At 38.3% G+C, this 110,620-nt stretch overlaps 1 protein-coding gene across 2 annotated transcripts; it reads left to right on the plus strand.

The window, feature by feature from the left end:
* Positions 1 to 31,554: 31,554 nt before the first annotated feature.
* Positions 31,555 to 80,507, plus strand: LOC149787428 (uncharacterized). Of its 2 annotated transcripts, none has more exons than XM_089978040.1 (3): positions 31,555 to 31,989; positions 32,655 to 32,698; positions 35,958 to 36,348. In XM_089978040.1, exons 1-3 carry the CDS (start codon positions 31,783 to 31,785, stop codon positions 36,121 to 36,123), a joined length of 417 nt encoding a protein of 138 aa, XP_089834166.1. In that variant the 5' UTR covers positions 31,555 to 31,782; the 3' UTR covers positions 36,124 to 36,348. The 2 variants fall into 2 exon arrangements, with proteins under 2 accessions (XP_089834166.1, XP_089834165.1); XM_089978039.1 differs by lacking the exons at positions 32,655 to 32,698; positions 35,958 to 36,348 and adding exons at positions 74,855 to 75,071; positions 79,238 to 80,507 and having other exon boundaries at positions 31,575 to 31,989.
* Positions 80,508 to 110,620: the final 30,113 nt, after the last annotated feature.

Consider the following 110,620-nt stretch of genomic DNA (forward strand, 5'->3'; position numbering starts at 1 on the left):
GGATTGTAACTATGGAGAAAAGAATACATTAATTATATAAGGTAAGTGTCTTTGAGTTTTGATTTTAAAATAAGAAGCTACACTCACGCACTCATACACAGACATGTACTATAAGGGTAAAATGTTTTTTTTTTTTTGTTGTTGATTTTTGAGTTATTGGCAAATTGAAAGGCTATCTCTTTTCGAGAGATGTGGGTGGCCCTGAAAAGGGCCTTTTTATTTTGGTGTAGGGGGTGAGTTTAAGCAATCAACTTTAACTGCCTTAAGCCTTTGCCACGGCCGAGGCCTACTTCTGATGATTGGGTTGAAATCACTAAGGGTGGTACGATAGGCTTAGTCACAGGGTTGGCATGTTTAGCTCGGGAAGGTCGTATTCTCTTCGGTCGTGATAAAGAAGTCTGATACATTTGTTTCAGACTTCTTAACTCCGCTAAAATGTCCAACAGTACCGTAGCCGTTTGATTTTCACCCTCTTGTTTCTTTGCTGTTACTTCTTCTTGTTGTTGTTTTATTCTTACCTCTTCTTGTTGCTGTTGCTGTTGCTGTAGGAGAAAAGCTTGTTCCGCTTCCTTTTGTCGTTGCATAAATTTCTCCAGTTCTTCTTTCTGTCTCTGTCTAAAATTCTCCACTTGCGGTAATGAAGAATGAGACGAAGGTTCCGGAACAAATTCTTGCGAGGTAAGAAAATCCACAAAATCCCAATTCAACTCTTCTGAAAGTAAGTCCGGGTTCCCTTGGGTGGTCTCCACTGCTGGTGCACCCCAATGGATCGTTTTCTGAGTTTCCGTCATGTTGAATCACTGTCGCATAGATTGACAGCACACAGGCGCTAGCGAATCTATATAGACCACATGACGTCACAGACTGCTCTCTTCGGATTGGATGCGGACTGACTGAATTTTGTAACGCGTGTTCGGATTGGTGAATGGACTCAATCCGTTTCAATCCTCCTCTACCTATAAATAAGCGCAGTTCACTGCATTGATTCACCTGTTCTCGTCGCCTCACGATGTGGACCACAGTTGAATCATCCACCCTTGTGTCTTCCATGATGTTTAGGACGGACATGCTCATGTATGTCCGGTCCAAGTGGACTGTTGTTGATAGGACAGATACTAGTCTATGGATGAGAAGAGTTTACACAGAAAGACAAGGATGCCTCAAGAGGGTACTTGTGTATGGACCTGCAGTTAGAAGGAGTTTAAGAAGAAGAAGAAGATGTGATAGATGCCGTCTATGTTAATATTAATATTAACATAAACCCAAAGGCCCTTTTCAGGGCCACCCACATTTCTCGAAAAGAGATAGCCTTTCGATTGCCTACCCCTTTATAAAAAAATTTAAAAAAAAAAAAAAATCCCATGTTCAATTCCCCTTGTCCCTAAAGTAGTTTTTTTTTTCTAACATGTTCAATTCCCCTTTGTCCCTAGACAAACCCAAACTCTATTCCCATGTTCAATTCCCCTTGTCCCTAGACAGACCCAGACTCTATTCCCCATGTTCAATTGCCTTTGTCCCTAGAATCGATATTTTTTTTTTCCATTGTTCGAATGCCTTTGACGCTAATCTCAATATTTCCTTTTTATTCCTTTCTCCAATGTTAAATTCCATTGACGCTAATCTTACCCAGGGTGTTTTGCCCATGTTAAATTTCCATTGACGCTAATCTCGCCCAGGGTGGTTAATGTTAAATTTCCATTGACGCTAATCTCGCCCAGGGGGTGTTTGTAATGCTAATTCCCATTGACGCTAATCTCACCCCTTTCACTACTGACGGAATTATGTACCATACATTTTTAGGAAAGTGAATAAATTAAGGGCCATACGTTTTCAAGTAAGGTAATTAAGGGCCATTGATTTTTCAAGAAAAGGAAATCATCCGACTTTCCTAAATGGCGGGAGTATACAACCTGATTTAAAAACTGGTTCTGTTTCAGAAGCTTTTCTTATGAGCTATTTTTATGAAACAAAGACAAAGTGGTCCATTTTGTTCAAACATCGTTCGGGGAAAAAAAAGTTTATTTACAACTTCCATTGCCTTTTAATTTTTTTATTTCCTAGTGACGACTGAAACATTAATGTTACTAGAGTGCTGAACAAAGAGACTTCTCTTTTGTTCACTTTCTTTCCACAAGTGGCTCCAATAAAATATTACTGACATCTTCTGCTGTCTTTGACCTTTAAGTGAATTAAATCAATAGCTGCTTCAAGTGAAGCTATTGAAATACCTTCGACGGATTTCAGTAGTTTTTCAAGTGAAGCTATTGAAATACCTTCGACGGATTTCAGTAGTTTTACCATGCGACTAATAATAGCCTTTTTTATATAAAAGGAGTTTCATGACAAATATACGAACATCATTGATATCATATATACTAAATATTTACGCGTACGTAAAATATTTATATTGACATTAGTCAGGTTTTCTTATATGAACTTGTAGCCAAATTAGTTATTATTTTTATATTTTTAATTAATACGAAGGCTTCTAGTTTGATTGGCATAAAAAATTATCACAGAACATGAACATAAAGTTACTTACTTTCATTTATTGACTTAAATAACCAGTTGTATTGCTTATTTTTATAAATTTGTCTTGAATGTTGCATGTGCTTGATGTCAAATGAGGTTTATGTCTTAAGTCCCCACCTCATTCGAGATATTGTTATTTAGCTCCGGGAAGGACAACAAAGACCAATCTGGCAATCTCAAGCTACAAGTGAAAATATTATAAATACCAATAATTACCTTAACATATGTTCAACGTATATAAGGTTTTGTTCTACTAAACATCTTAGATCTGATCCGATAACCCAAATAAGATATTTCAAATCTTTCGTTTTACAACCTTTTCAGTCCATTTCATAAATTGGCAAAGTATATCAGACTTGAGAAACTGTCTATTAAAATTGTTATCGACACCTCACCTCACTGTTCGCGTGGTTTTGAGTCTCAGGTATGTGCTTTTCAGCTGCTTCTAGTGGATCGGTGGCACTTATCGGGGCTTTCCAGGGTTCTTCCTACACTAGTTATACTGGCCGCCATGTATTTCCTAGCGTGTACTGAAAAAATACGCTAAGCGCACAACAGCATCAACTAGACCTTCAGTACAATTTGTAACTTTATCACCGTGAAATGGGTATTGCATACATACGTCTTGATGAGTTATTCGGCTGCTATGTGAAAATTTAACGAAGTATTTTAAGTATTATTTGTTTTTGTTCTTATGTCTGACTTTTTCTTGTTGTTGTAGCATTTGTTTTATTTACTTTTTGGGGATGGTGTTTGTGTTATTTTGTTGGTTTTCACGGCACATGTAACACTTTATTAAAGATACCATGCACAGGAAATGGGAACAAAGTGTCTTTCTGAATTAAACAGCTTGGTTACCCAACCCGGGCTGACCTGGGCAGATATTATCACGACCCTGGATTATGTGTCCGACGCTCTACCAGCTGGGAAGTATATATATATATATATATATATATATATATATATATATATATATATATATATATATATATATATATGCACTTTGATTGGTGGTGGCCTATTTTCTAGGAATAAAGGTGAATTATGTGATCAAGCCTGCAATTCACATGTTATTTTTATTTTTGCATGTGTGTTATTTTATGTGTGTATTGACGAGTACATAAGGCCTGTAACAGAACTGCATGGGTCTCAAGAAATGTCACGTGTGGGTCATATTTTGGCTGGAATGGGGGCATATTTTCATAGAAAAAAAATTGTAGCATATCAGTAGACTGACGTTTCCTTCCCTTGTTCATCATTTCACGATACGCTGCAATAATGTTACAAATACTTGACGTTAAATTATATAAACAAATTAACCAGAGTTTTATATAAACCTCAATTATGGCATTAGTAATAATACTGGTAAATGTTGAAATTGCGATTTTTTAAAGTTATTTTAGTCCATCTTTCCATCTATCAGAGGGTATTAAAACGTGGACTGACATGGTCTCCCAGGTTTTTTTATTCTTCTAAATTTACATTGATTAATGTAATTATGCGTAAAATTTCACCTTTCGACCATCAATTTTACCATCTAGTGCCCAACCACACATTTAGTGCAGTGTTTAGAACTGTCTTTTGGATTGACGTAGGTTACTTAGTAACTGATAAAACACTAAATGGAGTAGCGTAAATAATAGTCTTTTATCTCTTAATTGTTACTAAATATATATGCGGATAGGAAAAAGGTCAGTTTCACTCCAAGTTCAACAGCTAACTGGTTCAAATAAAGAGATAAAGGCAAAACATGACAGTAAAAGTAAACCTTTCCCTTTTATGATGAGGAAATGGTTATTTGCAGTTATTGTTTCTTTTAATGTAACTAGTTCCTGTGCTATAAGTAACCATGTCAAAGTTACTATAGTAGTTGTGTACATGTTAATTAAATCTTGTTCACGTGATTTAAATCTCAAGTTAATGTCCGATTGACTGGCAAACACATAGTTTCCACATGGATCCTATAATTTTGTATATTTATATAATAACAATAAACCGTCTCGTGTCTCCTTCTCCGTTGTATAATACTACAATGGTTAGAACAACGTCATTTCACAAGACAGTGCATCGTGTGGATTAGTTAAATATGCAATTAACATATATATACAGGCCGCTTCATGTACATCAACACCTTGAACTAAAAGGCTCGTCTTCTTTGACTTTAAATAATTTCACAACTTTATAAATGAATCAAGCCTCTCGGTGCCGAATGTTACTTATGTATGTATATTTAGTTTGCATTGTTTGTTCGGAATTTTTATCTTTTTAAAACTTGTTTCATTACAAACTATTGTAATGTGACATTGTATACTGGACTTAACTTTGTCCAAATTCAAGTTTGCTTTCTACCTGACCTGAATTATTGATTTATTTTATTCTGTAAACAGCTAACACATAGCTGAAAGTTTCTCTATGTGTATGGGTTTGATATTATTATCATTATTAATAGAAGTAAACATGTTTATTTGGTTCTGGGTCTAAATTATTGGGATTCCCCACGACGAACCTGACATAATCCAGGTTGTATATAATACTTTTAGTAACATACTTTCTGATTATAACTAATATTTTATTTTGTAAACATTAAAAAGTTTATATAAGGTTATTTTCCATTAGGTAATATTTTATACTTTTTTAGAAAATGCTAATTATGACCTGAAGACAAGTAGAGGACTATATAATCTTGTCACTGGAAAAATTATTCTGTTCATTCGTGCTTTAAGATCTAGAAGAATCAATTTTGTATTACTGTTGTGTCCAGAAGTTTATTTGGGCTGGAGTATATTTCTTCATATTATATAATTGGGTGATTATTTTCTCTGAAAATAAAGAGTGCTCAATTAAACATAATATTCTTGGATAGAGACATTCACAGGGATTTATAGTGAATTCAAACCTGGAATTATGTTACTGTGTTTCAACAAATGACTGTTGATACAACAACACGATACAGGCCGCTTCATGTACATCAACACCTTCATCGTAAGACATAATTTGGATTTCCACCAAAGTTTATTCAGAACGTTTATTATTAGACCTTGTGTCTGTAATTCTATGATTATTCTGGGATTTACATCGCAATACCGTGAGTTCATATTTTTATTATTTTTATTTTATATTCATGAGAAATAAATTATTTGTTGAATTTTACAAAGCTCGTTGCTTTTCACTCTTTTCTGCTGCTTATTTTAAAAGCATAGACTCGTAATACTATTAAATTAAAATGCCAACACCTGATGTGATCTTGTACAGGTACATTTATAGAATGCTAAAGGATTTTCTACCTTCTAAGCGCATCAGTCTGACCATTGATCTATTGTCACTTCTACATCAATCTGACCATTGATCTATTGTCACTTCTACATCAATCTGGCTATTGATCTATTGTCACTTCTACATTAATCTGACCATTGATCTATTGTCACTTCTACATCAATCTGACCATTGATCTATTGTCACTTCTACATCAATCTGACCATTGATCTATTGTCACTTCTACATTAATCTGACCATTGATCTATTGTCACTTCTACATTAATCTGACCATTGATCTATTGTCACTTCTACATCAATCTGACCATTGATCTATTGTCACTTCTACATTAATCTGACCATTGATCTATTGTCACTTCTACATTAATCTGACCATTGATCTATTGTCACTTCTACATCAATCTGACCACTGATCTATGGTCACTTCTACATCAATCTGACCATTGATCTATTGTCACTTCTATATCAACCTGACCATTGATCTATTGTCACTTCTACATCAACCTTCATCTGCTCAAGTGCACACTACAAAAAGAATGAAAGACCACTTCGCTAGACGTAATTTCAGAAAGCAATAATGTAATATTAGTAACTGTATACGTATTACTTAAATGAGACTGTGCATGTATTACTGAGTAGTTCCCAACTCGAGTGTCTTGGACGATCATAGCAGAATCAAGTGACGACTCGAGTGAATGTATGGCAACTATGTCATGCTCATCTTCGTCTCCTGGGGAAGGTGATCCCTTGGAACACCATCAATGTAATCAAGCTAATAACTCCTGATCGTATGAGGTTAGGTCTTAAGTCAGGACGGACGAGATCATAAACAAGACGATGGCCTACAACACCACTTAATGCATTAACGTGTTCAAGATCGCTAAGTTCTACATTGGTGTTGTTATTGTCATTATTATTATTATTATTATTATTATTATTATTATTTCCAACGTTATTCAACTTCATAATGAAAAAGGAAGAGAACTATATTTGATGAAAATTCCTGGATTCCATCAGAGAAGAGTTTAGATTGGTGTATCAGTAACCATTGGTATTGCAATTTAACCACTTAGTCTCGAATTGTAAGAGGATTAAAAATAAATGCTATATTTACTTCGCCAATTAACCCTAACCCATAACCGTAACCCTAACCTTTATCTTAACCCTAACCCTAACCCTAACTCTAGCCCTAACCCAGAAAAAAATGATCAAAAAATTAAAAACAAGTGAAGGAGAAACAGAAGATAAAAAAAAATTTTAGACCACATAAAAAACTTTTACACCGACCTATATAAATCTCAAAAAATAAACAACAACACAATAGATAAAAACACTAAAGAAATAAATTTCCCCAAAATAAATGAAACTGAAAGAGAAATATGCGAAAAAGAAATTACGGAGAAAGAAATAGAAGAAGCTATTAAAATCTAGGTAAGGATAAATCACCTGGCCTGGATGAAGTAACAGCTGAATTCTACCAAAAATTCTCAAAGAAATAACTCCCCTTTTAAAAACACTTTATAACAACTGCTTCAATGAAAAACAAATGACAAATAGTATGAAAATAGGACTAATAACATTATTATATAAAAACATAGGAGATCTAACGGATCTAAAAAATCGGAGACCCATCTCCTTATTAAATTTAGACTACAAAATTTTAAGCACTGTACTAGCAAATAGACTAAAATTAACCCTAGAAAATATAGTAAATAAAAATCAAACTTGTGGAGAGAAAGGAAGAAACATCCAAAATAACATACTATCAATAAAAACCATTATAAAATACATGGAAACAAATGATATAAATGGCGCCTTAATCCAGTTTAACCAGGAAAAGGCTTTTGATAGAGCTGAACTTAATTTCATTTTAAATATTGTTAACAAATTTGGGTTTGGCCCAGTATTTTCTAAATGGACAGAAATATTATATAAGGACATCAAATCAAAAAGTACAAGTGAACGGAGCCAAAACCGACCAATTTACAATTGAAAGATCGGTGCGGCAAGGCTGTCCGATCTCAATGCTACTGTATGTATTAAGCATAGAAACACTAAACCTAGCTATCCAACATGACATTAAAATAACAGGAATAAAAATCCCCAACATCAGAACCGAGTGCAAAACATTTCAACACGCCGATGACTGCTGTAATTTCATCACCACGCTGCAGTCCTATCAACACCTAATTAATCAATAGAAAGCCTTTGGCACTGCATCAGGCTCCAAAATTAACCAAGACAAAACAGAAATACTCTTAATCGGAAAATGGGCAGCAAACAATCCAGGTCTACCACCAAAAAAAATTGAAAAACCATGTAAAAGTAGTAGGTGTTTACTTAGGTTTAAACTTCAAACAAATAGAGAAAAAATTATTAAAACGTATACAAATCTGGAATGACAGATATTTAAAACTAATGAAAAAAGCACAGATTGCGAAAACCTATCTATTCAATTTAATATGGCATGAATTTAATACTATAGATTTTGAATTATACTACATTTAAAAAAATTGAGTCCTTAATACTAAAAAGCTTCATGTGGAACCAAAGTATAAGCAAAGTTTCAAATTTCACCTTACAAAAAGAAAAAGAACAGGGAGGTTTGGAATCTCCCTAAATTATTAAGTAAACAGAGAACCAACCATATAGAGAGAATAAACAGTCTAACGACCCAACCAGAATAATATTGGCAAGGCCTATACATTTACCTGTTTGGTTTCTTAATTCCACACAGAAAGGATATTTACAATAACAACAAATAAATCAAAATAATCAAACCACCAGCAACTGTTTAGAGAATAACTGAAACACTTAAAACATACAGAAACAACAATGAACTATGGAACCACACCAATAAAACAAAAATATATGAAATAATTCGAGATTTGAGACTGCCAAAAAACAAAGTTGAAATAAACATCCACTTCTGAACTGGGATCAAATTTGGAGCAAATGGTCAAAAATCAAGGATTTAAATAAAAAATCAATTCTTTACACCTACGCGTGGTGGACAGGAGAAAAAGCCTTTGAGAAAAAATAATAAGGAAAATACCTAAATGTCCTTTATGTAAAACAAATGCATGATAATAAAAAACACATAATCCTTTCCTGTGAAAAATTAGAAACAAAAAGAAGAGAACCAATGAAATCTCCAAAAAGATAGGACTCTTTAAAGAAGAAAACTTACTATATACAGATATGATTGTAGAAAAAATTCTTTATAATAAAAATTATAAACTTTATTTTAGATGCATTTGATCTAAGGAGACAAAATATATGGATAAATGATAACTAAAAAACCCGTTTGGAATAGCCATCTATAAGATGAAGAAAAAAAGAAGAAAAATTCTTTTTTTTATCTATACTGCCTTCCTGCTCTGCTCCTAACCGTCTCCTTGTATCTTAAACAACATCTGGAATGAAAATTAACACCTCTACGAACTCACTCACACAAACCCATGGTGACAGCCATCAACAAATAAACCCATGGCTGTCAACCTGGCTATCTATCTTTAACCTACTCTAAAACAGCACAGAGTTATCCTCCAAACTATGCAGGACGACACTTTTAGAACTATACCCTGGAACGCCAAAACTGTGCCACGAACCGCCTCCCGATCCATAAGCCTGTTCTTCCTCTACCACGACCGGACATCAAACATCACGCGTGCAGTGCACGCCCCCATAGCCAAATACACGAGTGCCGTTGGGTCCAATCCCACTCGTCTCAATCAGCAAAGCAATGCAACCTTAGCAATGAGTCCTTGCTGGGTCCAATTCCACTCACCTCGGCCATACATCCAGATCGATAGGAACTAAATAGTACCTCGATCTGACGGCCTAATTAATACGTGTTCCATGAACACATAAAAGCCTGGGAGATGTGGCTCTCCTTCCTTCCCCCAGGAGTAATTAAATAGCACGCTGTGCGTGCATTAAACAGTGATACATGCTCCACTGGAGCGAAAATCACTTTAATCCAACTAAGTAAGTAAGTATAAGATTAGGTAGCTAAACAGCTCCAAACAAACATGTTTTCAATCACGTCCGCGTGATTGAAGATCTGAATCCCTTTTGTGAATAGCATCTTACATGTTAGCTAAAAAGCAACAATCTAAGACAAACATCTTGGAAGAACTATAAAACTAGCTAACCTGAAGGGAACCAAGAGAAATGTCTTATATTTATAACAAAATATACACTTTGACTGCCTTCTCGCAAAAAAGTAACACGGTTATGAACTAATACAGATTTGGAAAAATAACAAAAATACAGGAAGAACTGGGTTTTATGCCTTTTAGGCACTCAAAAGAGGAAACCCCAGATACACCCACCCACCCCCCGTATCAAATATAACAAATAATATGACAAAACACTACAATACAAAAACACATTCTAATCAGATGTATAAGCACCAAGGTACTGTACAACAAAAAACTAACAAGCAATTAAGGTAATATATATTTCTTAGACAATCTGGAACTCATTCTCAGTTTGGCACAATATCACATACAAAAAGTATTCACGGTATCCCCAGACCGTCCATCGAACTGTATGTTTATATTATATATATATATATATATATATATATATATATATATATATATATATATATATATATATGTTATTTATATTATTTGGTACACATAATCCCAAGCCTAGCAACTAAACTATGTCCAAAATTAAGCAATTGCATTATTCTCGTGATCCTGTTACAACACAACTAATAGTCTAATCTAAAACAATCTTGCGCCAAACTAACACACGTTTTCAGTCACGCCCGCGTGATGGAACATTTCAATCCTTTCCAGAAATGAAGCGTCAAGATGCTTCAAAATGAAAATCTAAATACAAAAGGGGATGTTTTCCATCACGTCCTCGTATTGAGACTTTCAATCCCTTTTTGTAAATGAGGTGCCAAGGTACCTACTCATATAACCAACACATGAAACAAATAAAACAAATACTAAATACACAAGCAAATGCAAATATAAAATAAATACTCATCCCTAATGGAAAATCCAGATTAGACCAAACAACAAGTGCTATGGCACAAAATATACCAAACCTTTTGATACACACAATAAACAAATAAATTATGCTAAGGCATAAAATAGACACAAGCAACACCCACTCAAAAACAGAAAAACAATGCAGTATAGACACTTTATTATTTTATCATTTGGATCTAAAGGCATAGCCTATTTTTCAAAAATGTTAAGCCTTAAATAAGGAACAAAAACTGAGATGAATTTGATCTAGATAATGCCGTCCATACACAAATATGGGGACAACTTACAACATCAACACCACGAACAACACGCACTGGACTTTACGGCAGAGTCACTAATATAGCAAACAAATAAGCAAAATAAGGGGAAGAAAACTACCTCAAAGTTTATATAATTTTAGAGGGAGCTAGTACTCTCCTAAGTTCTTGGGATAAAATAGAAATTAGGCCCAATGCCAGCCTAGGCAAAGGGAAGATAGTACATTCTCTCCAAACCTCAAAAGGATATCAAACCAATAACATTTGACGAACAAAACGAAGAGTAACCCTGCTAAATTATTTACACTATTTTATTAATTTTATAAGACAAACGTTTATAACACATTGGTGGGTGGTGGTGGACAGGGAAACCCACAGCATACAACACTGTTTGGAAAAAACCAGGGTGCCACTTCTATGTCCTAATCAACCATATATGTTGGGACGGGACTAAGAGGTGTTAACACCTTTACGGGAGCAAATCTCCAGCTGTAGAGGTAATGAAATTTAAGTATTCTTTATTACTATTCGTTTTTTATGACAGAATTGTTTCACACTTTATATGTTTTAGAATTTATTCTAAATTCTACAGAGATTCAATAACTAAGTTATACAACGCCGTATTAGAAATACTATAGTCTCGTTCGAGTTAGCTATTTGTTGTAACTGAACAGACAAATTGAATTTAATTATACGCTGCATGCATTGAACGATTAATGTCATGGGTAACGAACTCATGTGCGCGCATGCGCAACATAAATCGGTGCAGAAGTACATAACCGTGTCCTATGTACTATACGGTTTAGTTGTTATAATTTTGGCTGCCTTATACATGGTTTGATGTGGGGTCACAGAACTCTGTGTGGTTTCGTGTGACGTATCCGCTGTGTCTGGTGACGTTGGTTCGTAAGGGTGTACTGGTTTTCTCGATGCGAGGGACCAGGGCTTCGCGACCACCGGGTCTGTGTTAAATGTGAGGGCTCTCGAGGGATCCTTTAACAGACTGAGAAGGGCGGACCGTGCGTGGGCGCTTCTCTGGCCATTGACTAGAGCGAGTGGAACGGGAGTTGCATCTTGGACGTCAAATGGGCGCCACGATAGTTATATATATTATGTGTTCCACGTTGGTTTTTTTTTTTCTCACTATTTCTATCTGAGCAAATTTACATGCATTTCAATATCGTTATATGAACGATGCACTCAAAATTTACATTCTTTTCTAAATCGTTATTGGAACGATACATTCAAGACTTTCTTTATATTGAGGTGTAGATCAGATCCTTTTATTTTGTTGATCGGTGATAGGACTTAATTCACGTTTGTCTGAAATTCCATTTGTTAAATTCATGTTTTGAGTTTATTTCGTTGAGCTACTTGTTGTTGATAGTTCCATGTTAGGAACCTTATAAATTTCCATATCTTTTTGTTTATAATGGTATCAGATTTTGTTAATATTTAATTTGCGTTCATAAATAAATATCTTATTAACGCAGTTGCTTTGAGTGTCTTCCTTAATCCAGTCCCAATCCGGCTTCATCTTGTGACAATAACTTGTTGGTGATATTGCCAAGCCTATCCCTACTAAAATAGCAAGGGAACAGAAGCTTTTCACAGGCTTTTATTATCAGGTACTTTGCCCTATGTGTGATATATATATATATATATATATATATATATATATATATATATATATATATATATATATATATATATATATATATATATATATGGAATAGTTACCCAGTAGAATTACCATTTCCAGTGGCTGACATACACTGCGTAATCAGGATTACTACTGCTCGGAAGGTTCGAAAGTGCGATATAATTTTACAACTCGTGTAACAATGTGAAATTCCTTAGAAATATTGTTAAATTCAACACACTGGACCAAATATTCAATGACAACGGCGATAACATTTTCTCACCAAGAGGAGCGACCAATTTCTAGTTTGTCCTTGCATTCTATCCCTGCAAATTCTTTGACGATTATAATTTACAAAGTGTGCGGTCATTCGTACATTTACGTTGGGTAAATGTACACACGGCCGAAATTTCGCACATGTTGTAAATTCAAGCGAATCAAACAGTCTTGTCATTCGTTGCCGATCCTATTAAGAAGAAAGGCGAACATCAACTATCCAACATTGCCAAGTGAGGAATAGAGGAAATGGTGTGTTACACCAGCCAAAGTCATCTCCGCAGCCATGTGGTTTGTAAGAGAACTAATGGAGAAAAAAGTGGCAAAGAATAAGGCAATCTGGTAATTGGAGATAATAAAGGGAGAACGTTAGTTTTCCTGCCCCTCCGCTACAATGCCTTCGAGATGGCTAAGGGTAAAATATGCAAATATTGCAATTGTAATCAGTTCTTGGAATATAATTGTATTTAAGCAACCATGGAGGAGTAGAGAAAAGGACAGGGAGAACGATTCTTCCAGCACTTCTATGCCAACTGCAGGAAGATTTCGGGAACAGTCCAGAAGATTGGGTCATCCAGATTGGATCCCAGATGAGGAGAAGTCCAAAGAATCTACTTTATGCTGGTAGTCTCCACCAAGAAGAAAATTGGTAAGAAATGGGAGCAGATATGTGCGGCCTGAAGTGCTAAACCAGAGTGGTGTAATCATTTTTTAAAGGAGTAACAGAAAACAAACGGCCCTTTTCATGGCCACCAAAGTCTTTAGAAAAGAGATCTTATTTGGCACAATGTTTTGCGTCTAAAATATGTTTAGTGAATGTCTTTATTATTGACAGCTGAAATTCTCTTTAACCCATTCTCTTGAGATAGTATGTATTTGCTTGAAAGGATACAGTAGTGTTATCTTCAAGTAAGTCCTTACCCATCATTGTGTGTGATTGTATATGATTGAATGTAATGGTATAGTAGTCTGTCTATAAACACTTCCTTACCCTCCCTTGTTCGCAAAGGTACCTGTATGTATGTAATGGTATAGTATTGTGTCCATAAACGCTTTCTTACCCTTGTATTTGACCCCATAAACACGTTTGATTATGTCAACTCTTTTGACCCCATGAACACATTGGACCCTATGATACCATTATCATTTTAAACCTATTGCGCTATATAATTATATTTACCCTCCCCAGTATAAACACAATGCAAGATACATACATACATACATATATATATATATATATATATATATATATATATATATATATATATATATATATATATATATATATATATATATATCTGTGTGTGTGTGTGTGTGTATGTGTTAAGTGTTTAATCTTTGCCCATGATTGTAGATTTTAGAGGTCATTTGTAAGCTACATATTTACTTACTTATGTTTGTCCATTTCCCGAGAAAATGGCCCACATCGTGGTCGTGTTATTATGTCTTAGATATTTATATAAAGGTTGTGATCAACAAAATTATTAATTCCTATCTGAACATCAGTCTTTGTGGCACACATTTTAGTTGTGTTCGGTTCTAATTTGATAGGAATTATTTGTTCAAATAATTTATTGGAATTACAAAGTACTCATTAACTTTAAGAACGAAAACATTATTTTGGTATTATTGAGGACTCATTCATTCAAAGATATTCTTTATTATATCATTGTGATGTATAAAGACTATTGGTATATACGCACATCCAAGACTATCGGCACAACAGGATATTCAAGATTGCAATTCATTCGGAACACTTTATACTTTTAAACCTGTGATAGAAGTTTTAGGATTATTTCGGATTTAATTCACAATCTATAAGCTCATTTTTTAAGTTAGAGAATTAACTTTTTTCTTGAATTTTGCTAAACTTGTTGGTTTTGCTTTTTCTGTTACTTAGTTTAACACCATAGAATCTTAACAGTCCTCTATAAATATGATATTACCTCCCATAAACTATAGTAGTGAATGGGGATACCGTAGGGACTAGGGGACTTACCATTAAAAACACGGGTTTTGTACCGTAGGGACTATAGGAAAAAATCCGTTGTACTATAGGGACAACATAATGTTATTTTCCCATAGTCCCTAGAGTACAAATAACTTTACAAAAAATCATAGGTATTATAGGGATAAGGAAATTGAACATGGGGAAAATAACATTAGTTTCCCATTGTGGCTCTACAGTCCCAAGGGAATGGAACATGGATGGGTTTGTATAGGGACAATGGGAATTTAACATAGGAATACAGGACCGGTACTTGGGGGACAATGGGACTGTAACATGGTGGGTTTGTCTAGGGACAATGGGACTTTAACATGGGTGGGACTATAGAGGGACAAAAGGTATTAGGACTGTCTAGGAACAATGGTAAAAAATCACGCTAGAAACAAAACAAACTCTTACTTTACTATTCACAAGCCCCTAACCAGGGTGTATTGCTATTGTTAAATTTCCCCTTGTCGCCAGGGACTGTATAGCGACAATGGGAATTTAACACGGGAATTTGAACAGGGATGGGTCTGTATAGCGACAAGGGAAAATGAACATGGGAATATATCTTGGGTTTGTATAGCGTCAAGGGAAAATGAACATGGAAGATGGAGATAACACAGACAAGAGACAAACACTGAGTTGACAAGCCAAATCTAACCCCAACCTCTACTATAAACACAGAAGGGAAAGTTAAATAACCGCACACTCTACTATCCACACAAAATTACGTGAGGGCATACAAAACCCAATCATATACTATCCACACAAACGTACGTGAGTGCATACAAAACCCAATCATATACTATCCACACACAGGGAGAGACCAAAACATAACCAAAATCTACCATCCACACAGAAGGGAAGGTTAAATAACCACACACTCTACTATCCAAACAAACGCACGTGAGGGCATACAAAACCCAATCATATACTATCCAAACAAACGTACGTGAAGGCATACAAAACCCAATCATATACTATCCACACAAGCTAAGCAGCCAAATCAAACCCCAATATACTATCCACACGCTGACAAGCTAAAAACATAACCACAATCCATGGGCAGGGTTATACAGTGCAATGTCGCTCGCGTCATTCTTTAACATTGTTACAATATTTTTCCGAACGTGTGTTTTGGTTTTAGATTTCAGAGTTAACCATAGGCAGGGTTATACAGTGCAATGTCACTCGCGTCATTCTTGAAAAAGCTTTGTGTTTGTTTCATTTCTTGAAAAAACGGTAGATCTAAGGTTAGAATTTTTCCGTGACACATTGCAGTGCCAAAATAAAGAGAAAGCTACGATACCTGAATTGTACAAACTCGTCCACTCCATATTTTATTTCATCCAGCGATTTACTGATTTACAATTTGTAAGGATGTAAGTGTTTCAAATAACAAAAAAATTACATGACAAACGGAACATTTCACAGAAATAGGGTGACTACTGATCACAATTTTGGAGAGGTATCTTCACACGGGAACAGATACCCTTAAGATTTCAATCAACACTACTATGACGGAGAGAGAGAGAGAGAGAGAGAGAGAGAGAGAGAGAGTTATTCCTACTGTAGAACATATCAAGACACTTACGTTTGTTTTTACAGTCTATTTTCCTGAAGAAAGATTCAAAGAAACATTCATTCCACTCAGATAATCACAACCATAGAAAAATTTCACCATTATTAAATATCACCAGAGTGAAGTGCAGATTTAGGCAACTAAAATTCCCTCCTTTTTTTGATAACGTGGATGTAAAGTTCTCACCGAATAGTTCATCCAAAATATGCTGTGATGTATTTGACTATAAAACTGATACAATTTCTGTGGGATCGCCCAGGGTACGATTGTTCTTGCGTTAGTTTTACTTTTTTTAATTATTTTATTAATCGACTAGCAGTGAGACACGACTTATCTCGGCACTGTGTGAAGAGATACTGAAGTCAATTCGTAGTGAACGCGGTCAGAAAATAAGTCTAGCCAATGAAATCGTTTATGATGAGCGATGCATTGTTTTGTTCGAAGTTAGTGAGGCAAAATAATGCCTACGCTCTTGCATTGTTACCATTGCAGTGCAGACAGACTGAATACGAACTTGAATCGCTCTGTTGTGTATTTTACCATTTCTTCTAACCGTATCAACTACTGAAAGGTCACAGTACTGGTTCACGTTCTGAAATTGTCAATTTCTTTTTTACCTCACTTAAACATTTTGACATACACACTCACATAGGTAGAGTCAGAAGTGTTACAGTACTGAGTGGCATGGTTTTTTTTTTTTTGTTTGTTTGTTGTTTTTTTTAAATTGTGACTCTGGGGTTTTTATGAAGTAAATAAACTAAAGTATAGTGAACCTCAAGGATGGTGACCCAAGCTGTCTGTCTATTGATGCGTGTATTTACTTCAGAAGAAATAGGACCTCTAAAACACAAAGATATACGGCAAGCATGATTAGAATGAACACATCGGCAGCTAACTGTAGGAACAAAGGGGGTGTTTTCCTTCACGTCCATGTAACTTAGAGTTTCAATCCTCTTTCAAGACAGACTTGTATCCTTTTGTAGGGCTTGAAATAAAAAACTGAACAAACGTAAGCACCTTGTTCTAGATATTTCCTTTTGCAGCAACAGATCGAGTCGGAACGCTAAGTTACTGACATGGCAGGGATAGAGAGAAGTCAAAGAGCATGAATCATGATGCCCATAGCAAAACAAACGACAAAGCATTTTTTTTCAAAACACAACATTTTTATTCAAATCACTTAACACTAACAATTCACAATTTTTTTTTCAACAATAATCATTCAATTCAATAACAAACATTTTTTCACACTCTTTTTAACACAAGGTAGAGAACATGGTGAATGAAATTGAGATTTCCACTGTTGCAAGTCATTGAGTCATGGATGGACGCTACGTTTCCTAGCTGAAGACAAACAAATAAGCATACTAGTCACAAAATCAACCATTTACTTTCTCATCGTTTCTAGAAAAATCACAATAAAAATAAGTCACTAAATGTTCTTTTGCTGATAATAAGTGATCAATCTCGATCTCGACTTTCTCTTTGAATTTGTCAAAGAGGGTTTTGATGTAACTGATTTCTTGAGTCGTTAATGGTGGACAGAAATGTTCACGCAAGTCTTTATACCACCAACGTAACACGTCTTTTTTAAACAGACTCCAAGCTTCGTCCAGATATTCGTTGAATTTTTTTTCTTGACTGATGTTTTGACATCCATAGTAATCATGCTTCATCCATATTGTAATTGTGTCTGCCAGGTATGTAACACAGTAGGAGACCAATTGCTGTTCTTGTTCTGGACATCTCGACTTGATCACGATGTCCTTTTCGTCTTTGTCTTGGGATTCTCCTTCCACGTTCTCCTCACATTACATCTTCAAAGATTCTCCACTAGGTAAAGAGGGAGAATAGTCTTCCATGCTTCTAATAGTCTAGAATGACTTCTCTGAAACTGTTGATTTCTAGGGTATTTTCAAATTCGGCATACAGGATGACGTTCACTGTGTGATCTGGAGGTGGATTTGCAAACTGAAGTTCCACACGAATCTGGCCGGATTTTATAGGGTGGAAATGTCCCTCGTCGCTGCCTTGGTCTGGAGTGAAATCAAAAGCCCACAAAGCATAGCATCCTGCATAATCCGTAATACCGTGACTGGTGTTGGTTCCTAACTGACCGGTGGCTTCGTACAGGGACAAGTACGATCTCAAATAATTCTTGTCACCAAACTTAGGTTCGAAGGGTCTGGTAAACAAGGTCTTGCAATCGCCACTCACTTCGATTTTGGCTACGTTGTAATGTTGAAACTGGAAAGGATTTTCGTTGTGAAGTCCATTGAAGGCTGAATTCTTGACCATACCAACGATCAAACGTTTGGGTAATTGTCCTTGGAAGAGAAGATCTTCGATCATGGATCGCTGTCCAGCAGGAATAGTGAACGTTTTCACTTGAACTCTTCGTATCGGATACTTGGCGGTGGTTCTGCTCAAAGTGTGACTGATGTCGTTTCCCACTTTAGGTAATACTTCCACACGACGCACGTAGAGCCTGGCTTCTTGGAGGATAGTTTTGTATTCGTTGGCATGGGCCATCAAATGGAAAGCGGCACTGCTACGATTCAATCTCAGGCGGACATCCACTCCGTTTAGCAAATACTTTTCTTGTAACCACATGTCCAAATGCAAACGATCCATCAGTTCTAAACTTCGCCCTTGCAGAATTTTCTTACGACGGTCATTAAACCCCACATTGTGAGGATCGTCATCTGCTGTCAGGACTGTGTCGTTAAACGTGTTCTCACCCGCTGTGTCAGGTTTCCATACCACGCAAGCATCCAGATGAGTATTCTTGACTTCTTTTCCGTACGTCAAGAGATTTTCCAGGTAGCCTCGATAAGGGTAAGTATCCATGCTGCTGCTGACCAGTTTGTTATTCAAGTACAAGTCCACTTCGCTGAACAAGGAATGCATGAAATTGTTGACAGGAGCTACTCTAGCATCGGCTCCTGGATTGGTGTTGTCCGTTTTGATCACTTTGACTTTCAAGTACAGGTAACTGCTATTCAGATCGATGTAATCTTCGGGTTGACCTTTGATATCAAACTCGATGGCAGCTGATTCCGTCAAAGAGGAAACGGGATGAAATTCGACCCACTGGGATTCTTGCATCGTCATCATGGTGGGGGGCATGGCAAAGATATCTAGTTCCGACTTAGAACAGGCACAAGACTCTCAGTGCATCATTTTTCTGTGTCTCAATAATTTTTAGCAATCAAAAACGTCTAAGTCTCGAACGGTTCTTCTTTTCTTTGTCTTTCTAGCTTTAGAAGTGTGAAGACTGGTGAAGGGGTGTTTTCTTCGTCGCCTTTTTCGGCCGTGTCCTTGCTGTGGAGTCAGGGAAGCGGGAATGCCTGAATGAGTAGCGTTCAGGGCATTTATAGGTGTTTCTCGTCGACCTAAAATGTCTTTGCCCTTTTGCAGCAAGACACTTTTGCCTGCCCTCAAGAAGGCTTCTTTAGGGTTTTGTTTGTCGATGATGACATTTTGGAGAAATTCTTTGCCTTGCGTCAGCGCCGCATCTTTCAAGGCGTGCAATCCTCGTGTCACCATCGGTTTCAATACGGGAGCCACCGAACGAAAGGCCGATTTTAACATATCTCCTAAACCGTGTCCTCGCTGTCGAGCAACCCCTCGGTACACTGGATACATGACTTACGAGTCGTGAGAGAACCGTTTTCGAAAATGAAGTTTCACCGTGACTTTTCCTTTGGTGAATGGAATATTTTGTCCCAGATCTCCTTTTACAGCAATGTTGACAGTGTCCAAATACGACGTACTGACGGGAAAATAATGAGGATGTACAAATTCGCGGTGAACGTGATAACTGTTTCCACCTTCCTCGTCAGCGATCGTGGCAGAATCCACTTTGAAAGGAATGACATGCAGTAACGGTGCGGAGGTGTGTCCCACCACATTGTACTCCACCACATCGGAGTACACAAAGATCAAATTCAGTCCTTGGTTCATTTCTACACGTTGTAACTCGGGCAAGTAAAACGTTCCTTTGAGCACTTCTCCGTTCATGTCTTCCAATTTATAGACGGCAGGATGACGGCCATGCACTCGTCCAGTGACACGAAACAATTCGGTGGTCCAGTTAGGTAAGTAACCTTTGTCGAAAGTGCGTTTGGTTTTGCCAATGCGCACCCAATCTCCTACGGTCAACACTTCACCTTTCTTGGGGACAGCCACCGTCGGGGACCTACCAAACAGGCGATCAGAAACCAGCACTTCGTTGTCGGGAGTCACCTCTTGCGGGGCACGTCCAATGCTTCGATGGTAAGATAGGTTGTACGCTTGTACCAAGTGCGGTAAGATATCGATGTACTTCAGAGTGTGGTGATGCGTAAAATATTTCCACATGCGTTCTTTCAAAGTGCGTTGAAAACGTTCCACGATGCTGGCTTTGGTTTCGGGATTCTCGGTGGTGAAAAATTGAATGTCACGTTTCTTTAATTCTTTTTGGAAAGCTTGGTTCAGAAATTCGGTGCCTTTGTCCGTTTACCATCCAAGAGGGTGACGACCACTTTGTTTCAACACCTGATGCAGGGCTCGCACTAACTCGTGGCTCGATTTGGAAGTCAAGGGCACTACGCAGGCGAATTTGGAAAAGACGTCGATGACACAAAACAAATATTTGTAGCCGCGATTGTAGCTGGCCAAATGAGAGACATCGGCTAATCGGCTTGCCATTGATGATCGATGCCTTCCATTAGGGTGCGACTTCTGGCAAACTTGCGTCGAATGGGTTTGTGTAAAGTGTAGGTAGCTTGTTCTTGTAACCATCGTTGCACTTGAGGTAAACGGAGAATTTTCAGTCGAGTTTTGGCAGCACGATACAATTTCTGAACTCCTCCGTAACCTGCAGGATGGGATAGATCGTAGTAAATGCTGGCTAACACCTTCTCCATTTTTTTGTGTGTGTTAATAAGTCACCCACTCTTCGGTGATGCTACTGTGAGCGGGCCGAAAGGGTGGTTTGGAAACGGATTTACGTGTCCGATGGGCTACGGGAGTAGAAGTCGAAGGTAGTGGTGGAGGTGGTAATGGAATGGCTTTGGCCTTCTTTTCTTGTTTCACTTCTGGTTTCTGGTTTCCCTTCTTTCTTTTTCACTTCTGTCGAAGGAGGAGTGGACATCACCTTTTTAACCCAGGCTTTCATTTCTTCTCGTTGGGGTGTGGAGGATGGGGTCAACAAGGACGCTGCAATCTTACCAGAAATGGGAGCTGCTGACGGTGTTTGAAAGACTTCACGTATCTCTTCTTCCTCAGGCTTTCTTGAGGTAGCGTCTCTCACGATCCCTCTTGATGGTGGTGGTATTGGTGGTGGTAGTGGCGTGGGGGATGGACTTTTCATCAAGGTCTTAAAATCTTTCAGAGTGGGTAGAGATGTTTCGTCTAAAGCTTTTTGGTGAAAGAGTTGCAGTCGTTGCAAGAGTTGACAGTACTTTTGCGATTTTTCTGTTTCGGACAAATCGTGGCGATCCATCAATGACTACAATTCGTGTTGTAACTGGGACATCTCGCTCAAATGGGGATTGGGAGGCAAATGCGGGGTTCGTTGTTCTTGCCAACGATGGTATTCCATCCATCGTTTGTAAGGCACTAAAGCTAGTTTTCGTCCTTCCATTCGATGTCAAGGGTCAGGTCTGAGATCTTGGGACTTCAGAGGTCCTTTTCATCTTGCTCCCACCATTCCTCCCAACATGGTTCCCAAGATTCCTTTCAGCAATGGGCCTAACAAGAGGGGTAAAATTTCTCCACGTTGCACCAAGATCTTCTTTTGTCCAATTGGAATTTTCTTTTGAACCATTTGGCGAAGAACGTGACGATGTTTGCCTAAGCATTGTTTTCGGTGTTTGGACAAAGGGATCGTGCCTTTCAAGACGTTCAAACAACATTTGCACACGGTATCGATGACCTCTTTGGAGGCTGACTGAATGAGTTTTTTTCGTAGGCGTGGAGAAGCTTTGGACAGCACAGACCACATGTCCCCATGTTTGACTAAACGAGGAGGTAGTCCTTTCCTTTTCTTTCCTTGGGGTTTAGAGGAGGGATGTTTTCTGGGGGTGACATCTTTGGTTCTTCAGGAGCACAAAAACACTAATACCCAGGCTTTGTCTCAGGTCATTTTTATACTGGAACGCGTCGCCACTGATTGTCTTTACTTCTTATCAATTTGAGGACAGGCATCACACGTCGTGGAGGGGTTCGCAACTGACTAAATCGAGTCAGTTCTGGCTTGGACAAATCCAGTAAACTCTGTAACATGCCCGATCTCTCTTGGACTTTGATTTTGGGAGCAGGTACTTTGTGAGCAGCGGCCACTGGCACTAAGGAAGAGGAGGAGGTTGTCACCCCTGGAGGAGAAGTTCTTGGTGACACGGGCTTCCGTGGTGTCATCAACGGAGAAGTGGATGAACCTGAGGTTACCGGAGACGCGGTCACCGTCCTTGCAGGTCGTGGTTTGCGAACGTATGGTTTCGTCCTAGCTGAAGTGCCTCTCTTGCGTGTTTTCTATGGGCTTTTCTTTTTCTGGGGTGGTGACCTGGTCTTGACACCGTTGCTCTTTTTCTTGGGGCTTTTAGTTTGGGGAGAACTTTGGGAGCATTAGGATCCCATCTTAAGAGGGAGCGAATGATGACCCCTCCTAGAGTACCGCTCCCTCCAGGTTTCAAAATGATTTGGTTTTTGGTTGGAGTGTCGATGCGGGGATCGGTCAGTTGGGTCAAAGCGACTTTGTTTCTATCAAAAAAGCGTTTGGCTTGATGAGGAATCTGAATGATGACTTGCAGACATTGACGTGCTGTCACCGTAAACCATCGTAAGACTTCTTTGAGACTAGATTCTAAGACACGATCACGTATTTGTGGATTTTTTTCGCGACTGATGCCATACAAGGCACATTTCAATTTGACGGGAAGATGAGACTGAAGGGACGTCATGTTGACGCTGTGTTAGACTGACAAAAAGTGTCTGAGGTTTTCATAGATTTTTTCTTTGAGTGAAGTTAAGTCGAGGACGGGGACGTGTAGAGAACATGCCCTCCGTCTTGACACCAGTGGTGAAACAAGTGGGTACGAAATCGCAAATCATCGGGGTAGTGGGTTTCAAATCGATGAGTAAATAGGCATCTGGAGTTTGAGTGGCATCGTCGTACGCCTGTGTGAGCCAAGGCGTTCCTAACTGTTTGGATAAGACTTGCACTTGCGAGTTATCTCAAGGGCTTTTAAACAAGACCACGTAATGAGCATTGAGACTGATGTTACGATGGTCTTTACCTTGTTGAAACAAATTTTGAGTGATGTAAACGACACTGGCATTACGGTGATGCCCTTTGCGCGTGAACCACAGTTTAATTTCTTCTTCGTCTTCTCCTAACATGTCGTCGAAAATGACCAAATGGGTTTGACGATGGTCAGACACGATTCCGTCGTCTTCTTTAGGAATGCCTTCCACAAACACGATGGAATCACCTTGACTTTCTCGCAAGAGACTGTACGCCGATTGCCACTCTTTGTAACACCACACGATGCGTTGAGGTGGACGATCAATCAAATGATGTTTATGTTCGATCAAACGTTTGACGAATTCGGTTTTGCCTGAACCGCTAGGTCCAGCAATGAGCATGTTAAAGGGATGGCGAAGATACAAAGCCTCCCAACTGGCACGATCTAAGTGTTCGTCGATGACTTTGAAAGTGGAGGAAGAGGAAGCAGAGACAGCAGAGGTAGCCATAGTGTCGGGAATGTCACTTGTGACACGAAAACAGACAAGACAAGAGTTTATATACTTTTTCAGGACACATTTATTGAGGTTTCAAAAATAAATATGAAAGACTAATATGCATCAAAGTCAAATAGTTATGTACAACGATAAAAGGCACATGAAAACGATCAACGTGAAATAGAAACAAGTCTCTGTAAAACATGTGTTTGGTCACTAAGATGTCTTAGGGACAGAGTGTAATGTTCTGACAGTCTTTGCATGAGGTATTGTCACACAAGTGTCCTCCCGAAAGGGTCTTTTGGGAATGTCCACGACAGTCCTGCCCTGAAGGGAATGGTTGTCCTCGGTGACGGGTTCTTCTGACACTTGACCATTTACTATTGGCCTTGCAAATGATTCCTTTTGATATACTGTCCGATATCGATGTGACCGTACGGCAAAGTAAAGTGGTTGGGAAGACGCACTCGCTTCTGGTGCACTATTTGATAGACTTTTTCCAAGGGTCGACTGAGGATGTGGTGAGTGAGTAAACGTACAATCTTGTTCGGTTGGTGGGTGGTCACTTTAAAGTTTTCATCCTCTCCAGACTGCAAGGCTTCTTTCAATAAGCCAAAGTTCACCACTCGACTGGTACGATAATTTAGAGTCAATCCTTTCACTTTACACTTCGTGTACACTTCTCCTTGTTTGTCACGGTATTCGTAGCCGTAATTTTTAGGACCTCCACTCGCGAAACTTAGAATCTTGTCATCATGATGTTCGTCTGTCCAGGCTCCTAATCCGTCTCCTGCGATGTTAGGGTGTTGCTGACCCGGGCGATGGATGTAGATGCAACTGTCCGTGTCAAAGTACAGGACGCGATCCCCTAACAGTTCTAAAGCTTCGTACAATTTTAAGCGAGCATGGGCTGTCACGTAAGCCGCAATGATGACATTTCCAAATAGATCGTCTTGTACAAAGTTCAGATCTTCTTCGTAATTGACTAAGATCAAATCCTTACGAACGATGTCCACGTCTTTGATGAATTTCGTTTTGTCGTGAATCATCTGGAAGTAGCGGGAAGGTTCGGTCAAATATTCCCTCTTGGGTAAACACGGTCGTTGTGCCATTTTGCCCCACAAGCAATTTAACATCACTTTGGCAAACGATCGCCTGCCTTCGTTATTCTCGATGTGGTCTAAAGGGATGCCTTCTTGTTCCCAGTATTTCTCTTTGAATTTTATTTGGTCTTTGGGAGTGTGACACCAGGAAGGATAGCCGCTGGCTTCTGGCTTCAGTTTTAAAAAGGCATCCACGTAGTCTGCGAAAATATCTTTCTGAGTGGGGTCACCCTTGTGGTATTGTTGTGTCTTGGGAAAGTGGCAAATTTCGTACACTTCTAACAATTGATATCCCATGTCCAAAGCTTTGAACAATTCTACGCTGACCCAGCTTCCCGTCAAGGCTCGTTCTTCCTGGGTGTGATGACAAGGCTGGTCTTGGTTGCACGTTTCGGCACATGTACGACACAAGGGAAACATCAGTTTGTCTTGGCAATGGTGAGGTAAGACGGGATGGTACAAGTCCGTGGGAGGCAAAACTTTGCACTTGATCAAGCCTTCGTACTGTCGAATGTTGGCCAGGTCGATGTGTTCCGTCAACAATTGTGGGTGCCCTGCAGGAAAGTGAAAATATTTGCACACGTAGGGATACAGCGCACACACGTCCAAGTATTTGATTTATTCTCCTTTCTCTTCGTCGACTTGGTACAGCAAACAGGTGGCATTGGTCCTTCCTCCGTACAAACTATCCCTCGGGTTCAGGGGGTCCATCAGCTTGTAACTTTCCACGACACGTTTAAACTCGGGATCGGTTTTCAAACGGCGATCGTATTCGTGTTCCCACATTTCCACCACTTGGTATCCTTGCTGTTCTAACTTCAAACGTCGCTGACAAGTGTCCTGGTACAAGTGTTCCATGGTTCGTTATAAAAACTGATTTTTAGTGCTACGATCAGGGTAACAGACGGGACATCCGTGAAATAAGCAACCGTTAAACTCGTACACGATCTTGGGGTTTTCTAAGTCCCAGCCATCCACGGAACAATTTCCGATGGTCTTTTCGCCTCCTCTGTTGCGGGCATATTGAATCCATTTGTCTTCTTTATCGCACAAGTAATGCAACCACCATAGGGCTTTGACCGAGTATTGACATAGTTGGTCGTTTGAGGACTGATGACAGCCACGGTGTTTTCAGGCATGAATCGTTGCCGGTATACTAAGGAACACGCTTTGGCAATAGTGCAAGCTTCTTTCAAAGGATCGACCCCTACGTGTTCCATGAACAGTTCTCGAAATTTTCCACAGCAACGCCGTAAAATGTCCACGTCGGAACGACAATAATTTAGCATTTCTTCCTGAAAGTCGAAAGGGTCGGAGGCGTGAGCCTGGTACCAAGAGAAGAAAGCTTCTCGTTGTTCGGTACGCATGTTGTCGGGGTCGTAATAGTGAGCCTCAGGCAAATGGGGTAGAACGGTATCTTGATTGGCTTCGGTATTGAAAAAGTGTGGAAAGTACCCTTTAGCCATTTCTGTCATTCCAAACGTTTTAGGCATTCGACTCAAAGGCATGGCCAAATAGCTCATCGAATCTTTAAACTGTACTTGTCCCACTTGCATGAAAATGATTTTGGCTCCGTTCAAAGTCACTTTAGGACGTTCGGTGCCTTGTTCTGTATAGTATCTGAGAAGAAACTGTCCATCGTATCCGGAGAAATTGTGAGCCATCGCTGTGACCTGACGATGACAATTACCATAACTTTCGATGTCCTCTTGGCTCCACGTTTCGTCGATGGGGTCTAAGACCCATTGGGCAAAATCGTATAGTGTCTTGGGTCCTCGAAAGATTTTTTCTCGCTCTCCAGGAATCTTAGTGCAGTGAGGGCAATGACTCACGATAGGTTCTTGAATGCACTTTTCGCACGCTCGATGAGCCACGGAGAAATTAGGAATGTGAGTGCCTGTCTCTTGCATGCATTCGAAATCAAAAAAGATGAAATTGCCTTTGTTCCTGTCATCTTCCTCTTGTTGCGGTTGGTATTTTTGCATCTAGCATTGATGTTCCAAGCCCACGATGTGATGACAAATGTGACATTTTTTCTTTCCTGAACATACGTGTGTCTTGGTACTATTGGTACGTATGCCTTATCCACACGTAGTGCACAATCTCAGGAGTTGACAAGCGCATTTCTTCTGCGGACCTTGTGTCTTCAAATGTTGTTGGTAACAGGCAGGACTGACAAACGTGCGCAGACAAGCTGAACAATGCACTCGTTCTTGTCCTTCGTCCAGACAGGGTTGAGAGGCTAAACATCCTGAGCATTTCGATCCACAATGCTTGTGTTACTCTCGATTGTTATAGTCATAGTCACATTTTTCACAATGATAACCGTATCCTAGGAATGCAGTGATGGTGGTAATGGTATCGAAATGTTCTTCGTGATGATAAAGGTGAATGTATTTTCCATCTTTAAAATGTTGGCCTCGAAACAACTGAGGACCACGCATTTCTTGAGGGTGCACTTTCAAGGTGTAGCGTGGAGCTAGGACATCTTGCAATTTTTGCATTTCAGGAATGCCACAGGGTGTGTCTTTGGACAGGCCGGCTTGTTGTACCAGGAGTTCTGCTTCGTTTCGTTGTTTGGCTCGGTTCGATTTTCGAATATTCTCCCAGGCTCTTTTCCATTCTGCGTGTCGTTCCTGTCGGCATACGCTCGTCCCACCACGATAGCCCTGGCTAAACACATCTGGTCTTGAGGGTTGTGAATTTGGACGAGGCTACGCTTAATACTACGAAGGCCGTTCAGCATAAAGACCTTTTTGCGACCAGTCCCTTGAGGAGGGTAGGTGTGGGTCATTTTCACTGTGGCTTTTCCATCGGTGATGTCAAACTGGTCGTTGGATTGTTGCACCTGTTGTATCTTGTCCATGACTTTAGAAGGGGTTAGTTCTGCTGGTCTGATAAACTCGATCCAAACAGGGAATTTCAAGCCGTCGTGATATATGGATGGTCCCAAGCGATCGTCTTCTTTGGGTTGACATTGTCGCTTGAGTGTGGTGAGCAAAGAATCCCACACCTCGGTGATGAACCCTTCTGCTTTCTCCAAGGGTACGTCGGACTTGAAATCTTTAAACTTCACCGTGTATTTGTAAGACGTGGTTTTAAATTTTCTAGAGGGTCGCTTTTCCGTCACTCGAATGTGATAGTACTTTTCAGGGTTGACTGGTGAACTTGGGTTAGGTGCAGACTCACTGGGGTTGGATTCTGGTTCACTCATATCATCTTCAAAATCACTGGCATGAATTTGTGCCAAGACTTCAGCGATGGTACGAGGCGATGGATCACGTTTCTGCCTCTTGCTTTCTTCTTCTTCTTTCTTCTCGAAATGATTCAATCGTTTTGTCTTGATAGCAAAACGTTAAATGACTAAAGTTTAAACACCATCGGCTACTTTATATCCATGGCAGACCAAGCGCCTGTATAAAGGGTGTGTGTCTTACCTTCCACTATTCATTTCACTCTCACTGGATCAGAATATACCTGGCATAAAACGTAAGTGTCTCTTGGTTGTAGAATAAGAACATAGGGGCTAACTAAAACTCTAGAAAAGAAACAGTATTCCATTTACCAATGTGTGAAAGTGGAGATAACTTTTTTGCTAGAAGATTTAAGGCTTTCTGTTGTTGTAACAGTATTTATGCTGTATAGTCTGTTGCTGCAAAAGGAAATATCTAGAGCAAAGTGCTTACGTTTATTCAGTTTTTTATTTCAAGAAGGATACAAGTTTGTCTTGAAAGAGGATTGAAACTCTAAGTTACACGGACGTGAAGGAAAACACCCCCTTTGTTCCTACAGTTAGCTGCCGATGTGTTCATTCTAATCATGCTTGCCGTATATCTTTGTGTTTTAGAGGTCCTATTTCTTCTGAAGTAAATACTCGCATCAACAGACAGCTTGGGTCACCATCCTTGAGGTTCACTATACTTTAGTTTATTTACTTCATAAAAACCCCAGAGTCACAATTTAAAAAAAAAACAAAAAAAAAAAAACATGCCACTCAGTACTGTAACACTTCTGACTCTACCTATGTGAGTGTGTATGTCAAAATGTTTAAGTGAGGTAAAAAAGAAATTGACAATTTCAGAACGTGAACCAGTACTGTGACCTTTCAGTAGTTGATACGGTTAGAAGAAATGGTAAAATACACAACAGAGCGATTCAAGTTCATATTCAGTCTGTCTGCACTGCAATGGTAACAATGCAAGAGCGTAGGCATTATTTTGCCTCACTAACTTCGAACAAAACAATGCATCGCTCATCATAAACGATTTCATTGGCTAGACTTATTTTCTGACCGCGTTCACTACGAATTGACTTCAGTATCTCTTCACACAGTGCCGAGATAAGTCGTGTCTCACTGCTAGTCGATTAATAAAATAATTAAAAAAAGTAAAACTAACGCAAGAACAATCGTACCCTGGGCGATCCCACAGAAATTGTATCAGTTTTATAGTCAAATACACCACAGCATATTTTGGATGAACTATTCGGTGAGAACTTTACATCCACGTTATCAAAAAAAGGAGGGAATTTTAGTTGCCTAAATCTGCACTTCACTCTGGTGATATTTAATAATGGTGAAATTTTTCTATGGTTGTGATTATCTGAGTGGAATGAATGTTTCTTTGAATCTTTCTTCAGGAAAATAGACTGTAAAAACAAACGTAAGTGTCTTGATATGTTCTACAGTAGGAATAACTCTCTCTCTCTCTCTCTCTCTCTCTCTCCGTCATAGTAGTGTTGATTGAAATCTTAAGGGTATCTGTTCCCGTGTGAAGATACCTCTCCAAAATTGTGATCAGTAGTCACCCTATTTCTGTGAAATGTTCCGTTTTTCATGTAATTTTTTTGTTATTTGAAACACTTACATCCTTACAAATTGTAAATCAGTAAATCGCTGGATGAAATAAAATATGGAGTGGACGAGTTTGTACAATTCAGGTATCGTAGCTTTCTCTTTATTTTGGCACTGCAATGTGTCACGGAAAAATTCTAACCTTAGATCTACCGTTTTTTCAAGAAATGAAACAAACACAAAGCTTTTTCAAGAATGACGCGAGTGACATTGCACTGTATAACCCTGCCTATGGTTAACTCTGAAATCTAAAACCAAAACACACGTTCGGAAAAATATTGTAACAATGTTAAAGAATGACGCGAGCGACATTGCACTGTATAACCCTGCCCATGGATTGTGGTTATGTTTTTAGCTTGTCAGCGTGTGGATAGTATATTGGGGTTTGATTTGGCTGCTTAGCTTGTGTGGATAGTATATGATTGGGTTTTGTATGCCTTCACGTACGTTTGTTTGGATAGTATATGATTGGGTTTTGTATGCCCTCACGTGCGTTTGTTTGGATAGTAGAGTGTGTGGTTATTTAACTTTCCCTTCTGTGTTTATAGTAGAGGTTGGGGTTAGATTTGGCTTGTCAACTCAGTGTTTGTCTCTTGTCTGTGTTATCTCCATCTCCCATGTTCATTTTCCCTTGACGCTATACAAACCCAAGACATATTCCCATGTTCATTTTCCCTTGTCGCTATACAGACCCATCCCTGTTCAAATTCCCATGTTAAATTCCCATCGTCGCTATACAGTCCTGGCGACAAGGGGAAATTTAACAATAGCAATACACCCTGGTTAGGGGCTTGTGAATAGTAAAGTAAGAGTTTGTTTTGTTTCTAGCGTGATTTTTACCATTGTCCCTAGACAGTCCTAATACCTTTTGTCCCTCTATAGTCCCACCCATGTTAAAGTCCCATTGTCCCTAGACAAACCCACCATGTTACAGTCCCATAGTCCCCCAAGTACCGGTCCTGTATTCCTATGTTACATTTCCATTGTCCCTATACAAACCCATCCATGTTCCATTCTTTTGGGACTGTAGAGCCACAATGGGAAACTAATGTTATTTTCCCCCCATGTTCAATTTCCTTGTCCCTATAATACCTATGATTTTTTGTAAAGTTATTTGTACTCTAGGGACTATGGGAAAATAACATTATGTTGTCCCTATAGTACAACGGATTTTTTCCTATAGTCCCTACGGTACAAAACCCATGTTTTTAATGGTAAGTCCCCTAGTCCCTACGGTATCCTCATTCACTACTAACTATACTTAACTTCTCGCGTGTTTTGAATGCATTCCGCGTATTGTGATTATGTTTGAAGCGTAACGGTTATCCCAGGTCAAGGAGCTTGGGGAAACTACCTTAGATTATATCTAAAGAAGCTATTCATTTCCTTGCATTCATAAGTCAACAAGCATTATTATGTAACTTGCTGAAACTGGATCACGAATCACATGTAGAGAAAGGCTGCAATCGTGTATACTTACGAACTTGCCTTCATTTCTGTCAAACACATTAAGACGGTCTGCACTCGAAAGAATGGCGGCGGAAGACGAGTGCCCAGTACGGAACCACATGGATGATGAAAACATCCAATGGCTCCATGGAAAACCGGACTATTCCAAGGTTGACTTGAAATATCTCGAAGAGAAAACTAAAAGTCATAAGGCTGGATCCCTGGAAAAACTGGTGGAAAATCTGGTGAAAACTTGGGAAATGGAAAGTTCGCATAAAGTGCGAGAAGAGGTAATGATTTTTTGTTGATTATCTTTAATACTACTACAGCAGTTACTACTACCACCACCACCATCACTACTACAGCAGTTACTACTACCACCACCACCATCACTACTACAGCAGTTACTACTACCACCACCACCACTACTACAGCAGTTACTACTACAACCACCACCATCACTACTACAACCACAACCACAACTGCTACTGTAGTTGCTGTTATTCCGATGGAACGTTATTTAATCAACGCAATCATCATCAGTATTATTTATATTAACATCATCATCAAAATCATCTGTAGTGGTAGCACACCAGGCCACAAGGCGTCTTGCGTTCGTCAACAATTGTTGTTTGAAGTTTTTTCAGAAACCGATATACAAAATTGTACAACATTTAGAATAAAGAGCTTTCACATTTTTGCAAAAGATACTGATCAGCCATCAAATATGACTGCTTTTATTAAATTTATTTAAAACTCACTTTACGACCTCTTCTCAAAATCTGTTGACAATTATCTGCTCCTATTTAACAGATGGCATTCCACCAGGATGACATTTCTAACTTGTAAAAATTATGCCGATCCGACATCAAAATATGACCAATGTTGCTAAAATAATTTTTTTTTTTTTAAAAAAAAAACTTTGAATGATGACTTCTCATAAATTTTTCTGCAGAATTCGACCAAGTTGGACAGAAGACATTATGGTATGGAGGACTTGTAAGTTTACACACATGATGCTGTTCCGGTATCAAATATGGTGACCGTTACTAACAAAAGAAACCTTTAAACTACTTCTCCAAAACTAATGAACAAAATGTTATCATATTTGACAGAGAGCTTCATGATATGAAGACCTGTTAAAGTTATACGAAAGATCTACCATCATACACGACCGCTTTTTAAAAAAAAACACAGAAAAACCTTGAATCGATTTTTATCCGAAACTTTGTATTTAATTTGACGTTGCTTGATAGGAAACATACTGCACTTGCAAGTTTGTTTATTAAGGCAACCTTTCGTTATGACCTTTGGGGTTATGTAGAGTTATACCCCTTGAGGAAAATTATTTAACATTAAACCAGAATTGTAGGATACAGGATTAATAATTTTTCAACTCAAGTTTTATAAATTAGCGAAAACAATGCAACCTCGGGGATTAAACTGGACAATCTGTAATTTAAACTGAGTGTTTTTACTTTGGTAATGGTGTATAACAATTCATCCATTAGAATGAATTTACCGTGCCACTGATACCGAAGTATGTTGAGTCGGCTGTGCCTATGAAATTTACAAAGACCCCTGGAGTTTGCAGTTTAACATTATCAGTCTATCAAATTTACAAAGACCACTGGAGTTTGCAGTTTAACATTACCAGTCTTCTTTTCCATCTCTTGCAAACGATTTGTAGAACTAAAGAACTGCACATTTCCCTGTACTAAACCAGAAAGGATTTTCCTCAGTCCTCAAGGAATAAATTGAATTTCGGTATCTAAATTAGGCATATTAACATATATACTTAAATAGCTCTCCAAAGCCACCAAATATGAATGTTAAGAATCACGTTACATTAAAGACGGACGCACGAAATCACGTTCCTATTCAAGCACGAGCGGGAAATATCACATAGTTCCTGCCGTTTCTTCACAGCACTGGGAGAGACACTTATCTTTTGCAGAATGTTTCACTCACATAACTATGGTAAATAATTAGGAATAAACCCTGAAAGATGTATTGTAAAAATATCATTATAGCCCGAAAGTTATAAGCCCTCTGTGACATACCTAATTATCCATAGAACGACATATCGAAAAGAATTATAACTTTTATATTGTTTTAGATGTATGTTACCTTACTTGACCATCTCAATATAATCGTTCCAGGTGAGTGGTCATGATTAGGACGTATGTAATTTAAAACTGTCGTTCCTTTCATGTTATGTTATGTATCGATATATAGGACAGTTTATCTCGAAAATAAAGCTAATTACAGTCAACTGATCGTCGTTTGTTTACAACGGTATTTGTTTACTATTACTTTTGCTTCTATATTTATTTTTATTTTTAATATTCCTTTTATCTATGTATGTATTCCTTTGTTATAGCGCCACTTTGTTAATAGGAGTATGATACACATTTTCGACATGTCAATTAGTCTTACTGAGCATGTCCGTTCTAACAAACTAAAGCTAATGGAAGATACCAACTGCGGTCTGGAATGAGTAGTTATGTAATGTTACATAATGTGAAACAGCATGTGAGAATGTTAACTGAAATATATTTTGGCCAATTTGAGAGTTTTCTTTCTTTGATTTTTCATGCATTAGAAAATATTTATGTAAACGAAAGCAGGCAAGGCTCAGAGACGATTTCGGAAAGATCTATTTCTGTTTCTACTATAAAAGGTTAATACTCTTCTTCAGAGACCACATGCAACTCTCATTTCTTTATTTCCTCAACACGTCAAATCATAATCGTTCCCAAATGAAAAACTTTAGATTAATGCGCCCAATTTGAGCTTGTTGATATTGCGTGTCGTACGTTCAAATTCATCCAGACGGTTCAGTTATGACTTAAAATTGTACCGTGTCAATGAGTCAGTTAGTGTAGCTTGTAACTTGATCCGCCTTCTTTCAATCTCTTGCACATGAAGCACAGAGTTGAAGAAATGCAATTATTTAATCTGGTTGAGAAGGCTTTGCAACTTCATAAGAGGGTGAATTGAAATTAAGTATCTTGCGCTTATTTCCATCGAAACTCAATCAGTTCCCATAGCTACCAGTTTATGAAGATTGGATTAGTCACGTTGTGTCAAAAACGGACGCATGCACGCACTCATTCAAGGGCGTGCAGAGTTCCTACCATTTCTTTCAAACACGCAAAAGGCAAAATATTTAACAATTTATCAAACATACTTCACTAGGCGAACCGTTGTAAATAATTTAAAAGTAACCCCTGAATAATGTCTTGGACAACAGGTATATTTAGCTTGTATAAATAATGTCTTGTACAACAAATACATTTAGGATGTATAAATAATGTCTTGTACAACAGGTACATTTAGGATGTATAAATAATGTCTTGTACAACAGGTACATTTAGGATGTATAAATAATGTCTTGTACAACAGGTACATTTAGGATGTATAAATAATGTCTTGTACAAAAAGTACATTTAGGATGTATAAATAATGTCTTGTACAACAGGTACATTTTAGGATGTATAAATATTGTCTTGTACAACAGGTACATTTAGGATGTATAAATATTGTCTTGTACAACATGTACATTTAGGATGAATAAATAATGTCTTGTACAACAGGTACATTTAGGATGTATAAATAATGTCTTGTACAAAAAGTACATTTAGGATGTATAAATAATGTCTTGTACAACAGGTACATTTTAGGATGTATAAATATTGTCTTGTACAACAGGTACATTTAGGATGTATAAATATTGTCTTGTACAACATGTACATTTAGGATGAATAAATAATGTCTTGTAGAGCAGGTACATTTAGGAAATATAAATAATGATGCAAAGTTTGGAATGTCTTAAGCAAACTCGAATTCTGCAACGTCATCTATGTTTGTTTACTTGATGAGCTAAATATAAAGCTGTAGTACTTCCATTGTGCTTTAATAAAATATATTCCCAACATAATATGTGAAGCATGTAAAACATTTTGGTTCAGACCGGTGTGAATATCACATTGTTCAATTGGCGTTTTAAGTCATTAACATAATTATTTGACACAGTGAGCCACTTATTGCGTCCAAGCATTAAAGCCAACACTTTTCAGTCACGTACATCTGTGCAGTGGGGTGTAAGGTAGATCATCGCATCAGAGTTAACAAAACATAACCGTCTGTTCAGAGATTTGGTACTAGAATGTGTCATTCAAAAGTTTTCTTCAGAGAAGACGATGGATTACTCATTTCCAGAGACAAAAGTCAAGTTGTTTGTTATATCTGTCAGGAGAAAGGACATTGGACTCCAGAATGCCCACATCTTCAAAGCAAAAGAAAAACAGGAGATAAGAGAGACAGAGGTTGAGATACCTGTTATCATTGTCAGAAGAAAGGTCATTGGTCTTAAGAGTGTCCAAAGAAAAAAGAGAACCAACCAAATAAGCAAGAGGTAGAAGAGACGAGGTCTTCCGAAAATCAAGAAAAACCGATCTACGTGCAGAAAGGCAAGAAATTTTGACCACGATAAAAGAATGAAGACTAGGAACAACCTGTGCCAGTAAATAAACTGAAATGGGAAAAGAAGGAGTAAAACAAGAAGAAAATGGACTTTTGGTGATGTGTTGTGAAATTTCATTATGATTTTCAAAAAGATAAAATATGCAAGAAAGAAAATATAAGTGATTCTTCGTCTTGATTTTTATAATAAGGTCCTACACGCACGCACTCACACCCGTGCATCATTCAAACATCATGGGGAAAATGGTTTTAAGTTTTTATTGATTTGACAATCGTTGAGTAGTCTCTTTTCTAGAGAGGTGGGTGGCCCTGAAAAGGACCGTTGGGTGTTTGTTTGAACCGGACGAGATGAGCCTTAACTACCTTTTTCCCTTGCCACGGCCAAATCCATCTTCTTACCTGCTACTGTGGATGATTTGGTAGTGATCGCTACTGATGGCCTCTCAGGGGTAGACAGCGGACAGGTAGTGATGACTTGGTTAGAATTTATAGCCCGGGAAGGCTTTTATTCATTAGGTCGAGTTAAATAAGCCTGATACATTTGTTTGATACATTAACTCCGACAAAATGTGTACTAGCACTGTTGCAGTGTGATATTCACCGTCCTTGATTTCTCCTTCGCGCTTTCTCTTCTCTTCTTCCTCTCTTCTTCATTTTGCAGTTAAATGATAAAGGCTTGTCCTGTTTCTTTCTGCTGTTGTAAAATATTTCTCTGATTCTTCTTTCAGTCTATGTCTAAAATCCTCTACCCGAGGTAAGGAAGCAGAAGGCGGTGAAAGTGGTACAAATTGTTGCTAAGACGAAAGAAAATAGTCTAAATCCAAATTAAAAATCATTCTCTTCTGGAAGTATAACCGTGGTTGTTTTAGTATCTGCCAAGCCATCACTCCTCGCATCCTCCTCCACAGGTGTGCCCCAATACATCGTCTTCTTAGTTTTCGCCATGATCAAAGTATGCAGGGTGCAGGAGTAAGGACACTGTTCCAAAATGATGGTGGTTTTTGTTGTTTTATCATGTCCTTCATAGTTTTGCATTAGTTGATTTTTTTAGTATAATAAATAGTCATTTGGAGTTATGGCGTTTGAAATAATCTATCATTATTTTACTTCTTGATCGGTGACCGCTCCAGTGGCCTAGTGGTTAGAGCGTCCGCCTCGGATGCGGGAGGTCATGGGTTCGATCCCCGGCCGAGTCATACCAAAGACATAAAAATGGTACTAACAGCTGCCTCGCTTGGCGCTCAGCATTAAGAAGTTAGTGTTATGACTGGACGGCCTGGTGTCAGGATAATGTGACTGGGTGGGACATCATGCAACATGTCTGTGGCATGATGCCCCAGTGCTAGACATCACTATAAACTGACACACTGCAGACATCGCAGCGATATGACTGAAATAATTGTTAAAGCTACGTGAAAAAATCCAAATCACACACACACACACACACACTTCTTGAGCGCAGGCACAGATCATGCCAATACTACTTTCCATCATAAAAATTTAAATGTGCTCCAGAAACTCTTTACGCCCTCTCCTTACAATCATAATATCACGCATTCTCCTGGAAATAGCATTGTCTTATTTCGGATGAAAAATGACGCTTTCCTCAAGTCTGAAGAATTTCTCAGCTTGTGTCTCACCAGAAAAAGGAATTTCACTTGTAATCAGGATCTAAAGCACACGCCTTTACCAGTCACTGACTTCTCACCTATGTCCGCGTGGGTTTGGGTCTCGTGCTCCGCCAATATGGGTATGCGAGAAAGTTTGTCAGTGGCTTCCCTTGGGTCGATGGTTCTTACCGCTGTTTTCCCGGGTTCTTCCTCCACAAGTTATAACAGCTGCCATGTAAATCCTATCTTGCAACAGCAAATTTCTGCAGCGCAAGTTACCTTGATGAACATTTTAATCAAGTATTTTGAGCGTATAGCAATTTGTATATGCAAAGTCAGGGTTATTCCAGGTACGGCACTTTTAGCGGCAATATCGCTAAATTTCCACCAATCATCCAACTCAGTTTTTCCTTCAATTTCACCATGATCACTACACTCAGACGCTTGGAATAGTATGTTAAACTGAATTACTGGATTTTCAAAGATAAATCATTAAACAAATTCACTGCAGTTAAATATCAAATATTGTATCACTACTGGCATGGGTCTCGATAACATGTTACCGGTATACAACCCAGATATTTACACTGTTGTATATTATTAAGTAGTCTTGGGGTATATACGTGTGCCTTGCAAACGGGAGAATCCAGTTTAAAACCCACGCTTACATTTGTTCATATTCAATTTTTGATCTTTATATGCTGTTTTATTTTGAATTACGAAAGAAAATAATGTTACTTGTGATATTTTATGTGCGAATATATATAAAACAGCAAAACAAATTGTAAATTGCTAACAAAGCGTTGGATAACGCCAGAATTTCGCTACTTCAGTCTGTTCACATATTGCTAGCCAAGAAGTTTCAGCTTAAGGATAAGTCAGATGAGGGTGGCAACATCCTTTTGGTCAAAAACCCACACATGCAGACCCTTGGTGGGATTCCCACGATGGTAATTTCACTTTCGACCGAAATAACTTTCATCTTGTTCGACTTGTCCCATAAAACACCAGTGAAGGCAGATTTGTATACTAGTACTCCACCATGACTTTATGGATGCATGAACCCTTGGTTACATCGGTTTTTTTATAGTATATACCAGCACGGACAAAACATTCGATGAGGCTTTCACGATCTAAATAATACTTGGTGAATTCCATTATATCCTACCACGGAAAATGACCCTTAAAAAAAATGGAGTACTTGTTAGTTGAATATTCAGGATTCCGATTTACGCTGCAACGCACCGTTTCCTGCCATCCCCTCTTACAACTTACCCAAATATTCGGCACACCAACATCATCACATTTTGAACAACTGAAAATCATGGCCTTTAGCCCATTGTCGAGCAACTATTCCACGACGACTTCATCCTTCTCTAAAAAGAGCTGATAAAAACTCCAAGGATTTTGAATAACCTCAGTTATAATGCTCGTCAAATCTTCTTGAATGCGTGCTTGAAAGCCTCTCTCTCTCTCTCTCTCTCTCTCTCCAGTACGTCTTTCTCTTCTGTCTTTCAGTTAAGGAATGGTCATTGAAAGTATGGGCATGCGTGCAACACGTCTTCCAGGCGATGTACATGCATATCAGTGTTTCATTTATGACAATATTCTAGTTCAAGTTTTTCTTATAACTCATGTATTAAAAAATAAAATTGTTGATAACCTTCAACGCAAGAAAATATGGATCTCAAATCTCCCTGTATAATGTCCACGAGGAAACCCTTTTGCGACAAAACTTCCAATTTGGGCCAACATTAAACTTCTTAATGCCAAATAAAAACTGTTTTTTGAATGGACTCCAAAGTTCGTCTATACAGAAAGAACGTTCTATATAAGTAATCACTAAATTTCTCCCGGGAGATATTTAGTGACTACTTATCTAGTCGCTACATTTATCCCGCCTAGTTCAATATACCTAATACTTTCTTCCAAAGTTTCATATTTAAAACCTTAGCCCTCAAAACACTAAGCCCCAATTTTTGATGGATTGTCCCCCAAAAATAACCTTTTCCCGGGATAAACTTCCCTTTGAGAGGACAAAAAAATTCGTCTATACAAACAGAACGTTCGATAATAGATAATCGCTGATTTTTTCCCAAAAGAAATTTAACGATTACCTATATAATACCTTCTATCGTCATGCATGAACTTTTCGTCAACCAAACTAAGAATTGTTTCCCAGGTAAAGGGTTTCTTTGGAGACAATCCATAAATAATGGGGCTTGGTATTTTGGGGGAAGGTTTTAACAATTTTGGACTTTTTACTTAAGTAAAATCTAAATATCAGTAGGCGGGGGAAATATTGCGACTATATTGGTAATGCTAAATATCCCCCGGGGGAATAATTTCTATAATAATAATAATCATAACAATAATAATAATAATAGTGTACTATAAATCATTTGATTTTTAAGCAACAATTAAGATAATTAGTATAGTAAAAACAATTCATTTTTTTTTAAAATTTATGTGTCTTAAAGTCTCACTATCCTGACCAAGTACTTGTATCGTCCAGTGGAAAATTTATACGCATAAACTGTACCAATTGTATGTTGAACTAATCGGACAGAGTTCACTCCAAGAATGCTTCAAGACTTAGTACATTCACTAAACAAATATACAAATCAATATTTGTTGGAAATAGTAAGTCCGTGAGACTCGAATAAACGTCTTATGCAAACTGGCCACAACGAAGTCCTCCCAATAACGTCTTGAATATCAGTTCATAAAAGATATACTTCCTTATTTCTTTCAGCCATTGCCTTCTTTGCAAATGCTTATAAACTATTATCACCTTTTTCGAAAGGGAGAAAGCTGTGCAGCAACGTGCATTTTGCTATGCACGAAGAAAGGAACTATTTGTGTAACACTAAAGGGCATATATTTTCAGTTTGATAGATAGATAGATGTGTGTGTGTGTGTGTGTGTGTGATTTAATGTAAAAAATATTTCCTTTCTCATCCACTAGGCTTCATCCGCTTGTAATTACAAAAATGAACGGTAGCTTTATTAACTTGACACTATAAATGTTTAATATCACATGCTCAGTATGTACGTACTTTAATGTAAAATAACGATATTTACACATATAGTAATAAAAACTAACCTACTTATGAATTTATGAGGCGTATAAGCTTCATATTTGCCTTAGGCTTTATGAAATAGAAATACGTTTATATTTGGACGAATACACATCGACGGCATTATTAATCATGTAATTTATTCCGTAAACAACTACTGTGTTCTATTGAATGCATGACATGGAAATACCATCTTGGACGTAATAAAGTTTATTAACATCCCGGAATAATGACCTTTATTCCGTATAAGAAGAGCTGTTTTGATCAATTGCAATAATTTCCATTAATAAAATCTACTGATTTTGCAGAAATGTGCTTACTTTAATGATGTTTATTCCGTTTATATCAAGTTTTTCCTATTAGTAGGAATAATTTAGAAATCTATTTTAATTCTTATAATACTCGTGTTTATTATAAAAAGTATTTTGATTCATTGCAATGATTTCCACTCCTATATTACAGTGAAACAAAAAAAAAATTATTGTGGGTAACGGGCTAATAATCTAGAGGTTATTATGTTTACTAAAAACTACTTTTATTCGTTGCATACATTTGGAGGTATGTTTAGTTTATTGCATTAGACATGTGATTCCCTGCAATCATTTCCAAGCCGTCCAGACCAAATATAATCTCGTTTTTTGAAGGAAATATCGCCAGCCATCACACCAGCTCTCACCTTAATCTTGCATGTATGGTCAAGGTAAAGTTCCTGAAGACCGAAAGGTGAGCTTTCATCACTCTACGATTCAAGAAGGAAGACAAGAATAATGCCGTCAACTATAGACCCTTGTCATTGGCGTCAATTTACTTAGATAATATGGAACATGTTATCCACATCTACCTAATGAAGCATCTGGAACAAATCAACATACTTTGTGACCAACAACATGGCTTCATTAAGAACATATCCTGTGAGACCTAGTTAATTACTAATGTTCATGATCTTGCAGCCGGATTGAACAATCAACAACAGATAGCTGACATCTTGCTGGATTTCAGCAAAGCGTTCCAAAAAGGCGCCGCATGCTTGGATACAGAGCTTCTTAGCAGATAGAAACCAACATATCGTGTTTGACGGGTCTGTATCATCACACACACACACACACACACACACACCAGTTCCACAGAGAACAGTGCTAGGGCAATTGCTATTCCTTATATATATATATATATATATATATATATATATATATATATATATATATATATATATACGACCTAACCTCAAGTGTTTAATCTACAGTTGGACACTTCGCCTATGACTGTATACTGAATATAGTTTTTCATACCCAGCAAGATACATTGTCACTACAGGAAGAACTCGACAACTTCCAGGGGTGTGAGAGAAAATGGGAAATGAATTTCAACCCAAGTGCGAACACATACGCATAAATAACAAGCGTAAGGTCATTAATACCTCCCATTCTATCCACGCGAAAATCTTGAACGAGATCAAGAAAGCCAAGTACACTGTTGTCACCTTGTACAGCAAACTATCTTGGAACTCTTTCATAGACTCGGTTACCATAAAAGCCAATCAGACGACATCATTTCTACAAAGAAACCTATCATCTTGCCTAAAACACATTAGGGCTTGGTGCTAAAAGACGCTCGTACGCCTACGGCTCGAATACGCCTCCACAGTTTGAGACCCACACTCCAAGTTCAATGCAGCCAAACTAGAAAGAGTCCAGAAGCGTGCAGCAAGGTTTTGTCACGGCGACTACCGACGAACCAGTATTCTCACAACCATGCTGAAGGACCTATAGTGGAAAGACTTACGAACCAGTCGTCAACAAAGCAAGTTTGCCATGATGTACCGGTTCATCAACCAGCTGGTTGAAATACCGACAACTGGGTGCCTGATCCCAACAGGTGTATCAACCAAAGGCCAGCCCAACAGATACAGGGTGCCATACTGTTCTGTCAACGCATATAGGAGTGCCTTCTTCACCACAGGTATCCGTCTTTGGAACTGTTTGCCAGCAACAGCCATTACAGCGTCATCAATTGAAACCTTTAAGGCCCACATCGGAGCTGGCGGCCCCGTGTCTTAGCATGGACATCATATGTTCTTTTAACGTGTTTTTAACTTGGACAAGGAGCTCTCCTTTACACTTATACGTAGTTCACCACAGTGCGAATATGCCTACACATGGGCCTAACCTTAACTGGAAGGTGAATATGAATACTTTTTAAAACAAATCTTTATCTCCAGTACAGCTTTCAGAGTATCATGTATTTCAAGCATTTATGTGATCGAGATAAAGACTGGATTAAAATGTCCCTGTGGGGGAAATTTAGCGATCTAGCTCTTGAGGCAACTTTCTAAATTTGTTATTAGTTCTCCTGCTTCTATAAGCAAGCACTTTCACTTAACTTTTTCAAGCTGGATCACGGACTGTGAAAGATCACAGTCTAATATAATTAAGAACTTGCCTTCATTTTTATCACACATATCAAGGCGGGTTACACGCGTGATAGATGTAGGCGGAAGATCCGTGCCCAGTGCGAGCTCATGGATGATAAAAATACCCAATGACTCCACGGGAAAGCGGATTCTTCCAAGGTTAACTAAAAAAGAAAATTAAAGCTGGATCCTGTAAAAACTGGTGGAAAATCTGGTAAAACTTGGGAAATGGAGAGTTCTCGTGCGTGAAGAGGTAACGGTTTGTTTTCAAGTGTGTGATTCTCTTAACCACCACAGTAATAACTACTACTACTATAACACTACTACTACTACTACTACTGCCAAACTACTATAACACCACCACTACTACTACTATGACTAATACTACAAACCCTACTATTGGTGTTGCCTATATTCCGATTGAACCTTTTATCATTAAATTAATTATTATCATCATTATTATTTTTATTATTGTTATTATCATTATTATCGTTGCTGATTACAGAATTTATAAATTTTGAACAAAGCAAGTTAAACGAAGTAGCAAAATACTACACCCTAAGGAGATTTATTGTTGCTGTGGGGTTTTTAACGCCATTTTCCAGCACACGATGCTCTGCATGGCGGGCAGTTTAACTGGTGGATGTAGTGCCCTGTAAAAACCGACCAACGAGAAGCTACTGGCATACTTTCTCTCGTACCCACATTGACCATTAGGGATTCAACTGAACATTCTGTAACTGAAACTTAGTAACAAATATAAACTGTCAATACAGGAAGTAGCAATCTAAATAGATGAAATAAATAATGCTTTTAAACAAAATGTCACACTGAGTCTATATTGCTCAAGTTAGAAGTCTTGATGATGGCGGCCCGAACTCTCCAATAGGAGGGAAGGGTGACATTGTTTGAGTAACCAAAAATGGACAATCCAAAATGTGGCAATACTTTTACATTACATCAGATGCAAAAGAAATGGATCGAACCAACAAAGTATATCATTAAATTTAAATCATATAGAAACCACAATCAGAATTAGTTTTTCAAGAGGAAAGTCTTCTTGTGGTGCAAAACACAATGGATGCATTAACCTAATGGGTGAGGGGAGCAATGAACAGCACATTTTTATAAATATTTAATTTAACTGTTTGTCTGTTAGTCTTAAAAAATTTCTTATTCCACTATATGATATTCTAATGTAACATTGTTTGCGGGACTTGACCTTGTCGAAAATTGAGTTCAGTTCTGTCTGACCTGATTGACTTCTTTTTTATTTTTTTTATTTTATTTATGCAAACAACTAATAATAGCTTCATTATTCTCTATGGGTATGAGCTCGTTGACCAAATTATTATTCAAGTAAACAAGAAGGTGTAAACATGTTGATCAGGGTCAGGGTTTTGGAGATGCCCGACTGAATTTAATGGGTTATTATGTTTTAAATAAACAAGGCTCATTGGATCATTCAAGAAGGTTATTTTCCATTAGGTAATGGTTGCTTTTTTTTGGAAATGCTAATTGGTGACCTGAGGTCGAACAGAGAACTACATTATCTTGTGACTGTCAAGATTTTACCGATTATGCTTTAACATATAGCGCTATAAGTTGTGTTATGTTGTGACTAGTTTGGGCTGAATTTTATTTTCTTCAAATTATTGAATTCGAGTGATTATTTTCTCTAGAAATACAGAAGTCCTCTGATAAAATTCTCAGATAAAGACATTCATTGCAATTTGTACTTAATTCAAACCTGGAATAATATTTATGTGATTCAACAAGAGACTATTGACACATCAGTACTTCGTAGGCTATAACAGACACGTTATCGCCTTCAATTTTAAATCTCTTCGGGGTTAAACTGTATTTTAATCAGCACTTTTTATTACTAGGACTTGTGTCTTGAATTCTTTGATTATTTTTAGAAATTATTCGCAAAACCGTAAGTTCTTTTTTCTCATTTTTCACTTTGTTTTCTTTGGAAATTTAATTATTTGTTAAATTTTACAACGCTTGTTGTCTTCACTTTTTTCTGTTACTTATTTTAAGGTCATAGACACGTAACAAATTATCAGAGCCTTCATAATTTTGATAAAAGGGATCTCTAAAGTCCCGCTGCGAGGTTACTACACACACACACACACACACACACACACACTTAATAATAATAATAATAATAATAATAATATTATTATTATTATTAATATAACAACGACAACAACGTAAAATAAACTAAATAAACCCACCTAACTGGCATTACTAAAATGCCTGAAATATTTGTTACTTTTATGTTTTCATATATATGCAGTTATTTATGGAAATTCATATATGAAATGTTATTAATCAAATTTATTTTAAATTCATATTAAATAACAACCTAATATGCGTTTCCTTGTAAAGCACATCCAAATTTAATTAGCGTCATTAATCCAGATATCATGATGCTCTGATTTTCTTGACGCGGAATTTTACATTTTGTAACCATAAAAGAAAGAATTTTTAAAAGCAAAAGCAATCGAATATCATATTTTCTACATCCCAGGAACAAGACTGTGTTGTTGTTTGTTTTGTTTTTTTGTTGGTTTTTTTTTTTTTCGTTCATAGGTAACAGCATTAGACATCACGGTCACTGGAATGCTTCCTGGTTATCCAGTATTTTGACACCTGCTCTACATAGACTAAAAAGCGGGATCCAATAATGGCTTGTCTTGCCTGATATTTGCTAATCGTAGTCGATTAAAATTTACAGAAAGTTATATCAGACAAATGTATATTATTCAAGTAAATATATCGAAGAGGGCATATTTAACTGCCCACAAATATCATGATGTTGATTAATGCTGATACGATCTTTTGTCAAACGAATCAAATTAGGTCACGCAACCAAGGTTTCTTGCAGTAAATAGTGGGGGAAAATGGGATTTTTCTTATTAAAAAAAACCCAACTTATTCCGACAAATAAATGCAGTATCTTCAAGCTTGAAAATGAAAATACATATTTTTTAGACCTAAGATACAAATTAAGTGGTCAAAGCTTCTATTCCACTCCAAATGTTTACTCAACTTGTTTTAACACGCTTGAATATGCCAATAAGCTAGGTGAACGATATCAAGCCCACTTGGGCCTTTGTGGTGCTTTTCCCGATGTATCAGACATTATCATCAGCATCATCTACCTTCAATAATGTATGCATCCTCCTACTATATTTGTCTTGCTGTTCTCCTCCTTGATCCTCCTCCTCATCATTATCCTCATCCTCATCATCACCACCACCACCACCACCACAATCACCACCATCATCACCACCACCACCACCACCATCATCATCATCACCAACACCACTATCACCATCACCATCTAGACCGCTCCGGTGGCCAAAGTGGTTAGAGCGTCCGCCTCAGATGCGGGAGGCCGGGAACCCTGGTCTTTTCACACTTAAAGGAGACTAGAAATCAAAATTTTCCTTTTACGTATGTAATTCTCTACAGATTTTAATTCGACTGCAATGTTTATAAATTAAATATCGTAAGCGGGTAGTGATTATATTGCGTGGAAGATACCACGATTCCGTAAATTGCCGAGTTTTTCCGAGTTTTGATGAGACGACAGATCACGTGGTACCGTGACGCTGTACCAGCCAGTCCTCGAATACAAACATAAACATTGGCGAGCGAGGCAGACAGGAGACCAGATTTGGGTTGCACATTCAAAAGTTGAATCTGCAGTCTCATATAAAAGTTTATGTACTGTACTGGTAAGTGCTAAAATAAATTTGTTAGGCACATGCCCCGGGCTGGTGACTTAAATAAACTAAAGTCCTGAATGAAATTCCACAAGCCCGAACAGTTCATACCTGTCAAGTCTCAAGCCGGGAGAAAAACCTCCCGATTTTGGGGGTATTTCCTCATCTACCTCCCGATTTCGTAACATCTCTCAATTTTGCGCAGCGAAGTCCCGATTATTACATTATGTCTGTCAATTTTCATTTGTCAGAAGAAAAAAAACCAACACCAAACCATTTTTAAATATAACGTATGCAATCCACAGTCTAAACTGCCACACTGCAGACATCGTAGCGATATGACTGAAAAATTGTTAAAGCTACGTTAAAAATTCAAATCACACGCACACACGTCTAAACCGGCACTGGACGAAATAATTAATATCATACAACAGTTTTTTCTTCTTTTTTTCTTCTTCAGTAAATAGAGCGTGAAAATTAAACATTATTCAAGTAAATTTCAGATTTTTTTTAAACAACTACAACAGTACTGTAGTATTAAAAAAATTAAAAGAATAAAATTGTCACCAATTAGCTTAAATGAATGATCACGTTGAAATTTTCTCTGCAAACAAAATCGCATCTCCATTTCCGCCAAAGAAACTCGGCCAGTTAACACCTGACATTCCTCTACCGTATATAAAAAGTTTAATTATCATGATTAAATTACAAGGAATAAAACAAAATATACCATGCAGTATATGTGGCCCTAAAGAACTAATTCTGAATAAATATTTTATTCAGCAAACAGTGTTACATGCATTAAGGCTTAAACCTAAGGAAATAAGGTGGGGCATAAAACGTGAGAAAAACAGTTGCCACAAGTACGGTAACTTGTGACTGCAGATTTGAACTGTTAAAATGAAGTCCATGGCATCGTAAGTAACAAGAAAATAGGCATCGTTTATTTGGTAATCAATTGCTAGTGCTTACGCATACACACACTGTCGAACATGGTTTCTTTGAAGTATGTCCGAAGGGCAGTCCTTTTCACAAGATCAATGCAAGGATACGGATTATGTTCATTAGTCACACCTACTTTATCGTTTGCGTACTTAAATCAAAACTTTAGCTATTTTGCAATTTAGCCAGAACTGACCAGAATATGCAAAAGGGGCTTGTCATGGGGGGAATAATAAGGCGTATCACAGGGAGAAAAGACACGTCAAATGGGAGGTCGCACATTGGGGCAAGGGGGGTGGTCAATAGTCCTCCCCCGTTCTATTGTCAGAAGTTAATGTGAAACTTTGACCTCTTTTTTTTTAATCGCTGCTTTTTAAACTGCCCAAGGAATAGTTTTATATCAGTTCCAATTATTACAGATTACCGTTTATGCATGCTACATGTATACAATGCGTTTTTTATTAAATTTTTAATTTTTATAAGATTACTGAAAATTGTGTTTTCTCGAAACACGACAGGTTTAGAATCTTATTTTTAGCAAAGCTTCCAATTGATTAAAATCAAATCTAAATTTCACCTAGGACAGTGGTGATTTGATTTAGATTGTGCCGTGTTAAGGCATGTATGTCAACATCTTGGAAATACATTTACTCATTTCACCAGCGCAAAGTTTCCTCAGGCAAACAATTTTTGTTTCGACAAGCCTGACGGGCACCTCACTTTGAATACATGATGGGCCGGAACTAAAACCAGAAGGGGCCCAGGGTGTCGGGCTATCAGATTTGTTTTTAGCACCGCTGTTTTTAGATAAAAGATATGTGGATTGATTGTTGCATTTTGTGGTCACTTACTCGTCCTTCTGCCTATTTTCGTAACTCACATATTTAACACTTTTCCCAGGATTTAAAATGTCCAAAGGTATGTCTGGAACAGCGCCAACTGTTAGTCTAGGCCTAGCATTTGCGTATCTTTGAGCTGCTATTTTTTCATAATCCCTCTCGTAACATTCCTTTGAGAAATGTAACGAGCACATAGTGCTGTATGGTGTTGCTTTGAAATCGACTCGTTTGTAATAATGTACCCATTCTTTCATTATGCCTTTATCTTTCGGAAAATAATTTTTTTTTTGTATGTCAACAGGCTTTTCTTAATGTTCTATTACACCCGTAAGCAACGCAAAACGGTATTGTCTTTTACTCTGGCAACTCCCACTTGGGCTGCTGGAGTCGCTACTATGACGTCACATCCCGAAAGTAACCGAATAGGCGCGGAAATTTTGCATACGAGGTCACGGAAATTCAGCTCCTAGAAGATTAGCCAATATTTAAATATTGGCATTACGGTCACAGATGATACTTCAGAATAAGGTTTTCTGCTATAGTACTTTTATTATTATTCTATATTTCCATTGGTTTCTGGTCTCCTTTAAGACTTATAAAACAAATGGTACATGCAGATGCCTCGCATGGAGCTAAGCATTAAAGGAGACCAGAAACCAATGGAAATATAGAATAATAATAAAAGTACTATAGAAGAAAACCTTATTCTGAAGTATCATCTGCGACTGTAATGCCAATATTTAAATATTGGCCTATCTTCTAGGAGCTGAATTTCCGTGACCTCGTATGCAAAATTTCCGCGCCTATTCGGTTACTTTCGGGATGTGACGTCATAGTAGCGACTCCAGCAACCCAAGTGGGAGTTGCCAGAGTAAAAGACAATACCGTTTTGCGTTGCTTACGGATGTAATAGAACATTAAGAAAAGCCTGTGAACATATTTTTTTTTTCTTTTCCGAAAGATAAAGGCATCATGAAAGAATGGGTACATTATTACAAACGAGTCGATTTCAAAGCAACACCATACAGTACTATGTGCACGTTACATTTCTCAAAGGAATGTTACGAGAGGGATCATGAAAAAATAGCAGCTCAAAGATACGCAAATGCTAGGCCTAGACTAAAAGTTGGCGCTGTTCCAGACATACCTTTGAACATTTTAAATCCTGGGAAAAGCGTTAAACGTGTGAGTTACGAAAATGGGCAGAAGGACGAGTAAGTGACCACAAAATGCAACAATCAATCCACATATCTTTTATCTGAAACAGCAGTGCTAAAAACAAATCTGATAGCCCGACACCCTGGGCCCCTTCTGGTTTTAGTTCCGGCCCATCCTGTATTCAAAGTGAGGTGCCCGTCAGGCTTGTCGAAACAAAAAGTGTTTGCCTGAGGAAACTTTGATCGCGCTGGTGAAATGAGTAAATGTATTTTCAAGATGTTGACATACATGCCTTAACACGGCACAATCTAAATCAAATCACCACTGTCGTAGGTGAAATTTAGATTTGATTTTAATCAAATCGAAGCTTTGCTAAAAATAAGATTCTAAACCTGTCGTGTTTCAAGAAAACACAATTTTCAGTAATCTTATAAAAATTAAATTTTAAAAAAAATGCATTGTATACATGTAGCAGCAGGGGGGGCGAATCCTACAAGCTACTTTTCCGAGACACCCCTTCCACTGAAACTTTTCCCGATAGAAGCGTTATTTCCATGAAATAACACTTTTATTCAGAAAACGAGACAAAAAAAATGTCCTTGAAAATGCTTTGTATTTCCGCTGATATAACGCGAGTTACTTCAATAAATCCGACTCGTATCCGACATAATTTCCACGGTGAGGTATCATCGAAAAATCAGGTGTAGTTTGCGCCCCCCCTGCTGCTCTACGAAGACGAAGATTTCCAAGGAAACATTTTTATGTTAACCATACAGTGTATCAAGTCCGATACGGTATCTTGTTCTGGGATCGTGTAAATTTATTGTCACAAATCCATGCGGGGTTCTTTGAGCGCGACTAAAGAAATTCTTAAACTTATTAATATCCATATCGCCGCTACACCAGGTTTGATGAATATTTCTCAGCGTGTGAACATCAACTCCATTAAACACCGCAAGAAGATTACAGTTATCCCTGATTACTTTTGGTATTTGTGTATAACGTTGAGTAACATAAATCACATCAGTGTTTTTATGACGACCCCGGGAAAATATTCTTGCAGGATTTTTTTGCTTGTCCAGCATCACATCATCATACACTACTAGGTTATTTATTTCCCCGTCGAGGTCTTCCACGGACGGAGCTTCTTCAATATCAGTTATAAATTCAACAACATCCTCGCCGTCTTCACTCAGCGCTTTTGCACTCTCATTAAAATCTTTTATAACATCATAACAACGTTGATCATCCACAGACGGAGCTATCAAGTATAGTTTGTCCCATTTCATCCACTTCATTATCAAGTTCAGCAACAGCTGTGTTTTACCTGAACCGGATGGCCCAATTATAATCGCGCGGATAGAGTTTGGTAGCACTGAATTATGCTTAACTGGCTCCTTTCTTCGCGTCGCAGAAAAATCTGTAATTTCCATTTGTATATAAAGAATAATAATTATGGATCTATATTGTGTGAAGTGTAAGGCACGAACCCCTACAAACGACATAACAACCATTACAACAAAAAATAACAGACAAGCACTTTCTGGTAAGTGTGCGCAATGTGGCACAAAAAAATTTAGATTTCAAAAAAAAAGCCTGACAAAGTCAGCGGAGGTGACATCGCAGCAACCCTCGGACGACTTCCAGGTACCCCTTGGGCTAAATATCCCGGAGAAAAGCATCTCCCAGGATACAATTACTGCGGTCCAGGGACACGACTAGATATCAGACTTGATGAACAATCTAAACCAAAACCGGGAGAGTATCCGATAAACGCTATCGACGCAGCGTGTCACATACATGATGTTGCTTATCGAAGTAAAGATCTACAAGACAGGCATATCGCGGATGTGAAATTAATTCATGCACTAAGCGCCATAAAAAATAAATCATTTAAGGAGTCACTCGCTAATTGGTTAGTAAGATCAGCGATGAAATCTAAATTAGCATTAGGCGCTGGATAATTAATAACAATGGAAGCATTTCCAATGCAAGCGATTTATTATTCCCCAATCGGATACTGGAGAGGTAACTCAGCAATTAATAAACTCGCCAACGCGGCATCAGTAACACGCGAGGTTGCCAAAAATTGGCTATCAAAACAAGCAATATGGCAAATCTACTTACCACCACCTCGACAAATCAATTTTGCACATTTTGATGTTAGTACCCCCAATGAAGTTCATCAGGCTGACATACTATTCCTGCCTCATGATACTGTCCGTAGAAAAACATACAAATACGCGCTAACAGTAGTTGATGTTGCTAGTAGATACAAAGAAGCAGAACCGTTAGCGACTAAAACAGCCTCTGAAGTTGCTTCTGCGTTCAAACGAATTTATCAGCGAGGACCTCTAAGCTGGCCCCGATTATTACAAGTTGATCCTGGTAAAGAATTTCAGGGAGCGGTATCATCACTGACAAAGCAGCATAACGTTATCATACGACGAGGACACACTGAAATTCATCGGGATCAGGCAATTGTTGAGCGATTTAATAGAACACTCGCTGAGAGATTATTCGGATACCAGTACGCGAGGGAATTCATTTACGATACGAGATCTCGTGAATGGGTTGCAAGACTGCCAAACGTGATAGCTGCGCTGAATAATGAAATTACCAGAACAACAAACATGAGACCTGTAAATGCAATCACAAAAAAATATATACCCGGCGTCGAACGCGGACATGTTTCAACGCAGCCACGGACGCTAGCGTTCCCACTGCTGGGTAATGTCACCGTTAGGTATTTATACGAACCAGGCGAACTAGAAGGAGGAAAAAAAAGAGCAACCGATCCCACATGGAGTGTTACTACACATAAGATATCCAGCATAACCAGATCAACTGGGAGAAACGCAATCTACAGATTAGATTCGACTGCTCCTCAGCGTGGATTTACACGCGAGCAACTTCAGGTGATTCCCACGGATACACAATTACCGCCTCGATCACTTAAATAACTGCAGCAGCACCTCTGCGTCGATTACACTCAAGACAGGTCAGCATTACATTTTCACGCGTATGACCGCGATTACTATCTATTCTATCTACGGTAAATTGCCTTGGATTATTTTTCGAATACTGCCACAGCAATAAACAATTACAACTCGCGCAGTGATTATTCTGCTGTTGTTGTAATTGTATAATAAATGCTTCGTCGAGATCAAACTCGTTACCATTTTTTTTGTCGCTCTGTTTGTAACCGGCTAATTTCTTTCTTATTGTATCATCAGCGATTGATCTGTTGATGCTGTCGTTGACAACATCATCTAATACAATTCTTTGTAACTGAGCTATCCTTCTTACTCTTGACACGGCTAAATAAACTAAATTTGACCACTCGATGCGATCATCAACAATCCAAACTGTTGTATCTGAAATAGTTAGTCCCTGCGAACTGTGGATGGTCATAGCGTATCCTAGCGTCCACGGGGATTTGCTCATTTTCAGTGCCTGTTCAACAGCATCAACATCAACTGTGACAATATCATTTAATACTAAATTCTGTTTCTCCACCCCCGACGCAGTCCCGCGCCCTGGAATATCAACATCAATATTCTGCAATCGCGTATCAGCTGGTCTATAACACAACGGCACGCCCAACATGGGAAATTTCTTCTGATGTAACTGAAATAACCGCTGCTGAAGTGTGTCCCTGACTATCTTTCTACTTGCCACAATTAAATCACTTGGTTTCCACGTTTCCCAAAAGTCGCTCAGCGAAGTCTCTGGAATTATTTCACGCATTATCTCACACTGGACTTTATTGGTTTGTAGCCTGATCAACGCCTTAAACTCTTTCAGCGTTTCATCGAGTGCTCTAACATCGTTAGTTATTTCCTCATAATAATCTACAAAAGTTTTCAGCCACGTGTGTGGAGATTCACCTGTAAATGGCGGTGGTTGACCATGATCGCCGCACATCACCACTGCGGTATTTTTCTTTAGCAACCAATCCAGAAACTGTTTTAATATATCTAACGGCACAGTGTCTATCTCATCCCAGATTATTTTCTCGGGAATATATTTCGTTCCCATTCGTTCAGGTGTCCACGTGCCGCCGCTGTATTTGAAAAAACTGTGATACGTGCACGCGTTAACATCCCGTTGTCTCATCTCCCTGGCAAGTCTGTGTGTGGGAGTCAGCACGACCAAGTCAGAACCGCGAAATAATTCAATCGCTCGAGTTGTTTTACCAGAACCACCGGGACCGTTCAGATAAACTGTTTTGTGTCTTGTAACAGGATCGTGCACCGGCGGCAACAACGACGTCGAAGACATTTCTGCGCTGCGATACTCATCCACGATTTCAACGTCAGCTGATTCACAATATCCGTGTAACATTTCATTCTTTATTCTCCACGAGCCCCACGATGGATCATCCGATATAACATTATTCAACACCGCTAAGTGTTTTTTATTAATATAAAATGAATCCGTTGCAACTCTTACTGCGTCAACGGGGAATCTATTAATCATCGACAACAAATTTATGGATACATAAGCTAGCATCGAAGATCTCAAATGTGTGTACTGAGATGATTCTCCGTCGATATAACTAAAAACAGTCCCTAGTTTTTCTCCGTTTGACAGAAACACATCTTCGCGTTTACAGAACATGTTGTTCGTGGCTGCATCAGCGACAACAAGATCCAATTCAGTCTTGTCCATGATTAATCGACTGTGATGTTGTTTATGATCATACGCTCCACCTTGAGTGAATTTTCCTATTATTTTTCGTCCTAGATCTTTTGCTGTGCTTGCATCATTTTTGATAATATCGTCGATAGAAGCTTCTGGATATTCTCGTGACCAATCTTCGATGACTTCTTGTGACGTAACCGGAGTTGGCAACCAAACTTCGGTTTGACGACAATAACATATAATCGCTTCGCTGACCGTCAGCGACAACAGTATTCGACTGTCAAGCATGTATCGCAATAACACTATCGGTGCCCATCGCTGTTCAACGAAATGTCTGCCAAACCAAACATAACACACAGGATGTAAATCCTTAGCGAATTTAAACGACGACACACAAGCAAATCCGGTCAAGTCGAAATCAGGCAATGGTCCGTTTACAGCAACTCTTGTCATCGAGTTTGTAACGTGGCCAAACCGTTTAAAATATTCGCTGCATTCTCCACGCCCAAGGAAACTTCCTGGATAACACGCCGTCATGTCCACGGATATCATATCGCGGTAATCATACCGAGTATTCCACAAACCGCCGTGTCCGTATTCAACACAGCTCTGTTGGATATCCGCAAGAAAACTTTTCGGAGTTGGTCTCCATGAATTTCGTTCCCGGGCTACATGCGCGGCAACACCCGGGACAGTAAAACAGTGTCGCAGTAACGTATCAGTGTCCGTCGCATGATATTTTTCTGCGAGTTTTTTCATTTCGTGCTGTAACGCCGCCGTTCTGTATATTTCCCCGTCGGGTCTCACAAACTGATTATATTCTCCATCTTCGCTCGAGAATAACCACACCGACACTGGATCGGTTTTACTTATCCGATGAATACAATCAAACATATTTCCCGAGTAATACTTCACAACACGGTCTCGCGGAAATATTCTAACCTGGTCAGTCCAAGCGTGACTGTTATGATCGATAATATTTATTGAAGCTCCATTGCGATTATATTTACACTCATACAATACCGTACCGGTTAACGATGAAACCGTTATAGGAAATCTCAGCGAGCGTTCCAACGCGGCAACATCATTTATTGACGCTCCTGTATCCGCTACTCGTTTAGCCCATTCTGTTATTTTATTTTTTCTGATCTCGGTTAGACCATTTCCACGTGGTGCATTTTTAAAATGTTCCATTACTCGCTCAGCAACACAATTCATCCTTGACTCTGTCAACGGCGACACCCTCATCGGGGCGAGTTTATCGACACTTGGTTTCTTTATCGGATAAATTCCATAAACGACCGCGGTCACAGGATACGCTCTGGCATAATACGGTTTATCAATCCCAACAAGTACTCCCGGGTTTGAGTCTTTGCTCAACAAAATGGTTTTTCCGCGCGGATCAAGAACAGGGTCTAGTTTGTCTCTGATAATCCACTTTCGGGTTCCCTCGTCGTCGACTCCAACAATAAATTTTATCTGCACGAAATATCTTCTCGTGTCGAGATACTCAATTATATTACGCGCGATTGTATCGTTGATGGTACCATCAATGATGAAACTCAAGGAGTTTTCACGGGAAACTCTTCGATGAGCGATGCTAGCATCGTCGGGGATAATTTTATACGAAGACCACGTGTGTGCGGCACCATCACGACGAAACTCTTCTTTGGCATCCTTGATAACACCAATTACCGTTGCCAACTCTCTTCGTCGACGATCAGTGGTTAACCGGTCAAGATCGAATCGACCGCCTGCGGGTTTTATTCTGGATAGTCTTTCAAAACTCATTATTATAATTAAGACAAGTATTTAAATAGACAAATATATTATATATAATGAACGGAAACTCAAAGAGTTTCTCATGCAAGTGGATCAAACTAAATTCATCAGCGCCGTGTAACAGACGTTGCAGAGGCGAATACTGTGGACAACATGCTCAACAGGTCCGCGGTGGGAGTCTAGGACCGATACCGTGTATCAGATGCGGCATTGGAGTACGAGGAAAAACGCAATTATGTTCAGCGTGTGGTGGAAAACGCTATCGAGAACTAAAACGGTATTATGATAAAAAAAATCCAGCCTCGAACACTCTCTCGGAGCGTGATTACATAAATAAGTTTTCAGGCAAATTATGAATTAGACAAATGATTTTCTTATAGTATAATGAATCAAGAATTCGTCCCCGAACAAGAATTTGTTCCACATCCAACTATTCCAAATTATGAGGCAAACCGAGATGGCATAGTACGACACTGCACGCGAAGACGACCAGTTGGTGGAGTTGATAATGCTGGTTATTTAAGATTTACTGTTGGGAAAGGGAGGTATTTATGTCATCGTTTCGTCTATGAATGTTTCTTTGGAGTGATCCCTAAGGGTTTTGTCATTGATCACATTAACGGTAACATACCTGATAACTCTATAAACAATCTTCGCGTGGTCACTCAGAGCAAGAACTGCCTACTGGGTAACACAGGGCGTTGTAAAACAGTTGCAAGAAGAGCTATTAAATCTATAAACGCAATTACAGGTGAAGAAATTGTATTCCAGTCAATAAACGCCGCCGGTAGGTATTTCGGTATTTGTCCACCTTCTGTACAGCATGTCGCAACCGGGATCCACAAAACAGCATTTTCAAAGAAGCTCAAACAGAAGATTTCATTCTGTTATATAACTCTTATCGCTGACACAAACGACGATAACTCCTCCGAGAGTGTGTAACGCTTTGCAGAGTTGTCGTTGGGTCAGAGGATTTGCTCCCCCTAAGAAAGCCACCTTGATAAAATATTTTATCGAGTTCATAACATGTAATCATTTATTTACCGTAGAATATATATTTTTTTACAAACAATATCCTCGTTTTACTGAATATATCCGACTGTTTTGCTCTTCTGTGCTTGTTATATGACCGCGCTTAAGAAAACATACAATTAAAATATTTTAAACAAGTCCCGCCCACTGCTAGAGCGAATTTCCAACTCGCAAGTAACAGTTGGGTTATATACGAAATCGCTCCCTAAGACCTTTGGGTCGATCGAAAGTCAGCAGCGCAAGCAAAACCATAAATTAAATCCGCCAATGGCGGGTGTCTTTTGTGCACCATCCAATGGCCGATTCAATGGATGGTTTTGCTCTGCTGCTGACCGTAGAAAATGACCCACCTGTGTATGTTTGTGTCGTCATAGGATAAGGTCTTAGGATAAGATTACATGTTCATTGTGCCTTTGCCTGCTATGACACTCGAATCAGAGGTTAAAGGTTGTTCTGTGTTGTATCGTCCCTCCCGAGCTTCTAGACCGTTATTTGACGATCTAGAAGTTCCTCATGGGGTGAGTGACCCCCAAAAATAAACAGATAGATGGATGCATAAAGCTCTACGTCACCTGGGTGCCCACCAATAGAAACATTCAGAAAGAGTGTTGGCCAAAAATAAACGGTAACATGAGGTGCCTAAGGGAAAAATCACAACACGAAGGTCTAATATAAGACCAAGAAAAAAAAATCCTAACAAAGGACTCATGAAAGAACCGTAGGCCGGTGAAGAGTACCCAGTAAGTGATAACCGCTCATCATCTATCTGTTTATTTTTGTTTTTGGTGATGCTAGCATCGCTCATGCAAAGCATTTTTCATGCATTTAAAAATATGAAAATATATAATAATATGAATCACGAAAACATAAATACCATACTTGTTGAAATTAAAGAATTACAACAGCGAGGTTTTAATATTTTACTAGACACTGAAACAATTATGTCAGATTTTGAATCCTTGAATGAGCTATCACAATCGGGGAAGAACAATCTCCCCGCCCGTTATAGGTTCATTAAGGGTTTGCAAGATCGCATTTACAGATCACTTGCCGGGATAACTGAAAATCAGGTATCTGAATTTATTCCACTGTGCCGTGCAGTTGAGAAGATTCGTCTTGGATTGTCACAAGAGTATGAGACTCGAAAATTAATTAGCACCAGGGTGAGACGGTTAAAAGGTTATATAAAGAATCTAGACACGGAAATGCCTTGCATTTCTGACGAAAATACTAGTGTTTCTGACTACGAGGCCGACAAGGAAGTATAAACCGCATAGCATGTGACTCACAGCACAAAGTGAAAGTAGAACCTGAGAAACGCTAGCGCCCCGCTTGGAGTGTAAAGCACATTTCCACGGTAAAAAAAAAGTGTATTATTTTTTTTGCCCTTGGAAACTCAAGCATTTCTCTGGAAGTCCAAAGGACTTCTCAAGGGCGTTTTCAGATTTTGGAAATGTTTTACATGAGAAGTCCTTAGACTTCCAGGATTTGCTTAATCGTTTCAACATCAATACAACAATGAGAATAGTTCATAATCTGTTCTCGTTGACACCAAGCTGTGATCATATGATTTTGCTGTAACTGCGTCAATTGTGACGACGTCAACAAGAAGTCTTCGTTGCCATACACGTCAACGATTATTTTAACGGGGAAATACTGTTCCGAGAAACTCTTTGAGTTTCCAGAAACGCTAGCGTTTCCAAATGCGGTTTTTATTGCTTCGTGAAGAATTTGCTTATCATGAATATGAACTCGTGCGTGAATGTATTCACACATTATATACAACCGTTTTTTTTAAATGCGCGAAACTCTTTGAGTTCGAGTGATGCAGAGCATTTCCAAAATGTGCTTTGCGCGAGCGATGCTAGCATCGCCAATTTCAGGATTTCACCAGTAAGTTCACCGAGATTGTCTCGCCACGCAGGTCCAACAAATTTCCCCGTTGGTCGGTGAGTTTGAAATTTATCGTTGACAACCACGGATTATTACACCGTAGATAGACCACATTGATTGGTTCTTGCACAATCAGAAAACCAGGGGGGTCTTTTGGTGTGAACGTATACAGGATAAACCCCTGTTGGGCCGTAGTGTCAGCGCTAGCGCTGCCAGCGCTGTAGCTACCGTCGATGACGTCACATACAAGATTGACCGCGATAACATCTGTGATATTTACGATCCCGACGGAGATGTGTCTGCCATCGGCGGATGTACTGTTGTCGTGCTTGAGAATAACAGGTTCTGGTCTTGTTCGCGTGTACGCGGCAAGAATATCTTCGAAAGATTTATCGATGAGATCTTGGACTGATTTTCTCAGCGCGGGCGCGTTATATCCGGGGAGTTTAAACTCTGGAATATCACTATCGGAAATATTATACAATTTTGTAAATTTTTTTCTTTCTTCCGTGTTAGGATCAAGAAGAAGATTTTGAATTACTATTTGATGTATTTTTTCCATCGCGGCTGCGAGTTTATTTAGTTTTTCTAACGTCGTGATAATTTTATTACGAGTCGCGATTTTATCACTGGAAGAAATATACTCTTGAAAATACCACCGCAATAGTCTTAGCTGTTCTTGATGATATTGTTTGATCGGAACAAATAACTCATGTTCTATCCCGCGTATGTCCATATTATGGGAACCAGGGTACTCGGTTCGGAGAAATCCTACCCACAAATTGTCTTTGGAGATATTCGAGAAATAAATATCATCATATAGTGGTGGAGTTTGAGGTCTACCCTCCCTGTCGGTCCGCGGTCTCGCGAAAAGGTCGTGTACTTCTTCCTTCGTAGTCTCGAAATCCGATTTTTTAGGTTCTGGTGGACCCGGTTCGACCTCGGGTCGTTTTTGTGGCCATCCTAATACTGTTCGAATTGAGCTGTTGTAAATATCAACAGCGTATCCCGGTGTTGAGATTTCAATGACCGCAGACAGCGTTGGTTCGTGCGCGGTCACAGATATTTTGGCTTCCTTGCCGGTGATTCGTTTTATTTGGCGTTGTATCTCATTGTTGATTTCTTCGATCTGATAACTCCCAGTGGGTAGCGTAATTGTATCCCATTCAAGTTCACGTTGTTGTGGGTCCGCGCTGGGTTTCCCGAACACGAATGAATTATTCGGCTGCTGACCGCCAAATGATTCCGACCTGATATTGGGCCAGCTGTGATACACACTGAGCTTTGCTAACGCGATTTCGTTCACCCGAATTGGAGTTCGAAAATTAATACCGAATTCTGGTGTCGTCGAGGACACTGAGATCATTGTGGTCCTTACCGGTGTTGTGTTTGTGACTATTTGCTGAAGCAGTTCTTGTGGCGTTGCCGTTGACATTATTTATTTGTTTAGTTTTCAAATAGTCATTGTACGCATCTGACATTAGTTTGAATTCAGAATCTGATATCGACGCGGCGTCGCTACTTTGCACGTCTAACGATGATGATATCAGTGATGATAATTTCTGATATGCGGTCGTGGCTGTATTTAATTTTGTCGTGTAATCGTGTAATTTTGTGTTAGCACACGAGGATATTTTTTTTGCTATGATGCCGAAAACTCCTGCCGCGGTTGTGGTCGTACAAACAGAGATCGTGGCGGCGACTACTGCTGTTACCGGAGTGACCGCTGATAGTATTACTCCCGCGGATGCAACAACGGCGGATACTGAATAAACCATAACGTCTAACACTGTTATGCGTCTGCGGTATTTTTTTACTTTTTGGGACGTCGCGTCGATGACAGTTTTTAACTCAGATTGCCACTCACGGACTTGATTATATCGATATTGTTGAGCATCTGGCGTCGTTGACATTATTTAAAATTACTGGTAATTTTCAATTACGTAACCAATTGAGGCGTTGCAGCGACGAATTCCAAACACCACCAGTAAGATGTTGATGTTAATTCCTTGTCGTCGGCTACAAGCATAAATGTTTCCTCGGTTCCGCTGTTTAGTATTATAGTTACAACCCCCGAATACCTATCGGTGGAATGTCTCCAAGGATATGTTGTGAAGATTTCAAATTTAGCGGCTGAAAACACAGACAACCTGTAAACACCGGTGGCTGTTGCTGTATATTTGATAGTGTTATTTTGTTGTGACCATGTTGCGAATCCCGATGATACCGTGAATACGATGTTGGTGATATGCCCGGGAGTAACTCCAGTGGGAACTTTAATCAAACTGGTTTTGTTAACGATCTCAGGAATTCCCGCTACGATATTCTGCTGTGTTTGTTTGATCGTGTTAATGTTATTTTCTATTATCTGAACTTGATCTGAAAAACTTTTTTCCGTTCTGACTACACCTAACCGGGTATTAATTTTGTTGATATCGTTGGTGTTATTAGTAAGATTTGGTATGATTTCAGAAAGTTTCGTGTCGACGACTGGAGGAGTCCCAAAGAACTTATCCACGACCTCATCAGTTTTTACGAAGTTTCTTTGGAGTCTTTTAAACCCGTTCACGTGAACATCATACTCTGACCGCAGCGTATTTAGTTTACCGTTGACGATGTCCACGTATTGTTTGTTTGACGCATCCTGGTCGGATTCGGGATTCGCTAACGCGGTTATTTTGTTGCCGCTCATGCTGAGTTCGCCTGTCATTGTGTCACCGGTTTTTTTCACACAATTTTTAATTTCATCGTTGATGTCTTTGATGATTTTGTTCGATATACTTGAATCCCTGATGCTACCACGGTCAGTAAAAACGGGAAAATTACCAGGGACAGCTGTACGAACATTACGGATTAAATCATTCCACTTGATGTTGCTAGTTTTTAGTTTTCCTTGCTTGTCCTGAAAAACAGCAACTTCATCTGGGTCAACTCCGGCTAGATTCAAAAGATTATCGACTTCATCTCGGGTCGCATATTTTGAGAGATCAACATCTGTGCTTGGTTTACCTCTTCGTGTGAAAGGTCTTCCGTAAATATCCACCATTATTCTTATTGCTGTTTTTCAAATGCGAGCATGAAAATGCTAAGCATTTCTCGATGCGGTATATTCATACATTACCTTATGAGGAGGAGTTGCTGGATTTCTTGAGATTGCATCAAGAACATTTAAAACCTCGTTCCCACAAATGGGCGGATCAATTAATGTTTGTGTTGGTAGCGTCGACTGCCACACTGGAACATTAAAAAATCTGCTGTTGAGAGTGCGAGGCACTCCGCGGACATACTTGAGAAACTCAACTGGCGGTGCTAAACCGTACGAATCAAAATAGATAATTCCACGTGGATCGATCGCGTAAGCAACCCAGTGAGTTCCCGGACCGTCTTTGTTGTCGAGATTGATAATGCCAGTTTCTGGATTATTTGGTCGTTGCGGTAATTGATCTCGCATGAATACACCTCTGAAATGTTTTATACGCAATTTTTTAACAGCATCTAATAAATCAAAATTGCTCATTGGAGACTGACGAAGCGTTTTTAAACCCGTTTTGGGTACCATGATGCCGGAGTTCCTGGTAGTCTTAGCCCTGATCCGCGAGCGGATCTCCCCTTTTTTTTCTTATACCCGTGTCCGGTTGCTTTCTTTAGTGCCATTCCAGCTGCGGTTCCAACTGCACCAAGTGCTGCGGCTTTTGCTACGGCTGGTGCTGCCGCGGCAATCAACGCCGGTATTGCTGCGAGAAGAGGAAATATTCCACCGGTTTTAGTCATGTCCTTGATAGCTGCAGCAGAGAAATCAAGTCGGACACCGGTTTTTGCTGTTAGTGCCTTATTAAAATGTTTAATCTGAGTATTAGTCAACGACAATTTGTTTGGACCACCAACAAGTTGATCTCGTTTTAGTGTTATTGATGTCCCGCACGTGCTTGCGTTTTTCGATTGCAATTTCTTCGTTTGACCGGAAGTCAAGGTGACATTAACATGACTGTATGACATTATATTTCAGAAACTAATCTAATTGTTACATATTTTCTACTGGAGCGTCAATAACTCTCATTCGTCCGCCAACACCTTCAAGCAGCATGGCTTTATCGGAGAGTATGACAGCGACAGCTCTAAAACCACCAGCGGGAACACCTACACGAGCTCGGAAATGTAGGTCGACAACAGATTGTTTAACCAGATCAAGATGTTCCAGCGAAAAGTAATAAATCGGATATAAACTCATAAAGTCTCGCTGTGATATTTGCAGGCCAGTGTCTACATTAAGGTCGCGCCCCATAAATGACATCAGACGATGATACGCGCGTGCGACACGATGATGTTCGAAATCTATTAATATATCCTCAGATGGCTCCTGATGCCCATTTATTCTCAACGAAACTTCAGAAACTCCAAGTGTATCAAATACCATTGGAGTTCTTTCCTGATTATCTATTCTAGCACGGTATTGAAATGCAATGAAAATATGTCGTGGTGCTGATACTCCTTGTTGCGATGATATATGCCATGTAAACAACCCGCCGTGATCACCCTGAATAACGTCCGTGGTTGTTGTTTTCCAGGATAGCAGTGATTTACCGCCCGTGTTCATAAAAGACAACAGTCGTTCTTCTTCGGTGATTGACGGAGACAACACTGGCATCCACAACCACAGTTTAGTTAGTATTATTTGACCAGCGGCAACAGCAGCATCTCGCCAGATAGCGTCATTATCATCAGGTTTTCGCACAAGTACAACTGTGTGTTTGGCACCGAATATGACCTTGTGGACATCTCTGCAAAATCCAAAGATATGAGACAATGGAATCACACCTGAGAACTCTTCATCTCCACTTAACATCGATCTACGTGTTGCAAAACCCAAATTAAAATTTTCGTTCATCGATGCAACTTCGGTACCACCAGCATTCATTGTTACATTCCTGTTCTCGGGGCTGTCGGTTATATCCTTTGCAAACATCATTGATGGTCCGGCTGATCTGGTGTAATCATCCGAGTATCTCGCCAACCCGAGAATTGTTGTGGCAACGTCGACGTTATCATGAATTGTTTCAATTTCTTTTCCATCTATCATATAAATAGCGGATTTAAATAACGCCATGATCCCGTTGTTAACAAATCCAACTCGGTCGCCGATTCCGTAGTTAGTGTTATCATTCTTTAAAAGCCTACCTTCAACTTCGATGAAGGCCTCAGCGGGCAAGAAGTATCTACTTGTATCCTGGACCTGTAGTTCAATTCTTCCGCGTTGGTTAGGATCACGTGCTTCATAAGAATAATATTGAAAATCACGTACAGAATCATCTTTAAGTACTGGTTTGGACATATCAAACGCGTCATTGGATTTTCGTGCAAACATTATTATTATTTGTGATGGTCTAATTAAAATGTTATCGTCACCGGAAACCACTACCAGCTATCAAATTAGCAGTTACACTATCTTGCAACGCTTTGGAGGTAATTCCTGCTGTTGCGATCTCAGCTAATTTCTGATTTACGGCCTTATTTACTACGCTACTAACATTTGCCGGCATAGCTTCAGTGGATGGTAGTTTTACTGGCACCAACCTCTCGACTGGGTTTTTTTTCGTATCAGCTGTGCTAGTCGATCCTTGATTGATTGAAATGCTTTCCCGGCAAGACTACCAACAGTGCCAATGGCTTTATCCTTGACAACATCAGCGGCTTTCATCGCGAATTGTTTTGCTAACGGTCCAGCTTTCGGAGCGATTCTTGTGACTAAATCCCTAACAACATCACCGACTCCATCTCCGTAAACAACCTCGTATACTGGTAATCGTGAGTTTACTACTCTGACACTTCTTGGTCTGCGAAAAGAATCGTGTAGTATCATTTTATTTAATTATTGTTTCTCTAACTAAATTTACTAGTCGCTGTGGTAACCATCCGTGAGTTCATCAATGAGCCCCCGGTAGATGCCGATATCCATGATGCCACGCTGAAATAGTCTCTGACAGATATCTGCGGCTTCATTTATAATTTCCGGAGAGTTGTTTCCGGCACGTCTTCCTCCGATGAGAACTTCTAGTCTGGACACATCGTTGACGACGCTATCAGGGCAGGGAATAAAACCGGATCCTAAACCGCTCCCGGATTTCTCTCCAGGGTCACTAAAAAATTCCTCTTCGGTATCCCCCTCCGAGGATGGCTGTGGTTGTTGTTGTTGTGGTTGTTGTTGTGGTTGTTGTTGTTGGCGTTGGCGTTGTTTATTTACTATCTCTTTCACTTCCGCATTAAATTTTATGTATCCGGGATCGGTTACATCAACGGGTAAATCCTGCATGCCAAAATATACCGCCTTTGCCCATTTCCAGAAGGTATTAATTTTTTCTTCATGTTTTTTTAGTAAAAAATCTTCTCTGTTATTAAAATTTTTTATAGTAAAAATGGGAAGATTCCCTCTTATTTTTTTAAAACCGGCTTTCGTAAACCACCCCCGAGGTGTTTCTTTCTCGGTCTGCTGCAACGGAGGAGGAAGCCGATATAATTCTTCTGTTTCTGTTGGCGTTGCGACGACTTCCAGTTCTTGTTCTGTTGGCGTTGCGACGACTTTCGGTTTAGCTGTTTTCCGAGTTGGTTTTTTATGTCGCTTTGTCTGTCGCATTTGGACATCAAATCGATCTGATCCTGACATATACTCTCGATAAAATACATCACTGGTATCTAACCGTTCGATACCCTGTTTTATTTTATAAATTCCATCGAGAAATTGTTGCTTAGATATCTTTTGATTAGGATCTTTTATAAATTTTTCTCGAGAGTGATATGCCCTAGCAGCGTCAGCACCAAAAGCAATTATTTCATCTCTATTTCTGACTGGACGATTTTTAATTTCATCCACAAACCCTTCAGTGAAATCCGTTTTATAATTAAATCCTTTGATCGGTTTCGGTTGAGCCTTCCTAAGTTCTTCTATCGCTTGAAGAAGACTTTGTTGCGGTTTATCAGGATCAGGTTTTCCTATGATAGCAGTTTTTATTGTTTCAGTAGCTTTGGTCACGGGTTTAAATAATTCCTCCGCGGATTCTGCAAAGCCTTCCCGTGCTTGCTGTCTTAGTTGTAATTTTTGTCTGACACTATCACGGACAGGAAGAAATTTCTGAATTGCTTCGAGACGTTCTCGAGCTAATCTAGTCGTATGTGCTTCTCCAATATTTGCCATTATTTATTTGTCAATGATTTAATTCCGCTAACATAAAAATGTTTCCTTGGAAATCTTCGTCTTCGTAGAGCAGCAGGGGGGGCGCAAACTACACCTGATTTTTCGATGATACCTCACCGTGGAAATTATGTCGGATACGAGTCGGATTTATTGAAGTAACTCGCGTTATATCAGCGGAAATACAAAGCATTTTCAAGGACATTTTTTTTTGTCTCGTTTTCTGAATAAAAGTGTTATTTCATGGAAATAACGCTTCTATCGGGAAAAGTTTCAGTGGAAGGGGTGTCTCGGAAAAGTAGCTTGTAGGATTCGCCCCCCCTGCTGCTCATGTAGTATGCATAAACGGTAATCTGTATTAATTGGAACTGATATAAAACTATTCCTTGGGCAGTTTAAAAAGGAGCGATTAAAAAAAAAGGTCAAAGTTTCACATTAACTGTCTGACAATAGAACGGGGGAGGGACTATTGACCCCCCCCCCCTTGCCCCAATGTGCGACCGCCCATTTGACGTGCCTTTTCTCGCTGTGATACGCCTTATTATTCCCCCATGACAAGCCCCTTTTTGCATACTCTGGTCAGTTCTGGCTAAATTGCAAAATAGCTAAAGTTTTGATTTAAGTACGCAAACAATAAAGCCTGTGTGACTAATGAACAGTATCCTTTTCCTTACATTGATCTTGTGAAAAGGACTGCCCTTCGGACATACTTCCAAGAAACCATGTTCGACAGTGTGTGTATGTATAAGCACCAGCAACTGATTACCAAATAAACGATGCCTATTTTGTTGTTACTTACGATGCCATGGACTTCATTTTAACAGTTCAAATCTGCAGTCACAAGTTACCGTACATCTGGCAACTATTTTTCTCAAGTTTTATGCCCCACCTTATTTTCTTAGGTTTAAGTCTTAATGCATGTAACACTGTTTGCTGATTAAAATATTTATTCAGAATTAGTTCTTTAGGGCCACATATACTGCATGGTATATTTTGTTTTATTCCTTGTAATTTAATCATGGTAATTAAACTTTTCATATACGGTAGAGGAATGTCAGGTGTTAACTGGCCGAGTTTCTTTGGCGGAAATGGAGATGCGATTTTGTTTGCAGAGAAAATTTCAACGTGATCATTCATTTAAGCTAATTGGTGACAATTTTATTCTTTTAATTATTTTCTTTTACTATAGTACTGTTGTAGTTGTTTAAAAAATCTGAAATTTACTTGAATAATGTTTAATCTTCACGTTCTATTTACTGAAGAAGAAAAAAAAAAGAAAAAAACTGTTGTATGATATTAATTATTTCGTCCAGTGCCGGGTTTAGACGTGTGTGCGTGTGATTTGAATTTTTAACGTAGCTTTAACAATTTTTCAGTCATATCGCTACGATGTCTGCAGTGTGGCAGTTTAGACTGTGGATGCATACCTTATATTTAAAAATGGTTTGGGGTTGGGTTTTTTCTTCTGACAAATGAAAATTGACAGACATAATGTAATAATCGGGACTTCGCTGCGCAAAATTGAGAGATATTACGAGATCGGGATGTAGATGAGGAAATACCCCCAAAATCGGGAGGTTTTTCTCCCGGCTTGAGAGTTGACAGGTATGAACTGTCCGGGCTTGTGGAATTTCATTCAGGACTTTAGTTTATTTAAGTCACCAGCCCGGGGCCTGTGCCTAACAAATTTCTTTTAGTACTTATCAGTACAGTACATAAACTATTATATCAGACTGCAGATTCAACTTTTGAATGTGCAACCCACATGTGGTCTCCTGTCTGCCTCGTTCGCCAATGTTTATGTTTGTATTCGAGGACTCGCTAGTATAGCGTCACGGTACCACGTGATCTGTCGTCTCATTAAAACTCGGAAAAACTCGGCAATTTACGGAATCGTGGTATCTTCCACGCAATATAATCACTACCCGCTTACGATATCTCATTTATAAACATTGCAGTCGAATTAAAATCTGTAGAGAATTACATACGTAAAAGGAAAATTTTGATTTCTAGTCTCCTTTAAGAGATTAATTTTAGAATTGGTGTCAGCCTGGTGTAACGATAATGTGACTGTAGCATGATGCCCGGGTGCTAGACATAACTATAAACTGCCACATCGTCGCAATATGACTTAAATTATTAAAGCAATGTTAAAAATCCAAATACACAGACATTATTATTATTATTATTATTATTATTATTTAGTTAGAAACTTAAAAGAAGAAATCAGATGGAGTTCACTGGCATACCGTGTATTCGCCATATATTAACCTCTTTATGACAAATAAATTACAAAATTAAATTAAAATTGTTTCTTTGTAATAATTTCCAAAGACCAATATCTACTCGGCATCATAGCCTTGTTCGTGAATTATGCTTTGTAAGTAATGTCGATTACGAGTACTCTGCACCATAGCGTCCTCCGTGAAATATGCTTTATAAGTAATGTAGATTACGTATATCACTCATCTCCTCCCTTTACCTATTTGTCAATAAGGATAATTACAAGAAAACACTTAATTATCTTACCAGTAATTAGAAATGCGATTAGAACAAAGAGTTTCTAATAAAAATTTCCCCGACTTTAACTGACTAGCATTTACATCACACAAGCAACTTCTAAAAAAGCAATGCCTCTTTTTATAGTAAAAGTCATTTATGACACGAATGAGCTGTGTACCGACTATTTCAGTCATATATGACACGAATGAGCTGTGTACAGACTATTTCAGTCATATAGGACACGAATGAGCTGTTTACAGACTATTTCAGTCATATAGGACACGAATGAGCTGTGTACAGACTATTTCAGTCATATATGACACGAATGAGCTGTGTACAGACTATTTCAGTCATATAGGACACGAATGAGCTGTGTACCGACTATTATAGGACACGAATGAGCTGTGTACCGACTATTATAGGACACGAATGAGCTGTGTACCGACTATTTCAGTCATATAGGACACGAATGAGCTGTGTACCGACTATTTCAGTCATATAGGACACGAATGAGCTGTGTACAGACTATTTCAGTCATATAGGACACGAATGAGCTGTGTACAGACTATTTCAGTCATATAGGACACGAATGAGCTGTGTACCGACTTTTTCAGTAACGGGGTCACATACGGCAAACTCGGTGCAGTACGTAGATATTTTTGGACGAGTTCAACCTAATGGTGCGATTCGCTAGAAAACCGGACTGAATCGCGCACTGTGGTGTTACAACGAAAGCTACGCACGTTAAAATTTCTTTTACTTCCCTTTATTGTAACGATTTGGCACATTTATCCGGCCCTATTTTAAATGTCCATAGAGATCAATACTTTTTGTATGGAAGTTTCATAATGATAGTTTAAGTGCAGAGTATTCAATAATCAACATGGAGTCTACTTCTTTAAACTATATTAGTAATACATTTTAGAACAACAATAAATATTTAAGACAAGTTAATGCGCATCCATAACCACATTGACATACAAAAAGACAGTCGCTTTCAGTCGTCGCACCGAAACTAATAAGCACTTTGGTCTTCCAGACTCTAGAGAAATACTATTAATGAAGAGATCTGGAGTAAAGTTCGATTAAGAAGTAGTCTAGAAAACTGTTGGAAAGTAAAACTATCCACATCCCTCTCTCATTTCGTTCAAAACACTTTGATTCGTTATCATCCTCAGAATGAATATTTCATATTAATGCACGCCATTTGTGCGTATATTTTGTTTTGATGTATCAAACCCATACAATCAGTCTAATTATTATGGTGATTTTATCCAGCTAATGAGTTCAAATTAAGTTTGCCGTGTGGAGTTTGCAGTGTAACCTTACCAGTCCTCTAATCCATCTTTTGTAAGCGTCTTGTAGAACAACTGAAGAACTGCACTTTTCCCAACATTTATCTAGATGGTCGTTTGTGTAGTCGATTTGAAGTTCAGTACTGAAACAGAGGACATTTGTATCAGCACTTAAATAAGTTCCCAAATTTACTAGTGTGGGAGGATACAGGCACATGTTATATTACAAACCAACGCATGCACGTGGGCACTTCCCCTCACCCCCATCAAGGACGAGCAGGCAGCATCACATAGTTCCTGCCATTTCTTGAACAAGCACTTGAGCAGAAATGGAAATCGTTTACAGAAGACTTTACAAATAGAACTATAGCAAAGAATTTGGAAATGATGTCTTGTACATGTGTCATTTTAGGCGTAAAATTTAAAAGCTCTGTGTGACATATCCAAGTAATGATGCGTGGACCGACGTGTCGAAAACAACAACAACACATACTATATTGTTATTCAGTTATATTTAATTACTTGACTGGAGGTGGGTGGTCATCAATACGACATATATAAGTCAAAAATAATATTACTTACATATTATGTAATGTATCAATATATATGATAGTTCCTCACAAAATTCAAGCTAGTAAAATTTTACAGATGGTCAATTCTGAATCATACTTGCGTAATCTCTTATACATACCGAGTAATTGCCTGATCTTCCTTGTTTTTCTGCAATGACATCTTACACCAACGATTACATTCGATCTTTCAGACATTACTTAAGTATCTTGCGTACATACAAAGGTCAACCAGTTCCCATGACTACTTGCGTACATACAAAGGTCAACCAGTTCCTATGACTACTTGCGTACATACAAAGGTCAACCAGTTCCTATGACTATTCGATGTGGCTTGGATTGTAGTCACGTTATACTGAACATGGAAGCACATACGCACTTATAAAGGACGGGTGAGATGGGTCATATAGTTCCTGCCAATTCGTTATAAGACGCAAAAATTCTTCAATAACCGTACCGTTGTAATTAATTTACAAAAGAATCACAGAATCATGTCTTATACAGAAGGTATACGTGACATGTATAAATAAACATGCAAGATTTGACATGCCTGAAATAAACTGAGAATCCATTTCTGTTCAATTACCTGATGCTTTCAATCTTAACCTGCTTAATTTGTGGTTTAAAGAAGAAATCTTCTTTGCATGTTATGCAATGCATGAATATTTGGAAAGGAAGAAGAAATATTATTTGCAGACTACGTGATGCATGAATATTTATGAAGTTTTTTAAATAGAAATTCAAACTTGTTACAATTAACTGATATTTTCTTCTCAAACGGTCAACTTTCATAAATGCCAAGTGATTATCTTGTCATTTTCATCTTTAATTCGTTTTTTATTTGTGTATATGCGTTTGTTTTCAGCATTTCAGGTTTGCCACTAGGTTTATAATTCCTATTGTATCATGGCGTCTCATTGATGTACACGGATCCCATCGTCCCTCGCTATTCTTCACATGCTCACCACTTTCGATTCCCCATGGCCCTCAGATCAAATGTTTCTCGTTACTTAATCTAGTTTTACGATGCATATTTTGATACACATCCACGTGATCATATTATAATGTAGCGCTCGTCGGGTCACCGATTCCCTTCTAATTATTCATTTTAATAACTATGAAAAATTGTATTTGTCAGTCTATCCATTGTAGGTACTCAGATGTTTAGAGTCAGGAACCAATTGAGATCATTGCTTTTTTGTCCAAATTTGAGTAAATGATGTATACTGCTTTGTGAAAACTATCGAAAAAGTATTTTCAACTTGACGAAAATTATCCGTTCTTGGAATTCTTTTCCTTTGAGACATGCTATGTAGTTTTAATTTACTTAAATAATTTAGGTAGGTGAAAAACAAAATATATTTGACTTTTGTCATGAAAGTTTGCAAAATGTTCAGTTTCTTAAGCTTCTGCAAGTGAAATAGTTGAATACTACTATCGTCCATTTATCTGTGATTGTGTTCGGTCATGATGATGTAATTAAAATAGCCTTAAATGCGCATGCCCCTACAAGATTACCATCTACTGCATAAATGAACACAATCATAAAATACAAATTATACATTTGACATACTGTTATCACACGGATATGTAGAAACTCCTCCACTTGCCATCCCCTGGGTGTGCCATATTTTCTTCTTCTTTTCTAAGCTTCTGCATTGAACAATGCGTTCTGGATCCTTTTACCGTAAAGTAGAGACAGTGTCAAATTATTTTGCATGCTGCCATCAATTGATTTTTTTGTTTGATTGTTTGAATGCCCTTTATATTTTCTTCTTTCACGTACATTAGAGATTGTATCTCGTTCCTTGCACGTTAACTGTTTCAAGCAGTTTGCATTTTTTAATCTCGGCTCTAACATCGAGCCCGCATTGTCAACACGACAACGTTTTTGCATCCATTCCTGTCTGCACAGTATGGATCTCACATCAGACACCCACACGGTCTCTTTTCCCACACAGATCTGGTTGCAACCAAGCGCGCTTGTTTTTGTTACGAAATACCATATCTTAAGATAAAAATCAGTTAACAAAGTAGTATGTTCGCTTATTCATATTTCTTGAATAGGAAAACACCCCTGTCATAATTACACCCATCAGGTTTTAAAAAAATAAACTTATCTTTATTTTGCGATCTGAATATTTGAGATGGTTTGGGTCTGAGAGAAAACAGCTAGGCTTAATTTAAGATGATTTGGGTCCGAGGGTACCCAGATAGGCTTACATGTGATGCGCATCTCATGAAAGATTGCTGGTTCTACATGGCTAAATTTCTAACTTCATACGTCAGAGGAAAGTTACTTTTAAACAGTAACTTGTCGGTAACAATTTCGAAATTGCATAATTACACTTTCAGAAAATACCAATGCCAAAGCTCTGAAAAATCATTTTTCTATTTCAAGGGTTAACAAAGTTAATCTGTTATGTAATCTCGCGTACTTTCCCATGCACACAGAAGTTGACATTTTCATCAGCTGTCTTGTTGAGACAGTACATTGCTTTTTAACAGTGATCACAATTAAAATGTCAATCCAAATAGACGAAGGAAAGGTAAATATATATTATCTGTCGCGACATTGTGAGAATAGAAGCAAACTACTTTACCCTACACTTTCTTTACTTTTTGGCAGTACTTAAAATCTCCAGAACTTAACCTTCGTGTTCTTCAATAGCTCATACCATGCAGCTATTTTTTTTAAAGTAACAAATGGGATGAATGCAAGGTGTTACCGTATCTTTCTTGAGAACTTGTTTATAATGGCAGACAATAAATTTCAAGAAACCCATACACTGATGTTTTCTTGTAAATTACAAAGATAAAACTATCGGAAGGATTCGAATGTGTGGGAGTGTGGGTGGGTGTGGGTGGGTGGGTGTGATTTGGATTTCTAACATAGCTTTAACAATTTTTCAGTCATATCGCTACGATGTCTGCAGTTTATAGTGATGTCTAGCACTGGGGCATCATGTGGCCGACATGTAGCACTATGTCCCACCCAGTCACATTATCCTGACAACAGGCGACCATTCCTTACACTAACATCTTAATGCTGAGTGCCTAGCGGGGCAGCTGTTAGTACCATTTTTCTAAGTGTTTGTTATGACTCGGCCGGAGTTCGAACCCACGACCTCCCGCATCCGATGCAGACGTTCTAACCACTAGGCCACTGGAGCTGTCAAACGTTTTTGTAGCACATATTTTATGTTGTTGATTACTTGGGCAACAAATGTTCAAACAGTGCATCATTGTTTTCGATGCTGCTGCTGCAACTACCTGTACAAGTACCACTATTACTGTCTCCTCCACTACTATTTTAGCAACAACAACAACTACTACTACTACTACCACTTTGCTGTTGCTGCAGATACCTGTACGATTACCACTATTACAGTCTCCTCCACTACTATTTTAGCAACAACAACAACTACTACTACTACTACCACTTTGCTGTTGCTGCAACTACCTGTACAAGTACCACTATTACTGTCTCCTCCACTATTATTTTAGCAACAACAACAACAACTACTACTACTACTACTACCACTTTGCTGTTGCTGCATCTACCTGTACGATTACCACTATTACTGTCTCCTCCACTATTATTTCAGCAACAACAACTACTACTACCAGTGTTGCTGCAGCAACAGCTCTTGCTACTACTACTACTACTACTACTACGAGGATATCAGCAGCAGCGTTCTTTTTTGTCTTCCTCTTATTATTATTATTGTTGTCGTTGTTGTCATTATTATTATTATTATTATTATTGTTGTTGTTATTATTATTATTATTGTCATCATTATTATCATTATTATTATTATTATCATTATTATTATTATTATTATTGTTGTTGTTATTATTATTATTATTGTCATCATTATTATCATTATTATTATTATCATTATTATTATTATTATTATTATTATTATTATCATTATTATTATTATTATTATTATTGTTATTATTATTATTATTATTATTATAGGACTGGAAGAGCGTTGAGAATGAAGTATTTACTATTTCTACAAATGGCGGATGCCCGATGAACCTTAAGGACAATATTACCTTGGGGAACTACAACATCTTGTTAGCCGATTGTCCATTGTACAACGCAAAAGACGAATCCAACGAATCGTCACACAAACTGTTTAGATCAACTTTTCTGGATGGTTTTGCATGGGAACTTTTGGAACTCTTTTCAGGTGACTATGTTCATGTTTATAGGACTATTTTCATGTCTTCATTTGTAGGACCCTTTACAATTCTGCGTTTCCATGTGTATAGGACCATTTTCAGATATACATTTATATGAACCTTTTCAGTTCTACATTTCCATATTTATATGAATCGTTATAGACCTTGTGATAATATTCTAGTCTTCATTGGTGTACAACGAGCCTGCATCAGATCACTTCTGCGCCATATGCCATTTCAACTTATCAGTTCCTAACCCTCCATCTTTGTTTGCTACTAAGAAAAACCTCCGTATGATAAATAGAACTCATCTACTGCATGACATCCAAGCAAACCTTACACTTTCGTTTCCTCCTACAGCTGTACAACTTGACCAGTGCTTGAGCTTATTAATTGACAAACACGCCCCACAGCCAAGTTCAAAGTATGAAATCAAAAGTGTTCTCGTGGTACAGTAGTGTTAGTAACTGTAATGTTTTGGTTCTGTAATGAGAGAGGAAAAGACCTGTTTCTACAAACACATGTTTGTTCCATAGTATAACTGACACCTACATCTAGCACCCTATCTGTCAGCCTTATCTCAGATCTCTAGCACCCTATCTGTCAGCCTTATCTCAGATCTCTAGCACCCTATCTGTTAGCCTTATCTCAGATCTCTAGCACCCTACCTGTTAGCCTTATCTCAGATCTCTAGCACCCTATCTGTCAGCCGTATCTCAGATCTCTAGCACCCTATCTGTCAGCCTCATCTCGGATCTCAAGCACCCTATCTGTCAGCCTTATCTCAGATCTTATCTCGGATCTCTAGCACCCTATCTGTCAGCCTTACATCGGACCTCTAGCACCCTATCTGTCAGCCTTATCTCGGATCTCTAACACCCTATCTGTCAGCCTTATCTCAGATCTCTAGCACCCTATCTGTCAGCATTATCTCGGATCTCTAGCACCCTATCTGTCAGCCTTATCTCGGATCTCTAGCACCCTATATGTCAGCCTTATCTCGGATCTCTAGCACCCTATCTGTCAGCTTTATCTCGGATCTCTAGCACCCTATCTGTCAGCCTTATTTCAGATCTTATCTCGGATCTCTAGCACCCTATCTGTCAGCCTTATCTCGGATCTCTAGCACCCTATCTGTCAGCTTTATCTCAGATCTCTAGCACCCTATCTCTAAGATGCTGATTCAGCAGTGGGAAAGTCTATATTACCGTATAGCACTGCTTCTAAAACACTACATCCCTCCTTTATTCAGTTTTAAAATTTGTTTTAAATCGAGAATAAATTTAGTGTTTCGAAACTAGTCATGATGATAATAATACATACATGTTATCAACACTTCTCTTTCATCCTGGAAATTCCCATCATCATCTTTTTTAAAAACTGCCGTTGTAAAGCCTCTACATTTGACCCTAACGATTTAATGAACTGTCGCTGTTTTTCTAACTTCTCATTCATTTAAAAAAATCATTGATAACGTTATTCTATCCCAACTAGTATCTCATCTGAATTCAGATAGTCGTTCTATTATCTACAGTCTGCATGTCGCCCTCGCCATAATTCTAAAACTGCCCATGTGAGAGTAGTTAATGACCTCTCTGCTCTGCATAGTGAAAGTATTACATCCCTCACACCCCTAGAATTATCTGCGGCATTTGACACAGTAAACCATGATATATTACTTCACTGTCTTCAGCATTTATTTAGTATTCACGAAACAGCCTGACTATGGTTCAAGTCGAAATTGATCTGTTTTGGTGTTCCACAAAACTCAGCTTTCGGCCCCGTTCTACACTCATTCACTCACAAGTGTCATAGATCGACATCCGGTGTCTCGCCAATTGTACGCTGATAACTCTCAAATGTACAAATCAAGCTGACCAACTGACCTTGAAGTTGAAAATCCAAGGTGCAGAGAGGTGCACTTCCGTTGTGAAGTCTTGGATGACTTGTAACAAGCTGCTGGCGAATGATGACAATACTGAACCACCCTGATCACCATGCTGAGTGGACTATTGAAATTTACTTCTATCTGGTTCGTCTCAGTATCCACTACACAAACTTCACAAGGTTCAAAGCACGGATGCTGTGCTACATTTCGTTGACTGACACCACAGGTTCTCGACCCGAGCTTGATGTTGAGAATAAAACACAATAATCTGAGGGAAAAAAAAATCATACAGAGTGACAAAACTACCTTAGATTACCCCCATGGCCCGTTCTAACATAGGACCCTTTCTATTATACTGTAAGAGACAAGGTACGTAACTTCAAATACTTGGTTCTACCCATGACCCTCGATCTCCTTCTGCTATTTCCGTCTTTACAGGCACACGACCAAACTCTGTGGTTTGTTTTACTCCTGAGATATTTTTCTATTCATCAGCCATAATTGACTTTTCTGCGTTGTACCAACTGAAGTTACGAACTCCGAAACGTGCGAATTTCGCGAATTTTGACTTTTCAGGACAGGTGCAAGCGCATGTGACAACCGGTGGAAAGCGCTACATGTACCATGTTTGCGACTCTACGATACACCCCTTCTTTAATTACATAACAGTGGTAGATGCAAAAGTAAGGTTTTACTTACCATTAACTCGATTCAGCTTTAGATATCCAGTTCCATGGAAGAATTAGACATTGTTTTTTTCACTGCACACATCGTAAACAAGCGACTATCATTTTCAAAAAATGACCACTATGCGGCACACATGTCAATGGCGAAATATGATTGGCTCAAAAGGTTATACTTAAATGACACCCATGCATCAGAGAACCGTTTTACAATGTCGACTATTTGCACCCAGGCAAAAATAGGTAATAACATGATCGCATCATGTTAGAAATCATTTGAATGTGTTAAATTTATGAGAGTATACTTTAAAATATAACCTTTTTGTACCAGGGCCCAGCTACGTGGAACGAACTGAACGTATATCTTAGACACAAGGCCACTGTTGTTTCATTCAAGGGTGTTCTTAAAACTCACCTGTTTGGACTATAAGACTTAAAGGCTTAATAATGTTTACCTTCTTGATTATCATCAGCATATTTTTATTTTGTAATTTCATGGTGTGTCTTTTTGCAATCTTGACTTTGTATGTTTTTCGGTGTTATCTAAAATATTTTAAAGCACTTAGAACTTCTAAATTCTAGGCGCTGTAAAAAGTCCACATTATTACTATTATTTATTATTATTGTCATTATTATTATTATTATTATTATTATTATTATTATTATTATTAAATGACCCCTTTCACAAAACGGTACTTAGTAAGAGTTTTCCACAGTTTCATGTCGGCAATTTGTCAGTTCAGGAAGATTCTTGGCGATATTTCCCGTGTTGTAAAATTGCTTCTATATGCGATAATTTTAAGCCGCTTTTTGAAAAATTATATCTTCTTCAACAGGATTCCTGACAAAGGGAGAAAAAAATCCTTTTTTAATGGGTCAATGATTTCCCTTAACTTTGCCTAACGAGTATAGGCTTGCAGGCACTGTCATACCTCCTTCGCCTCTTTCAACTAAAATGTCATAGACTAAATTGAAAGAGAGAGAGACAGAAACAAAGATAAAGAAAGAGATCATGATTATCCCTCTCCCCGAAAAAGTCTTAAGATTTGTTGGGATGTTTTTTCTTCTGTGAATATATATATATATATATATATATATATATATATATATATATATATATATATATATATATTAAAAAATTGTCGGTACGTTTGATATGATATTTAAGGATAATGAAGCTGTAGCCTTTTATAAAATTTCCGATCAAAAGTTATTCTGGAAAGGGCAACATTCGTCCACCATGAATTTCAAAACGTCGGTCTGTTAAGTAGCTCATCTAAATCGGTGACTTCCCTTTAAAAACGTGCATGTGTAATTTATACAGAGTAAACGAGATCACACAGACATATTGCAGAAGTAAACTGGCCGCTGTAGTGAAAATATCTTCGCAAGAAGTACTGAAGACATTTCATAGTGACAAACATTTATGGATTTGTCAAAACTCATTAGTACTCAATTAAATTCGATTCCAGACAAATTTATCGCACATACAGAAAGAGAGTCAAATTAAATTAATGCACCATTATTATATTATATTATATTATATTATATTATATTATATTATATTATATTATATTATATTATATTATATTATATTATATAGGACCACCAGTAGTGAGTTTTTCTTGGCGACACTGGGGAACCTGGACCGGTGATCATAAAGGTGTCAAGGCAACAGGAGAGGTAATCAACATGTACGGAAGTTGTGTTGTTCGTGTGAACGAAAATCTCAAGATACAGTCCATCGAAGTCTACTATGACCCCAATCCTATGATGGCCAAGTTAACAAATTTTAAACTGTTTGAATAATGTTTAAAAACCGCTCATATGTGTTTTTCACATGTATTTGCTCCGCCAGCAATATCAGCGTATACCTGATCAGGGGGATGGTTTAGGGATATAATATAATATAATATAATATAATATAATATAATATAATATAATATAATTAGTGAAGTAGTTTGCAGTAGTTTGTACATGTTCATTGCATGTGGCATGCATTATAGATAGTTCATATACTATTGTAGAAACAATAAGAATAACTTGGGTAGAAATATGCACGACCTTGTGAGTGAAGTATATCCATCCGACAAAACGAGTTCATTTTTTCCCATACAAATGCAGTAACCTTTTTATTATATGCTCATTTTCTTATTCTGCCTAAGGCTTAATTATGTAAACAAAAACACACTACGCGAAACAAAGTAACTGAATGTATGCCGTATTCCAAACTAAATACACAAGCACAGATTCGTCATTACACAACAACATTATTAACGCGCACATAACTCCGCCCAGATAAATTTGAACTTAGTCGCACGCTAGACATAACGTTCCAAAGAAAATGGCGCTTTGGTCTACTTAAAATTAAAATTTGGAGTCATATTGTGAATGACTGCGCATTGCAACAACTTTTCCATTTCATCTGGAATGAATAGATTTTGGTATTTTTGTCGTTTCTACGAAATTTCATGATTATGGACTGGTTTTATCTGTGCCAATTCTACATGAAGTACATCGAATTTCAGCGGCGACGGAACAGTGTGTTGACATCTGCACGTGTGTTTCTGTTGTCATTGAATGTTTGAAATCATAAAGTGGGGAAAATATCAAGTCTTTCAATTGCAATTATCAAAAAGGTGCTATGGAATATAATACTTATTTCATTTTGAGTGCAGTAAGAAGGATGTAATTGCACTTGGAATATAGTCGAAATAACAGTACAATTTCGAAATGTATAATCAAGCTTGAGAACTCATGACATGGCTCATGTAATTCGGATTTGCAGACACATTGCAGACACATCATTGTGAAACGACTGTTTCATCTTTAAAAACTTGTATTCAGAAAATAAATATAAAGTATACCCTTTTTATACTTTTCAAATATTCTTTGATTGAAATGCATAGTTTACAATTTGGCGTTCATCTGCTACATAGTCGCTCAAAATGGCCGATTACGGTGATTTTGCAATTTTCTGCGGAGTTTTTTGAACAATTAGATGACAAGGAGTTAAAAGAAATAATAGCAGCGATTAAAGCAGATGAAGATGGATTTGACGATAATGAGATGGATGTTACAAACGCTGAAAATGAAACAGAACAACAAATTGATTAATTCCCTCACACAGCACCCTATGATCTCATTCACCCCAGCCATACACAACAATAACAACAATAGCTTGGGAACTGGGTCAGTAAATTTTGAGGCCGCGTAGGGATATAAACCAAGATTCGAGAAATTATCTGAGGAGGACTTAAAAGCTATTGAAATAAATCAATACTCAGAGGCTACTAAACGAAATACAAAATGGGGGACTGGCGTCTTCAATGGTATTTTTTAATTATTATTTTAAATGTGTTTGCTTATTTTTTTTAAAAAAAACAAACGTTTGTGGGTGTTGGTGGTACATGTATGGTGAATATTAGCACCTATACAAAAATAAAAACAAACATTTATGAGACTATTATTCAAAGACTGAATAAAGTTTTGAAATGGTAAAACTACAATCTCCACCAATGTGAATTAACACCATTGAAAAAGGTGTATAATAATCCATAAAGGTAATTGTTCTGCTAACTTAGATTATGTTGGATGTGTAGTCATTAATTCCTTCCAACACTCCAGAACTCAACTATGCAACCAAACAAAACATATGTCCGAATTTGCCAGCAACTCTGCATTTAACAACTGCACATTTAATTTCACATTAGATAACTGAAGAGGTCTTGTTAAGTATTAACGCTGATGAAAAAGATAGAAAATGTTATTAATGTATAGGACATACTAAAAATTTTTCAAAAATGAGCAGCAGAGGGGACGAACAGACCGACTTTAGAAGCGTCCAAATACCGAAATAAACCCTCCTAAAAAAAAGATCAAAATGACGTAAAATCAAAGATCTAACCACGTGGAGACTTCTCTCCAGGAGTGAGTTCCTCAAAGAGTCTCTCCAAGAGTCCCTCTTGGGGGTTAGTTCACGCTATTTTTCTACTAGAAATCATCGGGTGTGTGAATACATTACAAAATACTAAACAACTTGAGGTCGCGCCCCCTCTGCTGCTATAATTAAATCATTATGTTATGTCATAATATGGTTCATCAAGAATCGTACACAGCGAGAGTCAACAGAGAACGATTAGAAGCAATCAAAAAAATTCTTCCTGTTAGAGATTCATTTAGAAAAAACCTACAAGCGAGACAGCATGCACAAATTTAATTTGAAGAAGGTGCAGAACAGTTATTTAAACCCGTCACCTGCTGAGAAAGTTGTAACCGCTACTGAAGGTCTTCTTCCATCAGTTAAACAAACTGAAAAAATAGCAGCGAAAACCAAGAAAACAAAAAAGATTTTACGAGACCTTCCAACTGACATAGCTGCAGCTCAACCTCCACCCGTCGGTGAAGAAATACTTGAAGGTATTGGCAAAATTAGTACTGAAATAGGTGATATGAAAGATCGTGTACCAGAAACAGAAACGGAGCAAGCAAGGGCTAGGGTTGACATAAACGATAAATTTACCGACAAAAGTATTAATGCCATAAAGGAAATTAAAAACATAAATGAATTAGCTGATTTTGCCGCGAGAAGTTATGATCAACGAGATAGAGTTTTAAAATCGAGTATGTCGAAGATGTTATAAGTCGTGATAATTGGTACAAATGGATTTATCGTATACACCATGAAGTTAATCAAGTTAGAAACAGTGATACTAGATATATTGCATTTATTGACACAATAGATAAATATTTTGCACAAATACAACAACTACAAGTGCAATTTTCTTTACTACAGCAACAGAAAAAACAAACTACTCGACCACAATCTCCAGAAAAAGAATTTCATGATGCACCTGGTGCTACTTGGTAGTGGCTTGGGAATTAGTCTTGTTTGTTCCAACAGTATCCTCGATGACGTACAAAGGTTAGAAGTTCTCATAGGAGGAAAACGTGCCGGAAATAACTCACCAGAAATAATTAATGAAGCAGCTGATATTTGTCGACGATTATTTCAAGGTGGTATCATAGATATCGGCGTTTACCGAGAACTTATCGATGAACTCATTGATGATTAGTGGTGACGATGATTAGATAAATGGCAAGTAAAATAAGATGATCGTACATAATAATCATTATGGACCTATACCGGTCAGAGCAATAAACTCACGATTACCAACCTACACAGCGATTTACGGAGATGGACTTGGTAATGTAGTTCAGGGATTATTTACAAGGTTAACTCCAAAAGTAGGGCCTGTTGCAAAACAATTATCGATGAAGGCTATTGATGTCGTTCGTGAAAAAACTCCTGGTGCAATTGTCAATGTTGCCGGTAAGGCGTTCTCGGCAATCAAAGAAAGAATATCACGATTAATGCGACGAAAATCACAACCACCAGTAAAACTACCAAGTACAGAAATTATGCCCGCAGATGTCAGTAAAATAATAAATCAAGCTGCAAATCAAAAACTGGCGGCGTTAGCAGATCAAATACTTGGTGAATCAGTGAATAATATTTCAAGTTTAATATCAGGAAACGGAGTTTCCAAACGCGGTAATCCATGTTTTAGACGAAAATAATTATAATAAAATGTTCAAGCGCATGTCTGACACAGCATTTGATATAGAAGCACCAGTCCTTAAAGATGAGTCTGTGCGTGATTATCAGTTTTATTCTTATGAAGCACGATTACCGGATCAACGTGGAAGAATTGAACTACAAGTCCATGATACAAGCAGATTTTTCCTACCCGCTAAAGCTTTTATTAAGGTAGAAGGTGAAATTATAAAAAACCGACAATGCTGTATACGCAGATAAGGTGCAAGTTGGTTTTGTTAATAATGGTATCATGGCATTGTTTAGTAGTGCCACTTATATGATCGATGGAAAAAATATCGAAACAATTCAGAAAGATGTCGATGTTGCTACAACAATAATAGGACTAGCAAGATATTCTGATGATTATACAAGATCAGTAGGTCCCACAATGATGTTTGCGAAAGACAATTCTGATCACCCCAACGGCAATCAGTATATTAGAAGACGACCAAAAAAACATACTGCCACCGCCGACGACGCAGATACGGAGCCGGTAATTATCAGTGCTAATGAAAATTTCAACTTAGGATTTACAACACGCCGATCAATGTTGGCAGGGGATCGCAGAAATTTCTCATGCGCTATTCCACTATCACATATCTTCGTATTCTGTAGGAATGTTAGAAAAGTTATCTTTGGAGCCAGACACACGGTTGAACTTGTGAGAAAGGTTACCGACGACAAAGCTTTCTGGAGACCTCTTGGTGACTCTGGTAAAGTAAAATTACCAAAACTATCGTTGTGGATGCCGGTGATGACTCCAACGATCGCAGAAGAACAAAAATTGCTTTCTTTCATGGACACAGGTGGTAAGTCCATGTTGTCATAGTTGACAACAACCACGGACAATCTTCAATCCGATATTAACGGTAACTTTACATTTCACATAGAATCACATCAAATGTTTCTGTGCCGCGACATATATTTGTTGCGCTTCAGCTTACTAATCGATTAAACTCACAAGTTCATTCTCATATGATATTTGATAAATTGGGTGTTACCGAGGTTTCTTTACGGATAAACGGACAAGAACCAACTGAAAATATACTACTTAATTATACTCATAATCGTATAGCACGTGTGTACCATCGTTTAATGACGTATATGGGACGTGATCAAAATGTAGATACTGGTTTACAGATCTCACAGTATGATTTTAAAACTCTGTATCCGATCTACTATTTTTCGCTGGAGCATCTTGATTTATCCAAACAATCTGTTGTTGATATACAGTTTAAAGCCATGACGAATACAGGTGGTGGTGTTGATTATAGAGCAATTGCGGTCATATTCAGCGATAAAGCGATGTTACTTGAAGGTGGAAGTGGTCGAATGAGAGTCGTTGATGCACCAGTAGAAAATCTTTAATCGTCTTATTTAAAAACACAAGTATTATCATAAAAATGTCATACGGACACGTCAACATCACTCTAACCCCGGGCAAAGTGACAAAATTACAGTCAAAACTTGTAGGTAAATGCGGAACAAAAATAACGTTAAAGCAAGATCAGATTTCCAGTGGTGGTCCAAATAAACTATCGTTAACAAAAAATCAGATTAAACACTTCAATAAAGCACTGAAATCAAAAACTGGAGTTCAACTTCATCTTTCTCCGAGTGCCATTAAAGATATTATTTAAACAGGTGGTATATTTCCACTTCTCGCGCCTATACCAGCGTTGATAGCTGCTGCCGCTCCAGCCGTAGCAAAAACAGTCGCGTTAGGTGCTGTTGGAACAGCTGCTTGAATGGCATTAAAGAAAGCAACAGGAAAAGGATTAAAAAAAGAGGGACCGGATTAAGATTGCCGGGATCTCATCGAGGAAGAGGTCTGAGGCTTCCAGGGACCTATCTACGTTGAACTCTCAATGGGGTTTTACACCGATGTCAAATTTTGTTTTACTTAATGCTGCTAAACAGTTAAAAATAAAAGCCTTTAGAGGTGTTTTCATGCGAGATCAATTACCACAACGACCAAACAATATTGAAACGGGTATTATTAATCTCGATTCGAATTCAGGAACCGGTACTCATTGGGTATTATACGCAATTGATCCACGTGGAATCGTTTATTTCGATTCGTACGGGTTAGCTCCACCGCGTGAGTTTATCAAGTATGTCACACCGTTGGGTACAAAAGTTTGGTATTCAACGCTACCAACACAAACAATGACAGATCCGCCAATATGCGGCCATGAAGTAATTAATGTGCTTAACGCTTTATCATGGTCTTCCGCGGCACCTCATAAAGTCGTGCATGATTATACAAGTAACCGCTTCGTTAAACGCAAAGCGTTTTAAACAGATTTTAGATCCTATAATGGTTGATATTTACGGAAGATCTTCTTCTACTAGCGTTAAGGAAAAATCAGACAATATTGATCTGTCGAAGTACGCGACTAAAGATGAATTCGCTGATATTATGAATCTTGCTGAAGTTGACCAAGATGAAGTTGTTGTTTTTCAGGATAAATACGGTGTTTTAAAAACGAGTAACATCAAATGGAATGATAGAGTTCGACGAGTACTCGGTGCGGTCACGGATAACATCCATGTGTTTACTGACGGTGGTAGAATCAGGGATTCAAATATGTCGTTTGCAACTATCAGAGATGAAATTACAAGAAGCGTTGCTAATCGCTTGAGAAACACTGGCGACACAATGACGGGAATAAGATAGTAGTGCTCAGAGATCAAACATCCGACGAAGATGCTGCGACAAAAAAATACGTTGACGTGAACTACAACACCGTAGATGGTAAACTATCCACGTCGCGGGCCGAGTATGACGTTCACGTAAGAGCGTTTACAAATCTGCGTAGAAATTTTAGAAAACTTAATGAAATCGCAGATGAATTCTTTGCTACTCCGTTCACCGTTGACGCAAAACTCTCTGATATAAAAAAATATTAGACGCGATTAAAAAACACAAGAAGACATCGTAAGTGTGATTCATGAGATCGTTAATAACATTAGTTTGATTAAAATTCCACCTGGAGTAACTCCCGGGCATATTACCAACATTGTATACACATTATCATCTGGATTCGCAACATGGTCAAATCAAAATAATGCTATCAAATATACCGCAACAGTCACTGGTGTGTACAGGCTGTCTGTGTTCAGTGCTGCAAAATTTTAGATTTTCACAACGTATCCATGGCGTCATTCAACTGATAAGTTTTCTGGAGTTCCGTCTATCATATTAAATAGCGGAACCGAAGAAACATTTATTCTGGAAGCAGCTGATAAGAAATTAACCGTAACATCTTACTGGTGGTGTCTAGAATTTGTAGCTGAAACACCTCAATTGGTCACTGTATAAAATATAATGAGTACCCCAATCGATGATGCATCGCAACATTACAGGTACAATCAAGCACGTGAATGGCAAACAAAATTAAAAGATACCGTCGAACAATACATGGTAAAAATAAAGAAATATCGCAGACGATTAGTTATCGTTGACGTAATCGTTTATTCAGCATCCGCTGTTGTTGCGTCCACCAGCGTACTATTATCAGCAATGACAATGATTGCACCAGTAGCCGTGACAATCTGTATTTCAGTCACAACAACGATTGCTGATGTTTTCAATATTATTGCAAAAAAAATACGTACTTGCACGAATGAAAAATTATCCGATTACATGATAAAATTATATTTAGCGACAACAGCATACTCAAAGTTATCTTCGTTGTTATCAGCAAGTCTCAGTGATGGAATCATCTCTGATTTTGAGTTTTCAGAGATGATTAAAATATATCACAATGACACTGGTGTTAAATATACGAGTATAATCAATAATGACAACGTCAGTAGAGCTACTCCAACAGATCGTGACAAACACAACTCCACCGAAAACCACGATGATCTCAGTAAACTCGACTAATCCTGAATTTAACATCAATTTTCCAACTGCGATTCCAGTAAAAGAAATCGCACTGGCACAACTACGAGTATACTATATTTGGCCAATATCAGATCGAAATCATTTGGTGGATTACCAGCAAATAATTCGCTTGTATTCGCTAATAAGGACAAACCGGATGGAGCCCCTGACTGGGTTGTTGTTGGAATACCAACTGGCAGTTATGAGATTGAACAAATCAATGACGAATTTGCGCGTAGAATAAAATCAATAACAGGAAAAGAATCAAAAATATCAATTAACGTTCATGAACCAACATTATCATCTACAGTTGAGATGCACTCACAAGATTACGCCGTTGATATTTATCAATCGTCAATTAGATCTGTTTCAGGTTGGCCTGAAATCCCGCCAGAGTATCATGGACCACCAGAACCAAAATTAATTGAATTTCTCACGGACGAAACAAAGTTTATAACAACTCCAAAATACCGAAATTTGTATCCATGGACTGGTAATGAAACTCGTATTATTCATGATGGAAAATTATATCCTATGGTACCGTTTACTACCATTAATTATGATCGAAAAACTTCAACTAGTATTGTTTATGAAAGAGATTTCAGAGAAATAGCTAAAAATATTAAAACTGAAAACACAACTACATTAACGACATTAGCACGTTTATTTAAAAAGTATATCCTGGAGTATCCCAATATCGATCTAAAACATCAGATCATTGCAACGATAGAAAATTTAAATCAAATTTTATTAAACCTTAAATACGCTAATCAGACTATTGTTGAGGTAATAAATGCTAATACTTATATAGATACAGGAGAAACAAAGTATCAAACAAACATGTATTGATCATTATAAAATCACTGAAGCAAATTTAATAAATTTTATGCTACCAGGATTTGAATTTGGCGAACTATTATCAATACTCAATGTTCATTTCAACGAAAACTTTCCTAAAATTGTTGAGGCATGGAGAAAAATAGCTCCACCTCCTATTATTCTAAGACATAATAACGATCCATGCGGAGGCGGACGCCACGTCTCCCCGGGAATCGTCAATATAACATCAACAATCGCGGTTAATCTCGTTTGTGATGTGATTGATGGCAGCTATCAAATAGATCTTGGAAAATCAAATCAGGCTCAACAAGGATACATTTTATACACGTTCACTCCGCAAGTAGCTCCTGGCGATTTGATCGTCCAAGAACCAATCAATGTTGTTTATCTACGGTGTCACAATAATGTATTAACACGAATAAATTTCAAACTCACTGACCACCTCGGACATTTAATTGACCTGTGTGGGGAAGAACTACTTGTAAATCTGTATGTGAAATCATAGGATTTCTGTCTTAAGATTCCAAACTTTGTTAGGTCGTAAGATTTTTTCAGAAATATTTTATTATTATTCTGAAATATTTTTTTTTTATGAAGTCGATCAGATTTTTGTAATTTTGATGGGTAGTTTGGTACTCAAAATCGTGTAAACTGATCAGTTCTTTAATTTCGATGGGTAGTTTGGTACTCAAAATCGTGTAAACTGATCAGTTTGTTAATTTCGATGCGTAGTTTGGTACTCAAAATCGTGTAAATCGATCAATTTTGTAAAAACTACCACAAAAAATATTTCAGAACAATAAAAAACGTATTTCAGAATATTACACGTGCTCGGTCATAGTCGTTTCACCAGTAACGAGGTTACTTTGGATCGTTTCACGATCTAACATAATTTTTCTGAATTGTCTTATACGAGTATTAATCGTTTTCTTTGCCTCGTATTCACGGGAGAATTCTGATCTAATTTTGTCTACCGCGGCAGAGAGAGGAACGAATTCCTTCATATGATCATCTTTTACTGCAGCTAGTGACTGAAACATCGCCGTCTGAATTCGTTTTATGAACTTGTACTCAGATGGAAGTGTATAACCGCCATCATTTTTACGTTCTTCTAAAATTTCTAAATCAGAAATAATTTTTTCAGGATTCAGTTCATCAGATATATTAATTCCGTTTTTTTTTCTAGTTTTTTAATAGCAGAAATAATATCATTGATATTTTCATGGTTCATTATACAGTGTATATATATATATATATATATATATATATATATATATATATATATATATATATATATTAAATTTTTAACAATCTGAAGTTTTCGATATATGATTTTTTCATTCGCAAAAAAAAAATAACCCTCATATCTTCAAGTCTGCCACTGCAATCTAGCAAGTTTAGAGGGTATATAATCCCCATATGAACTTCTAGTCTGCCACCGCTCTCTAGCAAGTTCAGAGGCTACACAACACAACATATAATCCCCATATGAACTTCTAGTCTGCCACCGCATTCTACCAAGTTCAGAGGATACATATAAGGACAGTACAACCTCATAACTCCTAGTCTGCCACCGCAGACTAGCAAGTTTAGAGGCACGGCACAACATATAAGCCCCATAACTCCTAGTCTGCCACTGCAGACTAGCAAGTTTAGAAGCAAAACACAACACAACATATAACCCCCATAACTCCTAGTCTGCCACCGCACACTAGTAAGTTTAGAGGCAAAACACAACATATAAGGCCAGTATATATAGTGAACCCAGGAAAACCCATAAATATATATATAGTAATGGGGAGTTTTCTGGGGTTTTCCACATCAATCAAACGCTTCAGATTGATGTATCTCTGCAACGAATCTAAAAATAGTTTCACTATATCGTATTGTATTTTACACTGTAACCGCAGTTATTTTTTTTCTGTTTGTAAATTCGAAACCACAAATATCTTTCTACGATTAATTACGACGTAGATAGTTAATTAATTACGACGTAGATAGTTAATTAATTAATGACGACTGAAAGAATCACGATCTATGGAGAAAAACTTTGCTGCAGAATTATCTTCCCTTTTCAGGTCGAAAAATAAATAGTACGCGAGTAGGAATTTCTGACCAAAAAATAAAAAATTAAATAAATAGTTAATAAATATAATGGAGGTAACTACTTGTTAAAGATATCTTAGCTTGACAGTTTATCTCTAACAATAATATTGGAAAACAATTTTTTGCTTATATTTTTTAGAGCAAGCGGATTTGGTTATATTTTCCGCGACAGAATATATTGAAAACCTTTTAATATCAAAATATTTGCCAGCTCCATACATTGATTGAAATATTATTTCTTCGCCAGTCTCTAAATTTATAGATACAACTGCTTTAGCGTTCTTATCAATACAGCCAGTATTACCAGATTTACAATTCTGACTTTGCGTGGATAAAGAATTATTTTGAGGGTCTGCGTCAATATGATCGATCACAAGACCATCTTTGAACACCCCAAAGAAACACTCGTATGTGAATCGATGACAGAGATAATTTTTCTTCCCAACATTAAAGATTAGATATCCATGATTATTAACAACACCTACTGGTCTTTTCAACCGACAGTGCCTAATTACACCATCACGATTTGCTTCGTATTTCGTTATTATAGGATGCTTTACAAATTCTTGGTTTGTATGGTTAGCAATATTTTGCTCCATATATATAATATTATTTGTTTAAATCATAATTTGCCTGAAAACTTATTTAGATAATCCTCTACACACTTTATAGCTCTGTAAGGGACAGGGTCATTATTTTTTTGTCATAATATCTCTTGAGTTCCCTGTATTTTTTACCACCACCTTGTGCACACAACTGTGTTTTACCTCTAACTCCGACACCGCATCGCAGACACGGTATTGGTCCTAAACTCCCATTACCAACGCACTGCAAATGATGCCCGCAAAATTCTTTTATACAAGATTTGTTACAAGGAGTCAATGAGCCTATCATCAACTATTTACATCTTTCTCTTGCTTGAGACATTGTATATGTAATATTTTAATTTAAATGTTTGTCTTAAATATAATATGAACGAATTCGAGAGATTATCCAAGATAAAGCCTTCTAAAGATAAATTTAATCTCGACAGAATATCTCCGACCTGCCGATGCGCCATCTGGTTGATCAGAAAAATTAAAGTTTAATCAATAGTATTCACGACGCCAAGAAAGAATTTCACACAGATGGTGCATCTCATGTCTGGTCAACGTTCAAGATTATACGCATTGACAGAATCAAGGACGGCGTCATCGACGCTACGATGAATGGTAAACGAGCGGCAACTATCATTAACTACCTTGGCAATCGAAAATATCTTTTCAGAGTAAAATTAGTTGAACTTGCAGAAACAGATAATTGGATTATCCGTAACAAATATGATCCTGTCCATCATAATGAAAAAGCTGTCATACTAAGTAAAGATCCCAAACCAGGAATGTTGACTGGTATTGACAAACCGTATTATGAGCGAGCGTATCCTGTAACAGCAGTTATTTATGGAATCTATCCGATAAATGAAAAACCCAGCGTTGATAATCTGAAGCCGATGAAATTTTCAAAAATAAATTGTGTAGCCGAACGAGTAACGGAGCATTTTACCGTTTCGGCTAGTGGAAACGGTCTAACGGATAAAAGGTGTAAAATAATAAACAAGTGGGGAGAAATAGTTAAAGACACCGGGGCGTCTATCAAAGATGTCGCTGAGTTAGGAAAAAACTAATATTCCCAATAATTATAAAAACGATAACAGGAGAATTGTATGAATCAAAATATAAATCAAAGGGAGCTTCGATCGAAATTATTGATCACAATGGACATGCGTGGACTAGCGCAGTAACAGTGTTTCCACGAAATCGAACTGTTAAATTTTATGATGATAATATATTTGATTTTATTAACAAAATAAGTAAAAATGATCCTGTATCCGTGTGGCTGTTTCAAAGTTCTGAAAACTATGATGAATTGATTAGATCAGATGGAAGTATTTGTACCGAAGAAAAAAGTAAATCTGATCAATTTGTAAGACCGAATGGCGTTATTTATCGTACGGATTGTCTTCATACAAAAATGAAAAATATTGCAATTAAATATACCAACACTGACGATGTCAATATTGAAAAATTACTCAGTAATTGTTTTACTGTTCCATCAGTTGCGGCTCATTTTGTTAGAGAGAAAAACTCGTGGAAACCAACTCGGTTTGATTTTCTTGATGATATAATATCGAGTTGTGTCGAATACGGACACGGTGGATTGTGAATAGTAAATACGATCATAATGATGTTATTTCGGTTGATATGGTCGCGTGTTATCCCGGAAGTTTTATTGGACTGGGAGAGTGTTCTGTATACTTCAAGAGATTCGGTCATCCGACACACGAAATGACTAGAGTATCGATAAATGGACCATTACCGGATTTTGACTTGACTGGATTCGCTTGTATCGAGTCATTCGAGTTTGCTAAAGGACTTCATCCAATTTGTTATGTTTGGTTTGGAAAACATTTTTCAGAAAAAATGTGGGTACCAATAGTACTGTTACGGTATATGCTCGATTGTAAAATGATAATAAAAAATATTCAGGATTGCTAGAACAACTACATATCGATACTTGTCCATCGTGGGGATAGTGGAGAATAAAAAAGAAAGTATACTCGATTATTCGATTAAAGATATTTATTGTAAAAATAATCAGATATCAAAATTATCATCTGCACCAGCGGTGTACGATCCAATAACCAGAAATAAAACGGTTTATCTAAACGGACCGGGAGGTTCTGGTAAGACGACTCGAGCAATCGAATTATTTCAGAATTCAGATATGATTGTTTTAACACCTACACATAGACTCGCGCGAGAGATGAAACAACGAGGAGTGCAATCATGTACTATCACAGCTTTTTTAGGTACAAAGCTGACGCATGGACTCCTGATCGAATGGGAGAAAAATACATTCCGAGGAGTATAGTTTGGGATGAAATATGTACGGTACCGTTAGAAATATTAAAAACATTTCTTGATTGGCTGTTGTTGAAAAATACTGCTGTGATAATGTGCGGCGATCACGGTCAACCACCACCTTTTATTGGACCATCTCCACATGATTGGTTGAGAAATTTTGTGGATTATTACTTGGAGATAACTGATGATTATAGAGCACTTGATGCAGAATTAAGAGAGTTAAAAAAAATTAATCAGACTACAGCCGAATAAAATTCAGTGTGAAGTAATGCGCAAAATAATTTCGGAAACCTCTATGAACGACCTTCTGCAAACGTGGAGACCAAATGATTTGATTGTTGCAAGTAGAAAGATAGTTCGTGATATACTTCAACAGCGGTTCTTTCAGTTACATAAAGAAAAGTTTTCAGATCTACATGTACCATAGTGTTATCGACCAGCAGACACGCGACGGCAGAATATTGATGTTGATATACCAGGACCCTTGACAGAGTCGAGGAAACAGAATCTCGTATTAAATGATGTTGTCGCAGTTGATGTCAGTGTTGCTGAGGATGCGCTACATGCTGATAAATCTCCGTGGACGCTAGGATACGCGATGCCAATTCACTCATCTCAAGGGTTAACTATTTCTGATACGCGTGTTTGGATCGTGGATGATCGTATCGAATGGTCAAATTTAATTTATCTCGCAGTGTCCAGAGTCAGAAGAATATCTCAGCTGCGGAGAATTGTCATAGACGTTACAGAAACCACTGGCGGTGTCCTCGATGACAATTACATAATAAGAAAAATATTGGTTGGTTATAAACAAAGTGACAAAAAAAATAAACGCGATTTTAACCTTGATGTTGAATTTATCAACACGCTGAAACAACAGCACAATAATCACTGCGCGATTTGTAATTGCTTAATGTTGTGGCAGTACTCGAGTAATAATCGAAGGCAATTCACCGTAGATAGAAAAGCTAACCGTCTTGGTCATACACGCGAAAACACGATGTTAACCTGTCTTGAGTGTAATAGATTTCGAGGTGCTAGCGCCTTTGGTGCTAGTTAAGTGATCGCGGTGGTAATTGAGTGTCTTAGGGAATTACTTGTAATTGTTCACGTGTAAATCCACGCTGAGGAGCAGTTGAATCCAGTCTGTAGATTGAGGGTCTACCAGTAGATCTTACTACGCTAGATATCTTGTGCGTCGTAATACTCCAAATAGGATCAGTTGCTCTTTATTTACCACCTTCAAGTTCCCCGGGTTCATATAAATATCTTACAGTCACAGATATCATGTCTGGTTCCAGGGCCACAGTAATTATATCATGGGAGATGTTGCGTAACTTTTATCACGCAGTGATAAAGTGAGCCAGAATCCCGATTTGTGTCTACTACTTGCATTACATCAAAATGAACCATGTCGAAAGATATCAAAGAATTAGTATTATAATCGTGCAAAGAAAAAATAATTAATATACTCTGCATTTATGTAGCTTTAATAGATGTTGACAGTTGAATATTCCATGTAAGTTCGACTCGAAGATGGCGACATACCGTTTTAGTTAATGCAACCTAAGTCTGTATGTATCTAATAAAGGGGCGAGTGTGATGCTGTTATTATATTTTATGGCATTCTCAGTCGTTGTTGCAAGAAATAGAGAAACTAATGTAAAGCACAATAAAGTGCGGACATTTTAATGTAAATGCTAAAGGGGTAGAGGATTAATATATGATTAAAATGATCATGGTTGGGTATTTATCGATGTGTAAATTTTACCTAATCACTCACAAAGTAAATAAAGTCCGAAGGACTTTATGTTAACTTTGTGAGTGATTAGGCAAAATTTGCACATCGAAAAATACCCAACCATGTTAATTTAATCCTTATAATTCCAATTTCGTCCTTTCTTTCGTCAAATCCACTTATTCCATCAACAATGCATTCCAATTTAAGTAGCGCGTACTTTTCTTTCATTCGCCGCTTTACATCGCCGCATAATACATAACCTGTAAAGAATCACACGAACATATTGACTACTGTCACAGTTACGTTTATTCAGAAACTTCATACTTTACATATTAGGCAATGGCTGTCGGTGGTTCTTGCTCACTTCGACATAGATACCGGCTCGCTTTTTACGTGATAAAAGAGTGCGCACCCCACCCCCATTTTTTAAATCTATTACTGGGGTTTCTGGTTCACTTTTTCCTTATGACGTGCGATAATGTCCATGTGCGAGTGTGTGAGTACCATAGGTGGACTATTTAAGAAGCATAGTCCTTTTTGTGGATGAGCATGGTGAAGAGATTATGTCGTTGTGATAGGAAAGTTCTCATGGAGTAGTAAGGTAGATGCCCCTATCATGACTGTCTGTATTGATAGATGGTGGCAATGCGACCGATGACGTGTCTTTTTTTACTCCTTTGGCTTTTTTTCTTGATGGTATCATCACTGGGCGTGAGAAAGTACAATTTGGATCTTAAGTCATATGAATTCTGTGATGGGTATCCCACAAGTTTCATCTTTGAACTTTCCAAGTTTCTTTTTATTAACTTTGCAGCGAAATTTGCTAGTTTCAGGATAATCGTTAAGATCAAAGAGGTCTCGATGTTGATACAGTTCAACATAGACGTCGTCGGTTTGAATTTCATAGTTGAGTGAATCGGTATCGGTCATGAGTATTGTTGCGTTATCTCAGTATTTGATTTTGATGAAGTATTAATGAAACTCAAGCATGAGCATTTTGGAGAGGTTGAGAACGGCTGCACCGACGTAGATGGTTTTATCTAGCATCAGATGTGTTTTTCTGGATTCGATCGCGATGAGTTCTTCGTCAAAGATTTTAATGCAAACTAAGGCATCGTTGGCTACGAGCTTATCTTCTCTTCGCTGGTTATTGACAATTTCGATTTTCTTTCTGCGTCTAGTGTTTTCCATGGTTTTTCCGAAGACGCCGTCGTTCATGAGTTTGAAGAATTTTTACCGAAGTCTGTAGTGGCTCTAGCTCGTTGTTGGGTGTTGAAGTCGACGTAGGATGTCATCCATGGTGATTATTTAAATTTGAGAGCTCGATGAACATTGTCAAGAACATACCCATGTTAGAGAGCTTGTTCGAGCAGTCGATGATATATCTTGTAAGGTGTTTGGTGGTTGCGATTCGGTACTAGTTTTTTGTATTGGCATCTCCTAGTCCGAGTTGTTTTTGTTGCTGGAGTTGTTGTGGAGAAAACATCGAGGATGTGATGAAGAGTGGTTCAGCGCAGAAGGGATAATCGTTGTGAGCGTTATGGAGATTAAAGGGATACAGGAGATCGACTTCGACGAAATAGTCATGATCGTCGACGTATCCCGCTTGTAATTCCTCGACGAACTGTTCCCCGGTGATCCAGTGAAAATCTCCCACAGAAAACGGTTGTGACATCGCCCACGATAGAGATTATTAGGATCGAGGTAGAGGATGTACGTTGATGGTTTGGTGGGATTGTAGTGTTTCATGTACTTGTTGGCAACAGGGTGTTTTTGGATGATGGCTGTGATTCCACCACGAATCATGTGTTTGGTGAACATGAACAGGTCTGGATCAGTAAAGAGCGCAAGCTGGACTTGACTCATTATGAAGAGAGCATCCCAGGAGAGACCAGGCAAGGAGAAACACCAGAGTGGATCAAGCTGGTACTGATCTAGAAACATGCATCTGAAATTTTCGGAGACATCCAAGAGTAGAATTATGTCCGTTTTTACGTGATAATTAACGAGAATTTGGTAGCCAAGATCGTGTCATGTCTTGTTAGCGTACTGGTACTCCTCCTTGGTGATGTGCGAGAGATGTAAGTAAGAATAGAAGGCGTCAAGAGATGTCAGCGAGGTTTCATCGAATATGGACCACGCATCGATGTATTTGTAGGGATAAACTCCTTTTCGTGGAGAAGAGTTGCATGAGCTCCATATTCTTTTTCTAGGTGTGTGAACTTAGGACAGGTTCAAGCGAGTTCTCTCAGCGACGAATACATTAACTGGAATGAAACGATGAATAGAAAAGGGCCAATCGAAAACGACATATATTTTTTCGAAATTGTTAGCGATGCATTTGATAGGAAAGGAACACACCTCAGCGAGAAGTGTCTTAAAGCGCGGATGACCTAGTCCTGCGATGATGAAATGTCTATCCCATCCTCGCAGATTATAAGCAATGACTGGAATGAAGTCTGGATCTTTCAAGCGTAAGCTGAAATCAGCATGAGCAGCTCCTTAATAGTGACCGGTGACATGACAATGATCTGAGTTTTTTATCATGGGGTTCAAGGTAATCTTCACAGATATGACATTATGTCGACGATGTGTGCTGTCTCACGTGAGTGGAGTGATAGGAGTGATAGGAATTTGATTTTTTCAGAGATTGCTGATGCGTTTCTATTCAGCGTTGAGCGTCTCAAAGAACCAGACGACGCAATCCTCACCTCGTTACCGTTGATACGACAAAGACAAACGCTCATCGACAGAGCAGGTTTCAAAGCCGATAGCGAAAACGACATGCTAGTGTTTTAGAGTAAAAGAATGGATCAGATCAAGAGAGGGTCCTTGTACTTTTTCAGGGATCGCTTCCGAATCAAAGACGATGTGAAAAGTGTGCGCGTATTTTTTTGTAGTGGTTTTCGAACTTTAGTGTTCCCTTGCGTGACATCTGAGAGGTTTGTAGTTGTTGACAGTATCGCAACGAGATGTGATCGTACAGTCGTTGTGACTGAGGAAAGCATCACAATCAGACATAGCCGTGATTCTTATGCTGTGTGTACTGAGATTGACATAAGCGGCCAAAGTCTTTGTTGTACACGAAATGGTGATGGTTGTACACTAAATTGATACTGCGTTGTGAGGCTATTTTGGAGATCGTCAGCGGATAGACCACAAAGTGCTTATCACCCACTTTCTTTTCATCGAGTCAAAACACGCTGATGGAGAGTCCATCGTTGAGCGCTTCCAGTTTAGGGACGTCTTTGACTGCTGCTGAAGAGATGATTCCAGTGGTGTTGAGTGTATAAACACGTGGTTTGTACTTGGAGATGCGATCGGCATTGTCCTGTACGGAATCAAGTGCGGAAAGGATAGCTCATACGAGACAATAGTCATCGCTGTTTCTTACATTAATGCATGCTTTGTTGTCCACGATGGATTTGGGAAGAGGTAGTTAATTACGTCCGGGCAACGATGTGAATTCGGAAGTTTAAAACGAAACATGATTGACTCTGGCGAGTACCCATGCCAATCCTTACTTTTGATAATCTTCCATGCGTTTCTGGAAATATGACCAGGCAATGTCGACAATGTGACTGAAATCGTCACTGAGATATATGATCAGTGTTTTGGCTCTGATCCACACGTCAATGCTTTTTTGTTCCAGAACAAGATGAACGTTGAGAGCTACTCCAAGTTCTGCCTCTATGATAGGTTGTAGAATGCGCTGCATGAGTTCTTTTTCGACTTCTTGCTCAAAGTCATGATCGTAAGTAAATCACTTGTGGGTTATTCCGTACGCTTTTTCAACTCGTCTGGGCGGACACGTGATTGTATCTCGTTGCCGCTGAATGGTCAGCAGATCAATCTGAGGTAGTTTTTCTCGTCGTCAGCTCGTCTCGATGGACATGATCTCATGCTGGAGTCTCAGGAGTTTGGAAGGTTGAGCGGTTTTTCCCGTGAGTGCTTTGTACTTGTCCCTTAAATCGCTTCATATACTGCTGAGTACTGCTCTCGTCACGCTATCGCTTTGTACTCGTTGGCAAGCTTAAGACGAAAAGAGCTTTGACAGTGTCTCTAGGCATCTCCTTTAAGGTTTCTCTGAAGTTCAAAAGTGATAAACTATGGTTGCTCTCGTGATGAGTCTGCTGTACACACCCTCACATCTGGGATTGTGAGAAGTGGTTCCAGAAGTCGGAGAGGACATCACCAGATCGCTCGTGACCTGACCTGCTACGGAAAACGTTCCAGTCACAGCGACCTTCACACTGACTGTACCACCCGTTTTATCGTATTTTCAAGCCAGCGACACCTCGTGATTAGAGTAACTCATGGGTTGAGAAGATCCATAAGCAGCTGAAGGAAGCTCGTACAAGCTCATTTCACCCATGTTTAGATTTCCTGTCATCGTTCCAACGGTCAACGATAATTTGGTCTGCGCGAGTCTGTTCACGTGAGACCAGCGTTCATCATTGGCATCCAGAGGTGGATAACTCACGTCGTCGAGATGGACGAGATTGTCGCCGCTCATGATGAGATTACCCGTCATGGAATCTCCGGATCGATTCCCCATTTTGTCCAGCTCATCTTCACTTCAACTATTTCCAGACCCGATCAGAGTACCATAAAAGGTGTAAGACATGGTGAATTATATAGAAAATGAACATAATTAATTTAGACACAAAGGATAAAACAAAAGAGCATCCGCATCATTTTTCTATGCTGAATTTTCATTACATGATCGTGGGTCCCACGGGTCGTGGTAAAACGTATCTCCTCGTTAACATGCTCCTCAGTAGCGTGTTGAAGTATGCTCGCGTGATTCTATATACGCTCAATCATCACTAGGATAAGTACAGCACGTTGCACGAGTTAGGCAACTGCGCTGCTGATGATGTCTTCACGACAGCAGATCCATAAGAGATCCAACCCATTGAAGAAATGGATTCCAACGAGCATAAAATCATCGTGTTTGATAACATTAAAACCGATCGCAAGAACATGAATAAAATCTGCGAGTATTTCTCGTTGTCACGAAACAAGTGCTTAAATATCCTGTACCACACTCTGTCGTGCTACGACGTGCCTAAATAATCCGAGGAAACACGGGATGCTTTGTTCTATTTTCGAGACTAGACAACCGAAACATCGACTCAATGCATGACATCATTGCAGCGTTATCACCGCCAAACAATTCAACGACTGCTCTGCCGCAGCGACGAATAGTTCCAAGCACGATCTTATGACCTTTCATTGCGATGCGAAAACGATCTCATAAGGGTATCGGAAAGGCTTAGACGAATTTTAACTTCTTTATTAGTATAACCATGTCGTTTGAAAACGTTACTACGCGTCGACAACGTCGATATCCTCAAAACGTTTATAGATCAGCGAAAAGCCTTACATCAGAGCGTCCTCGAGGACAAAATAGGTGATCAGACCCTTCAGTGCGATGTAACTGGAGAACTGTTCAAGTCCATCCTAAAAATACCTCGATGAAGCCAAAATGACGTAAGATGCCAAGCAAAATTAGCCGCTAGAGACGCTGAAATCGACTCAGGACACACTTCAGTCGACTCATATATCAGGAGTATCTAGAGATGAGTTGCCACGTTGATGAGGTGAGCTGAAGCCGAACAAAAGGCAGAGACCAAAAAGATTGAACTGACAAAAGCGAGTCAGGAAAAAAAGAAGCTAGAAGAAGTAAGATGCTAAAAGAAAAAGCTTCGAAAAGTAATCGTGAAAGGGAGTGGATCGAAGAAGTGTATAAAACTATGTCAAGCACGTTTAAGATAGACTTGAAAAATCAGACATCTCATGACTCGAAAAATTAGTGGACGTCGACTTTCTAGTCATGCAGGAGCTCGTCAAGCCAAATATGTGCCCTTCCGACGATTACTTCAAAGCTCTATCAGCCTAAGTTAAGGTACGTCTGCTAGAATGAAAGAGGACGAGGCTGGAAAGGAGTACATGCTGAGTCTTGCGACCAGGTTAATAATAGAGTACACAGACAGTTTGCAAGAGGAGATAAAACTCAGAGAAAAGGCTTACCAAAAATCCGTAGAACCTGCTCGGGAACAACACATCGGTTTGCCAGCGGTTTCAGCATCTTTAGCTGCAATTTCAATGGAGTCATTAAGGGAGACTGGGGCATTTAGAAAGAAGAAACTTGCTGAAGAGTCTAAGAGAATCAACCGTCCTGCTGTGGAGGGGGAAGTACGTGGTGAAAAATGAATAGAAGAGGAAAGAAAAAAGTATTACTAGGAACAGCTGGCTTCTCACACTACACCTCATACGAGGGAGATGAAAAAGCAGTGGAAGAAAGAGGCAAAGCAGCTTAATTTTTGAAGAATTGAGGGAAAGATCAAATCAACACAAGCAACTAAAATGGTTATTAGGGAGAATGTACATGGGAAGCGAGAAAATCCGCATAAGTCATCAGTACCTGGGAAACGAGAAGGAGAAGGTACCTGCTTCCCCACAAGGCCTTTCGGGAAGTCCGCTGAAAAGTACAGACTAAGCCAACCCACAAATGGACTATGCGGCCAATGTACAGATCACGCGGAAAAATAACGGGTTGTCGTTATTCAACTCGGTGCAATACCAACTGAACAATCAGACCGTGGAAGAAATCAATTGCTATTTACCACAAGCCTGCATGATCCTGAATCTGATCATATTCAGCGATGACAACATGCGATCGTGTGACACTAGGATGTGGTGGTTTATAGATACCAACACCGAAGCCGCAGTTAGTACTGAATCTGCTTCCAATGCAGACCAGATCAGCAGGTGTAACTTCAGCCAACGGAGCTAATTTCAGAGGAAAGTTTGCTTTCGCACGTAATGCGGCCTACAATTTAGGATTCCCTGCTCGTCTCGTTCTTACCAATACCAGCCACGGGATATGCATGCTTCTTCCTCTAAGCAACATTTTCGGAGCGTGTAGAGATATATACGCGGTCTTCAGAGGTGTCAAGCACATGCTGATGCTGAAAAGAGATTCCACAACGCATTATATGCATAGATCTGCATCTCCCGCAAGTGAACAATTTACCATGACGTGGTTGTAGATGTGGTTGCCCAAAATCACCACCTCGATGAGTCACATACTCAAACTGGAATAGACGCTGGCCAGGTTCACCTAAAAAACTCTCCTTCGAGCAACATTCATCTACATGAAGCACGACGTGGAGAGTAACCACCAATCCAGGAAGCGAACTTCCCAGACACGTCTTCGTAGTGTTTCAGCTTCTGGCACAGCGTGTTGACCAGACTGACAACAAGCATGTTTTTAACCATCTCAATCTGTCTCATATTCACATCCGAATTAACTCCAGGCAATATCCAGAGCAAGAACTCGAATGCAACTTTGCTGTCGCCACCCTAAATTATGCTCGATCGTACTTGATGTTGATAGAAGCTATGCAAAAGTACCAAGACGTGGACACGGGCACACAGGTCTCGCTGTACGATTTCGCTAACCTGTATCCCATCTTCCACTTTGATGTCTCCAAGAATTCCGAATGTCTCAAAGATTCTCCAACCAACATAGAGATTCGGTAGACTTATCAAGGAGTTCGTGCTAACTTGAAAAATGAATATCCTTGTATAGACAACCATGCCCAGAAAAAGAGTCATCAAGGCGACGAAGCGACGGTCAGGGAATTGCTGATGCAATTATTCACTTCGTCAAGACTATGGTTCCCAAGTTATTTACTTTAGTCCTTGCACCGTTAGGAATGGCTGTAGCGACGGGAGCCATCACCGGTGCTACTCCAAAAGTGACCATGGAAAGAGGAGTTCGTCGCGCTGAAAAACCAAGATTAAAGATGAATCACATTACCCATGGTTTTTTCCAATATCAAACCAAGAAGACGAAAAAGATAATAGCATTTCATATTGCACCTTGCCGTACGTTCCAGTAGATGTCACGCTGTCACCACAGCAGAAGGAAAGCATCGCTGTGGAGGCCACGCATAAAAAGCCTGTCTCGGTCAGGTTGAAGGCTTCAGAACTCATAGGACCAGACAGACTTATGCTGACACAACGTCAAACACAAATCTGCGCAAAATGGAATCATTCTGAACTTGTCAGCGACACAGCTGTCCAAACAAGGGGGATTCAACTGACCTCAGTTAGCAGGAATCTCTAGATCGTTGCTGCCAGCATTACTTGGCATCGGAAAGGGGCTCCAACTGCCGGGAACTGCTCGTGGTAAAAGCAAGAGAGAAAAAAGGTTTTAAGCAACATCTACCTTGAGTACCACTTAGGACCCTGCGTTAAACGTTTCCCAGGCGTCTTTTCTAAAAATCATCTTCCCGAACACATCATGTCCTCCCGATGAAGTCGTGCGTTATCTTCAGTCAGCACACAAAAACATAAAACAACCGTCAACTCGTGGTGTCTTAAGTGCAATGCCAAAATGGAAAATATCTACCCCGTCGAGGTGGTCACCAAAACTAATCGCCTCATGATCAAGTCTAGGTGTGACGACTATGGTTCTGAAAAGGCAAGCATCGTCAAAGCGACTACTAAAATGTAGAGTTGATATGTATAAAAAAAATGTACCATTGCAGGTACTGTGTTCTCGATACGAGCTGCGAAGACCTTCGCGTGGAAGGAAACCTGTGCGTGGGAGATTGCAAAGGTTGAGGCCAAGTGACATATTCTCAGTGGAGCCGTGGATGTTCATGCGCTGATCGTAAAACTTTCCAGATCTCGTGGAGGATGGACGTTGCCAGGACACATATGCACTGGACCGTGGAATCCTCTAGAACAGGAACTGGATGAAGACGACCATCCACTGCCAGACCAGGCCAGGAGCCCTACAACGGTGTCGACGCCATCGCAATGAAGCACGATATATGTTACAGAGATCATCCCGACGATAAAGCGAGATGTGATCGAGTCATGTTGAGGGACTTAAAAGAACTCAGGCACCCCCAGCACCCCCTCAGTACGCCACACATACATACATATGGACTTGCGTGCGTACATGCATACATACATACATGCATGCATGATACATACATACATACGCACGCACGCACGCACGCACACGCACGCACGCACGAACACACACACACTTACATACATACATACGTACGTACATACTTACATACATACACATCGTGTTATTGATATATATATACATACATATATACATACATACATATACATATACATATAAGCGACCAACACAGTCTAACATAATTCTACTGAATGGTTCGTCAAAGACAGGAATAGGTTGTAGATGAGCTTTGAGAATTTTCTGATTTGGTTTTCCTACCATTTGAAAGTATGACAAGATCTACAGTATTTACCAATATCACTTTTGAATTTTTGGCCAATAAAAGTGAGTTATGATCTTGTGATAAGTTTTATTGATCCCTAAATGACCAGCCAATGGATTCTCATGGGCCAAACTTAGTATTTCCGGTCTGCAGGGTTTTGGAACTACAATTTGATAGTTCACTGACCATTCGTCATCAGAAGGTACCTGGGGAGGTCTCCGTTTTCTCATACGAATTCCATTTTTAATGAAAAAACAGACTGAACCCTCACTAGCTTCATTTTCACTAATGGCCTTCTGAAACAAACTGGATATCTCAGGATCTTGCTCCTGTTCAACGACAAGTGATTGTCGCTTATCATCCTGCTTAGAATAAAGAGAATGATTCGTTAAAAGAGGATCACTGTGATCAATACCTTCTGATTGATCTAAACAAGGAGTGAAAGTGACCTCATAAAAAGCATGACCAATATATGTGTCAGCTAAAGGAATAATTTCCTTATCTACGTCATTCTCAAGAGCTTTCTTTGCCATAGGTCTGGAAACTGCACAAGCTGGGTATAAATGAGGGAATTCTTTTTCAATTCGATCGACTTTCTGATCCAAACAAGGCTTGTCAGTTACAAGTGGATTAACCAGAACCTTATCTCCAGCTAGGTCGTTGCCTAGTAATAGATGAATGCCCTCAACGGGTAAAACAGAAACTGCTCCGACTGTCACGGGTCTTGAGACTAAGTCTGATGACAAATTTACACAATGGAGAGGAACATTAACAAAGCCGCACTCTACTCCCTGAATAAGAACACTCTCATTAGAAGAAGACTTCTCACAAAAAAAGACAATAAAATACTCTAAGAAGCTCCTATGTCCCTTAAAATTTTAATAGGGATAGGATTGGCCGAATCAGCCAAGAGTGATATAGAACCCTTCCATATGAATGGTTCATAATTTTCCATAATCAAGTCAGACTGGGGTTTATTAGACCCAACAAATGTATTGTTTTCAATACATGACCGTGACATTGATCTCTTAGAAATAAGAGCATTTGGAATAGGTCTGTCTTGATTCTGATGGCTATTTTTCAATTTGTAGCAATCAGAAATATCGTGTTCTTTTTACTTGCAATATGTACACGCAGGAAGATATGGGAATCTTGAATCAAGCTTCTCTGAAGTTTGATTTTTAGAAGTTGTGCCAGTTTGAGTTTTAGAAGGGCTTGTATTAGGCTGAAATACTTTTCTGCCAAAAGCCTGTTGAGTAGAAGTCTTATTTACAAAAGGAACTTTATGAGTTAAAGAATACTCATCAGCAGCACGAGCAGCATTTTGCAAGGTTTCAGTCTGATGCCCGTCAAGATAAGACTTGATGTTACTATGTACGCAGTTTTTTTTAAATCTTCAAGTAATGTAAGTTGTTCAAGACCTTCATAATCTTGTTCAACGTTCTTGGCTAAGCACCATCTATCAAATAACTGCTCTTTTTCTCTAGCAAATTCGAAATGAGTTTGTCCAGCTTCTTTTCTATAGTTTCTGAATTTTTGCCGATAAGCTTCGGAGACTAACTCATAACCCCTTAAGATTCATTCTTTGACCGTGTCATAGTCACCACTTTGTTGAAGTGACAGTAAACGGTAAATATCACTAGCTTTACCAGTGAGTACACATTGTAATAAATGAGTGAAAGATAGATAGATAGATAGATAGATAGATAGATAGATAGATAGATAGATAGATAGATAGATAGATAGATAGATAGATAGGTAGGTAGGTAGGTAGGTAGGTAGGTAGGTAGGTAGGTAGATAGATAGATAGATAGATAGATGGATGGATGGATGGATGGATGGATGGATGGATGGATGGATGGATAGATAGATAGATAGATAGATAGATAGATAGACATTATGCCATATATACTGACAGCCAGATTAGTAGCATAACAAGAAATTATGCCCCCAGCCTGCAAAACTTAATTCTTGGTCCCACTCCCAATGAAATAGGGATTTTTCAATCGGAAATTTTTTGCACCCACTGGATCTCTGGCTCCCTCCCTCCACGGCTACGAGGGGGTTGCTTAGGCGGCTACTACCCTACTGAGACAGACAGTAAAACATAATAGGGATTCTGGTGTTTATGAAGTGAACAAAATGTCATAAAAGATGATGCAATTACACTAATCTTCTTCAACGAATAACTACCAAAAGGTATGGTTTATATTCAGCTAATTTTCAGAGTGGTCTTTTTCACTATTTAGCATACGCGTTATATTTATTGTACACATTTAAAAGAAATTTCGTTTCCTTTCTATCCTCGTTTGCATCTTAAACCCATATGCCGATAAGTATAGTTACCAAAAAAAGATGTATGCATTTTAAAAAGTGTTGGTATAAAGAAATTGTAATCCATCCATGGCGCAATAATACGCACATATAAACATTCTCGCAACCTTGAGCAGTTTGATTCTAGAATCTAGATCAATGAATAATTTCCACATTTTAATCATTAGTGACATATAAAAAACGATAAAAAGTATTAATAGTCCCGTTTTTCTAAATGAATTTAATATGGTACACATTTTCATAGCAATCCTTTCTGCTTTCTGTTCCCCCTCCCATCTCATGCATAACGGGGGAAAAAAACTACGCAGAAATGTGGAGTGAGAGAGAAAAGGAATTGGGGCTGGATTTAAACCTTGAAATAAATATGGCACCAAGAATATGGTTCGATTTAATGATATGTGTGCACTTTCCTTTGGATTTATCAATATTACAAAGTTGCAAACCATGTCGACATTATAAGGTAAATTTCTCGGTTACGTGGTACACATATTGTGATGTATTTAATGTTTTGTTGTTGCTGTTTCTTCAACATATAATAATATTCTAAAAATCGATTATTATTAATTACATAAGAAAATGTCCAAAGGCCTAGCCCTCTCTCTGTCTCTCTCTGTCTCTCTCTCTCTCTCTCTCTCTCTCTCTGGACCATCGTAGCAAGATAGATACGGGCTAAAATCTATGAAATGTCGAGCGTATAGTATTTTCGTTTTTGTCATCCCCCGATGTCTCTGTACTTGTGAATGATGATTAAAGTTAAGGCAAACCAATCAAAGGAGAGAGAGAGAGAGAGAGAGAGAGAGAGTTACTAAAGCATAATAATGACTTTGATCAATTGTTAATATATTAAAATAGTTTAATTACCTCCTGTTGGCTAAGTGTTCATGTGAATGGCGTTGCTAATCATGTGTTTGTAGTGCTCTACTTAACTCATTAAAACCATCTTTCATTTTAAATCATAAGTATATATTATATTGATTTAATCAATGTGAAGTAAATAGAAACGAAAAAAGAAAACAATCAACTTATCAATATGCAACGGTAATTGTGTATAGCCACAAAAGGTATAGAACTACGTTTTGCAGCGGACACACTCGTGGATGTGAGGAGTTCATTCGCTTGGTCAATACACAGCTGCCGGTTGTAAATCTTAACTCCGTTCAAAGGGCAAATATATGTATTTGTATGTGATATAAATAAAATATATGTATAGTATGTACGCTGTATCAATGATATACCACTCGTTGTATAAATTTGTCATTAAAAAGAAATTCGGCAAGCCTCGTTTCCTTTAATTGAAAAATGTATACATCACGTTGTATATCATTGTACAGCGTACATACTAAACATATATGACAGATAGATAGATAGACAGAGAGATAGATAGAAAGATAGATAGATAGACATATAAATAGATAGATAGATAAATAGATAGATAGATATACAGACAGACAGATAATGGTTCGGGAAATTGATATATTTGTAAAAGTGGGGATAAATAGATGTTTAGGTTAAAGACCTTGATCTGAAAATAAACAACTATGTTTCTTTTAAGTGGTTTCATTAGATTAGTTTTTAAACTTTTTTCCTTCCATGCGCAAATACGCAGGTAGATTCACCCTGTAGACAGCATCACAAAACTTTTGATAAAGACTTATTCATAACTGAATGGCCTTGGAACACATTTTTGTGCTGACATTTACTTAATCACTTTAAAATCGGCTATATTAGATGCATCTAAACAAGGTTTGAAAGCCGACTTTTGAGAATTATTTGAGAACATTTTTTATTATCCAAACTGTAATTATATATCGGTTTCCTGTAATTATCACTTAAACTATTGATGATAAACACATTTTTGAGGTTGCTAGATTTTCGGTACATTGACCGCGCATTAAAGAAATCCAAACGACCAATTATCAGTGACGAGTGACTTTTATCCAAGCACTTGTGATAATGAAATCTCTAAAACAATCATCATCTAGTCGCCTTGAAATCGGCGACATTAATCAAATCTATCTTTGACACACCGGTTTTCAGAGTCTGCAATCTCGGCTCATATTGACCTAACAAGATGGATAGTTACGGCATGAAAATAGGAAAGTTCCGTATACGTACAAATATTTCAATTGAAATGAAATTGGTAAGTTAAAATATTTATTTTCTATTTGTCCCACATTGCTTCAAATAGTAGATATTCACATTATCACGTTGGCGAGGGAAAATGCGAACATGTCCTTGACTACAAACGTAAATGATAGACGTTGATATTATATAGTGTGCTATACATTATCAATAGACGAAAGAAAGTACAGTCAGCTATATGATAGAAAAATGCGGTGCACATAAACGCTAAATAATGGTGCTAATATGTATACTGTGGTGAGATCGCAAAATATAAACCTTGCAGAACTTAAAGCATTACAAATCTCTCTCTCTCTCTCTCTCTCTCTCTCTCTCTCTCTCTTCCTTTGGGCGCTTAACGAACCGCCAACCCTTGGACTACGACTCCAACTATCTACCAACCGAGCTAACGCAGTTCCCAGCGATCTTTAGAAGCTAGTACGGGTGACTGTGCATTTCAGATTCCTGATGTAACACGGAATACATAGTTAATTCTCTGTAATTTCAGTTAATATTTGTCCAAACAAAATAATTAAAATATATATGTTCAGTACATAACTGACTGACGTCGGAAGTACGGATGCATCCTTGAACGTTAATTTCTGACAAAAGTCCTAAATACAATTTCTTTGAACCGTCAACCACAAAATCTCCCTCCATGCACGAAATATGTGATTTTATCAGTTCTGTAATTATAATTACCTGCGTGGTCTGTGTTAATATTGAGACAGAAGTAGTGGATTTTAGACCAATGAATATGTATTTAATAGACTTTGAGTGTAAAGACATGTCTTCCAGTTTAAATAATATGCGTAATTGATTAACCACTAAAATACTTATCATTTTGATTAATACGAAGCTGTACGTTAGAGTTCAGGGCAATACGACATGACCTCTATGGCCATAACTTCCAGTGTCAGAAAATATTAAAACTGTTTTCCGCACTGAAGAGTAGCAGACCACAAAGAAGCACGTGACATTATCTAGTCCACTTCATCAATGTCAGGATGCCACAATGAACATTCACGAATACATATGTTATAATTTTCAACAACGAAGGCCTTCTCTTTCCTGTAGTTCTGTGTGGTTATTGCATCAAACATATTTTGTTCGCATTAAAAGTACTGTGGCTACACATAGTCAGATGCTTAATGTAGTACTACCACGATATTAAAGTATGTTATACCACGATATTAAAGTATGTTATACCACGATATTAAAGTATGTTATAGCTGGACATATACTGGGGTCCTATGGTATCAGGGGTCTTAAAGTTAGCGATCGGCGAATAAGTAAATAGTCATTGACTTTCAGTATAGTATATATGTCTATTGGATATTCTTGCTCTCTATTAATATATATATATATATATATATATATATATATATATATATATATATATATATATAATTTCCATTTTAAATCAGATGACTGCCGGAAACGATCGATAAACAGCCGCCGTGTAAATTCGTATGCATGGGGCATCACTCTGATATCGCGGTAATATCGACAAATATTTTTACGATGTCATATTATTGTCCTAACGTTACGACTTTGATGTATATGCTGCCTAAATTGTACATGAAGTTGAAAATTGGATGCTATTTCAATGGTTCTCATTATGTAACCTGTACCCTCCAACAACAGAAACCTATCTAAAAGAATTAAAACAATGCCTATGTAAACACTTGTGACCATGGGTGATGCCAGAAATGTCTGTCAGAATGGACCCACCAGCGTGAAACTACATGTCGACCATAGGCTGTTTAAATAAGTTTTCACGTCAACACCTGTCGATTGCGAAAGCCTCCAGAAAACAACATTAACATCTTCGTATTTTGACTCTTATTTGCTACCATAGATTCGATCTCTTGCATCCTGACAAATATGGTAATCATGTGATCTGACTCCTGCATAAAATCACTGGACATTATCAGGCAATGCACTGGTTAACAGATTCTTTACTGTGATATCGATTTTAAGAAGGTATCGATTTTATTAGAGAACGTGCGGTATGGCCATGTTTTGAAAAAGTGAAATTCATGATGCATTTTTCAAAATAGTGTACTCGATAGCAGTTCCGACATTTTCCCGAGATAAAACTGGTGAAACAGAGCTGGAAGCTTATGGTTAACCAGTGTATATAAGATAAGCAAACGATAACTGGAG

The sequence above is a fragment of the Sinohyriopsis cumingii genome, chromosome 12, assembly GCF_028554795.1.
Source record: "Sinohyriopsis cumingii isolate HCF-2022 chromosome 12, ASM2855479v2, whole genome shotgun sequence".
NCBI classification, from domain to species: domain Eukaryota; kingdom Metazoa; phylum Mollusca; class Bivalvia; order Unionida; family Unionidae; genus Sinohyriopsis; species Sinohyriopsis cumingii.

Excerpts from the sequence above, each read along its gene's own strand:
- LOC149787428 (XM_089978039.1), top strand. The coding sequence starts at position 31,783 with ATGGCGGCGGAAGACGAGTGCCCAGTACGGAACCACATGGATGATGAA. Across the intron at positions 31,990-74,854 it reads CGCATAAAGTGCGAGAAGAG|GACTGGAAGAGCGTTGAGAA; the intron begins GTAATGATTTTT and ends TTATTATTATAG. Across the intron at positions 75,072-79,237 it reads ACTTTTGGAACTCTTTTCAG|GACCACCAGTAGTGAGTTTT; the intron begins GTGACTATGTTC and ends TATATTATATAG.